The 140,602-nt window shown below is 38.4% G+C and overlaps 12 protein-coding genes, 3 long non-coding RNA genes, 1 other non-coding gene and 1 pseudogene across 22 annotated transcripts; 10 read left to right on the forward strand and 7 right to left on the reverse strand.

The window, feature by feature from the left end:
- Positions 1 to 4,818: 4,818 nt before the first annotated feature.
- Positions 4,819 to 8,396, reverse strand: LOC131330340 (S-protein homolog 5-like). The gene is made up of 2 exons (XM_058363883.1): positions 8,062 to 8,396; positions 4,819 to 4,861 (listed from the first exon to the last, which is right to left on the reverse strand). Exons 1-2 carry the CDS (start codon positions 8,394 to 8,396, stop codon positions 4,819 to 4,821), a joined length of 378 nt encoding a protein of 125 aa, XP_058219866.1.
- A 2,754-nt stretch (positions 8,397 to 11,150) lies between these two features.
- Positions 11,151 to 11,597, reverse strand: LOC131330343 (S-protein homolog 2-like). Its single transcript, XM_058363888.1, has one exon. The coding sequence runs from the start codon at positions 11,595 to 11,597 to the stop codon at positions 11,151 to 11,153; it is 447 nt and encodes a 148-aa protein (XP_058219871.1).
- Positions 11,598 to 14,690: 3,093 nt separating this feature from the next.
- Positions 14,691 to 16,162, forward strand: LOC131329352 (S-protein homolog 6-like). Its single transcript, XM_058362449.1, has one exon. The coding sequence runs from the start codon at positions 14,742 to 14,744 to the stop codon at positions 15,171 to 15,173; it is 432 nt and encodes a 143-aa protein (XP_058218432.1). The 5' UTR covers positions 14,691 to 14,741; the 3' UTR covers positions 15,174 to 16,162.
- Positions 16,163 to 16,968: 806 nt separating this feature from the next.
- Positions 16,969 to 17,176, forward strand: LOC131331604 (U2 spliceosomal RNA; annotated as a pseudogene).
- Positions 17,177 to 22,499: 5,323 nt separating this feature from the next.
- Positions 22,500 to 23,495, reverse strand: LOC131329267 (E3 ubiquitin-protein ligase ATL23). Its single transcript, XM_058362363.1, has one exon. It carries the CDS (start codon positions 23,189 to 23,191, stop codon positions 22,799 to 22,801), a length of 393 nt encoding a protein of 130 aa, XP_058218346.1. The 5' UTR covers positions 23,192 to 23,495; the 3' UTR covers positions 22,500 to 22,798.
- Positions 23,496 to 28,474: 4,979 nt separating this feature from the next.
- Positions 28,475 to 28,577, reverse strand: LOC131331684 (U6 spliceosomal RNA). Its single transcript, XR_009201484.1, has one exon. It is a non-coding gene; the product is annotated as a U6 spliceosomal RNA (small nuclear RNA).
- An 870-nt stretch (positions 28,578 to 29,447) lies between these two features.
- Positions 29,448 to 31,670, reverse strand: LOC131329358 (uncharacterized). 2 transcript variants are annotated; one of them, XR_009200735.1, is made up of 4 exons: positions 31,221 to 31,670; positions 30,873 to 31,026; positions 30,520 to 30,781; positions 29,448 to 30,313 (listed from the first exon to the last, which is right to left on the reverse strand). It is a non-coding gene; the product is annotated as an uncharacterized LOC131329358 (long non-coding RNA). The 2 variants fall into 2 exon arrangements; XR_009200736.1 differs by having other exon boundaries at positions 30,442 to 30,781.
- A 4,452-nt stretch (positions 31,671 to 36,122) lies between these two features.
- Positions 36,123 to 39,838, forward strand: LOC131329542 (uncharacterized). The gene is made up of 4 exons (XM_058362714.1): positions 36,123 to 36,632; positions 38,655 to 38,757; positions 39,122 to 39,283; positions 39,462 to 39,838. The coding sequence occupies exons 1-4, from the start codon at positions 36,355 to 36,357 to the stop codon at positions 39,627 to 39,629; spliced, it is 711 nt and encodes a 236-aa protein (XP_058218697.1). The 5' UTR covers positions 36,123 to 36,354; the 3' UTR covers positions 39,630 to 39,838.
- A 1,292-nt stretch (positions 39,839 to 41,130) lies between these two features.
- LOC131330362 (uncharacterized) lies at positions 41,131 to 46,803 on the forward strand. 2 transcript variants are annotated; one of them, XM_058363918.1, is made up of 9 exons: positions 41,131 to 41,349; positions 41,504 to 41,626; positions 43,311 to 43,391; positions 43,485 to 43,573; positions 43,721 to 43,795; positions 44,356 to 44,417; positions 44,498 to 44,572; positions 44,873 to 45,088; positions 46,433 to 46,803. In XM_058363918.1, exons 2-9 carry the CDS (start codon positions 41,504 to 41,506, stop codon positions 46,543 to 46,545), a joined length of 834 nt encoding a protein of 277 aa, XP_058219901.1. In that variant the 5' UTR covers positions 41,131 to 41,349; the 3' UTR covers positions 46,546 to 46,803. The 2 variants fall into 2 exon arrangements, with proteins under 2 accessions (XP_058219901.1, XP_058219900.1); XM_058363917.1 differs by having other exon boundaries at positions 41,193 to 41,349; positions 41,501 to 41,626.
- Positions 46,804 to 47,244: 441 nt separating this feature from the next.
- Positions 47,245 to 51,868, forward strand: LOC131330358 (monooxygenase 2-like). Of its 2 annotated transcripts, none has more exons than XM_058363908.1 (6): positions 47,245 to 47,789; positions 47,872 to 48,018; positions 48,413 to 48,475; positions 49,938 to 50,103; positions 50,402 to 50,630; positions 50,995 to 51,868. In XM_058363908.1, exons 1-6 carry the CDS (start codon positions 47,704 to 47,706, stop codon positions 51,549 to 51,551), a joined length of 1,248 nt encoding a protein of 415 aa, XP_058219891.1. In that variant the 5' UTR covers positions 47,245 to 47,703; the 3' UTR covers positions 51,552 to 51,868. The 2 variants fall into 2 exon arrangements, with proteins under 2 accessions (XP_058219891.1, XP_058219892.1); XM_058363909.1 differs by having other exon boundaries at positions 47,620 to 47,789; positions 49,941 to 50,103.
- Positions 50,276 to 51,001, reverse strand: LOC131330365 (uncharacterized). Its single transcript, XR_009201096.1, has 2 exons — positions 50,813 to 51,001; positions 50,276 to 50,638 (listed from the first exon to the last, which is right to left on the reverse strand). It is a non-coding gene; the product is annotated as an uncharacterized LOC131330365 (long non-coding RNA).
- A 6,914-nt stretch (positions 51,869 to 58,782) lies between the features above and the next one.
- On the forward strand, positions 58,783 to 59,209 carry LOC131330363 (uncharacterized). Its single transcript, XR_009201095.1, has 2 exons — positions 58,783 to 58,913; positions 59,000 to 59,209. It is a non-coding gene; the product is annotated as an uncharacterized LOC131330363 (long non-coding RNA).
- Positions 59,210 to 59,294: 85 nt separating this feature from the next.
- On the forward strand, positions 59,295 to 63,675 carry LOC131330360 (monooxygenase 2-like). 2 transcript variants are annotated; one of them, XM_058363914.1, is made up of 5 exons: positions 59,295 to 60,225; positions 60,320 to 60,466; positions 61,395 to 61,560; positions 62,105 to 62,333; positions 62,706 to 63,675. In XM_058363914.1, exons 1-5 carry the CDS (start codon positions 60,140 to 60,142, stop codon positions 63,260 to 63,262), a joined length of 1,185 nt encoding a protein of 394 aa, XP_058219897.1. In that variant the 5' UTR covers positions 59,295 to 60,139; the 3' UTR covers positions 63,263 to 63,675. The 2 variants fall into 2 exon arrangements, with proteins under 2 accessions (XP_058219897.1, XP_058219898.1); XM_058363915.1 differs by having other exon boundaries at positions 61,398 to 61,560.
- A 141-nt stretch (positions 63,676 to 63,816) lies between these two features.
- Positions 63,817 to 68,495, forward strand: LOC131330359 (monooxygenase 2-like). Of its 3 annotated transcripts, none has more exons than XM_058363910.1 (6): positions 63,817 to 64,352; positions 64,449 to 64,595; positions 64,714 to 64,776; positions 66,289 to 66,454; positions 66,999 to 67,227; positions 67,572 to 68,495. In XM_058363910.1, exons 1-6 carry the CDS (start codon positions 64,267 to 64,269, stop codon positions 68,126 to 68,128), a joined length of 1,248 nt encoding a protein of 415 aa, XP_058219893.1. In that variant the 5' UTR covers positions 63,817 to 64,266; the 3' UTR covers positions 68,129 to 68,495. The 3 variants fall into 3 exon arrangements, with proteins under 3 accessions (XP_058219893.1, XP_058219895.1, XP_058219896.1); XM_058363912.1 differs by having other exon boundaries at positions 66,292 to 66,454; XM_058363913.1 differs by lacking the exon at positions 64,714 to 64,776.
- Positions 68,496 to 77,938: 9,443 nt separating this feature from the next.
- LOC131330361 (monooxygenase 2-like) lies at positions 77,939 to 80,766 on the forward strand. Its single transcript, XM_058363916.1, has 6 exons — positions 77,939 to 78,001; positions 78,100 to 78,246; positions 78,359 to 78,421; positions 78,911 to 79,073; positions 79,295 to 79,523; positions 79,904 to 80,766. Exons 2-6 carry the CDS (start codon positions 78,170 to 78,172, stop codon positions 80,458 to 80,460), a joined length of 1,089 nt encoding a protein of 362 aa, XP_058219899.1. The 5' UTR covers positions 77,939 to 78,001; positions 78,100 to 78,169; the 3' UTR covers positions 80,461 to 80,766.
- A 1,427-nt stretch (positions 80,767 to 82,193) lies between these two features.
- On the reverse strand, positions 82,194 to 84,884 carry LOC131330366 (uncharacterized). Its single transcript, XM_058363919.1, has 9 exons — positions 84,679 to 84,884; positions 84,383 to 84,470; positions 83,747 to 83,803; positions 83,579 to 83,641; positions 83,414 to 83,470; positions 83,196 to 83,306; positions 83,021 to 83,080; positions 82,329 to 82,841; positions 82,194 to 82,298 (listed from the first exon to the last, which is right to left on the reverse strand). The coding sequence occupies exons 2-8, from the start codon at positions 84,448 to 84,450 to the stop codon at positions 82,754 to 82,756; spliced, it is 504 nt and encodes a 167-aa protein (XP_058219902.1). The 5' UTR covers positions 84,451 to 84,470; positions 84,679 to 84,884; the 3' UTR covers positions 82,194 to 82,298; positions 82,329 to 82,753.
- A 25,273-nt stretch (positions 84,885 to 110,157) lies between these two features.
- On the forward strand, positions 110,158 to 118,787 carry LOC131329890 (replication protein A 70 kDa DNA-binding subunit B-like). The gene is made up of 12 exons (XM_058363308.1): positions 110,158 to 110,394; positions 110,794 to 110,853; positions 111,186 to 111,271; positions 112,372 to 115,587; positions 115,690 to 115,787; positions 115,966 to 116,050; positions 116,130 to 116,254; positions 116,330 to 116,408; positions 116,484 to 116,616; positions 117,745 to 117,902; positions 117,983 to 118,103; positions 118,197 to 118,787. Exons 7-12 carry the CDS (start codon positions 116,140 to 116,142, stop codon positions 118,476 to 118,478), a joined length of 888 nt encoding a protein of 295 aa, XP_058219291.1. The 5' UTR covers positions 110,158 to 110,394; positions 110,794 to 110,853; positions 111,186 to 111,271; positions 112,372 to 115,587; positions 115,690 to 115,787; positions 115,966 to 116,050; positions 116,130 to 116,139; the 3' UTR covers positions 118,479 to 118,787.
- The last annotated feature ends 21,815 nt before the right edge of the window (positions 118,788 to 140,602 follow it).

Genomic DNA, 140,602 nt, shown 5'->3' on the forward strand with positions numbered 1-140,602 from the left:
TAACCGGCAATTATTTTCGATCGATACAAGAATATCGCCAAATACATAGATAAAGATATGCCTTCGAATTCCTGTCTGCCCCTGCAAGTTTTTTTTTTTATCCGCCCCCTACTAGCTAGCTCAAGACCTTTTACGGTTGAGTCCAATCGTTTATTTTGATCCATGACTTTTTGTCGGTGCTTATAGAGAAGCCAGTTGGTGTCACTAACCAGTAGCAATTGTATGTAGCCCCGAGATCATCCCCTCCGCAATATCGTTGAGCTAGTTCTCTATCATAAACAGCGAAACTTCTATCCTTGGAGCCCCAGTAAAAATGGCAGAAGTAGAGAGTCCTGTAAAATATTTTGGGCTTGAACTGCCAACTGAATTCTTGGGATAACTGTAGCTCGTGCGTTCCGAGATCATCATCTTTTGACTGACAACGAAACCGGAGTGTAGTAGGTGGATTTGGAACGCCGCTGACGATATGAATGGCAACGAAATTCGAAGTTGCGGGAAAGAAGTGAATTGCCAATATGAGGAATGGAAGGATGAATTGCCTCATTTTTTCTTTTGGCTGTTGAGGATTTTCAATGACGGAGATACATATATATGCACACATAAGAATAGATGAAGCAGCAATCGAATCTTCCGTTTTTTGGTAAGTGAGTAAACCTGATTAAATTCAAAAAAAAAATCAAAAATTATCCAACTTAAAGTATAACACAAATCTATCCATATATAGTAGCATGATAACTCAACCCGTTTATTGATTTTTAAAATGATTTTTTAACTTGTTCCGTAAAGAATTAGATCAATCGAATAAATGTAAGGGTTTGATACAATCTTCCGTTTTTTTTTTTTTGGTAAGTGAGTAAACGTCATGATTAAATTCGAATATTTTCTACTTAACCAAGCGTATATATTTTATAATTGGAATTGACCTGAGTGCAATTTTGTTCACTTTCCTTAATTTAAGAAGGGTGAACCTTACCATATCTCTTATTGTCTGAAATGGTGTAGGTCTCACTTCTGTAATACACTTCTTGATAAGCATGACATTACTTTGTGATGGGATCCTCACCATTTCGACCTGCATAATTTTGTTTTAGATTTTGTCAATTAATTGTACTAATTGTTGGTAATTATTATTTCAGTATCTGTCTATTATTGTCTTCCCAATTTTGTTTTTGTGCTATAGAAGCAAACAAATTGACTAACAACCACTAAAGAATGGAAATATAATATGGGTAATTCTACTTACACACTTCTCAAACACGTACACCACCAAATGACATTTTGATCTCTGTAATTTGATGATTTGGATCTAATTTTGAATAAAAAAAACATACCACAAAAATAGGGTGAGTTTTACTACACATTTTGGCAATCGAAATCGTTCATTTTGTATGTCTTGATGACATGAACAATTTCCATGCCAAAAATCAAATTGATCGTACAGGTAGCTCTCTCTTAATATTTTAAATTTTCCTTGAGATAAATGGATCGCTAAAATTTTCTTGTTACCTAGTTGATTTGAATGAAACACTTATCTATATCAGATCAATATGATTTTTTTTTCTCGTAAATGTTTAGATGTCTAAAGCTACAAAATGAACGACTCGGATTATCAAACTATGTTTTGGGAGCTCACAATATTGGGTGACGTATTTGAAAGCTATGTTTTAAAAAGTTTGTACATAGCAAAGCTTGTATAATATTGTTTGCTAGTATATTCTCTTTAACCAGCGAAATACAACTTTAAATTTTTAATAGGGAAATAAAATACACCAACAATGTTTTGAGACCCATCATCGTCATCGCAAGACGAATCATATTTTAAGGGATAGTTAAAAAGTAATGAGTTTCTCTTCCTAATTAATGTCATCGGAAGATAAAGAAGAAGAAAGGGATCATTTTATTTTTAAGCATAGATTTGTCGGTCTTAACCCCAATTTCAGCAAGAAACTTTTTCTTCTTAATAATCTTCCTCTTCGACCTTCTCAATTAAGTCCTTTCCTTCCCCATATCAAGGTTTTCAAACGATTGATTATCTACCTTATCCTCTCCCAACGAATCGCAAATCTTTGTGCTTTCCATAGCATCATCATCTTTCTTCCCACCACCATCATTCTCACAGATACTTTGTGCTATCCATAACCTAATCACAATCCTTAGAGCTTTCTTCTAGATCACTTGTTCGAGAACCTCCATTCTTATGAATAAAAAACGAGGAGAAAGGTTCTCCACATTCTTCTTCCCATACATATAACTTGTTAAAAATGGATTTCAGTGGATTTGATCTAGTGTTTCAGAACCATTCTTCTCAAGATAAAAACATTTCAATTAGACACTTAATGATATTTGATTGAGCTGATCATTTACTGGCATAATGATTTTACTTGACGAAATGAACATTTTTGATTATCGGAGCTAGAGCGGGTCACACTCGGCCGGGACAGCACGGTGAAGGGACAGGACCTCCCCCGTTCCACTTTTTACGTGGTTTCAAACTGCATGCACATGCAGAAACTCTCTCACAAAGTACAGCCTACAGGTTGCACACATCCAAATTCTTAGGACGTCAAATTAATCTTTTTCGGGTAATGCTACGGGTTTTTGGTTACATTAGGAAAGTGTTTTTTATTATTTCAAAAAAAAAAAAAACAATTGAATAGACGACCTATTCTTATCAGAATTCTGTGGAATGGTATATGCGTCAAGGGGATTTAATAATTTCTCCATAAACTGCATAAACAAACTTTAAACTTTGTATCCTGGATGAAGGTAAATGCATAATTGAACGAATCCTTAATTAGAAGTTTGGAGTGCACGGTATACACTTTACTGGCTCATTGTATGAATTTTGGAGCCCTACATTTGAATTTCCGTGGTTTATTTTATGAATTTTTGTGGTTAAATTTAGGACATTTGTAGTGCTTTTATGAATTTTTGTGGAGTTGTGTCTGACTTTGTGGTAAAAAAGACAGTGCAACGTACCTATGAAAAGACGGCACAAAGTTATGAATTTTTATGGCATTGTTTACGGAGTTTCTTTTTTTTTTTTTGCTCGGCAAAAGAAAATTTTATCAAACTCGAAGAGGGTACATTGAGTAGAGGAAAAGGAAGAACCAAAAAGTTCACCACATCCCAAAAAGATAAGGAAAATAAAAGGAAAGATACACCCGAAGACACCTAAATAATGAGTCTTCTAACACCATCAAGGTTTCTTTTGATATCTTCCACTCTAAACACCTTTAAATCAAATTTGGCTTTGATCCACAATGCCGCCCTTGGTTTTTATTAACTCCTCCATTTGATTACGATCCACAACTTTGTTGTTAAATATAGCATCATTCTTTGCAAGCTAAATAGATCATAGGGTTGCGTAGAAGCAACATTCCTAAAGATGTTTCTCCAAATTTTTAAACCGAGAAGAGAACCACCAAGAAGATAACTCCAACAAATTTGAAGGAGCCACCCAAGCTAGGTTCCACCAATCTGCTATCTTCGACCACATGTAAGTAGAAAAGGGGCAAGAAAGTAACACAAGCACTGGAGTTTCCAGTTCCCGCAAACAAAAAGGGCAAGCCAAAGCATGTTCATCTACTCCCACAATTATGTTTCTACTGCTCAAAATTGATCTAGTCGCAATCCTGTTTTGACATGCCATCCACGAGAAAATCTCCACCTTTGGGGGCTAAGGTTTCTCCACAAAGATCCTAGCCCAGAATTTTGGTTAAAAGTATCAGCTTCCCAAAAATCACACACAGTCTTAACAGAAAACATGTTATTTGAATTACCTGTCCAGAGCATCACATCCAATCTTGACGACACCAAAGACACATTCTGCAATCTGCCCCTTATTTCATTCATTTGCTCACGTAATCTCCTTTGAAAAGACACAATCCAATCCCCAGTTCCTTCCGAATTGAACATATTACACACTAGTTCATTTTTTTGCGACGATTTCAAATAAAGTCTTGGAAACTCCTCTCGTAGTGTTTGATCCCCCATCCATTTGTGATTCCAAAAAGAAGTGTTATTCCCAGAATACACTTGAATTCTGAATCCAGCTTGAATTATGTTCCCCACTTCACTATTTGAATTCCCAATTGGGCATATATCACTCTAAACGATAGATGCTCGACCAGAAGATGGTAATTGAGGAAGCCAGTCTTGATGTGAAAAGCCATATTTTCTGCACACCACTTTAGCCCATAGGGACTCCTTTTCTCTACTGAATCTCCATCACCATTTTGCTAACAGAGCATGGTTCTTTTCAATCATTCTTTTCACTCCTAACCCTCCATATTTTTTACTCTTTGTTATAGTTTCCCAGCTAACCAAATGGATCCTATTCTTCTTTTCAATGGAGTCACCCCAAAAAAATTGTCTTTGAAGTTTTTCAATTTTCTTTGCAACAGAAATCAACATCTTAAACGGGGACATGAAGTAAACAGGTAAATTGCTTGTATTTGAATTGATAAGTGTCAATTTACCTCTAGACAACATAAATCTCATTTTCCACACTGCTAGCTTTTTCTCCAATCTATCTACCACAGGTTGTCAAGTCTGAACTCTTCTAAGATTAGCCTCAAGTGGGAGTCCGAGATAATTTATAGGAAGGGAACCCACCGTTGTTTATGAGTTTTCGTAATCCGTTATACAAATTTTTTAGTGTTCGATTATGAGATTTTGCGGTGATTTACGAATTTGCATGGCTCAAAATACAAAAGGTGTTTACCTAGCTAGCATTGTCCAACAAGTAGTAACACGAACATCCCAATATCATGGACCTAAAGAATGCTAACAGAGCTTTTGCAGAAATAAACATGTTCATGAAGGATCAACAATCCACTTCATCTCACTATGATTTAACCTGCAATTGTTTACGCAGATACAAAAATCACAAAATAAATAGATAAAAGATACGCCTTCATGTCCGCCTCAGTAAAAATGGCCGAAGTTGAGAGTTCTTCTAAAAACATTGAGCCCGAACTTCCAACTTTATTCTTGGAATAATTGCAGCTCGTGCGTTACGAGATCATCGTCTCCGGACTGACAACGAAACCGGAGTGCAGTAGGTGTATTTGGAACACCACTGACGATATGAACGGTAGTATACGGCGTTTGACTAATGGAAGGATGAATTGCCAATATGACTAATAGAAGGATGAATTGCCTCATTTATTTATTTATTTATTTTTGTGTGGGTTTTCAATGATGGAGATACTCACACATACATACACACATAAGAATAGATGAAGCAGCAATCGAATCTTCAGGTTTTTCGTAAGCGAAAAATCTATGAGTACCGACCATTGGGGGAGAGAAAACGTACCGACGGCCGCCGGCGGGCCGTCTCCGGCCACCGGACGGCCGATCCGAGCCGTTCAAAAATTCTAAAAAATAAAACCGAGGGGGTCAACGCGGGAATCAAGGGCATCCGAGGTGTTTAGGGTGCTTGATCAAAGCACCCTTTTTTCGTGTATATATGTACACACACATATATACACGAAAAAAGGGTGCTTTGATCAAGCACCCTAAACACCTCGGATGCCCTTGATTCCCGCGCTGACCCCCTCGGTTTTATTTTTTAGAATTTTTGAACGGCTCGGATCGGCCGTCCGGTGGCCGGAGACGGCCCGCCGGCGGCCGTCGGTACGTTTTCCCTCCCCGTGGTCGGTACATATAGCAACACTCTTTGGTAAGTGAGTAAACCTGATTAAATTCAAATATTTTCTACTTGCGAATTTAAGTTCAAATTTGGTAAGTGAGTAAACGTATGCATGATATATCATGAAGTTCAACTCCATTTATCATGCTATCATTGATTTTGTCGAGCTAACTTTTTTCTTTTGGGTATGTAATTTTGTCAAGCTAAGTTGGAATTTGTATAAACACAAAAACATCCAACTTAAAGTACAACACAAATATACTAGCATGATAACTCAACCCGTTTATTGATTTTTAAAATGATTTTTTATGTTGTTTCGTAAAAAAAAAAATTAGATCAATCGAATAAATGTAAGTGTTTGATCGAATCTTTTGTTTTTTTGTAAGCGAGTAAACGTATATTTCATAATTGGAATCGACCTGAGTGCAATTTTGTTCACCCTTCTTAAAAGAGAGTGAAATGGTGTAGGTCCCACATCTTCAATACACTTTTTGATAAGCATGATATCACTTTGTGGTGGAATTCACATCATTTCGACCTGCATAATTTTGTTTTTGAAATTTTCAATTAATGGTACTAATCGTTGGTAATTATTATTTCAGTATTTGTCCATTATTATCTTTCCAATTTTGTTTTTGTGCTATATATAGAAGCAAACAAATTGACTAACAATCACTAAAGAATGGAAATATAATATGGATAATTCTTTTTTGAGAGGCCAAAAATTTATTAACTTTTGAAAACAAATCGACTAACGTTATTCTAGGTTTGCTCTTCTTTTGCTTGATGCCTTGTGCTTTAGATCCTTTTAATCCTTGTCGAAAGCCGGATAATATGGGTAATTCTACTTACACACTTCTCAAACACACCATCAAATGACGTATTCATCTCTATAATTAGGTCTAACGGATATCGGCAAGTATTTAATTGCTCAATTTCGTCACTACAAATCCAGAAAAATAACTTATCGATATCTGTTGGAGCCGAATTTTTATAGGCCCTTCACACCCCATTACAGTAAGTATGAGTTATGAATTGCAATACCCAACGGGCAATGGCCATCCCACTCCAGTTTTCAGCTAGAACCTAGCTAGTTCCATTCCCATTTCTCACATAACTCTAGTGCCAGAATCAAAGAGGTTACTCTGTTTGGTTTGAGTTTTGATGAAGGTTTTTAAGAGTAATGAGTGAAGAGAGAGATAAAGAAAATATATTGAAGACCGTGCACAGAGATTTTGAAACCCTAAATGAAGAAAAGCCCCTCAGAGAACACTCTCCGTGTAGGGAAGATTTTGGAGCCGTGGCAGGAAGGGGCCTGCACTTCATAGCTAGAAATTACTCTTGCCATGATGGACTCAGGTTCCTTGTTAAGTTTCCATTTGAGTTTCTCCAAGGCCACAATCTTGGCACCTTACGTAGCATGGACGCGGACGCGGATATAGACACGGAAATTTTTTAAAAATGGGAACATGGGCACGACAGGGAACGCGACAAAAAAATTTCGTACTTGCATTGTAAAATCCAAATACTTATAACATAAACATGTGAATATTTATATTTATGAGATTTTGAGAATCAAGTAAATGCATATAAACAAAAGTTGTCGAAAGTTGTGTACGCAGCAAATTAAGCTCATATAAACTGCATAAACAAACTTTACAATGTATAATCCTGGATGAAGGTAAATGCATAATTGACGACTCCTTAGAGGTTTGGAGTGTACGGTACACTCTTTACGAATTTTGTGGCTCATTTTATGAATTTTGGAGCCCGACATTTGAATTTTCCGTGGTTTATTTCCTGAATTTTTGTGGTTACATTTAGAACATTTGTAGTGTTGTTTACAAATTTTCGTGGTGTAGTTTCTTAATTTTGTGGTAAAAATAACAGTGCAACCTAGCTAGCCAAAAAAAGATGACACAAAACTATGAATTTTTATGGCGTACGGTGTTTACGAATTTTCGTGGCACCATGGCTTATGAGTTTTTGTAGTCCGATATACACAAATTTTTTAATGTTCAATTATGAGATTTTATGATGATTTACGAATTTATGTGGTTCAAAATAGAAAAGTGCATACCGTACACCAATATTTAGAGGTGTTTACCCTGTCATAGACCTAAAGAATGCTAACAAAGCATTTACAGAAACAACATGTTCATGAAAGATAAACATTAATCCACTTCATCTCATTAATGATTTAACCTGCAATTATTTACGATACAAGAATATCGCCAAATACATAGATAAAGATACGCCTTCCTGTCTGCCCCTGCAAGTTTTTTTTTTTTTATCCGCCCCCTACTAGCTAGCTCAAGACCTTTTACGGTTGAGTCCAATTGTTTATTTTGATCCATGACTTTTTGTCGGTGCTTATAGAGAAACCAGTTGGTGTCACTAACCAGTAGCAATTATATGTAGCCCTGAGATTATTCCCTGTGCAATATCCTTGAGCTAATCTTTTATCATAAACAGCGAAACTTCTATCCTTGGAGCCCCAGTAAAAATGGCAGAAGAAAAGAGTCCTGAAAAAAAATTTGGGCTGGAACTCCCAACTGAATTCTTGGGATAACTGTAGCTCGTGCGTTCCGAGATCATCATCTTTTGACTGACAACGAAACCGGAGTGGAGTAGGTGCATTTGGAACGCCGCTGACGATATGCATGGCAACGAAACCCAAAGTTGCGGGAAAGAAGTGAATTGCCAATATGAAGAATGGAAGGACGAATTGCCTCATTTTTTTTCTTTTTGCTGTTTAAGGTTTTCAATGACGGAGATACATATATATACACACATAAGAATAGATGAAGCAGCAATCGAATCTTCCGGTTTTTGGTAAGTGAATAAACCTGATTAAATTTAAAAAAAAAAATCTTCTTGCGAATTATAAGTTCAAAAATTATCCAACTTAAAGTATAACACAAATCTATCCATATATAGTAGCATGATAACTCAACCCGTTCATTGATTTTTAAAATGATTTTTTTTAGTAATTTCGTAAAGAATTAGATCAATCGAATAAATGTAAGGGTTTGATACAATCTTCCGTTTTTTTTTTTTTTTGTAAGTGAGTAAATTTCATGATTAAATTCGAATATTTTCTACTTAACCAAGCGTATATATTTTGTAATTGGAATTGACCTGAGTGCAATTTTGTTCACTCTTCTTAATTTTAAGGAGGGTGAACGTTACCATATCTCTTATTGTCTGAAATGGTGTAGGTCTCACTTCTGCAATACACTTCTTGATAAACATGACATCACTTTGTGGTGAGATTCACACCATTTTGACCTGCATAATTTTGTTTAAATTATGTCAATTAATGGTACTAATTGTTGGTAATTATTATTTCAGTATCTGTCTATTATTGTCTTCCCAATTTTGTTTTTGTGCTATAGAAGCAAACAAATTGACTAACAACCACTAAAGAATGGAAATATAATATGGGTAATTCTACTTACACACTTCTCAAACATGTACACCACCAAATGACATTTTGATCTCTATAATTTGATCATTTGGATCTAATTTTGAATAAAAAAAGATACCACAAAAATAGGGTGAGTTTTACTACACATTTTGACAATCGAAATCGTTCGTTTTGTAGGTCTTGATGACATGAACAATTTCCATGCCAAAAATCAGATTGATTCGTACAAGCAGCTCTCTTAATATTTTACATTTTCCTTGAGATAAATGGATCGTTAAAATTTTCTTGTTACTTAGTTCATTTGAATCAAACACTTATCTATATCCGATCAATATGAATTTTTTTCTTGTAAATGTTTAGATGTCTAAAGCTACAAAATAAACGACTCGGATTATCAAAATATGTTTCGGGAGCTCACATTATTGGGTGATGTGTTTGAAAGCTATGTTTAAAAATGTAACTTTAATTTTTAATAGGGAAATAAAATACACCAACAATGTTTTGGGACCCATCATTGTCATCGCAAGACGAATCATATTTTAAGGGATAGTTAAAAAGTACTGAGTTTCTCTTCATAATTAATGTCATCGGAAGATAAAGAAGAAAAAAGGGATCATTTTATTTTTAAACATAGATTTGTCAGTCTTAACCCCGAATTCCGTAAGAAGCTTTTTCTTCTTAATAATCTTCCTCTTCAGCCTTCTCAATTAAGTCCTTTCCTTCCCTATATCAAGGTTTTCAAACGATTGATTATCTACCTTATCCTCTCCCAACGAAATCGCAATTCTTTGTGGTTTCCATAACCTCATCACAATCCTTTGAGCTTTCTTCCAGATCACTTGTTCGAGAACCTCCATTCTTGTGAATAAAAAACAAGGAGAAAGGTTCTCCACATTCTTCTTCCCATACATATAACTTGTTAAAAATGGATTTCAGTGAATTTGATCCAGTGTTTCAGATCCATTCTTCTCAAGATAAAAATATTTCAATTAAGTGTGATCTAGTGTTTCAGATCCATTCTTCTCAAGATAAAAACATTTCAATTAGGCACTTAATGATATCTGATTGAGCTGATCATTTACTGGCATAATGATTTTACTCGACAAAATGAACATTTTCGATTATCAGAGCGAGAGCGGATCACACCCGGCCGGAACAGCACCTCCCCCGTTCCACTTTTTACATGGTTTCAAACTGCATGCACATGCAGAAGCTCTCTCACAAAGTACAGCCCACAGGATGCACACATCCAAATTCTTAATTAGGACGCCAAATTAATCTTTTTCGAGCAATGCTACGGGTTTTTGGTCACGTTAGGAAAGTGTTTTTTATTATTTAAAAAAAATAAAATTGAATAGACGACCTATTCTTATCAGAATTCTGTGGAATGGTACATGCGTCAAGGGGATTTAATATATAATTTCTCCATAAAATGCATAAACAAACTTTAAACTCTGTATCCTGGATGAAGGTAAATGCATAATTGAACGACTCCTTAATTAGAAGTTTGGAGTGTACGGTATATACTTTACTGGCTCATTGTATGAATTTTGGAGACCTACATTTGAATTTTCCTTGGTTTATTTTATCAATTTTCCTTGTTACATTTAGGACATTTGTAGAGTTTTTACTAATTTTTGTGGTGTTGCATCTGAACTTTGTGGTCAAAAAGACAGTGCAACCGAAAAAAATACGGCACACAAAGTTATAAATTTGTATGGCGTTGTTTACGAATTTTCTTGGCGTTGTTTATGAGTTTTCGTAGTTCGTTATACAAATTTTTTAGTGTTCAATTATGAGTTTTTTCGATGATTTACGAATTATTTGTGGCTCAAAATACAAAAGGTGTTTACCCTAGCATTGTCCAACAAGTAGTAAGACGAACATCCCAATATCATAGACCAAAAGAATGCTAACAAAGCTTTTGCAGAAATAACATGTTCATGAAGGATCAACAATCCACTTCATCTAACTATGATTTAACATACGCCTTCATGTCCGTCCCAACTAGCCTTTTTCTTTTTCTTTTTATCCGCCCTCTACTAGCTAGCTCAAGACCTTTTACGGTAGAGTCCAATCGTGCATTTTGATCCATGTGTTTTCATCTTTGCTTATAAAGAAACCAGTTGGTGTCGCTACCCAGTAGCAATCCTGATGAGAAGCCTCGTAAGCACGACCACCTGAGCAATACTTATTTAATTTGCTTTCATAAACCGTGAAACTTCTATCCTTGGCGCCCCAGTAAAAATGGCAGAAGAAGAGAGTTCTTCCAAAAACATTGAGCCCGAACTCCCAACTGTATTCTTGGAATAACTGCAGCTCGTGCATTCCGAGATCATCGTCTCCGGACTGACAACGAAACCGGAGTATCGTAGGTGTATTTGGAACACCGCTGACGATATGAACGGTAGTATACGTCGTTTCAAACAAAACGGGAGTATCCGAACCCAAAGCGGCAGGAATGAAGTGAATTGCCAATATGACTAATGGAAGGATGAATTGCCTCATTTTTTTATTTTTGTGGGTTTTCAATGATGGAGATACACACATATATACACACATATACGAATAGATGAAGCAGCAATCGAATCTTCAGTTTTTTGGTAAGTGAGTAAACCTGATAAAATTCAAATATTTTCTTATTGCGAATTAAGTTCAAATTTGGTAAGTGAGTAAACGTATGTATGATATATCATGAAGTTCAACTCCATTTATCATGCTATCATTGATTTTGTCGAGCTAACTTTTTTCTTTTGGTAAGTAATTTTGTCAAGCTAAGTTGGAATTTGTATAAACACAACATCCAACTTAAAGTACAGCACAAATATACTAGCATGATAAACTCAACCCGTTTATTGATTTTTAAAATGATTTTTTAAGTTGTTTCAAAAAAAAAAATTTAGATCAATCGAATAAATGTAAGTGTTTGATCGAATCTTCTGTTTTTTTGTAAGCGAGTAAACGTGATTAAATTTGAATATTTTCTACTTACCCAAGTGTATATATTTCATAATTGGAATTGACCTGAGTGCAATTTTGTTCATCCTCCTTAAAAGAAGGTGAAAGTTACCCTATTTCTTAGTGGATGAAATGGTGTAGGTCCCATCTCTTCAATACATTTTTTGATAAGTATGACATTATTTTGTGGTAGAATCCACATCATTTTGACCTGCATAATTTTGTTTTTGAATTTGTCAATTAATTGTACTAATTGTTGGTAATTATTATTTCAGTATTTGTCCATTATTGTCTTTCCAATTTTGTTATTGTGCTATAGAAGCAAACAAATTGACTAACAACCACTAAAGAATGGAAATATAATGAAAAAAAAGGGTTCCCTATTAATCTGTAAAAAATCTTAAAAGTATGAATGTGAATCACTAAGTTACTCTACCAGCAAAAACCACGCAAGCAAACAATTCCACAACGCAGATATATACGTGGAAAACTCCTGAATGGGTAAAAACCACAAGAATAAATCAAATCACTATAATTATTGCGCAATTACAGATATACATATCCAAACGATGTAAATCCTCATAATGTTCTAAATACTACATGTTGAGTCACACGTACATCGCACTCAACGATCTTGAGTCCACAAGCCCTCCAATAGACCTAATAAAAATAGCTCTCAAAAATACATGTTGCTTCGTTGCCGCACACCTCTCTTTTTCTCTTATCTCAGAATAATATATGTGGCTTGCCCCCACGTTGCTTTTACTGCTTCTTTTCTTTTAATATGGCTTTGGTATAACCCTAGGAATGAAAAGTCCATGTCTATAATTAGTCTTCTTGTGTTGACTTTTTTTAAGTTACTTCTCTCATTTAGAAGGCAGTAGATTCCGATTGGTACCCAAATCAATTCCTCCATCGATTCGTCTTTGCCAAAATTTATCTCACTGTATTCGATCCCTTTTTATCCAATTTGCTCACTCTCGATTACAAATAAATATGATTCCTTCCACTCTAATTCTATATAGACTCACTAGCCTATAAAAAATAATTAATAAAATTACAACTCGATAAAAATTATGTGTTTTGTCAAGCAAAATTGCCAATACATAAAGACTCCGGAATTTGGACCTTACATATTATATGAATAATTCTTTTTTGAAAGGCAAAAATTTATTAACCTTTGAAAACAAATCGACTAACGTCTTTTGTGGGGTTTGCTCTTCTTCTGTTTGATGCCTTGTGCTTTAAATCCTTTTAATCTTTGTCGAAAGCCGGATAATATGGGTAATTCTACTTACACACTTCTCAAACACACCATCAAATGACGTATTGATCTCTGTAATTTGATCATTTGGATCTAATTTTGAATAAAAAAAACACACACACAATCAAATAGGGTGAGTTTTGCTACACATTTTGGCAATTGAAATCGTTCATTTTGTAGGTCTTGGCATGAACAATTTCCATGCCAAAAATTAGATTGATCGGATAGGTAGCACTCTTAATGTTTTACATTTTCCTTGAGATAAATGGATCGTTAAAATTTCCCTGTTACTCAATTGATTTTATCAAACACTTATCTATATCCAATCAACATAATTTTTTTAGTAAATATTTAGACGTCTAAAGCTACAAAATGAACGACTCGAATTATCAAAATATGTTGTGGGAGCTCACATTATTGGGTGATGCGTTTGGAAGCTATGTTCGAAAAGTGTGTACGTGCAAAGCTCGTATAATATTGCTTGCTAGGAGTAGTATATTAATTCTCTTTAACCAGCGAAATAGCTAGGGAAATAAAATATAGATAATTAGTCTTAAGTCCATTATGTGAATTTTATAAGCCTATGCAAGTTCACCTATTAATTTTGTAAGATTTCAGATCCATTTTAGGATACTCTAGAGTAGGGTAGATTACCCTAGGGTTTAAGCGCTTTCATAAGATTTTAGGGTGTATTTTTTATTATAAAATAGGGTACCCTAGGGTAGAGTAGATTACTCTAGCATTGGGTACCCTAGGGTTTAGACACTTTTATATGGTTTTAGGGTGCACTTTTCTATTATAAAATTTTAGTAGTTTAGGCACTTTCATAGAGTTTAGAGTTTTAGGCACTGTCATAGAGTATCCCAGGATTTAGGTTGTGTGCCCTTGTAACTTTATAAAACTATTAGATGAACTTGTTGGCTTATGAATTATTTATAGTAGAACTATCAGTGAATCTCCCAATAAAATACACCAGCATAGTTTTGGGGGGCCATGCATCATCGTCATTGCAAGACGAATCATATTTTAAGGATAACCACAAGTCTAAAATTTTGATATTTCTTCCCTCAAAAGGGAGAGGGACAGCACCATGTTATCCCATCGAGTGGGGCTGCTCCGGTCTCATTTCGATTAATCGGAAACCATTTATTTTATTTAGCCCATTGTGTTTGACGCACATCATTTGATTCATGGATTACCTACATACGCCTGATCAATTTCATATTAATTTAAATAATCAATAAATTTGACTGGTCAAATAAAATGAACGATTTAGATCACAGTAATAGCTGCTGATAGACTTGGATTGGAACAGCATACAGCAGGCTCTCTAGGGCATGACCCTGCTGAGGCACAACTGGCTCTCCAGGTCAGTATATATTTGCCACAAGTAACCAAAAGAAAAAGAGAAAAAAAAACCCCACAAAGAAATGAAGCCTCTCATCATCTTCCTCCTCGTGCTTCTTTCCCTTGCTTCTTCCTCCATTATTTTCGTATCCGTTAGAAACCCCGACTTCTTCGTCAGCACCAGATATGACGTTTCCGTGATCAATGGCTTCAAGAACAACTCGTCTCTTCCCTTGGTCATCTGGTGCTCGTCGTCGAGGGGCGACATGGGGGGCCGAGCTCTCCAAGAGGGTGACGATTTCAGTTGGAGCCTTGAGACCAACATATGGGGAACTCCTCCTTACGGTTGCACCATGAAATGGGACTTAACGAGGAAGCGATTCGTCGCGTTCGAGGTCGGTCGCGACAGCAGCAGATGTGCTCCGTCTCGGAAGTGTTTTTGGTTGGTGAGAGAAGATGGATTTTATTTTAGCAGCGATGGAGTTATTTGGAGCAAAGATTTTTCATGGTCATAGTTGATACAACTGTGCTATTCACACAGAGAAAACCGACACAGATAGCGCACATATTTTTTGTGGGGTTCACTACAGGTCCCACACAAGCGATTCAAGCCGTTCATTAAATGTAAAACATTTTCTCAAGGCTCCTTGTAAAAAACTCCAGCTCCGATACCTACAGGTAATCAATCCAATCATCTAACTTTTCATTCAAATTTCAAGATACGGAGTAATAAAGAGCTAGATGAATGGATTGAGCACCTATAGGTATCCGATTGAGCTGATTTTTAGCGGGAGTCCTTAAAAAAATGTTGGCATTTGATGAACGGTTAGGATCATTTAGTTTCACACAAAAAATTTGTGTGCAATCTGTGTCGATTTTGTCTGTCAACAAACTTATTGTAGTTGATATGGCTTTTGCGTCGGTGTTGTCTCATAAATTTTAATATCCGGCAAGAGTTTAAATCCTTTCCGGATGAGGTGTAAACTCCATTGTTTCCACCGCTTGTTGTGGGTCCCATCATGCATTCATTGTAGTAATCCGAAGCGTCCATCTTGTAGGGTCCGCATGCAAGAAATTAGTTTCATCGGACATCAATAGCTATATCAAAAAATAAACTTTGATTTGTGAAATAAACGGTCATGAACGGTTTAACTCACAAAACTAGGTACAGAATCCGGCCGTCTGTTTTAAAAATCAAAAATCATCTTTTGATATAGCTATTGATGTCCAATTAAGCTAATTTTTTCTGTGGTTATGTTGCTTGGTAGACCCGATAAGATGAACCGTTCAAATTACTGCAATAAACGCTTGGTAGGCCAGGTCCACAATGGACGGTGGTGAAAACCACGGGGATTTCCTCCTAGTTCAGACAGAACTTAAGCAAAGCTTTAAGTTATTATATATAGCCATAAAAGAAATAATTATTTTGAATTGTAAGGGTCTTTTTGATGACTTTTGGACTTTTTATAGTATATATATTGAAAGCATACTTCTTTAGGAAATATTTCGCAATCTTGCAAGATTAGCCATAGTATTAACTGTTTTAGTGGCTGTGCATGCGCAAATTTCTATATGAATGAAGATATTCTATATGAATGTAGATGGATTTCATGGTGTTTAAAATGTTCAGTAGATGGATTTCATGGTGTTTAAAATGTTCAAAAGATAACGAAAAATATTTCTTTTCTAGTGGATATTCTAATTTCCACCTGAACCGAAAATTTGGGGACACCACTAATATTCTGAAATGAATATTCTCTCTGGACGAAATGGATCCTGTGACGGACTGATGCACTCTGAGGATAGTACGTGCACCTCCGTGTGATATATCCATCGAGATCTCATGATTTGAATCATTAGAATTTAGAATTTCGCAAAATAGTGCATTGACGCTACTACAGGGTGATCCCGGCCTTTCCTTTCTCTTTTTACCTTGTGATCTTTCATCAAATCTTGCTTTCCTGCTACTGGACTCATACTTTTCTATTCTCTTGTCCCCTTTCGTTACGAATTGGATCATGCATCTTGACCTTTGTTTTAAGGTTTTTTAATTAAGCAAATCAAGGACCTAAAAGACCACATCTAAAACTGAAACCGCGCGCTGCGACGTCCATTAACAAAATCTATACATATAATCAATAGATTGTTAATGGAAAAACAAAAATGTGCTGCTCGATATTTCTAAAGCCAGAAAGCAACTCTATCTTTGTGGAAAGAAACATCTCACCATCCATGAGACAAAATCATATGCAGTAGTCCCTTTCCTAGCTCCCTTAACAATAGATAAGAATGAAAGATATTAGCATTGTTATACCTTTGTTGGCCATTTTCGGCTAAGATCAAGTGTAGTATTTGTTGTTATCAGTTTAATATCTGATACGTATATGGGCCATCGGTTCACACGATATTATATTAATTTTTTAAGGGAGAGGACCCATCATAGTAGCTTGCTACTGGGCTAGGGTTTCTGGCGCGTCGCCTTGACGTTACACTATTGCCTTGGCCCGACGCACCCCACCTTAAAAAAAAAAAGGAAAAAAAATCTTGGCAATGTTCCATCAGTATGACAAAAAAGGACAACTCATCTTTTAACACATGTTTTTATCTCTTCACTTTGTGACCTCTCAAATAGTAATACAGGCCTTGTTCGTTTAATATATTTACTTTGTTTTAATTTTATTTTCTAATCATTACCCTATATCTTTCTTCAATCATTACCCTATTTCTTCAATTATTAATTTCATTTTTCTCTCTATCTTTCTCCAATCATTACCCCTCTCTCCAATCATTACCCTATTTCTCTCTTCACCCACTACCACTAAAATACCCAAAGTTACTAAACGAATAAGGCGACAGTTCTTTTTTTCTTGTTTCTTTCTCCTAGGTTATCATGATCACCCTTGAGCTCAGTTTGTTAGCCGTTTTAGGAATTAAAAATAAGAAGGGCGAATAAGAGGAGGGTATGATAGGAGGAGGAATTAACTAAAACGGAAAGATGATCTTATACTTGGTTTGTATTGGCGGTTTGCCGGGGTGGATAAAATTGAGTGGATCGTGAAAAAAGTGGGCTACTTTTATATACCATCAACAAAAGATAATTAAGTGGCTAAGGATGGGGCCTTCAGAAAACTCTTAATCAAATCCATTCCTCTTTATTGACCCTCTCATTGATCAAAATAAAAAGCTATTGAACATTGCCTAATCACATGACCAAAACCCTATTTCTCTTTCTTCCTTTTTTTTCCTTCCAATCGCTAAAATGGCCTGCAATCTGAGCTAAGAGAGATCTTAAACTGGAATTGGATACAACTCCTGCTACCCATTTGGAGAACGCGGGGGCAATGCCGTGCACGGTGCTTTGCAATCTCAGCCGTTCAAAAGTGTTTTGGATTGTTCAAATTTTAAAACAACTCTTCCAGGGAGAGAAATTCCCTGGAAGAGTTTGTTTCAAAATCCAAACCATCGATTGCCGAGATGGACGGCTCGGATGGTGCGCAACACCGTTCAGAGCATGCTCCCCGGTTGCCATTTAGATGCTAAATAGAAATAAAACAAGGGTCTGGGCCTAAAGCGCATATACTGGGAGATACACATGGACTGCGAAGGCAACTGTTTACTCACTTATTTGGGCCCATCTACAGAAAAACTAATTGGGCCAGGCCCAAGTGCCCATACTAGTAGCCAATGTGATCAATGGTTGTGCAATTCACTAACTGCTAAAATGACTTGATTATTGAGGTCGAGAGTTCAAGTCTCCCAGTAAATTTTGGGGAAAAAAAAAATCTTCTTTTGTACGAGGGCGATCAAGGTAACAAGTCTAGTACTAACCTTCCGGCGTCCAATTATTTCCAACTGATATTTTTGAAGACTGGTTAAATGCTAGTCCCTAATCCAGTAATTAAGCCTTCAATTTAGGGGCTTATGGAGCCTCATTTTCTAGCTTGCACTCCAGGGGATTACTGATCTAGATGATTCATTTCTAAAAACCGGTAGAGATATATAAAAAAAACACCACCCGCATCTGGTGGGACCTTAACTTCGGTCCCAGTATAGGTGCATTGGGATTTTCTACAGATAATGGTGTGGTGTGATAGGACAATATTTGATGACAGCCTTATTGGGCTCGACCCACGGGCTCCCTTTAGTGTTTTGAACTTCTGGGTAAGATCACCTTTTTAGTGAGTGCTTGAATAGCCTATTCTTATCAAGTTCTAGTGCACTCAGGAATAATGACATTTTTACCAAAAATATATAGCCGGATAATGACGAGATAGATAGATACCAGAGCAGACATAAAACTGAGATCTGTAATAATCCCGTACACTTAGGGAATCTGCAATCCTATTGCTTGAATGCATAATTAATACCACACTCACCATTGTATTATATAGTACTTTATATACTTGGTTAAACTTTATATTCAATGCATATTTTATCAAAGTCTTAAATATTTTAATTAAAAATAGGATATTTGGTCATTTGGCTACACACACACACACATATATATAGTTGAATCCGAAGCTTTTATACGCTTAAATAAATGGGGCAGTCAATTTAGAATGTCACATTATATTTTCTTGTAGGAAAATGATTCTCTTCGGTCCAAAGATTTGAACTGGACGAGACAGGCCATTTATGGACCGTCTATTTCTACAATGAATGATTAATATTTGTTACAAACTCTTCCTTGAAAGAGTTACTCTTACCCGAAAAAGTTTTTGAACAAATTTAAATCATCTAGGGGCGGCGGTACATACCAACATTGGGTATTCAAGTAAACACCTTAATAACGTCCAAAACTTTGCCTCCACTGGTGTCTGACAGCTACTCTCGTAATAAACTGACGAGACTATTTGAATTGGCCTATAGGCAAGGCAATGTGGCAATTAAAGTCCAAAAGAAGGCCTTCTGACTCGGGATTGGAGGAGCTGTTGTCCCTTAAAGGGACAGCAGGCTGCTGTTTCGGCCAAGGGGTCTGTGCTCCGGTCTCGCTCTAATGATTGGAAACGTTCACTTCGTAAAGCTCGTCGAGTTGAACAATAATGTAAACAATCAGCTCGATCGGATATCATTAAGTGTCTAATCGAAACTTTTTTCTCTTGAAAAGAATGGATCCGAAACACTGGATCAAATCTAGAATCCATTATTGGCAAGTTATATGTGTTCCGATCAGACACTTAATGATATCCGATCAGACTAATTTTTGGCATACTTGTTCAACTCGACGAATTCTACGAGGTAAACATTTTTTATCATCGGAGCAGGACCCCCTTGACCGGGACAGCAGCTCCCTCAGTCCTTCTGACTCATGCATGATATCATCTTAGTTTTCCACAATTTCCTTTCTAATTGTCCTATCTCTCTTCTTTTTCTTTTTCTTTATCGGACTCTCTCTCATTTACTCCCTCAGTTTTGAATTTTTTTTGTTGTTGTTGTTGGTAGTATTCAGTTTCTAATTGTTGTTGATTTTTTTTGACAAGCAGTTTCTAATTGTTGTTGATTATTTATGGATATCCGGCCATAAATTACGTAGTTCTCAATTGGCTCTTCCATTTGATACATATGAATAAAACTTTCATAAAATCATGCACTGAATTGCTTTAATTGTTATACAATCATTGACAACTTTTACAACAAACATATAACTTGGACGAAAGAAGTAACTTTTTTTAGACGATCGAAAAAAAAAAGAGTAAATATTTTGAAAATCCTACAGAAAATTTTTGGAGCCGCCACTGTTTAAACCTTTAATTATACCAATGGATAGTCTTGATATGGACTAAGACGTGATCAACCTTTGACGCAGACCCTTTCTCATAATTAACTAAGAAGTGATCAATCTAGGGTTTGACATTTGAGATGGGCAGCTCTTGGTCCACTTGTCTATTTATCATTATTACTAATAGAGAGACAGATCATGAGCGATAAACTTGTTTTGTGGTGGACTTATTTTCTTATTTGTTATTCTTATTTAATGCAGAACTAATAAAAATACAAACTTGACTGAAAACCAGTATATTTTGTTCTAGAGCAATATCAACTTATTGAAAAGTTATTACTCATTCCGTCATAAAATAGATGATCATTTTAGGGATGACAAAAAAACCTATTTACGAAAGGTTTCGTAAACAAATTGTATGGAAGTAAACCCGGACCATCCGAATTCACCCATCTGTAAGTCTCTTTTCTTAGGAATTCCAAAGTTCCAAAAGACACAATCATCACCCTTTGGAGTGTAACGTTTTAAAAATATCCTTCAATCATTACTCATTTTTTGTCTTTTGAGTTTGGGTTATTGTTGTATTAATGGATATACTCATGTTATTGCCTTATTAACTGCAAGGTGGCTTCTTCACTTATTAATCAGTAAATTTGTCCACACAGATTTTTCACGCACAGATCGTGCACAGATTGGGATGTGTGGCCCAATATGGATCCCACACAAATGATCCAAACTGTTCATTCAATTTAAAACATGTTTTCAAGGGTCTTCTCAAGTAATCAGCTCAATTCGCTACCTATAAGTGCTCAATCCAATCATCTAACTTTTCATTCAAGTTTTAAGATCCTAAAATCTAAACAAAAATTTGGATGATTGGTTGGATCACTTATAGGTAACGAATTGAGCTAATTTTTCACGAGGGGGACCTTCAAACCATGTTTTAAATTTAATGAACATCTCAGATCGTTTATGTGGGACGCATCCTAATCTGTGCAAGATCTGTGCATGACGTTTTAATTACTTTAGAATTCGAAAAAGGGTGTGACAGTTCATAATCTAAGCAAAACAAGATCATCATTAAATAATGCCAGAGTAGCACGCTGTAACTTTGTAGTAAATGATCCTTCTCACTCTCACTCGTCTCCAGCTATTCTGCAATAGAGAAACGTTTACAGATGTGCCGCCCCAGCTAAACTTCCTATCTGACAATGTCTTCTGCCCGAATCCATCAGTACGTATATGCGAGTCTTCGGTCCAAAAAGAGAGAGAAACGTTTACCAGAAAGAAGAAAAAAAGAGAAATGTTTTGAAAATTGATTTTAGCACTCCAAAAATTGATGGAGAGGCTCCAAAACGACGTCATTTTGTGTATCAATACAATTCAGTTTTGGAGCCACTCCATCAATTTTTGAAGTGCTAAAATCACAATCCAATGTTTTTTTCCAAAAACAACACCCCCACTCTTGTAAATAAGGTGTGGGCATACTCTTCTTCTTCATCTAACTGCTCCCTCCGTTCCAAAATTAATATCCAGTCCGCAAAACGAGCTAAAACTTAAAAATAATGCGAATTTTTCAAGAAGAATTTAAAAATTTTTTTTTCAACAATTTACTAGATATCCATAAATTCTTTTAATTTTCAAAAAAAAAGTTTAAATTTTTTATTGTACAAAATTTATTTTTAAGTTGTCGTTTAGCTGACGGGATATTTATTTTGGGAAATGAGGTAGTACAATTTTTGCATCCCCGCAATTGATATTTCAGAAAATTCCACTGTGCCCACATTGCCACGTACTGAGCCGATGTTCAGGCCTGTTAAAACGTACTATCTCGACTCTATACGAAACTTTTAAAAGCACCAGGCTAGCATGAAGAAATCAAGAATAAAAATCCGACAAGCATGGTTTTGTCGGGTGGGTATAAGAAGCAAATAAGTTTTTTTTGTCATCCTTAAGGTGGTATATATATCTTTGAATCACATGGGGTTAATATCATTTCAAATCTTAGAGTCACTTGAGAATTTAGCCAATCGTTGATTTCAGAACTTCGAAACTCGTCAAGATGCGTTCAAACTGACTCGGATATCTAATAAGAAAATATATTTGAAAACCCCACGGCAGATAAACAAAGGAGACTCAAATCTCAATTCATCAATCTAATAATCATTGTGCAATACTTATGACTCCACAAACATATGTGCCAAAAGTCGACTATGACACTAGCTCTGAAGAAATCGAATGAAAAAGAAAAAAAAAAAAAACCCATCATTAGCAAAGCAGAGGGGAGGCTCAAAATGGGCGAACTTATGGGGGTATACTACATGATTTGAGCCATCCGTCTCGGCAATCAATAGTTTAGTTTCATCTCGGTAATCTTGATCTTTGATTGTTGCAATGGACGATTCGGACTCGATCGTTTTTTTAGCAGGGATTGTCGTCTGGAGGATCAACTATCTGGGGCTGGAGCTGAGCCCGACAGACAGGACAAACAGAGTTCTTCGCAAGCCACGTATCAGCGCACAGCAAGTGAAACCCGTGATTGCAACCGGGCACCACCCTGGCCGGTTGCTCCCCCTCTATCTCGTCCAAGCACACGGCGCACTCCGTCCCCATAACCAGCTCCTTCCCCGTCACCCTCGGCATCTTCTCCAGCTCCGCCGCGGACAGACCCTTCTCCGCCGGCTGTTTTACCGGCAACCCGATGTCGCCCCGGTGGTTATTCGTCGCGCACCACAACAGGCATAAATAAATCAGGAACACCACGCTCATCCCGGCGCAGGGTAGAAACAGAGCAAGAACCACCGAAAGAATCATTTTTTTCTCTTGTTCTTTTCTTGATTTTTTTTGGGGAGTTTTAGGAAATGGGTAATAATACTTAAGGGGGTTGATGGAGAGGTGGGATTAAAAGGCGGGGAATACGGCTGAACATAATGTTTGGCAAATTATATATATGGGTCTGTTAGGGCGTGTTTGGTTGGATGGATGGATGGATGGAATTGGGATTAATTTGATGTGGGAGTGGGAATGAGGTGGAACTTGAAATTGGGTTGGCTGTTTCTTTCTTGATCCGCGGGTTGGCTGTTGAAGTGGTGGATTTGAAGGGCTGTGGAGAGGTAACGTGTATTTATATCAGGAAGGTAACGGCTAGCTATATAGGGAAGACAAACCGAGGAGAGAAAGAAGGTATGATTGGCAACATTGGGTCTGTGATGAGCTAGGTCCCGTCCCGCAAAGATTTTTATTTTTTAAATATTTATTTTTCATTTTACGAAATATGCATGACATTCTTTTATTATTTTTAGCCGTTCGGCTAAATAAGTAAATTGACTTATTTTTTTTATTCTTATTCAAATTTTTTTCGTATTTGCTAGTTTTTGTCAATTTTTTGGGGATTATTGCATTGTCATGACGAGAAGAATTTAAAAAGTAAAAATTATGATTGAAATCCAATTTTTTTTGAATAAAAACGAAAAAATTGGCTTATTAGCTTATTTTGTCTTTATTCAAAAAAATTGGCTTATTAGCTTTCAGTCAATTAGCTTATTTCCGAACGGTCCCTTAATTAAAAAAATAAGTACTTATTTTTCTTAACAGAACGAGGCTAATGCATTTGACACAGGTATCTAGGAATGCTCAACTAATATTTTGTTATTCAGATCACACAGTTGTTTTCGATTTGTAGAGTACGCTGTGTAGTTCATTGAGAAAAAAGTTAAATTAATAGGATATCATAAGTACCTTGGCCAGATGACATCAATTGTACCAAAAATAGACTGTCAGAATAATTTCAAAAATGGATTGAGAGACAAATCTATATTGATCTTTTGTAGATACTAAAGTTTGATTAACTTCATTTTTGGTACATGTGATGTTCAACTTTCTTTATAGAGTGAACGATTCATATCGCAATTATAAAATTTTGATTGGTATTGTATTTCACTAACTAAAATAAGTACACTTAAGCACGTTCGGCTAAATAAGTTTTTTTTTGTCTTTATTCAATTTTTTTTTTCATATTTGTTAGTTTTTTCGTCAATTTTTTAAGAATTATTATATCGTCATGATGAGAGGAATCTAAAAAGTAAAAAATTATGATCGAAATCTAATTTTTTTGAATAAAGATAAAAATAAACCAATAAGCCAATTTTCCGTCTTTTTTCAAAAATAAATAAATTTCGATCATAATTTTTTACTTTTTAGATTCCTCTCGTCATGACGATGTAATAATTCTCAAAAAAATTAATGAAAAACTAAGAAATACAAAAAAAATTTAAATAAAAATAAAAAAATAAACTAATTAACTTATTTAACCGAACCGGCGTTAATTGCGTTAGCAGAATGGAGCCTGAGTACACCGAGATTGTCCTACATTCTGAAGTGCATTGACGGAACACGGGAACCTTTTGGAGGTGACGCGTTTCGTGGGTGGAAAGAAAGAAGGTTGAAACGGTACTGACATATGCGTTTCGTACCACTTTTTTCCCACTTTTGACCTTTCCGGTGTAGAGTTGGTTGAGTACAACTTTTTTTTGTCCTTTTTCCCCCCTGTGGGTTCTTCCTTTCGTTGGTAAGGGTTTATTGATGAGAAGCTTTTGGGGATTGGGAATAAAAAAACTTGTTAAAAGATTTTTTTATAAACGGATGTTCTGACTAATTTATGCATATCTCAAATAATCTTGAGACTTTAAGTTAATGACCGGGCAAATATCCAGTGGCACCAAAATTTGAAATATTTGATTTTCACAAGATTCGAACTTGCTACATCGTGGGGAATAAAATTCTTTATTTGTTTTTTCATACATATTTGGCCAAATCCCTTAGAGTTAACTTTGTTGAAAATTATTGAAGGTGTGTAATTGGTTGTATCCAATTTAATGTAGTTGACATCACTTATTTTGCTAATCCCAAAGTAAGATTTCACTCACCAACCTGTAAAGTTATACGCATCGATCTTATTGGCATGTTTGCTTATTTTGTGTTTGAATCTAGACACAAAAATATGGAGATGAAATGAGTGAAATAGAGTTTGGTGGAATATGGAGATGCTTACCCTGAGCAAGTCTGGGGTCGAGATTCTTTTTCACAAAGGCTCCATGAAAATAAGTACTTATTTTTTAAAAATACAATTTCAAGCTCAAAAATAATATGTTTACGCAAATAATTTTCCTAGCAATATAGATCTTGTTTGATAGATCTTATCGAGATCTTTTATACGGTGCAAAAAAAATAAAAAATAAAAATTTTATTTACATTATTTTTAAATTTGAAAATATAAAATAAATACTTACTTTTTAAGAAGTTGTTCAGGAATGGTACCAAAGTATACTTATGTTTCAATCTATTATCGAATCATGGTGTTTTCTTATGGGAGAAATGATTTTTGCATTTCATATTTTTAGGTAACTGTACTCTAAATTACCTTTTACTGTATTTTGATATGAATATGAAGTGTATTTTTAAAGAAAAATTGAGTGCAAATATCATTTCCTTCGAATGTGTTTAGCAATACAATAGTGCATCATGCCAATGACGACATAGTGGATCAATCGGTGAGAAAATAACAATAATTTATTTCAAACAATTAATTTCGTTTAATTATACCCATCAAATTGAAATATTGCAATAGTGCAAAAACCTCAAAATGACATTTGATTTTTAATTGAATGATGGTGTCTTGTAAGTTTTATACTATTATACTATATTATGTTATGCTACATAAAACAACGATCGAAACCATCCATATTTTGATGTTGCAAATAAGTATGTCCCTATATATAGTTTTGATCGGACGCCAATAACTATGTTAAAAATTCAAATTTGTGGAGGTCAAAATGAACGGAAGAAGGTTGGATGGTTCATTTTGTCTTCAACAAATATAAGCTTTTGACATAACTAATTTTCTTTTACAAAGGCATACTTCTTTGCGATATCTAAAAACATGATCAGTTCCACTCATTGTTTTGGACTTAGGGTAGGTTCACAACGTTCCAAAACTGGACTACACTAGAGGATTAAAAACAGGACTAGAACTTGATCCTCATTCATCTGGCTAGGAATGTAAAAGAAAAGGAGCAAGATCATTTCCAAACTGGACGAAATCCTGTTCCTAAATAAAACGTGGCCGCATCGATATTTTTTGGATTGGAAGATGCTGCCAAGCGAGAGAGTGAGAGATTAGGAGGCTTGCAACTGGCCCACATACTATCAGTGTCTCCGCAATTAACTAGTAGAATTGGAAATTTCATGGATTGGGGCCAAACAGAGGTCACACCAGAAAAGAACCCAAAAGTTATAAAAAGGCAAGAAAACGAGAAGCTATAAATGGTTGGCATCTGAATTAAATTCATACACTTTTTTCAAGTATCTGGAAAAATAGCACTAAAATTGACATCCCAACGTAGAGTGGAGACTATGAGAAGAAGATGCCCTTCAGGCTTTGGCTAACAACTTGTATGCACAAATCGGGTAATCGGACTATTTCATCACATGAACACAATCCAAGTCCCCACTAGCCCTTCGTATTCATTTTTCCTTTTTGTAATTTTCTTTTCGACGATCAGGGTTGCGCTGGCCAGCTCCGATCAAAGGTAGGTCATTCATGTCGGGACTGGGAGATTCATATGAGATTTCTCTCTAGCGGCCTGGCCCAAAGAAGTTGCCAAGTTTCGAACTCAGGATGTCTGAATTTACAACTTTTACAAGACTAAACCAAACCTAAGTGTAAACTTAAGCTTTTTCATCCCTGTGATTTTCCTTTCTCATAAAACTTCTCTGCAAATAATTGATCGAAACACAGCATAGAATTTGTTCGAAAATTCTAAAAGTAGGTGAAGATTACTCATCAAACCGTGAATCTTAATGCAAGGGGAGGTTTGGAGTTCGAATCTATGGAGGGAAGTCGAATCCCCTTTAATTGTTAACTCATAACACCCCAACTGATGTATACAATGTTGGGGAGAAAAAAAACCATGAATCCCAATGAAAAAATCGATAAGGACAATGTGGGATGTCGAACAAAATCAAACTCACGAAAGATGCTTGGCGGAGTTTGGCTATGTTTATCTTGGGCAAGTACACGGGCTTCAAGCCTAAAGGGTTAGTGTAGTGGTCAAGACTTGAAACTTATGAATTTGTTATCTCCTAAAGTCTCAGGTGTCATTAATTCCTTTAGGGCTAGTACATATGGAGCGAAGCTTTGACTCTAATTGGGCTCCTGAAAGTAGGCGGTAGAATTGCCCCCAAAACTAGTGGAGATGCGCGTAAACTAGCCCAGACATCTTGGTGAGTAAAACAGTACACGGGCTTCCTCTTCTGATTGGCCCAGAATATATGATGGAAGTTGGAGTACCATTTTAACTGGGATTATGAAATTAGTCATGCATGGGGGGCCCCAGAAGAAGCCAATCCAGATAAAGAAAGCAAGGTTAGGCCACGGAAGCATTGTTGTCTGTAGCAAGAAAGAAAAAGTTATAAATAGGTACGGATCTTCAATCATTTCCTGCAACTTTTTCATCGAGAGAATAGCACTTACGTTTATTATTAAACTTGCAGAAGATGAAGATGAAGATGCTTGCTGAGGCATGCCCAAGTACCTCTCACAACTGTCACAGTACGATTTATTTTGATTACTCATGTGTTTGGGTCACATTACCCGCATTTCGACTAAGAAACCGATAAAAGATGATAGACATGTACTCGAGAAAATCAAGGACTTGATGCATACAGAACTCTATGGCACAAGTATTTACAGGATAAATGTTAGTCCTTTTCAGGTCAGATAACCCGGATTTTGGTTAAAATTCAGACTTCTCCCATAGTCGTTGGATTTTGTTTTCAATGGTCTAGATCTGTAGCCAATTTATGATCGGTCACAATTGACTTTTCTCCATAAAAGTTTCATTAAAATCTGGACTATTGAAAATACAATCCAACGACTGTGGAAGAAGTTCAGATTTTAACTAAAATCGGGATACCAAACCTAAAGAGCCGTGGGATAAATGTTTTCCCACAGGTATTTACAGGATAAATGTTTTTGCAATCCCTAAATCCATCTCTTCTCTCCTATCCCATGCCCTACTGCAGCACTAAAGTGGCCACATTTTTTGGGACCATTATTGAATTTGTGCATGTCATCCTTGCACATGGGTCATGCTAATCTTTTCTGTATTGTTCCAATTTTATCGGATGTCGCCTATGGAACCACAAAAGTGGCCCGATAGTGCGAGGAAAAAATGACACGCAACAAAATTCAACAGGTGGAATAGTTGCGTATAGTACTACTATAAATGTAGATTCTATCAGAAAGCATTGTTGAAATCTATAGGACGGGAAGGTTGGGAAAGTTGTATATAATCTTACAAAAACAAATGGAAAGACAATGCTTGTTTAGCCATAACCTTATCTGCACTGCCTTTGGTGAGATTAATTAAAGGGTGAATTGAGCTATTGCTCTATGTGCTGGATTCGTTGTTGATTAGGTAGTGCTTTATCTAATTAAAGTACTTGTTACAACACTATTCTAAGGGGCAAGGGCCCTGTGATAAGAATTCTTATCACAAGCTTAAAGCCAACAAATTTCACTTACGGGAAGAAGAAAGCGAAAAAAATTCGAGTGGCACAGCGGGAGGGTGGTCCATACACATAACTTTATCCAAGCTTATGTAGAAACCACTGATCCAAGCAACCATTTGTTCAGTGAGGGCAAATGGGTTTAGTTCATCGCTTGACTGTAGAATTATGGAGTCTTAACCCCCAAACAAAAGTAGTATAGTTCAGGGGGCAAACAAATATTTTAAGCCGAATTTTTTAGCATATCTTTCCCTTCACCTCTTTACTTTCATTTAGTAGTAATAATATTTATGGTCTCTCCCCCACAGCGGGCTATGAAGTCCCGCTACTATTTACTGGGTCCCTAGCAAGTGGATGGTTGGATTACTCTCTCAGATTAGTCGGTCCATTGGGCCCAATACCGAGTTATCAAATACGGAGTACGAAGCCCTGATGCTATAAGGGAGAAGCAGCAATGGGGATTCCTAGAGAAAAAGGAGAATAATGGAAAAGAAAACAGATGGGAATGAAGAAATTGTGATAGCAACAAGTGGTCTTTTAGTGTAACCATGTTTTTCAATATCATTGGTGTGGTATCACCAGAAAACACAGCGTGCAGAATAACACTAGAGTTAATCTTCCACTTTCGCCGCAGCCAAAGCATCGTTCAGAGCCAGGCAGAATAAGTCTATTTGTCTCGTTCAGAGCATGGCATTGAGAATTCAGAGACCCACGAATTTTGCAATCATCAACTGTTCTATGTAACAGACCCACTACTTTTGCATTATTGCGAAAAATGAGTCATATGACGATAACCTACATCACCAACTAATATGCATCAAGAGAAGGCCCAGCTCGTCACGTCTGCAGCAATGCAAATGTCTTCAATAAAAGACTGGATCTCCCAAGGTCTGAAAAGGGCAAGACATAGCGGCCTGGATCACCTCAGATGACATTGATTCAATTACTTCCAGAAGGCAAAAAATAGAAGCCATATCACAAGCAATTCTAACAGCCTAAGCTTCGGCACCAAAAGCTGCTTACACTTTCATTCTAACTCATTAGATGGAACAATATTCCACTAACAATCATTGCAAAGCTGCTTTGTGAGAGTGAGGATAGAATATCCATCACAACCAAAGGAGGGGGCTTCCATTTATAAAGATGACTTCGGCTGTGTAACTCACTTACAGAGCTGGACTTGCAGAGGTAGTAAGCAGCCCTTAAGACATCTTTAAGGAGACTTCTGTCCACAATCCAATATAAAGCAGAGGAGACATCCACTGCATGTCCACATGGTTCACTTCGTAAGATAAATTGCTACTGGACCATAGAGGTCTAGTCCACCCACATGAAAAAAACACATGTTCGATAGCTTCAAGCTCATGCCTGCAAATTAAACAAAGTGGTTCTCTTACAAACAAGATGTGGAAAACTATTTGAAGAACTGCTAACTGGCAAGTGAACTTTACCCAATTGGTAAATCCAAAGTTAGTCATTATGATGAGCAATTATACATTTCCTTCTAGATGAGATACACTAGAAATTTCTTGGCATTAGCATTTATACCCCAAACAAAAAGAATAACAACTTACATCTTTAGAGGAGATTAAGTTTACAAGTCTTTGAGGCCCTTCGAAATCGGGCTATCCGCCAGGTATCTGAATGCTCAGAACGGATTGTCAATTTCTTCAAAATTTCAGCACTTTTCAGCAAATATTCTATCACTTCAAACTCAAGGCTTCCTCTACCTAAGTCCAGAAACTCAACTTCCTTGAGATGAAATAACAAACAGTGAGGCACTCTCGGAGGTGGACTCCAGGATTTGATTTCTTTGTTAGAAGAGTACCTACTTCCCTGAGGACAAAAATACGAAATTATTTTTTTGTTAGAGGTTACCAAATGCAAACCAATGCCAGTGCAATCCTGTTATTGACTTCCAACATACCTCATGAACAAGAACTTCAAGGTTAGGCGAGTACTCAAGAAAGTCATTTCAAGTTGAAGCCATTATTGTTAATGCCCTCCGTCAGCTTTAGATGTGTCAAATTATGAAGAGTAGGAGAAGTTGGCAGAACATAATCCTCAACATCGGCATAAAGCTGCACCAGAGACAAATGACAGATTTTATACCACATGGATAAGGCCTTGCTCCATTGAAGAACATATTTACTCGGCGTATCTATAATCCATACTTATTCGGGGCAAAATGAGGTTTTCACTTAATAGATAAGGCCTTAGAGCAGAAACATGCAAAATAAATTCACCATTCATCACAAATGCGCATTTGCCGTACCATTTTCTTCGATAATAATCGATGGCTACAAATCTTGCTCGAAGACTTAACAGTTGCAATCCCGCGAAGAAGCTGAGTATGTTGGTCTTGATGGGACCTGAGTTGGACAAACCAGTTTTGATATGTGCTTCCAACAAGGATGATAAGTTCTCAAATGACAAATCCTTTGCCCAATAATATGTGCGATCAAGGTATTCAAGCTCAGGGTATTGACTATAAACTAGTCACCATCACCTATATAGGTTACCACAAGACGCTTCAATGAGGGCGCAGAAATGTTCAACACTTCTTCACTCTCACACCCCCTGTAAATTTTCAAATATTCAAGAACTGGGCACCCATGGATCAGCTCCTGAGCTCAATCTCCATTTTCATATCTAACATCCTCCATCTTAAGAATCTTAAGACTAGGAAGCCAAACCGAAGGAGGAATTTTCAGGGAAATTGATCCGCCAATGTTTTGGAAATGAACATTGTCCAAGGCAACTGAAGAGGAATCTCTCCGTTGAATTCTTCTAAGTATTGAAGCTCCAGCTTTTGAACATTGCGCTTCATTGCAGTGTTGATCCATGACTTTACAATGTCAATATCCAGAAATGGTTCAAGCTTAAGACTGAATTTTTCCAAAGAGGACATGTTACTGAGAAGCAATACTGAGCTCACGAAATTCGTAGAGCTCAAATCGGCTTCAGCTTCTCCAATATCATGAGTAAAGATGCAAGTCCATAGGTATTGCCATCGTGTTTATAGAATGTTGGTTGCAACAGCATATTTTGTCAGAAGGAATGAAAGTATGTGGCCCAGTATAGAATCTGGTAACATGCTGATCTTATCTAAGCTCCTCACAATATCTGAACCCATTGCACTCCACCGATGCTCATCCTACAGGTTTTAGTGAAAAATTATACGTCATTGTGAATCGTGGTACTTGTTTGAAAAAACCCAACAGTATCACTTGATAGCGATGAAACTTCCTCCCTGATGACATTGGGGGAATCAGCGGAAAGCTTGGGCTTGACCTTGACCACCGCTGTCATCTTTCTCTCAGCTGAAACAACTACTACGGTGGGATTCTCCCTTTCAGATGGCAGTTTTATGGCTCTTTTGGGAAAAGGCGCCTCGCCTTCAGTTCAACTTCATGATTCCTTCCGTACTTGCAGAAATCATGGCAAGAACCAGTAGAAGCTCTGAGATAATGGGGATCAACACTTTCTCCACTTTTCAGAGAACTTGGTTTACCAGTGGAGTGCCTTGCTGTATTAACCATTTCACTGAAAGCACCAGTAATGCGCCATCTATAGCTTCTATGGATTTTTTTAAGTAGCCATATTTTTTTCTTGTAATGCATTTCCAGCATTTGAAATGCAAATATTGTAGTAATTACATATCTGTTGAACAACCAATCGCCAAAACACAAGATCTACAGTATACTTTACGATGCGATACTTTTTTATAAGCTCAGAATGTCAGGGCCAGCTCGCACCTCCGCTAATCTCCGGGATACCAATCCCGTAGTCCACTAGCTGGGGGGCCATTAAAGTCGGAGCAAAACCCGTATGAAAGGGCCCCATATAAGTTCATTAGGTTTTGAACTTGAAACGTAGGAGGAAGTAAATTCTAAGTCTGGACCACTGGGGCAAACCTAAAAACCATCATTATCCTGATTAAATAAATACCCAACGCAATTATATCAAATTGAGTCCCAAACAAATAGCTACATAATCATGGCCAAAAAATTGCAAACTGTTTTTGGTAGTGATTAACTCTTATACGACAAACTAAATTCATGAAGAATGTGGAGTACATCAAAACTCAGATGACATGCATGGCTCAGCACAGCAGAGGTCAGGAAGGATTTTGAACAAGATGACTGACTGATAAGAAAAAGAAAGCCTAATTGAAGTGGTTACCTTTAGTTACCTATAACAGCAAGGATGAGAAACTAGCTAGGGTAAAACATGGAAGATCTCTTATCCAGATTTCTGCTCCGATTTCCTCCTCGGGCTCTGCAGTGCTAAACAAACCAATCCCGTTGTCGTTGTGAATACATACAAATGAGTTCACGCTTTCAATAAAAGCGACGAATGAAAGCGCGAGAGGGGAAGCGTGGGTGAGGAGGGGGAAAAAAAACAAACGAAAGAGAAGGGAAAAGCGTGTTTTAGGTTCACGCTTTCTGAATGAACGGAAAAAGCAATAAAGCGCGGCCAGAAGCAATAATTAGCGTTCAGGAGCAATATCTGGCGGCCACGACTAATAGTTAGCGGCCAACAGCAAAAGATTTGCAACGTCATTTAAATGATAGAAAAGCGTGATGCGTAATTGCGCTTCTACAATAATTCGCGGCCAGAAGCAATATTTTTCGGCCAAGAGTACTATTTGGCGGCCAGCAGTAATAGCTTGCGGCCAAAGGTCAAAAGTTTGCGATGTCGTTCAGGGAAACCTTCCGTGTTTAAGTTGCGAGGACCACTAAAACTTTTTCGAATCGTTTTGTGGAACCTCGCGTCTCTAAAATGCAAGTTTCTAATGGGTGCCACCATGCTAGTGGTCATCGTTCCCATTTCCCCAAGGATTTGTACTCTCTCTCTCTCTCAATTATCTGTGAATTGATTCTGATCCTCAATTTTCATCGGAATTCTATACGATACAATTTTTTTTTGGCAATTCTTGTTATTATCAAAGCTATCATCTTTCTCAAGTATTTGGCTGTGGCAGATTCTTTCTTTCAGGACGGAGCTCGGTAAGGTAGAAAGCTTTGGTTTTTTTTTTTTTTTTATATCAAACAGTAAAACCACTTACCAAATTATGAGTAGATCGTGTGGAGAAGATCGTATTGTAAGTAGCAATGCAACTATATTTGATGATCCATTATTTTGCTCATGATGGTTAGAGAGCACAGCATATAAAAAGATCTGGTCAAAAAAAGTAGGGCAAATTTCACTCAGACCCTGAGGTATCTAACAATAACAGGAAGTACCCCTTAGTTTTTAAAAATGCCAGAAACCTCCCATATTTTACAGTTTGGGTTTCATTCCGTTAGTTCCGTTAGTAAAGTGGACGGAAAATGTACGAAAATGTACAAAAAATGAAATCTTCAATTTTATTTAGTTCTACAACTATCTTAGGGCTCTCATTGAAAGTCCTAGAGCCAAAAATTAATTATGACTATTTAGAATAAAATAATTAAAAAAATAAAATCTTCGTACCGATTCAAACGAATTAAAATTTGGAGCATTTAAAATTTTGCCCTTTATTTGATTTTAGTGCTTTCAATGAAGAACAAATACTCAAGTGCTCTAATTTTCAATCCATTTGAATCGGTGCGAAAATTTTATTTTTTTGAATATTTTATCCTAAAGTGCAATAATTAATTTTTAGTTCTAAGTTTTTCAATGAGAGCCTTAAGATAGCCGGTCGAACTAAACAAAGAGGAGATGCTTAAGTGCTCCAATTTTTAATTCGTTTGAATCGGTGCGAAAGTTTTTATTTTTTTATCATTTTATCCTAAATAGTCATAGTTAATTTTTGGCCCCAAGACTTTCAATGAAAGCCCTGAGAGAGCCATAGAACCAAATGAAGAGAAGATACTTAAGTGCTGCAATTTTTAATCCATTTGAATCGGTGCGAAGATCTTATTTTTCTGATCATTTTATCCTAAAGGATCATAATTAATTTTTTGCTCTAGGACGTTCAATAAGAGCCCTAAGATAGCTGTAGAACTAAATAAAATTGAAAATTTCATTTTCTGCACGTTTTCCGTCCATTTCACTAACGGAACTAACGGAATGAAACCGAAACTGTGAAATAGGGGAGGTTTCTGTCATTTTTGAAAATTGAGGGGTACTTTCTGTTATTGTCAGATACCTCAGGGTGTCTGAGTGAAATTTGCCCAAAAAGTAAGCCCATCAAAGCTATTTCAATTTGTTTTTTTTTTTGTTTTAAGCTTATATTCTAAAAAACCTCGAACTCAAATTTCAATATACCCCCTCCGTCCCTTATTTTGTGTCCAGTATTTCATTTTGGGCTGTTCCTTAATAAGTGTCAATTTTGTAAAGTTATGGGGTAAAAGTTGGTGTATTGTCTATTTTGTCCTTAAAAGTATATTTCATTTTGAAAAGTTAGTGATTAAAAGTGTAATGATGATGAGTAAGTAGAGAAAGTGGAGGAAAAAATTGATGTAAAATGTGTAATGATGATGTCTTTTTAATAAGTTGGAATTACGAAGCATGACACTTAAAAAGAGACGGAGGGAGTACTAACTTTTGTTGTACAAGGCACAAAACCTTTTCAATTTCAAGTTTGAAAATATAGTTAGATAGCCCCATACGTGGATATAGCCAATACATTTTGAAATATCATACAGGAAAAATTAATCAAACATTTTCGTGAATTAATATATATAACATACGAAACTCTAGCAATCTATTATAAAATTAAAAGAACAATTTTATTAACCCTCACCTTTAGTGATGACAACTTAATCCACATTTTGTAAATGATGATGTGAGTTCTGCTTCAATGATAAGAATTGTTTATTTCATATGAATATGAATTAATTTGTAGGTGGATTTTCTACTCAACTAAATTTTCGCATGGTTTAAAAAAAAAAACAATTATTCATAAAAAATGAACTATTCTAATCATTTGAACAAAATCATATGACAAAATCAAATGCTGATGCAGTTTTCTTTACTGAATTTCCCAATCCCATTGGGTTTGGGTGAGCCAAGAGTGTCTCGAGTTCGAATCGTGCCAACGATGCCCTTTTGAATTTGGTCCTTTCGGACAGCCCGTTTTTGGCCCGCTAGTCTTTGGTGAGACGGTAGTTATACTCTTTGGTCCCTCCTGGAAGCTGTTACCGGTCTGGAGTTTTTATGGTCGCATCTAGATGAGGTTTGTTATGTCTGGTCATCATCTTCTCCTCCCTTTTGGCTTAGCCAAAAAAGAATTCTCCAAGTCCGTCGTAAATGATTTGCCTATGATCTAGCTCGGGTGAAGAATAGTTGAGGTGCACGCAAAGTCACAAAGACACCCTCGTCGTCGTGTGAGAGAGAGAGAGAGAGGGAGACAGAGGAAGTTTTATTTGTTAAACATAACCGGCCTGCACGTTTGGCTTTTGGTGGTCCCTCCAAATCCGATGGCTCTACGGTCTTCCCTCTCCTTCTTCCTCTTCCTACTCCTATTCTTCTCCGCTCTCAGTAATTCGGGTCGGCCCATTCTGGCCCAGGCCACGATTCCGGCCAGGTTCGACGGGTTCGTGTACGAGAATCGCCCAATCAGCACCGATTCGATCCTGATCGAGGCTTTTTTCGACCCGATTTGCCCCGACAGTAGAGACGCTTGGCCTCCTCTGAAGCAAGCCCTAGATTTCTACGGTCAACGCGTCTACCTTACCGTCCACCCCTTCCCTCTACCGTGAGTAATAAATTCTTTCTCGCAGTGTTATTAATTGCAATTTCGCTCTCCGTTAATTACATGGTTTAGGTTCATTCAGGAACTTGTGTACTTTTTGATTAGCGGTTTTTACGTTGGGTGTGCTGAAGGGATGGAAAATGAGGAGGAGTTGTTCAATTTCTCCTTTTATGGGCAAATAATGAAAAAAAAAAGAGTTGATTTTTAAGTACTCCCTATCCATTTAATTTCATTTGTTAGCCTAGCTGGAGTAGAGGAGTAATTACTCGGTGGACTTGGGGCGCCGCCACGTGGAGCCCTGCCACCTTTCTGCATCACATCCTTGTGGGTACACACTTAATGGTAAGACCGCACCAAAGTATGTGGTGTTTGAGATGTGTTGGACAACACGTGGCAGTGTCCTAGGGCTGCTCAGAGGATGGTTTTGGGCAGCAGTCCTATTTAAAAACCAAATGGTCTGAATCGCTCGCCGCAGTTTGTCATTTTCTCCATCCGCACCTATACGTGAGTGTTGTCCGGTTCGGTTGCTGTTTGGGTGGTTCATATATTAGAAAACTGCCCAAACCACCCAAACCAAACCGAACCAGATCCGCAAAGTTCACATATTAGGATCTGTACCCATCCATACCATACCTTGGGTTGGTTTGGCCCAGTTTGGTTGAGCCGCTGCCCATCCAATAATTTGTCCCTAACAACAAGAGCCGAAGAATTAGTTTCTCTCATTTAGTTTCTTGTCCTCTCTTTGTTTTTTAGTTTTTACCATTCCCAAAGAACAAAATAAGCATGAACGGACTTTCGCTTGGACCAATGTATTGTTTCTTGGATCACTTCGTAGGACTCTCTATGTAGGATGTTTATCAAATTGGTTTTTCTTGTAGAGAGTGGAATGCCATCCATCCGGTCACCACTTAGGGGGCGTTTCCGCTAAACTAAACGGATTAAATGGACTAAAGCCCATGTTTTCATGAATTTCTAGGCATGTCATTCTCCTCATATACATCAACTAAAATACCATTTAGCGTAAACTACTTGATTATTGTCTTTAGCTTGTAATCCAATAATCTAGTGGAAATGCACCCTTAGTATGCCATGAGTTTGGTTGTATGCGAACTGTGCTCCAAATCCTCTGATGGGTGGATTGCAATTGAACCAGGTTACTGACACTTGTGTTTCCACAGATTTTAGCTCAATTACCTGATAATATCAAAAGTGATAATAAGAGACTATTGTACCTTTCTTTTGTTTCTGGAGTTCAATATTGGCTTTATTTTGTCACCAGTACCAATGTAGAGCTGAAGACTTTGGTTGCTTAAAAGATTTGGAGGCCATCTCTAGAGTTAATTTTCTGATAACAAGTGTAGTGCAGTTAAATACATGTGTCAACGAAATTCCTACACGTATGATCCAATAGCTGTTTTAAATGCATATCATGCTACAAGCTATCTAATGTTGATAATTGATGTAACCTTTGTCAATAGAGCCTGCCAGTTTTCAGGTTTCCTATTCTCCAACATAGTGCAATGCATCATGGTTACACCATTATCAATGTTGCCATATCTAAGCCTACTGTTTCAAAATACCTCCTTCAGGTTTATAATTTTCCCTGATACCATGTCGCTCCTATAGGTTTCGAATCCTGACGTAGGAGAGTCCTAGAAATAATTTTCCTTGTCCAACTTTTCTGTTTGTTACTTAAAATGTGTAATTCTTCAGTCTACGCCCCAAGGAATTAGACTTTGGCACCAAGGGGATAGCTGATTTATGATTTCTGTTATTTACCACATTCATATCCTTTCAGTGACAAGTCACCTCACCAAACATGAAAGTGAGAAATATGAAACCTTGCGATAATTTTCTTGGGGGAAGTGATTGTCTAGAATAGTTTATATGAAGATATTGTCAAGCTGGTCTGCTGTTGTGACATTGATACAAGTTTACTTAACTGTGGTGTTTTAAACCAGCATCAAGTGTTGTATTAGTCTTAATTTCAAAGGATGGTTAATGACTTGCTAATGGAAATTGCAGTTATCATGACAATGCTTTCGTCTCTTCTCGTGCTTTACATATTATAAATGAGCTGAACACTTCTGCCACGTATGACTTGTTGGAGTTGTTCTTTGAGCACCAGGTAAGAACTCCTTACATCATCATAATATAGATAGGTATACACCCGCAATATGTACTTAGGTTATGTGATTATGGTATTCTCATGCAATTATTGTTAGAGGAGATTGGACTGTTGTTCCTCATGTAATTGTGAATATATTGATGCTCATCACTGGTTACTACACCCTACAATGGAAATTTCATAACAACATTGCAGATTTATTGTTTCCATCGCACGCACTGTACATTGTAACAGTAGTACTAGTAGTTGCAGGGTTGTAAATTAGCTATATAGCCTATATTTATGTTGTATATTGTGCTCCCGACTACTTAATGGGTTATTGGACTTCTCTCATACGGGTTAAACTCGGTGGATTGTTTAATAGAAGGAGTTCTACAACCAACCCACCTTCAACTTGTCTAGGGCGACTGTTGTGAGCCGTGTTGTTACCTTGGCAACCTCAGCAGTTGGTAATTCCTACTACTCTGCAGTTGCATCTGGGTTTACTGACCAGAACTCTGATCTTATGACAAGGGTTTCGTTTAAGGTAAGTTTGAAGTTACAGTGAAGTCAATACATTCATAGATCGATACAGTCGAGAATTACCTGTTTATTTTCATTTCCGTTGCCAAACTTCAAAACGAGAGATGTTTGATTTATTCTGTTTTTCAATTATCGTCATTCTACGCCACTAATTTACGGCAACTTCTGTTTTCTTGTGTTAGTATGGTTGCTCAAGAGGGGTGTTTGGGACGCCATTTTTCTTTGTGAATGGATTTGCATTGCCTGATGCTGGATCTGCTATAGATTACAACCATTGGAGAAGCATCATTGATCCACTAGTTCAAAAACAAGGAACGAAGAGGGAGGAATTCCCACATTTCGTCTTGTGAAGAACTCTTGATTTTTGAATTTTAGTACAAAGAAGTCAAGAATTCAATATCTTGGACTAATGTTCAGGATTGTATTGTCGTAGTAATTATTTCTGCTTGTATAAAGCTTACATGCACGCTTATATTTGCTAAGAGAACCAATGACATATTTGAAGGTCTGCTAATAGAATTGATGTAACAAAGAATGGAACAGAAAACAAATTTGTGAAGGAGTGAAAATGCTAGGGGTACATATGGAATGTACATATTATGTACATATCAATTTTGTAGGGCCCACTTCGGGTCCTAAAAAGATGATTCAAACCACCAATTATTTTTCAAACATTTTTTTATGGAGTCCTGTAAAAAATTAGCACAACCCGATATTGGTAAGGATTTTTTCTTAATTTGTGGAGGCGAAACTACTTAACTGCTTAGTTTCGCCCCTACAAATTCAGAAAAAATCCTTACCGATATCGGGTTGAACTGATTTTTTATAGGGCTTTATAAAAAGATGTTTTAAAAATAATGAGCGGTTCGGATCATCTTTGTGGGACCCGAATTAGGCCCCACAAAATCTATATGTACATTGTATGTACATATTGTATGTACCAATAACAGCACTCGTTTGTGAAGGGCTCTTGCAGGTTCTATTGGGTTGGAATTGGGAAGGGATCGCATGCAAGCATTGATCCATCATAATTCGAAACTCATTTCGATTTTCCGTGTTTGGATAGTAAAAGGTGGTTTAGGGCTGACAATTGACAAACAAACCAAACTACTCAAGTTTGAGCTCATCTTCGCTCTTTAAAAGTTTTTTATGAGATTAGTTTTGTTACAAAAAACAAGTCAAGTTTGAAATATTTTTCAAAGCTCGATTAAGGTTTCAATTAAAGCTTGAATAATCTATCATTAGGCTTGACCAGCTTTCAATGTTTAAGAAGTCTCATCTACTCAGATCAGTTTGTCATTGACTCGATTAAAACTCGTTGAATATCAATTGTCTCGTAAACAGTACAAAGTTGCACATATTCTTCAAATAAATTACGTTTTTCATATTAAACTTGAACAATCCATTGTTAGGCTCCATGGACAGTTTTATCTCCGTGCACATGAACATTATGGCCAGTTTTCCTCTCTTCGTTTTATTAAAGTACGCATTTTTTTGTACTTTTTGAATTTAAAAAAAAAAAACACATGCCTTATCATGTTTTTCCAGCAACCGATAATGAAGAGGAGGAAGCCGCTGCTACAGCTGAAGGTGGAGCAGGGGAGACGGGTGGAGCCCGGAGGGGGCTAGAGCCTAGAGGTGGTGGCCGCAGGGCTGGCTAACGGGAGAGGTCAAGGAAGCACGTGCTTCGAGCTCCCAAAAATGTTAGAAATGAGGATTCTCAAAATTTTAGAATTCCTATATATATATATACGTATGGCCCAAATTTTTTTTGCACAAAGCCCTTTTTACACAAAATAAGTCCAATTAAAATTTTAGAGCCACACTCAAACTCCCAACTCGAAATCCTTTTCTCTCGTGCGGATTTCTCAGAAGGCCCAGCCCAACTTCAACCGACAAGTTCGACCCGATTGGGAGAGTTAGGGCAGTTTCCCAAACCGGTGATATAAATACCCCAGGACGTCACAGGTAAGCGGTTAGGGCGTAAACGAAGTAACGAGCCGAAGAAGAGGGCTTTCCTTCGTCGAGCATAAAAATTCTATCTTTTATTCGAAGAAGAACAAGAACAAGGTATAACCCTAATCCATCCGATCCCAATTCTTCTTCTTCTCTCTCTTTCTAAACCCTAGATTCCTCTCTCTTCACATGTAATCGAACTCTATTCAACACAAACATGATATAAATATATGTATTTTTTAATTCGGTGTGTGTTTTGGGGCAGAAGATGGATCGGTACCAGAAGGTCGAGAAGCCGAGGGCGGAGACACCGATTGACGAGAATGAGATTCGGATTACGAGTCAAGGGAGGATGCGGAGCTACATCACATACGCCATGACTCTGCTTCAGGTATTATTTCTTTCATCTCCTATGATTGATTGCTTGATTTTTCTTCTTCTTTTTTTTTTTTTTTTGCTTTTGTTTCTATGTATAGTAGTAGTACTAGACGCTCGGGCACACACGATGCATGTGGTGAAAATCGTGTTATGTAAAAGATGCATAGCGGAAAATCTTGAATTGAGATTAATTTGTAATGAAATCTGGATGGGGAAGTACAAAAGAGGGGAGAGGAAATTTGGGATGGTAGTTTTTTTCCCCTCCTTGGCAATTTCTCTAGGTAGTTATTTTTTTATAACTTACGCTTATGTGCACCTTGTCTAACCCTGGGCCCAATCCCACTGCGGCACTGTCTACTTGCGGGATGGCCCCAAAGGAGTTGATAGCACATTTGAGGTTTTGAACCTAAGAAGGGAGCAATTCCCTAAGTTCAAGGCCTCGACCACTAGGGCAACCCTTTTGGTAGTTAAAGGGGTAATTCGGAAAAAAGGTGTGAGCCAGTTCAAAATTGACCTTCACACCGAAAGGTGTGTTCCTCATTAATAATAGATGCTAATAACAGATACAAATGCTAATAACAGATACAAGGCTTGTCTTCTCTGCGATAATTGTCTTGTTTTTTGATAGTTGAATCTAAAATTATATCATGCTGCGACAAAAAATATTGAAATAAGATACTATGCCAAGTTGCGGAGGGGGACAGCTCTCAGCAATCGCTAAACTCAGTGCTGGATAAGTTTTTATACTTCCCACTGTCAAATGTCAGTTGATGGAAAATGATTTTGTTTTGCATGCTTTTTCCATTTTCTGGTGTGATTCCATTAGTCGTGGATTGGCACGCGTGGTTTGGTTCACAACCTGGTTCAAATTATTCAACTGGTTGATTCTGTCCTTTTACTTCTAAGGAACTATTAGTCGCGTTGTTTCTGATTTAAGTTGGAATATTACTTGTCTTAGAGGCTTCTTTACTTGGATTTGGGTGCGAGTAGTGAGTGTGGATCTATATCTAGACATTAGACATCCTTGAATCGAATCATAGGATGGTGTGAGAGTTTCCCAGAACTTGCAGTGACGTGGATGTTTGTTGCCATTTTAATTTATTGTATGCTGTGCGATAGTGTACCTATTGTTCTTGTATTGTTTAGGGTTGGGATGGAAATTTTTAAAACTTCCTGTCCGTGTGAGAAGCTAAAGTAATATTTTTTGGTCTAGTATTGATTGTCATTTTTATACGATCATCATATATTAAGATACCTGAGTTCGCCCAATGTGCACATGGATTGCAAAGGCTTACTGTTACACATCTAAGCATCTTCTTCTTCATACTTGGTTTTTTGTGTTTAGGGAACCATGCTGTAAAATCATAGTTGCTGCTAAAATAAGGAAATAAAAGTGTAAAACAGTGCTTGACAACTATTTATTCCTTTTTCGGAAATAAGATTTTGACTGGTAGTGTCTTTCAGAAATTGTGTTTCAATATAATGGCCAGTGATGTATAGGGATGATCAAATATGACTTGACATTACAAGGTTGTCTTCTGCTCCTCTCAACGTTCGGAGGAAAGGGATTGAAAATTAGGATGACACAAAAATTGCACTCATTTGAGGCAAGAGTAGGAAATTCAGGATGTTATGAAAATTATTGGCTAGAGTGTTTGATGTCTTCTTATCTTGTCTTTTGTTGCTATACTTTCTAGGAGAAAGGTTCGACTGAGATTGTGTTCAAAGCAATGGGCAGAGCAATCAATAAAACTGTGACGATGGTGGAGTTAATAAAGGTTTTTCCTGGAGTTATTCCCTTTTTCTTTTATGTGTTGGTATACTATGCTTGTTCTCTGATGATTACTAAATTTCATCCCACCATCATGCAGAGGAGGATTGCTGATCTCCATCAAATTACATCAATCTCATCCATTGATATCACTGATACTTGGGAGCCCCTTGAAGAAGGCCTCCTTCCGTAAGGCTGTTCTGGACCTTATATTATCAACAAAAAAAGCTTGTCTTCCAAATATTGAAATAGGAACTGGTTGCTAAATCAATGATAAATGTGAATATGCTTCATTCTTTTTCAAGTCTCTTAGTTGGATGGTTGTGCCGATTGCAGTCTGGAAACCACAAGGCATGTCTCGATGATTAAGATAACACTCTCAAAGACGGAGCTGAATTCATCATCTGTAGGGTGAGTTAGTACAAATTGTCTGGTTGTACTTGTATATTTATTATGCTTTTCAGTTTTCTCATCTCATGGTGAAGCAAATATTTTGGGTTATAATAGATGAAGTGGTTGCTTTCTCTTTGTCCTGTAAAAATTATTTGCACCTATATGATTTTCATGAATCAAAATTCATGATCACTCATCTTGGTTAAAATCTCAACGTGTCAGATTTCTTCAAGTTCAAGATTGTGATGGTCAGTCTTGTAGGAAAATCGTGTAGCATTACACAGGTGGAATGAAGGTTGTATCTTTGTAATCTCACAAATGGTTTGTGTAGGAAGTCTTCGCAATGTCATTAAGATGTCACCCCCCCACCTCCACACCCCACCCAACAGTTCGGTATTCCTATTTGTTTGTTTTTTCTAATATAAGCAATTCAATTGCTGCACTTGTGAGTTGACAATGAAGTGAATGGCAACAATACCTTTTCTTGTTGTGAGTTGATTTTTGACGAGCAAATGATTTTTTTATGGGGACATGATTCCATGCACGAGTTTTTGGCAATTGATTCTTACCTACTGCAGGTACCAACCTCCACTACCAGCCGACCAGGTCAAGGCATTGCCCGAATTTGATTATGATGGAGGTAGTGCAAATTGAAGGCAATGTAATTGTTTTTTGGTATTATTCGGATTGGAATTGATTTTCACACCGTTTATCGTGCAGAAGGATCACCTACTGGTCGTGGAAGGGGCCGCGGTGGAAGAGGGAGGGGAAGAGGAAGGTCTAGAGCCCCTTATGGTATGAGATTGCATAACTTGTTTTTGTTTTCATACATTTGGAGTTTACTCTTGAACTTATTGTGGGGAAAGGTTTTACCTTGCGACATTGGCTGTGTTACGTTGTGGAAGTTGAAGTTCACTATCTTGTTCATATTAATATGGAATTTGGATTGGGCCCAGTGGGGTATTATCTGGATAGCAGGTTTTAGCCTTTTAGCCATGTCATCATGACGAGCAACCTTTTAATGCTTTTGACTTATGAGAGTTTTTGGTTTTAATGGTAGTTCCGTGACATTTTTGAAATTGCATCTCATTTCAGGGAATGGATATCCGGCTGCTGAGTATGATGATGGAGGTTGGGATGGCAATCGCGGCTATGCAAGGGGCCGGGGTCGAGGAAGAGGTCGTAACTTCCGTGGCCGTGGAAGAGGAGGGTACAATGGTCCCCAAATTGATATGCAGCAAGATGCAAGTGGTTACAACCAAGAAGCTCCTGCTCAAGGTTACAATGAAGAAGCTCCTGCTCGAGGCCGTGGTAATGTTTCACATAATAGCTCTCTGTTTTCTGTTTTAACTCTCTAATTTGCATTTTGGTTTCGTGCCTCTTGGGTAGACCAATCCTTCACTACGGTGTAGGTATAGGGGGTTTGAGATGCTTGATTACTGATCGAACCCTATTGTATCGTTTTATTGATTGGGTCCTGGTCCTAGTGGGGATGCTTTTGGTAGGCCTAGTATTCTTCAAAGCTGATCAAGATGAATTTTAGTCCTAACTTTGTCCCCTCCCTACCCTAGAGCTGACCTTATTTTGTGTTTACAAGTTATAAGTGAATTATAGACTTTAAGTTACTGCAGGGTGTGCAGTAAGAATCTCAAGAAAAACTACTACACTTGATTGATGAGAAAAGAAATACAGTAAATAATAAAAGTCCCTCTTTTTGTTACTTAATTGGCCATGAAAAATATAACAGACATTTTATTTTGTTACATATCTTGAGACTTTGTAACATGATTTGGGAGAGTTATTAATGACGAGAGTTGTGCCTATATAAGCCCAAACACATGCACATACGCATATATATGAACCTATAGGCGACAGATATGGATAACCTGATCGGGGACATGAATTAGGAGAAAGAAGCTAAATAATTTACTGGTTTTGATAAAATGGGTTTCTCCACTGGCAATTTTACGCCAATGGGCTCTCCGTTGTAGATTCAAGGATGAAGTATGCAACTATCATGGAGAATTCTTTGGATTCTTGAGAAAGCAGTTATGGATATGTATAGATTGTGGTTTCTGATTGATTAGCTGAGTTTCAGATTTACCCTTTGCAATTTGATGAAGGATAGAGGCATTATGACTGCAAAGTGGTTTTGGGTTAAAGGATATCATTGGAAAAGGAAAAAACAAGGGCTTCTAAAATGGGAGACACCAACTTTGGCTCTTTTTAGTATAGATGTACTCTTCTCTCGAAAGATGTGGTAATGAGTGGAATGTGATGGCAGGTAGTATTTTATCATACATGGTATATTTGTTTTTATCCTCAACAGAACATTGTACTTAGACACGGAGAAGTACGTGTAGTTAACCCTTAAACTAGGAACTTAGTGCTTCTAAATGAGCAGCAGGGGGTGTAATGGTTATCAGCTAACCATCGGGCAACCTCTTTTAGAGGAAATGGTGTATGTGGGGACATTTCCCCCCCTCCCAAAACTGTTGGTGGAATTTACTTGTTGAATTACCTGGAAACTCTGCAGTCTTGTTCATTGGAGTTTTAATTATTCTATGAGCTGTTTCTTTCATTCTTATTGCTGTTCATTGGAGTTTCAATTATATTGAGCTGTTTCTTACACTCTGTCTTGTTATACCCTCGCAGGTCGTGGCCGTGGGAGGGGATTTGGATATGGAAATCGGGGATATGGAAATCGTGGAAGGGGTCGTGGTTTTAGATCTAACGGGCCCAATTACGCAGCTGCTGGAGATGCTTAGCCCCGTTCTCCTTTGGACTCAATGCAGGGTTTCTGCTCTATGAATGATCTATTTGGATGCCCGGTCCATATCTATCTGTATTTATCTTTTTCGGTCTTACTAATTTTACTTTTAGGAAGTCGATGTACACTAATTTCCTGTTTTCGGAACAAGTTTTTGATTTTGAATTTTTCGTAGAGGTTGGAGAATTCTAATTTACTGTAACTGTTCTTGTTCACTGACCGGCACATTCATTTATTTATCTGGTTTGATTAGTTATCCAATTGTGTCATTGTGTGGTTCTCAAAGCTCATCTTTGTTACATCTGGAGAGAAATGGGTATAGATGATCGAGCAATGCTAGAGATTCCGAAATGATTTTACAACAATAACAAAACTCATCTAGTTCTCAATCATGAGGGTATGGGCAGGAGTTGGAGATAGATATAAACTTTTGGCAATATATATGCACAAAGTAGTTCTTCTCATAATATCACATGGCACTAAAAGAGTAGTCCCTTTGTACCTCCAAGATCTTGAAATGATTTTCCGAAAGATAAATTAATGGTTTAAATTTACTTAGATGTTCGGGTCTCGTACACAAAGTAAATCTCAATCATTAATTTCACTTTTGATAACATTTTGAGGGAGATTAGTCGGGGTGTATAGAATTATTGATAGATGATCTGGTGCCGTTTTCAGCACGTTGGTCGAAAGGGTTGCCTTTCGAATATGTTAACCCCGAATTTGTGTTCGAAAGAATCCCATGGTGGGAGAGAATCTGTTGATTGAGCCAATAGGTTTTATATTTGATTAGTTGGCGATGAGCAGTCTAGATTGTATTCTTGGGCTGTCGGTGTTTTTTTTTTTTTTTTGTTTAGCATAAGACTCTGTTTGTTTTGGTTCTGTTGTATTCCATGGTCGTATTGGTTGAGTTTTCTCGGTGTTAGTATAAAATTTTACTACCTTAACCAAAAATAAATAAAGAAAGAAAGAAAGACAAAAGTCATAACATGACGCATGCGCTGCTGTCATCAGTCCACAATTTCTGTTTGGGTCTCCCTGGATAATGGATATACTATCTATTTCTGGGAAGGATCACCTCCAGTCTTCCCTCTTTTTCTCTCTCTGCACACACGCTATTTAGTATATATATTGGTCTTGAAGTGGATACTCAAGGATGCAAGAGATCATGGAGATCGAGGAGGATATTGTGATAGTGGGTGGTGGTATAGCTGGCCTCACCACAGCCTTAGGCCTTCACAGGTTCTCTCTCTCTCTCTCTCTCTCTCTCTCAAGAGCAGTGTTTCTTTCTAATAACGAAGTTGGAATTAACATGAGCATGCAGGTTAGGACTGCGGAGCTTAGTGCTTGAATCATCAGAGGGCTTAAGAATTGCGGGTTTTGCTCTTACTCTGTGGGCCAACGCTTGGAGGGCATTGGATGCTGTAGGCATTGGAAACTCTCTAAGGGAACATTACCCTCTGATTACCAGGTCTCTCTTTCTCCGCCTTTGTACTTCGGAGTTTTTGCCACTGACAAATAGTAGGGTTGTAAACGAGACGAGATGAGGATATGTTCAATCTCGGCTCGTTCAAAACTAGTCTAGCTCGAGCTTGAGGTTGGCTCGTTTATTATCAAGGTGTTTGAGCTCGGTGCACGAGTAAGGAGCGGAGGGTCTACAAACGAGCTAAGCTTTTATAAATTGAGCCAGGTTACAACTAACTCGAGCTCAGCTCATTTACTAGACGAGCTTAAAACTCGAACTCGACTCATTTACTAACAACCCGAGTCGTGAACAGCTCGGTTCGTTTGTAACCCTAGCCACTGTGATCATGTTTGTAATCCTTGTTAGTTTTTCCCTGCTGTTGACCGCTGGTGCTGTGCAGGTTACAAGTTACTTCTTCGGTTTCGGGTGTTACTTCAGAGATTGAACCACCTGACAAACAAGGGTGAGTAGTTATATGATTTTTAGATTTTCAGTTCGTATTTTATCATGGTCGGTCGTATTTGTTTTTTTGGTACAAGGGAACACTACTATCCTAGTAAACTGGAGTAAGTTTTTGTACCAATGTTCCGAAACATGGTACACTGCCATTCCAAAACAGTAAATTTAGCTATCTAAAGTGATTCCCAAAATTTTCAAAAGATCAACTTATTAAGGTAAAAGTCTAGAGAGAGGAATTTCGGTGAGAGAATCAAAATTTGATTATATTCCTGGAAATGTGTTTTGCATGAATTATTTAAAAAATAATACTTTGTTTTACCAGATGCTTTATCACTTGGTAGGGGAAGTTCTAATTTTGTTAAAATATAGAAGCCTATCCATATCGTAATGATTTAGACATGTGGTGTACCCTATTCTCGTTCCTCCTACCATTTTTTTATAACTCAAGTGTCTAAGTCAGCTTATGCTCCTATTCGTATTCCTCGTACCGTTGCAATCTGTGTTCCAAGTAACTTAGGTATAGAAAGACATGTAGCAGGAATCAGTGTAGCAGCTTTGAGTTTGTGAAACTATTTTTGGCACTAGAGCACTTGAATCAGCCATGGCAGTCAAGTATCGGCCGTGAAGCGGACAAAAAGCGGATATGAAGTAATACAGTCACCCCATACGTGTGAATTTTCTCTAGCACTGGTATATTGGGGTGTGATGATATTCAATGGCCCGAAAACTGCTATGTAGTGGCAAATTTGAAATCTTTGAGATGAATAGCTTTTCTCTCTCATTGGAAACATAAATGGCAAAAATATGGACTGCTTCCCTTATTCCCTTTCTGAGTACTAATTTTGGGGTTTTTAGATCACTTACAGTTTAGTTTTTCTTCTATGTTTCTACCATGGAATGGAGCAAATATTTACGTGAAGTCATGATCCAACATCATTGTCGTGAATTGGATTAGATCTCTTGTTAGTTAGTTTAGAAGTGGAAAAAGAAGAAAGAAACATCAACATTACACATCAAGTGATTCATTTCAACATTACATCAAGAAATCAAAGTGGGATGTGAAACCTATGCTTGAAATCGATTCGCTGTTTCCTTATCCATTCCACTATGGATATGGGACCTGCACGCACCTATGGCAGTTTGTCCCCTGTGATGCGTGAAATAATGTTTCTATGGCTCAATTACAAGGTTCTGTATTATGGTTAAGTGATAATAACTCCTTGAATGATGATCACTATGCAACACATGGAGGGCAATGAATTACAGGTTATTCGTGGGGTTTGAAATCTGATATTGGGTTTTCAAGTTCAAAATTTTCTCATGAAATCACATCTATATGTGTAGTTGTCTTTCCCAACTGAGGTTCGATAGTGTTATGTTGATACTGGATTATAGCTGAAAAAGTTCTCTCGACATATGTCAAAGCTATTAGTAGAATGCTACTTATTGTATACGTGATGCTGCAGTAGAGGTTATGAAGGTCGTTGCGTAAGAAGGAAGGAGTTACTTGAGACTTTGGAGAGGGAATTGCCCCATGGCACCATCCGGTACTCTTCTAAGGTTGTTTCTATCGAGGATATGGGGTACCACAAATTGTTGCACCTAGTTGATGGTTCCACCCTCAAAACCAAGGTAACTATCCAATCTTTCGCAAGAGGGAATTAATTTCACAAGCGTATGGAAAATCCGTTTGAAATGATGTGACAAGGACATTTTCGGCATTATGAGCTAAAATATTGGTGGTTTTGGTTTGAAATGGAAGGTAAGAGAATGCCCCATTATGGTCTATAGAGTGCACTCCTAATGTTCGGATAACGTCTAGATTCTGCATTTTGAAACGCGTGGGAATCATCTTTACCGCTAAAATGTCATACAATGATTAAATATGATAGGTTTTGATGACTAACCCTTCTTTGTGTTCCAACTGAAGGTGTTGATTGGTTGTGACGGAGTTAATTCATCGGTTGCGAAGTGGCTGGGTCTTCAAAAACCTGTTTATTCTGGGCGTTCAGCCATGAGGGGCTTTGTTCAGTACCCTGATGGTCATGGCTTTCAGCCAAGGTTTCATGTCTACTTTGAAGGAGGAATTCGCTATGGTTATCTTCCATGTGATGACAAGTGCTTGTACTGGTTTTGCACTTTCAATTCCTCTCTCCAACGTAAGCCCCTGCACAAAGTTGATTCATGAACAAGTTTGGAAGTAGAGAATAATTCTTCTACCATGAATAAGTCCCGGAAAATGAAGTGCAACCCACAAAGTTGTAGGAGGAAAATCTAGCAAACTAATTCATAGAAAAACCGCACAAAACTTCTATGCTGGGACAACAGCATTAGGCCATACCTTACTAGAAGTAATGCTCTGCTTCCATACAGCACTCTAAACACTTGTTTATGAAATATTGTTCGGTTTGTAGTGTTCCACATTTCAACATCTTTCTTTTCAGTTCTATTTTTCTTTCTTCTCTTCTTTTCCTGGCACATATGTTCTAAGACGCGTGCCAATGTGGGGTTGATTGATTTCAGATGATGAAGACATGCAAGAGAATCCAGCTAAGATGAAGCAGTTTGTGTTGAGCAAGATCAGCCATTTACCCCAACGAGCAGCTGCAGTTGTGGAACTAACTGAATTGGATAGCATCTCATGTGCTCCTTTGAAACTAAGATTGCCTTGGAATCTCTTACTGGGAAATATCTCCAAAGGAAATGTTTGTGTTGCCGGCGATGCCCTTCATCCGATGACACCTGACATCGGTCAAGGTGGCTGCTCAGCTCTGGAGGACAGTGTTGTTCTTGCTAGGTGCCTCGCGGAAGCTTTATTGAAAAAACCCAGAAATGTGATTCAAAATGAAGAAGAAGAATATGTAAGGATTGAGAAAGGGTTGGAGAAGTTTGCAAAGGAGAGGAGATGGAGGAGTTTTAGTCTCATAAGTGCTGCATATGTGGTGGGTTTCATACAGGAAACGGATGGAAAAGTGATGAGGTTCTTGAGAGAGAAATTTCTGTCGCGATTCACAGCCAGTAGTGTGTGGAAGATGGCTGACTTCCATTGTGGCGAGCTCAACATTTCTGGAAGTGATTAAATCTGTCTGTTATTTGTTGATCAATGTGGTCTACATTGAGAGTTCATGAAGTTCAAAGCATGAATCCTTGCTGAAGGAAGTAACTAGTCAGTTATTCAGTTATTGCATTGGGACAGTTGAAACTTGAAACCTAGGAATTTGAGGTTAAATAAGACAAAATAAATTAGAGGGGTCAGTTTATTAGTGTTGTACTGAATAACTAAGAGCATCTCCAACAGAATTAATTTATTTTCCGTCTTGCTTTTTGTGAAGAAAGTAGAAAAAATAAGAATTGTACCATTGAAGTTTATAGTAAAATAAGAGGGTATACTTTTTCAGACCTTGTTTTCTATGTTTTGGATAAATTTTGAAGTCAGAGCTATGTATTATCGGGTGATGTCTAACTGCAGTTTAGCTGATTAATACAGTAGAGAAAGAGTTCAATACTTTTGCATTGGTATTTTGTCACAAGCTGGGGAGGTGACATTTGAATCTTCCCAGACAATACAAGCCAAACGAATAATGGCCAGGAGAGGGCGGCTATTGTTTGGAAGCTTAGGGACTTCTGTACAATCCTAGCTGAATTGCACAGGAGACAAATAGTCATAGATGATCGAGCAATGCTAGAGGTTCCGAAATGATTTAAAGAAAAATAAGTGGTTTAGATTCACTTCGACTTTCGGGTCACACATAAAGTGAATCATTTTCAGAAAAACTTTTCGTGGTCCAGAGTTCATTATAACAAGTTGAAAGAATTCCATGGTGGCAGAGAATATATTGATTGGGCCAATAGTTTTTATTTGACTACCTGGCAGTGAGCAGTCTAGATTGAATCTGAGGAGTGATATACACTTGCAGTGCAAGGCAAAAGTCATAACGTGAACGCATGTGCTGCTGTCATCAGTATAGTAGTATCTATTTCTCCCTTTCTTTCTCTCTCCCTGCACACCTATATATATACATATTGGTCTTGAAGTGGGTGGTGGTATAGCTGGCCTCAATACAGCCTTAGGCCTTCACAGGTTCTCTCTCTCTCTCTCTCTCTCTCTCTCTCTCTCTCTCTCTCTAGCAGTGTTTCTTGCTAATTACGAAGTTGAAATATACATGAGCATGCAGGTTGGGACTGCGGAGCTTAGTGTTGGAATCATCAGAGAGCTTAAGAATTTCGGGTTTTGCCCTTACTCTGTGGACCAACGCTTGGGGCATTGGACGCTGTAGGCATTGGTAACTCCCTAAGGGAACATTATCCTCAGCTTCCCTGGTCTCTCTCTCTCTCTCATACTTGAGAAAGCTTTTGTAGTTGGGATTTTTTTTCCCCTGTGTGATCGTGATTGAAATCCTTTTTAATTTCCCTCCTTTTGACTATGATGCTGTGCAGGGTTCAGGTTGGTTCCTCTGTTTCGGGTGCTACTTCAGAGATTAAACTAGGAACTCTGACGCAGTGGAATTCACGAGAGATTAGTTAGCGTACTAATCCAAACGAGATAAACAACTCGTCGCAACGAGCAAATCTTGCGCACAAGAAAGAAAGAGAAAATCTCTGCAATATTATTAATCAAAAGCTACATAAACTCTAGGTTACAAACCCTTAAATAGGTTGAAACCCTAAAAATAAACTTGGAAAATAAAAAGTGCCATAATTTGGGGCTTTTCTTAAAACTAAAAACGGGAAAGAAAAACAAGACTTTCCCAAAAAGAATCAACTTAAAAGGAATTATGGTCTAAGAGTTATTAACGAAACAAATCTTTCCTAAAACGGCAAAATAACGCAATTGAAAGCCTAAACGAAGGAATTAGGTCGAAAAGCACCATCGATCATCAACTTAGAGTTCATGAGTATTGATCGGAGCGTGAAATTAAGTCAGTCCACCAAGTTTGGGCCTATTCCGAGCTCGTTCGAATTTAGCCAATTTGGGTAATCTGAAATTAAACACCGTTTGGACTTTCGGGGCTTGGCTCAGTCCAGCTGATCATGGAATTGGGCCTCCACGTGTTCTACATCAGTCCCCTCTTCTTCGAAAGAACTGGACCTCGAGTTCAAGTCTGGATACAGCGGCTCCTCAGCATGATACTCAGATAAATCAGCAACATTGAAAACCTTTGAAATCTTCATGGAATCAAGAAGATCAATCACATAAGCATTGTCACCAATCTTCTTCAAAACTTCATACGGACCATACTTCCTGTGCTTTAGCTTGTTATAAGTTCCCACTGGAAACCGCTCCCTGCGCAAAAACACCATCACAAAATCCCCTCTTTGAACAATTTCTCACGCCTGTGTTTGTCTGCAGCCCTCTTGTATTTCGCATTAGTCTCAGCTAGCTTCTGTTTTACTTGCTCATGCACCTCTTGAGCCTGCTTAGCCATTGCCTCAGCTGCAACGCTAACCCCGGGACCCCGTGAGAGATGAACCAAATCCACTGTATGCTTTGGAGATGTCACATATACCAAGGAAAAAGGTGATTTTCCCGTGGCACTGTGAACTGCACTATTGAAAGCAAACTCAGCTTGCGGCAAAGCATGATCCCACTGCTTCGGTTTGTCACCACAGATACTGCGAATCAAATTCCCCAAACTCCGATTAGTCACTTCAGTCTGTCCGTCAGTTTGTGGATGTGCAGTAGAGCTCCTCTTCAGCGATGTTCCAAACATCCTCCACAGAGTCACCCAAAAATGGCTAAGGAACTTCACATCCCGATCAGAGGTAATAGACTGTGGCACCCCATGCAATCGAACTACCTCTCGAAAGAACAATCGAGCCACATGTGAGGCATCCGATGTCTTTCGACAAGCAATAAAGTGCACCATTTTAGAAAACCTGTCAACTACCACAAATACAGAATCTACACCTCGTTGGGTACGAGGCAGTCTCAACACAAAATCCATAGACAGATCCTCCCAAATATTATTAGGCACAGGCAAAGGAGTATAAAGACCAGTATTTTGAGACTGACCCTTAGATACCTGACAAGTATAGCACCTCCGCACAAAATTTCCAGCATCCTTCTTTAGTTGTGGCCAGAAATAGCGCTCCTCCAAACTCGCAATAGTCTTATCCCTCCCTAAGTGTTCACTTAACCCTCCACCATGAAGGTCTCGGATTAAGCCTTCCCTTAAAGAAGATTGAGGAATACAAAGACGATTGCCACGAAACAAGTACCCATCAGTAACATGAAAGTCACTAATAGGCCGGTTCTGAACGCATACTGCCCAAATTTCTTTGAAGTCTTCATCCTCTGGATACAGCTCCTTTAAGAACTCAAAGCCTACAACTTCATGGGCCAAAGTCACCAACAAATCAGCCCGACGACTCAATGCATCAGCCACCCTATTTGACACCCCAGACTTGTGCCGAATAGTGAACGGAAATTTCTGCAAGAACGTAGCCCAGCGCACATGCATACTGTCCAACTTCTTCTGACTATTGATGAACTTCAGCGCTTGATGATCAGTGTACAACACAAACTCCCTCTGAATCAGATAATGCTCCCAATGTTTGAGAGCGCGAATCACAGAATAGAACTCCTGATCATAAGTGCTCCACTTTTGTCTAGCTTCACTCAGCTTTTCACTAAAGAAAGCCACTGGTCTCTTCTCTTGAGACAAAACAGCCCCAATACCAACTCCACTAACATCACACTCAACTTCAAAAATCTTCTCAAAGCTAGGTAGAGCTAATACCGGTGCAGTACAAAGCCGTTCTTTAACCAGCGCGAAACTTTGCTCCGCTTCACTTCCCCACAGAAACTTGCCTTTTTTCAAGCACTCCGTGATTGGTGCTACGATAGTACTGAAATTTCGAATGAATCGCCTATAGAAAGTGGCCAATCCATGGAAACTTCTCACTTCCGTAACAGATTTAGGCGTTGGCCAATCACGAATAGCTCGAACCTTCTCTTCATCTACATGAATACCTTTAGAACTCACCACATAGCCTAAGAATAATAAGCTGCAAGTCAAGAAACTGCACTTCTTGAGTTGAATATACAGCTTATTTTCTTGCAGCACCATCAGCACTTGGCGCACATGCTCCACATGCTCCTCCTCAGACTTGCTATAAATCAGTATGTCGTCGAAATAAACGACAACAAACTTTCCAGTGAAAGGCCGCAGAACCTGATTCATCACCCTCATAAAAGTACTCGGCGCGTTAGAAAGGCCGAATGGCATAACCAACCATTCATACAGGCCATCCTTAGTTTTGAACGCCGTCTCCTATTCGTCTCCCGGTCGGATACGAATCTGATGGTACCCGCTCCGCAAATCAATCTTCGAAAACCACTTCGACCCATCCAACATATCAAGCATATCATCCAGGCGAGGAATTGGAAATCTATACTTGATGGTTATTTTGTTGATGGCCCGACTGTCCACACACATACGCCAACTCCCATCTTTCTTTGGCATCAACAAGGCTGGAACACCACATGGACTCAAACTCTCCCGAATGTGCCCCTTCTGCAGCAACTCCTCTACTTTCTCCCTCAGAATCTCATTCTCCTTCGGACTCATCCGATAATGTGGTAGGTTGGGCAGACTTGCCCCAGGCACCAAATCAATCGCATGCTGAATATCTCTCATTGGAGGGAGCTCATTAGGCACATCTTCAGTAACAAGCTCCTCAAATTCCTCCAATATTGGCTGTATCTTTTTAGGTACAGGAACTATCAGAATCTTTGCTTTGTCCCTTTCCTCCACAACCAGAGACTTTACCACCATAGCATAAACCTGTTCCGACTCCTTGAAATCTGTCACAAACTCAGCTTCGGAACTAGCAATTGTTAGAAACGAAGACCCTTCTGTTTTAGGAGGTTTGACAGGCTCTTTATGACTGGAAGGAGCCATAACAACCTTACGTGACTCACAATTAAAACTATAAGTATTATCACGACCCTTATAAACAATATCAACATCAAACTGCCAGGGTCTACCTAACAGTACATGGCTAGCATCCATCTCAATTACATCACAGATAACTTCAGATCTATAAATTTTCCCAATTGAAAGAGGAAGTTTACAGATTTCAGTTACCTTCACCGTAGGGCCTTTCTTTATCCAATCGATGGTATATGGAGAGGGATGAGGTTCGGTTGGTAACTTCAGATGGTCCACCAGTCTTTTTGCCACAAAATTCTCACAACTCCCACTGTCCACGATTAAGTCACATACTTTCTGATTGATGGAACAGCTTGATCGAAAGATGTTATGACACTGATTGGAACCTTCTGCTCTCGGCGCGAATAACACCCGTTGCACCACACAATTCACTTGTTCCCCGTCCTCCTCTGCATAATCTACATCATAAGAATTTTCTTCTAGCCAATCCTCTTCAGGCCCATCTTCTTCGCCACCCTCTTCTACCAGGCCCACCTTCCGATCTGGACACTCATTGGAGCGGTGTCCAGGCTTGCTAAATCGAGTTTTTGTATTCATTTTGTATTTATATAGCTTTGATCTTTCAAAGTAGATATATTGTGGATCATGCACTTGACAACGCCTATGTCTTTCTCTTATATATTATGTTAAATGTTAATAAATTTGTATTCGGTAATAAAAAGAAAAATAGAAAATAAACTAATTAAGTTAAGGGATCAAGAACCTCTTGTTCGCTCCTCCAAATTTAGAACCACCACCAACTGTAACCTTAGGTTGAAAAGCAGGCACTGTTGGCTGTTTCTCTTTTCCTTTATCAGCAGCAGGAACAAACGACTCTCGACGGTACCCTGAATTGGCTGGTTTACGCTCCATCTGTTCTGCCTTAATCGCTAAGTTAAGGGCTTCGTCAACTTCCTAAACAGGCTGCAATCCTATCCTTTCCTGAATTGAGGGCTTCAACCCGTTCATGTACCTCGCTACGCGCTGACCTTCAGTCTCACTCAGATTATTACGTTCTGAGAGTCGATTGAATTCAGTCGTGTAATAAAAAACAGACTTAGATCCCTGCGAATAGTTCTGGTATAACCGGAACAGATGTTGGTCATAGTCAGACGGCAAAAACCTCTCCATCATAAGCTGTTTCATTCTGCGCCATGTTGTCACAGACTCTTTTCCTTGCCTCCGTCGTCTCGCCTGCAATTGGTCCCACCAAACTGCAGTGCCGCTCTTTAGTTTATAAGCGACCATCTTTACTTGCTTCGACTCGGGAACCTCCATCATATTAAGGAACCTCTCAACCTCTGAAACCCAATCAAGAAACTCCTCCATCTGGAAATTACTGTTGAACGTGGGAAGGTCCACTTTCATGTGGTAATCATCGAACCGATGTTGTTGTCGCCCGACGGGACGGTCTTCTTGTTCTTCATTATCCTCAGGTTCGAATTCTTCACTCTCAGCATCATGTATTACCATCTGACGACGACCGGTTGCGCCTCGGGCAAATCCTCCGGCACGATTCCGATCTTGGTTACGAGGTTGGCGATGGGCAAATCCCAACGCGCGATCCTCCTCAACCCTCCCTGGCCTTTGGCGGATTTGTAGAGTCATCTCCTGCAGCATCTCACGGATATCAGTGAACTGAGTGCGGGTATCCTGACGGATCTCCGTCAACTGTGCTTGTTGATCCTCCACCATCCTCCTTAGGTCAGTAAGCCCACGACCAACGTCAATGGGTGTGTCTTCTTCTGTGTTTAGTGCCATCGAACCAGGCAAAGCCTTGCTCTGATACCACTTGACGCAGCGGAATTCACGAGAGATTAGTTAGCGTACTAATCCAAACGAGATAAACAACTCGTCGCAACGAGCAAATCTTGCGCACAAGAAAGAAAGAGAAAATCTCTGCAATATTATTAATCAAAAGCTACATAAACTCTAGGTTACAAACCCTTAAATAGGCTGAAACCCTAGAAACCCTAAAAATAAACTTGAAAAATAAAAAGTGCCATAATTTGGGGCTTTTCCTAAAACTGAAAACGGGAAAGAAAAACAAGACTTTCCCAAAAAGAATCAACTTAAAAGGAATTACGGTCTAAGAGTTATTAACGAAACAAATCTTTCCTAAAACGGCAAAATAACGCAATTGAAAGCCTAAACGAAGGAATTAGGCCGAAAAGCACCATCGATCATCAACTTAGAGTTCATGAGTATTGACCGGAGCGCGAAATTAAGTCAGCCCACCAAGTTTGGGTCTATTCCGAGCTCGTCCGAATTTAGCCAATTTGGGTTATCTGAAATTAAACACCGTTTGGACTTTCGGGGCTTGGCTCGGTCCAGCTGATCATGGAATTGGGCCTGCACGTGTTCTACATCAAACTCAGTGCTTTTAAATGAGCCGCAGGGGGTGTAATGGTTTTCAGCTAACCATCCGTCACCCTCTTTTAGAAGAAATGGTGTATCTGGGGACATTTTGCCCCCTCCCAAAACTGTTGGTGGAATTTGCTTGTCAAAGTACCTGGAAACTCTGTAGTCTTGTTCATTGGAGTTTCAATTATATTGAGCTGTTTCTTACAGTCTGTCTCGTTATACCCTCGCAGGTCGTGGCCGTGGGAGGGGATATGGAAATCGTGGAAGGGGTCGCGGTTTTAGATCTAACGGGCCCAATTATGCAGCTGCTGGAGATGCTTAGCCCCGTTCTCCTTTGGACTCAATGCAGGGTTTCTGCTCTATGAATGATCTATTTGGATGCCCGGTCCATATCTATCTGTATTAATCTTTTTCGGTCTTACTAATTTTACTTTAAGGAAGTCGATGTACGCTAATTTCCTGTTTTTGGAACGAGTAGATTTTGAATTTTTCGTAGAGGTTGGAGAATTCGAATTTACTGTAACTGTTCTTGTTCACTGACCACCCGGTCATTGGGGATATGTGCGGAAGAAGATTGGAGACATATCTAAACTTTTGGCAATATATGTCCAAAGTGACTCCGTTTTCATAATACCACTTACTACCATTGATACAGCCCTAACCTCCAAGATCCGGAAATGATTTTCCGGAAAAAAATATCAATGGGTTAAATCTACCTAGAGGTTTGGGTCTCGTACATAAATTGAATCTCCGATCATTAATTTCACTTTCTATAACATTTTGAGGGAGAGTTGTCGGAATAGATAGAATTATTGATAGATCATGATCTGGTGCCGTTTTCTGCACGTTGGTCAAAAGGGTTGCCTTTCGAATAGGTTATCTTTAACCCCGAATTTGAGGTCTAAAGTTGCTTATAACAAGTCCAAAGAATTCCATGGTGGGAATTTGAGGAGACATTTACACTTGCAGTGCACGGCAAAATAGTCATCAGCCCTGTTGTATTCTTGGGCTGTCGGTGTTTTTTTCTTCAGTAGTATACAAGGCTCTGTTTGTTTTTGGTCCTCTCTCTGTTTGAGGGTTATTTTTTGTTTGGATGTTGTTTGGTTGCCTTGAGATTCCTATAAGTGCACTGGTTGAGCTTTCTCGGTGTTATAAAATTTTAGCTTACCCAAAAAAAAAAAAAAAAAAAAAACAAGAATCATAACATGACGCATGCGCTGCTGTCATCAGTCCACTGTTTCTGTGGGGTCTCCATGGATATATACTAGTATATATCTGTTTCTCCATCTTTCTCTCTCCCTGCACGCCCATATAGTATATCAATAGATTCTATTCATACATATTGGTCTTGAAGTGGATACTCATCAAGGATGCAAGAGATCATGGAGATCGAGGAGGATATTGTGATAGTGGGTGGTGGTATAGCTGGCCTCACCACAGCCTTAGGCCTTCACAGGTTCTCTCTCTCTCTCTCTCTCTCTCTCTCTCTCTCTCAAGAGCAGTGTTTCTTGCTGTGAACGAAGTTGGAATTAACATGAGCTAGCATGCAGGTTAGGACTGCGGAGCTTAGTGCTTGAATCATCAGAGAGCTTAAGAATTGCGGGTTTTGCTCTTACTTTGTGGACCAACGCTTGGAGGGCATTGGACGCTGTAGGCTTTGGTAACTCCCTAAGGGAACATTACCCTCTTATTCCCAGGTCTCTCTCTCTCCAACTCTGTAGTTTGTAGTCCACTGACAAATAGGGCTGTAAATGAGACGAGATGAGCTTTGATGTGTTTGATCTTGGTTTGTTCAAACAGGGCCGGCTCAAGGTATTTGGGTGCCCAAGGCTTGTTCTAAAAATGATGTCCCTAAATGCTTGACAATTTTTACGAAAAAAAAAAACAATCAGAGAAAGCCAAAATTATAGTATAAGATCACCTAGACTGATACATACACACACATATATATACACACACACACACACATATATATATATATATATATATTTCAAAATTTGAAATTTCTGTTCAAAACAATTTTTATTTTAATTTCGAAATTTGCTGCCCACGTGTTGCTTTTACGTGCAACCACTCTGTGAACAAATGGTACAAGTGAAGTAGAGGGTTTTATAGGTGAGCATTTTGCCAATTGAGCCTTTACTCTGTCAATGTGGGACAAACAAGTTGCAAAATAAAGCTTTCCACCTAAAGTCCCACATCCCACATCGCTAGTTGAAGAAAACAATGAAGGCAAAGAATCTTTTATAAGTAAAAAGTCCTACTGCCTTAGTACCAATGCTCCTAGAGACTGGGCCATGTTTTTGAAACATGGACTGAACCTTTCCTAAAAAGAGTCCTACCCAACTCAAATACGAAAAAAAAATTGGGGTGCCCCAAAAATTGAGCATTTTGGGGATGCCCAAGGCCCAGGCAAGAAGGGCCATGAATTACTGGTTTATCCAAGGGGTTTTAAATTTGAGACGGGGTTTTCAACTTATGTGACATCAATTATATGTGAATTTATCTTTACCAAATGGAGTTCGGCAGTGCTATGTCGATGCTAAATTAGTAGCTGAATAGTTCTCCAGACCTAACGTCAGAGCCATTCGTAGAATACTTTTTATTGTTTACACAATGCTGCAGCAGAGGTAATGAAGGTCGTTGCGTGAGAAGGAAGGAGTTACTTGAGACAATGGAGAGGGAATTGCCCCATGGCACTCTCCGGTACTCGTCTAAGGTTGTTTCTATTGAGGATACAGGATACCGCAAATTGTTGCACCTAGCTGATGGTTCCACCCTCAAAACCAAGGTAACTATCCAGTCTTTTCAAAGAGGATAACTATTCACAAGCAAAATTTCTATAGAAAATGCACTTAAAATGATGTGACAGAAATTTTCCAAATGAGCTACAATGGTAGGTGTTTTGGTTTGAAATGGAAGGCAGTAAAATGCCACACATCATTTTCCATAGGAGTTGTGCACCGAATCTTGGGTTGTTTCTAGCATTATCCTTCATAAAATATGGCTGGGGTACGAGTGCACTCTAGTACTTGCAAGGTAAACTTTCTGAATGATAATTCTCAAGATAGGTGTTTATACTGTACAAAATTACAAACTTTCTTAAAGGCATGCAGAATCTCCCTCTAGAATGCTTTTGTGATGATATTTTTGCAATTAAGAGCCCTTCTATCGTTGTTTGGTTTAAAAAGAAATGCTTCACGTAAACCCCACCATTTCGTGCATTGTACTTATTGAAACATATCAGAATTATCTGGACCACCGAAGAAGTCTTGCCAATGATTCAATATGTGCTAGGTTTTGATTACTAACCCTTCTTTGTGTTCCAATTGAAGGTGTTGATTGGTTGTGATGGAATTAATTCATTGGTTGCGAAGTGGCTGGGTCTTCCAAAACCTGTTTACTCTGGGCGATCAGCCATTCGGGGCTTTGCTGAGTACCCAGATGGCCACGGCTTTCACCCAAGCCTTCATGTTTATTATGAAGGCGGAGTTCGCTACGGTTATGTTCCATGCGGTGCCAACTGCTTCTACTGGTTTTGCACTTACTATTCTTCTCTCCAATGTAAGACCCTGCACAAAGTTGATTCATGAACATAGTTTGGTATGGAGCAAAATTTTCCTAGCAGGATGAAGTCCCGAAGAAAAAAGTGCAATCCCCAAAGCTGTACGAGGAATTTCTATCGAACTTAAATTTTCATAGATAAATGTCCAAAATTCTATGCTCGTACCACAACATTAGGCCATACTCAAATAGAAGTAATGCTCTGCTTCTGTGCTGCATTCTGAATACTTTTTCTATGAAATATTGTTGGGTTTGTAGGGTTCTACATTTCAATGTCTTGCTTTTCTGTGCCATTTCTTTCTTCTCTTCTTTTCCCAGCACATATTGTTTCTTTCTAAGACTTGTGCCTGTGTGGGGGTTGATTGATTCCAGATGATGAAGGCATGCAAGAGAATCCAGCCAAGATGAAGCAGTTTGTGTTGAGCAAGATCAGCCATTTACCCAAACAAGCAGCTGAAGTGGTTGAAATGACTGAATTGGATAGCATCTCCTGTTCTCCATTGAAACTAAGATTGCCTTGGAATCTCTTACTGGGAAATATCTCCAAAGGAAATGTTTGTGTTGCCGGGGATGCCCTTCATCCGATGACACCTGACATCGGTCAAGGCGGCTGCTCAGCTCTGGAGGACGCTGTTGTTCTTGCTAGGTGCCTCGCGGAAGCTTTATTGAAAAAACCCAGAAATGAGATTCAAAATGAAGAAGAAGAATATGCAAGGATTCAGAAAGGGTTGGAGAAGTATGCAAAGGAGAGGAGATGGAGGAGTTTTCGTCTCATAAGTGCTGCATATGTGGTGGGTTTCATACAGCAAAGGGATGGAAAGGTGATGAGGTTCTTGAAAGAGAAATTTCTGTTGCGATTCACAGCCAGTATTGCGTGGAAGATTGCTGACTTCCATTGTGGCGAGCTCAACATTTCTGGAAGTAAATAAATCAGTCTGTTATTTGTTGATCAATGTGGTCTACATTGAGAGGAGTTCATGAAGTTCAAAGCTTGCATCCTTGTTGGAGGAAGTAACAAGTCAGTTGGTCAGTTATTGCATTGGGACGGTTGAAACTTGAAACCTAGGAATTTGAGGTTAAAATAGACAAAATAAGTAGGAGGGGCCAGTTTATTAGTGTTGTACTGAATAACTAAGAGCATCTCCAATCGCGAGTTAAGTGGTATTTTCTTTTGGGGACAACAAAATTTATTTCTGTCTTGCTTTTTGTGAAGAAAATAGAAAAAATAAGAATTGTACCATTGAAGTTTATAGTAAAATAAGAGGGTATACTTTTTCAGACCTTGTTTACTAATGTTTTGTGAAGGATAAATTTTGAAATCGAAATATGCATTATCGGGTGATGTCTAACTGCAGTTTAACTGATTAATACAGTAGAGAAAGAGTTCAATACTTTTGCATTGGTATTTTGTTACAAGCTGGGGAGTTTGAATCTTCCCAGACAAGCCAAATGAAAGGGCAGCTATTGTTTGGAAGCTTAGGGACTTCTGTACAATCCTAGCTGAATTGCACAGGAGACAAATAGGTAATAGATGATCGAGCAATGCTAGAGATTCCGAAATGATTTAAAGAAAAATAAGTGGTTTAGACTTTAGATTCACTTTGACGTTCGGGTCGCACACATAAAGTGGATCATTTTCAGAAAAACTTTTCGTGGTCCAAAGTACATTATAACAAGTCGAAAGAATTCCATGGTGGGAGAGTATCTGTTGATTGGGCCAATAGTTTATATTTGATTACCTTGGAATGAGTTCAGATTGAATCTGAGGAGACATTTACACTTGCGGTGCAAGCCAAAAGTCATAACGTAGACGCATGTGCTGCTGTCATCAGTCCACTGTTTCTGTTTTGGTCTCCCTGGATACAGTATCTATTTCTCCCTCTTTCTCTCTCCCTGCACACCTATATATATATTGGTAAGTGGATACTCAAGGATGCAAGAGATCATGGAGATCGAGGAAGATATTGTGATAGTGGGTGGTGGTATAGCTGGCCTCACTACAGCCTTAGGCCTTCACCGGTTCTCTCTCTCTCTCTCTCTCTCTCTCTCTCTCTCTCTCTCTCAAGAGCAGTGCTTCTTGCTAATAACGAAGTTGAAATATACATGAGCATGCAGGTTGGGACTGCGGAGCTTAGTGTTGGAATCATCAGAGAGCTTAAGAATTACGGGTTTTGCTCTTTCTCTGTGGACCAACGCTTGGAGGGCATTGGACGCTCTAGGTATTGGAAACTCCCTAAGGGAACATAATCCTCAGATTCCCAGGTCTCTCTCTCTCTCTCTCATACTTGGAAAAGCTTTTGTAGTTGGGATTTTTTTTCCTGTGTGATCGTGATTGAAATCCTTGTTAATTTCCCTCCTTTTGACCGCTGATGCTGTGCAGGGTTCAGGTTGGTTCCTCTGTTTCGGGTGCTACTTCAGAGATTGAATCACCTGAGAAAAATGGGTTAGTTTTCAGTTCATGTACTACTATCATGGTTGAGAAGGATTGCTTTTCCAATTTCAGGTCAGAACCCATGTTTGGGGGGTGAGATTAGTTAAAGTTATCACTTTTCGTGACTAAAGTGAAGGAAATTGTATCTTAGAAGGGAAAGGGGATGGAAACATCTTTTAAATTGTTTGATTTATCGAGAAAAAGGAAAGGCTGTGTTACCTTTCTATGATTGGTTTACCAATTATTAAGAAAGGAAAGTGGAAGGAGATGGAGGGGAAGTGAGGTGATATTATTCTTACTACTTTTGATATCAAGCATGAACCTCCGTCCTATTTTGTTTGTCTGCTGTTTGACTTTTGAATGTCCCAAATTGTTTATCCACTTTGAAAGGTTCAAGAACAAATTCCTGCAAAGCTACCATTTACCCTTCTCTCTTGATGTGACAAGTCCAATATGAATTGGACGGCGTTTTTGAAAAGTTTAATTTGTAAAGTGTAATGATTATGTCACCTTAATGAATTCGTTCCCACATCGGACAAACAAATTGGGACAGGGAGTAGTACAGAACTATAAAATAAAGGTTCTGATAGTAAAACATATTAAACCTCCATAGTTGTACTCTTTCGCCTGCATTCCCCTCCATACCCCTCCCCCTCCTACAATGTAAAATCACCTTGAAATTGTTCACTTCCCCTCAGACCCCCTCAAACCCAACGATGCATGAGAGTTCGCTCTCAATCCTTGGGTTGCCAGTTGGTAGTAGTACTAGTATCATGAGTCCATGACAGAGATGAATACCTTGTCTTTGCTGAATATTTACGGAATCATAAACTTTGTACTGCTTCCTGGCTCCTCCTTGTTTCGGCTAGTTTTTCCTTTTCTTATTTTGCATACTCGTTTGGGGGTTTCTGCAAGTTTTAAATTCTTTGTCCTTCAATGGAAATGGTGTGAATATCTGCTTAAAGTGATATGGTCCAAGGAATCAACATCAATGTCAGGAATTGAATCGGACGTAAGATGTCTTTTTAGTTCAATGTAGAAAGAGAAGAACAAAGATCTAAGTTGCATTATATGTTTCATTGTCATGAATTGGAGCAGGATGTGAAACCTATGCTTAAAATTTGATTACTGTGTTGAAAAGGTACTTGTGGTTTCCTTATCCATTCAACTATGGGAGTGGGTAGCGGAGCTGAATGCACCTTTCACTATCTGTTCCCTCCAATATCTGAAATTATGTTTCTAGGGTGGAATTACAGGGTTTTGTATGTCGGTAAGTAATAATAATTCCTTGAATAATGAATCACTATACAACACAAGAAAGGTCATTAATTACGGTTTATCCAAGGGGTTTTAAATTTGAGACGGGGTTTTCAACTTATGTGACATCCAATATATGTGAATTTATCTTTACCAAATGGAGTTCGGCAGTGCTAGGTCGATGCTAAATTAGTAGCTGAATAGTTCTCCAGACCTAACGTCAAAGCCATTTGTAGAATGCTATTTATTGTGTGCACAATGCTGCAGCAGAGGTAATGAAGGTCGTTGCGTGAGAAGGAAGGAGTTACTTGAGACATTGGAGAGGGAATTGCCCCATGGCACTCTCCGGTACTCGTCTAAGGTTGTTTCTATTGAGGATACAGGATACCGCAAATTGTTGCACCTAGCTGATGGTTCCACCCTCAAAACCAAGGTAACTATCCAGTCTTTTCAAAGAGGACAGTTATTCACAAGCAAAATTTCTATAGAAAATCCACTTAAAAATATGTGACAGAAATTTTTCAAATGAGCTACAATGGTGGGTGTTTTGGTTTGAAATGGAAGGCCATAGAATGCCACACATCATTTTCCATAGGAGTTGTGCACCGAATCTTGGGTTGTTTCTAGCATTATCCTTCATAAAATATGGCTGGGGTACGAGTGCACTCTAGTACTTGCAAGGTAAACTTTCTGAATGATAATTCTCAAGATAGGTGTTTATCTTGTACAAAATTACAAACTTTCTTAAAGGCATGCAGAATCTCCCTCTAGAATGCTTTTGTGACGACATTTTTGCAATTAAGAGACCTTCTATAGTTGTTTGGTTTAAAAAGAAATGCTTCACGTAAACCCCACCATTTCGTGCATTGTACTTGTTGAAACATATCAGTTTTATCTGGACCATCAAAGAAGTCTTGCCAATGATTCAATATGTGCTAGGTTTTGATTACTAGCCCTTCTTTGTGTTCCAATTGAAGGTGTTGATTGGTTGTGATGGAGTTAATTCATTGGTTGCGAAGTGGCTGGGTCTTCCAAAACCTGTTTACTCTGGGCGATCAGCCATTCGGGGCTTTGCTGAGTACCCAGATGGCCACGGCTTTCACCCAAGCATTCATATTTATTTTGAAGGCGGAGTTCGCTACGGTTATGTTCCATGCGGTGCCAATTGCTTCTACTGGTTTTGCACTTACAATTCTTCTCTCCAATGTAAGACCCTGCACAAAGTTGATTCATGAATACAGTTTGGTATGGAGCAAAATTTTCCTAGCAGGATTAAGTCCCAAAGTAAAAAGTGCAACCCCCAAAGTTGTACGAGGAATATCTATCGAACTTAAATTTTCATAGATAAATGTCCAAAATTCTATGCTGGTACCACAACATTAGGCCATACTTAAATAGAAGTAATGCTCTGCTTCCGTGCTGCATTCTGAACACTTTTCTATGAAATATTGTTGGGTTTGTAGCGTTCTACATTTCAATGTCTTGCTTCTTTTCCCAGCACATATGGTTTCTTTCTAAGACTTGTGCCTGTTTGGGGGTTGATTTTCCAGATGATGAAGGCATGCAAGAGAATCCAGCCAAGATGAAGCAGTTTGTATTGAGCAAGATAAGCCAATTACCCAAACAAGCAGCTGAAGTGGTGGAAATGACTGAATTGGATAGCATCTCATGTTCTCCATTGAAACTAAGATTGCCTTGGAATCTCTTACTGGGAAATATCTCCAAAGGAAATGTTTGTGTTGCCGGGGATGCCCTTCATCCGATGACACCTGACATCGGTCAAGGCGGCTGCTCAGCTCTAGAGGACGGTGTTGTTCTTGCTAGGTGCCTCGCAGAAGCTTTATTGAAAAAACCAAGAAATGAGATTCAAAATGAAGAAGAAGAATATGCAAGGATTCAGAAAGGGTTGGAGAAGTTTGCAAAGGAGAGGAGATGGAGGAGTTTTAGTCTCATAAGTGCTGCATATGTGGTGGGTTTCATACAGGAAACGGATGGAAAAGTGATGAGGTTCTTGAGAGAGAAATTTCTGTCGCGATTCACATTCAGTAGCGTGTGGAAGATGGCTGACTTCCATTGTGGCGAGCTCAACATTTCTGGAAGTAAATAAATCATTCTGTTATTTGTTGATCAATGTGGTCTACATTGAGTGGAGTTCATGAAGTTCAAAGCTTGCATCCTTGGTAGAGGAAGTAACTAGTCAGTTGGGCAGTTATTGCATTGGGACTGTTGAAACTTGAAACCAAGGAATTTGAGGTTAAAATAGAAAAAATAAGTAGGAGGCGCCAGTTTATTAGTGTTGTACTGAATAACTAAGAGCATCTCCAATGGCGAGTCAAGTGGTATTTTCATTTGGGGACAACATAATCTATTTTCGGTCTCGCTTTTTGTGAAAAAAATAGAAAAATAAGAGGGTGTGTATGCTTTTTCAGACCTTGTTTACTATGTTTTTTGAAGGATAAATTTTGAAGTCAAAATATGCATTACCGGATGATGTCTAACTGCAGTTTAACTGATTAATCCGGTAGAGAGAGAGTTCAATAGTTTTGCATTGGTATTTTGTCACAAGCTGGGAAGGTGACATTTGAATCTTCCCAGACAATACAAGCCAAAATGAATAATGGCCAGGAAAGGACGGCAATTATTTGGAAGCTTAGGACTTACCTCCATTGGCTTGGAGGAACGACAAACAAAGAGTAAAATTGTACTGTATTGACCAAATTAGATTGGATTTGCAGAGCTTAGTATTGGAATTGTCGGAATATCTGAGAGTAACTGGCTTCGCTCTTATATTGTGGACTAATGCTTGGTGAGCACTGGATGCTGTTGGCACTGGTAATTCCCTTGGCCAACATTATCTTTAAATTCCCGGGTCATACTTCTTCTTTTTTCCTTTGAACCAAGTTTGTGTTGGTATTCATGCCGGAGTGATTGTTGAATGGCCGGATCCTGCAACTAAGCTTCGATATTTCCTTTTGTCGACGACTGGTGTTGCAGGTTTCAGGTTCTTTCTTCTGTTTCAAGTTGAAGGATTGTGTGGAATGTGATGGCAGGCAGTGCTTTTATGCTTTTTATCCTGAACGGAACATTGCACCAGAGAGGGCGAAGTATCTGCAGTTAAACCAGTAATTAGAAAACCAGTGCTTTGGAAAAGAGAATGAGGTGTCTGGACATTTTTTTTTTTTTCCCACTTTGTAGAAGTTGAGAGGTTTTGGAATCTGAATATTTCACCGAGTCTATCGTACGTTGTCTGATCCAAAAAGTCATTTTCCCCCTCTACCAAAAACTGATGGTGTAGTTAGCGTGCGAAAGAGCCGCTGAAACTCTGCAGGCTCATTGATCGGAGTTTCAATTTTGATGAGGTGTTTCTTACACTCTTATTATTGTTTCTTCATCAGCAATTTATTTAGGAAAATTAATCCGTTTTATGGTACTTTTGGATAAGTAAACTTTGGTGTGTGTGGATCGATTTGGTTACGTTTCACATAGATGGTGCGGCGGCGTGCAGCGGGAGGTGGAGGCTATCGTCGAGGTCGAGACTGTGCAATAGGGTATGCGGAACATGTTGTCAGCGCTGCAACCCATGAATAACTCACAAAACATGGTGGCGGTGGAGGTGGTGGGTGAATCTTGGATAGATACGGCTAGTCTACGCGTGTTAAGTATTTTGCCATACGAGAAAGTTGATAGTTAAATAAGAGATTAAATTATTTACCGCCAGTGAATCAATTTCATTGCGTCATGTTGCCATGTTCTATTAATTGAAACCACTGTTTTTACGACATAGCACAATGTAATTTATTTAAAGAAAACAAATATTTACACCGCGGGTGTATATAATTTTTGACACAAGATCTCTTTCTCCCCCTCCTCACTGTGCGTGCACAACACTTAACACAAGCTAAGAATTTGCAGGAAATTAGACCTCCAAAACCCAGTTGCAAATGCTCAGATTTTTCAGATTTAAGCAAGTTGGTGAAATTGCTTTCCACCTGAAATTGGTGGAGGAAGACCTAAACCCAATTGCTGAAGAAAAGAAAGGAAGGGGAAAGTGTATTTAATCAATCGATTGTGTTTTGCCTTCGCCAATCGTTTCGACTTTCGAGATGAAAATCGACTATGTACCAGAAAAAAATCAACTGCCATTATAATTCTTTCTCCTCGAGATGTCAAGGCTTCTTGGAATTCTGGTTTATCAAAGATTTATTTATAGATCGCCCATATATATTAGTCCGTCTCCCGTAAGGATCACCTCATTTTAATAAATGCAGACCTCCTTTTTCTGATTGAATTTCGATGATCCGAGCCGCTCAATATGTTCAGAAAGTATGTTAATGGTACCCGCTAGAAATTAGCAAAAAAAATGATCGGAAAGAGTTTCATCCGAGCAGTTTTTGATTTTTTTTATCAAACGGTTCAGACAAAAACTGCTCGGATGAAGCCCTTTTCGGTCATTTTTTTTGTTGATTTCTCACAAGTACTCTTAAAATCACGTTCTGAACACATTGAGTGGCTCGGATTATTGAAATTCGATCGGAAAATAAGAGAAATGAGGAGGTCCACATTTTAACTAAAATGCGAATCACCTCATTTGAGACTGACTATATATATATATATATATATATATAACTGCTTCTGTATTTGGATTTCTGATTTTCCGAGGGAGAGATTAGGTGAGGGGATGGAGAGGGAGTAGAGAGAGTGTTATAATCTCAACCGTTCATTTCAATGGCTGAGATCTTGTGTCAAAAGTTGTGTTAAAATTTGTGTGTTTACCCTTTCCCCTACTTCACCCAAAACGATTGTCGTTCGTCCCGCTATATGTGTTTTTTAATATAAATTTGTGTTGATCAAATATCAAACGGTATTCAATTAAAATGATTTGTTATGAGGCTTAAAGTTTTCAGCGAGATCTACAATATAAATGGTTTTGATCATTGTTGTAAGCCCGAAAAAGGCCAACACAAGTGCAAACTGAACAGTGACCGGGAGAGCGCAAAACATGAGAGGAGCCGGTTCATTTTTCGGAAAATTCCAAGCTGCCCGCTTTTAGTGTTTTGTCCCTTGCAGACCCTTTATTAAATTGCCCTTCCGCATAGGTCCTGATGCGTGTGAGAACATATTAAGGATGTACTTGATGTTAACTTGTGCTGATGTGGATGTATTTTTTTATTTTTTGCATTATAAACTTTAAAATACAATATCTTTTACTCTCTGTGTGTGTATATATATCGTAAAATTTATTTTTTAAGAATCTATTCGATGAGATTTATCAAATAAGATCCATATTGAATGTGAAATTATGTGTAGAAAAAAAAAAATTTTTTTGATGTGAATGATATATTTTTAGGGTGTGAATTGTGTATAAAAAGGGTTATGAATTGTTGTATAGGAGTATGAATTGTATAAAATTGGGGTGTGAATTGTGTAAAACAAGAGTTTTAAAGTGGTGTGAATTGTCTGTTCTTTGTGGGTGTGAATTATGTGATATAAAAGGTGTGAATTATGTGATTGACGGGGTGTGAATTCTGCATTTGAGGAGTGCGAATTTTTTCATTTTGTACACAATTTAAGGGGATGTGAATTGTCTATTATATGGGATGTGAATTGTTTGTTATAGAGGGTGTGAATTGCCTATTATAAGGGATGTGAATTCTGCATTTAGGGTGTGAATTGTGTCATTAAGGGTGTAAATTATGTACAAATGAGTTTAGGGGTGCGAATTGTTTGTTTTATGGGTGCGAAATGTTGTTTAAGGATGAATTGTGTATAACAAAGGGTGTGAGTTGTGTACAATATGAGTTTAAGGGAGTGTGAAATGTCTGTTATATGGGATGTGAATAGTCAGTTATAGAAGGTGTGAATTATGTATAACAAGGAGTGTGAATTGTGTATTTTGGAGCGTGAAGTATGTAGTGGAATATAAATTATGCATTGTGTTTCCTTTGAATGCAATACAGGATTTCTTCTTCATGATGTATATGCATGCTTGGTCCATATCTTTCTGAGTGTAGCGAAAATGAGAATGTTGAGGTAAATATGGGGTAAGACTAGACGAGACATGATTAGAAATGAAACGGTTCGTGAGATAGTATATATAACACCTATAGAAGAGAAGTTGAGGGAAAATAGGCTAAGGTAGTTTGGACATGTCTACCGTAAACCAAGAGATGCAGTAGTTAAGAGAACGAATATGATAACTTTGGGTAGCAATGCTATCGGAAGGGGTAGACCTAAATTGACATTAGATACTGTTGTGCGCAAAGATATGAGTATAATGAGTTTGTGTGAACAAGTGGTCATCGACAGAGTTCAATGAAGGAAAATGATTCATGTAGCCGACCTCAAGTGATTGGAACATAAAGCTCGATTTGGTTAAGAATATTACTGTAGGAAGTTAAGGTATGCTAATTTCCTGTTTTTGATACAACAAATCTGTCAATTCGAATTTCTCGTAGAGTTTGTATAATTCTAACTACTGCAATTGTTATTGTTCACTGACCGGCACGTTCTTTTGGTTATTTGGTTAGATAAGTTGCCCAATTGTGTGTTTTCTCAAAATTCATCAGTGTTACATTAGCACATACTCATTATTTAATTTGTACATACTCCGGATGTTTTAGAGACTTGTTCATCTTCTAAGTTCTAATCTTGGTTGAATTCTGATGATCGAAGTAAAGTTTATTTTTGACGGTTTTCTGCACTTGAGCAATGGACTTTCTCTCTCTCATGGATAGTTGATGAAAAGGATTTTCTTTTGATTATGTTACTCTTTTTACCCTTAATTGTGGCCCAAAGTTAATTAAAAGAGCCCAAGAATTCCATAATGTGAGAGAAATCGCCAGGTGGTAGGTGTATACAGTGCAGAATCAGATCATCCTTATTAAAAATGTCATTGTATTTTTGTTTTCGTTTAATTTCACAAAAGTATCTTGCGGGAAGAAAGTGCGACATCAAAGATACTTTTGTACAATTGTGCGACTAAAAGTGTTCAATACAGAGTCAAATGTGTACCGATGCTAATGTAGAATCACTTGTACCAAAAAGGTCCCTATATTTCTGCTCTAGTGTAATTTTAGCCGCCGAATTACATAAAAGTGTTGAATGCTAGTAATACTTTAGTGATCACATTTTAAGTAGCTTGTGATGTGTCACATTAGTAATATATTTTGGCGACCACATTTTTCATAATGTGGTACATTATACAATGCTTTGGTGACACATCACATGGTCAGTAAAACATGATCACTGTAACTAGGCCTTTGCAAAAAACCCGCTCACCCGACCCGAAGGGTTTCGGACGGGGTCGAACATGTGGTTCGGATGAGTACGGGTTCACTTTTTGTTAAAAATTAGTTTTCTGTTCGGGGCTCAGGGTAGTGCATTTTTTTACCTGACCCGAGCAATTCATAAAGACTAATTCAGTTTTGGCCGGACCCGACCCGACTTGACGAAAAAACCCGGGCTCGAGGACGGTTCTTATCCCTATTCGATTCGGTTTACGGGCCAGGAATATTGCTACCCGACATGGTCGGGTCGGGGTCAAACCCGACCCGTGCACACCCCTAACTGTAACCTTGCTTAATATAAAAAGATACTATACAATGGCCGGTACGAGTGGTTAAGGATGTAAACGAGCCGAGCTGAACCGAGCTTTGGCGAGCTCGAGCTCGGCTCGTTTACTAAACGAGCCAAAAAATCGAGCTTGAGCTCGGCTCGAGCCTTAACGAGCCGAGTTTAGTCATTTACTAAACGAGCCTCTTTAATCTAGTTGAGCCTCCCTTAACGAGCCAAGCTTTTGTCGAACAATCCGAGCTTCACTCGGCTCGTTTAGTAAACAAGCCGAAAACTCGAGCTCAAGCTCAGCTCGTTTACTAAACGAGCCGAATCAAGCCGAGCTCGCGAGCTGCTCGGTTCGTTACAGAGTGGTGCAGGCTAACAGTTTTTATTGGATTAATTGGAAAAATGAGCAGGCTTGACCGAGGAGACATTCCGCAAATGCTATGAACAGTCAAAACTTGATGCAGTGCCGGCACTAATCTCAAGCTCAAGGTGATGACGGACTATGTCCCGAAAAATTTATAAATTTTAGGGGTCTTCTTTTGGTATTCATTACTATATAAAAATGCAAAAAAGTAAGCATAATTCACTATTCGTAGGAATTATTTTAAAATTCAAAAGATTGAGTCTCATACTATGTCACAAGATCGCTCACTATGTCACGAGAAAGATTGTCCGGCCATCTTATTAAAAATATGGGATTGTGAATAGGCAAGATTGATTCTGTGACAAGATTAGTATTTTTTCCTGCTGCATATGCTACTGTCATCAGTCCACTGTTTGGTCTCTCTCCCTTTCCCCCTCTGTGCATACATATACATACATACACATATGTATAAGGACAAATATATCTACAGAAACACACGTTTACGTATTTGACTCCGTACTCAAGGATTCTGGAGCAGGAGATGGAGGAGGATATGCCTTTAACGCCATATTCAAAGATGTGAGTGCAGGAGATGGAGAAGCATGTTGCGATATTGGCTCTGTACTCAAGTATGCGAGAGCAGGAGATGGCCGGAGCATACTGTGATTCAACGAATGGATCATCGCTCTGGTTTGTCAATCGCTTGCTATGCTTCGTCTGTTGAGATATCAATATATGATCACCCCAAGCGTAGGATAAATACGTCCATTGAAGGATAATAATCCGGAAGTCCGGGATCGTACCCAAGAGAATATCATCATAGCTTGATTGGATTTGTAGACGTAAGAATTGTGGCCTTGAGACGGCTAACTTTAGGCGTAGTTTGAAACGGATAAAAACGTGCGATAGAAGTGTGATTTGAAAACGATTTAAATTAAGTGGCTAGGTCTAGTGGATTTCAATCCCACGACTCGAATCAATCAGCTTTCTCTCAGATTACTCGGCTCGAGATACACGTCAACGATCTCCCAACCAGAAGGATCTATCATTAAGCCCATTTACTAGAAAATGAGTCGAAATTCCAAGCGAGTTCTAGTATTCTTCTAGCAAACGCAAGAGCTCTAAGCATCTATGCATGGCAAGTAGGCTTGCTCTTGCTTACGCATGATCAAAGAGGTTAACATCATCGAGATTTGATAGACAAATACGAACTACCTTGATTTTTCAACTAAACATGAAGATTAATTGAGAGATAAGCATGATTAATCCAAGTCATGTAGTGCTAATTACCCCATGACCAAGCCTAATTAACTACTCACTCATGCTAGGAATTGAATCAACAAAGCTAATTATTGAAAACATAATGAAATTCAAATTAAACTAGAGATTAAGATAGTTCAAGAGCGTAGCTACAACTTTAATGAAGAGCGAAACAACAGATTACAACTAACTAAGGAAGGAAAGTGCAGAATTAACTAAGAAAATGAAGAACAATAGCAAGAGTAAGCAACAAAAAATGAAATCATATTCTAGATCTAAAAAGTGCAATGAAATCTAGTGTGTTTGGATATGTGACATAATGAGGCTTATATATTAGCCCTCATTCGTGCACGAAATATCCCAAAAACGCCCTAAAATCCGCTACGAAGGCACTCAGTATCGATACAAGGGTTTCTTGTATCAATACCGGATAGCTTTTAGACAGATCCACTAGGCCGCCAAATGAACCGGTATCGATATAGCAAAACGTTTTATCGATACTTAATCGCAATTGGCATTTCCCAGTCTCTCTGTTTTAAAATGGTATCGATACGAGGAAACTCAGTATCGATACCGTTTTCAATTCCTTGGGCTCTTCAGCTTCCGACTGGCTTCCAAAGGTCTTGGCCACCCGTCGGGTCTTCAACGCTTGATTCTTTGGCCCCGGTGGCTTCATTCCTTGATCATCGTGGGTCTTGGACGCCTCCGGCTTGCTTTAAGCTTTAAAACCCTCTTATTAAGCGGTTTTTCCTACAAAATAGAGTAAGCATACCCTACATGCTATATCAAATAAAAAGCTAAATTAACTAAACATAAAGCGGTAAAACTAATGAATTAAGCACCAAGAATATGCATTATTGGATGCTTATCACATTTTCATATAAAAAATACTACTCTCCGAAATTTTGGTTAATCTCATATCTCAACTCGACATGAATGAGTAGAGGAGCTGTTGTAGGGACGACTACCCGCTCCAAGTGTAAAAAGTCCACGTGACTACTCTTTGATCATGCAACTGGTCTTTCCTTAGACAAAAAAAAAGAAACCACTGAATGCCCGCACAACTTTCATTCTAGCTGGTTTATAGTACTCATAGTTTAGCAGTTATGCATACGACCTGGGGTGGTAACCAAGATGGCAATGGGTTACTCCTATTGGGTTTGGCTCTCATATGGACACGGATTCGGACGTCCCTACGGCCCCTCGCTCCCGTTTCAAACTCATGATCCGCCTGCCTTCTTCTGCCTCGGGTGGGGCGACACGCACCTATGGGTTTCGGGTCCCCTTCGAAGGACCCTCGACGGAGATTTAAAGTCCCTATGAATAGCTACGCCTAGTCGCCTCCTCTTCCACCGTTAGCAAAAAAAACTTAGCAGTTATGCATATTTGCCTCCATGATCAAGTCCCATGTGACAGTAAATCATTAGGCATATAGGAGTCAAAAAAAGTCTACCCTATCGCTCTGTTTCACCACACTCAATCTTACCGTCTAAAAGTCCGGATTTTGAAAGAACTCTACCGGGGAAGAGTGAGTTAGAGTGAGTTATTTTAAAATCCGGACCATTAATGATTGTCGAGACGGACAGTGAGATTGAGTGCTGCGGTGAGGGAGCGGTGAAAAAAAATGGTGGGATTAGCACCGCTGTAGGAGTAATAACAACTAGGAATCTAATGTCAAAACCACAAGGAGGACACAGGGGCTAATGGGAATGGAACCATTTAAGGTCAAAGGAGAGGCATGTGAGGTGGTAGTGTCAAATGATCTGAAGCAATAATAAATTTCAAGTTGAGTCATTAACTAGTACTATTATGTTCTATTTCTTCTTGGAATAGCAACTACCATTGCACTGGAAGTTGTGAAAGATAACTAGCTTGATCCACTTCCGTAGTAAAACAGATAGGTTACTTTTGAAGTTACTCAAAACAGAAAAAATTCTTTATGGAGCAATCCACAAATAAAGTTTACAGCACTCAATCGCGCGCGTCCAAAAGTATTTTGGACTGTCCAGATTTTAAAAAAGCTATTCGCGAGAATGTTCTCTCGCGAATAGTTTTTTTAAAATCCGGACCATTGATTGTCGAACGGACGGCTGAGATTGCGTGGAGCCGTGAATAACTTATTCACGAATAAGTTTCTCTCTATTCAAGTCAAATCTCTGCAGCTCTATCATATTCTATTCCCTTAAGCTGCGGAAGCAAGTGTCAGAAGGGTGGTACAGTGGGAATATAGCAGCAAAGGTGCTTACATCTTCAGTTCATGCTTGACTCTCACTTGTAGCAAAAATAAAAAAATAATGTCACAAGATCTCTCACTATGTCACAAGAAAGATTGAATAGATTGTCCGGCCATCTTATTAAAAATATGGGATTGTGAATAAGATTGATTCCGTGACAAGATTAGTATTTTTTCCTGGCATGTGCTACTGTCATCAGTCCACTGGTTGGTCTCTCTCCCTCTCCCCCTCTGTGCATATATATACATACACACATGTATATGTACAAATATATACATAAAATTACGTTTACGTCATTCACTCCATACTCAAGGATTCTGGAGCTGGAGATGGAGGAGGATACGCCTTAAACGCCACACCCAAAGATGCGAGTGCACGAGATGGAGAAGCATGTTGTGATATCTGCTCCGTACTCAAGTATGCGAGAGCCGGACATGGAGGAGCATATTGTGATAGTGGGGTGGTGGTATAGCTGGCCTCACTGTCCTGCTCTCATGGAGGAGCATATTGTGATAGTGGGTGGTGGTATAGCTGGCCTCACTACAGCCTTAGGCCTTCACAGGTTAAAAATAACAAACAAACTCTTTCTCTCTCTCTCTCTCGAAAAGTTTTTCTTGCAAGTAAAGAAGTTGGAGTTAGTATGACTGTATGAGTATGGAGGTTAGGACTACGGAGCTTAGCGTTGGAATCATCAGAGAACTTAAGAATTACTGGTTTTGCTATTACTTTGATGACCAACGCTTGGAGGGCACTCGATGCTCTAGGCATTGGAAACTCCCTAAGGGAACATTATCCTCTGATTTCCAGGTCTGTCTCTCTCTCATAATAGAGTAACCTTTTTTGTGCGGATCTTTTGCCACTGTGATCTTGTCTGAAATCCTTGTCAATTTCCCTCCTTTTGACTACAGATGCTGTGCAGGTTACAGGTTGGTTCTTCTCTTTCAGGTGTTACTTCAGAGAATGAATCGCCAGACGCAAATGAGTGAGTAGTTATATAATTTTCAGATCATATATATGGTATGTAGTGTACTAGTTGCCATGAATTTGGGTAACTTAGAGAATGAACCGCGTAAATCTTTGTGTCCTTTAAAAGTTGTTTTATTGCTTGTCCGTTTGCTTTCTCTAGTTCGCGATTGTCATAACAATATATTATCATGGTTGATCTTAAATGTTTTCTTCCAAAAGGATTGCCAAACACCAAGACAGATTTTTACGCGGTTTGCTGATTATATAGTTGAGTACATCCATGGCTCACACCAAATTTTTGTAGATTATTGATCTGATATCGGTTTTTCAAGTTGTTTGTTCATATTTTTCTTATTAAATCACATGTACATGTGAAGTTATCTTTTCCAAATGAAGTTCGGTAGTGCTATGTTGATACTAGATTAGTAGCTGAAAGTTCTCTTGATATATGTAAAAAACTAGTAGTAGAGTGCTACTTATTGTACACACAATATTCCTGCACCAGAGGTTATGAAAGTCGTTGCGTAAGAAGGAAGGAGTTGCTTGAGACATTGGAGAGGGAATTGCCCCATGGCACCATTCGGTACTCGTCTAAGGTTGTTTCTATTGAGGGTAGAGGATATCACAAATTCTTGCACCTAGCTGATGGTTCCACCCTCAAAGCCAAGGTAACTATCGCAATCTTTTCGAAAAGGAAAATGCAATGAGGAAAATTTTGCTCTTGTATAGCCGTTTTGGTTTAGAAAGAAATGCTTCCCGTAATCCCCATTATTTTTTAGCATTCTGCATATTGAAATGTGTTGGAATCGCCTTTGCCACTAAAAATGTCCTACAATGATTCAGTATGCTAGGTTTTGATGACTAACCCTTCTTTGTGTTCCGATTGAAGGTGTTGATTGGTTGTGATGGAGTTAATTCATTGGTTGCGAAGTGGCTGGGTCTTCAAAAACCTGTTTATTCTGGTCGTTCAGCCATGAGGGGCTTTGTTGAGTACCCTGATGGTCATGGCTTTCAGCCAAGGTTTCATGTTTACTTTGAAGGAGGAGTTCGCTATGGTTATGTTCCATGTGATGACAAGTGCTTGTACTGGTTTTGCACTTATGGTTCATCTCTCCAACGTGAGCCCCTGCACAAAGTTGATTTACAAACATAGTTTAATTATAGAGCAGAATTCTCCTAGCATGAATAAGTCCAAAACAAAAAAATTAAGTTTATACCCCAAATTTATGAGAGGAAAAATCTATAAAACTACAGATTTTTCACAGAAAAACATTCAAAATTATGTGCTGGTAGCAATGCATTAGTAATAGATGAGCCCATACTTTACTAGAAGCAATGTTCTGCTTCTGTACTGTCTCTGAACAATTTACACTGAAATAGTGCTGGGTTTGTACAATTGTACATTTCAACATCTTGCTTTTCAGTTCCATTTTTCTTTTCCCAGCACATATGGTTTCTTTCTAAGACTTGGGCCTAAGGGGGGTTTGATTGATTCCAGATGTTGAAGAAATGCAAGAGAATCCAGCTAAGATGAAGCAGTTTGTATTGAAGAAGATAAGCCAATTACCGCAACAAGCAGCAGCAGTGGTGGAAATGACTGAATTGGATAGCATCTCATGTTCTCCGTTGAAACAAAGATTGCCCTGGAATCTCTTACTCGGAAATATCTCCAAAGGCAATGTTTGTGTTGCCGGCAATGCCCTTCATCCGATGACACCTAACATTGGTCAAGGCAGTGGCTCAGCTTTGGAGGAAGGTGTTGTTCTTGCTAAGTGCCTCGCAGAAGCTTTATTGAAAAAACCAAGAAATGAGATTCAAAATGAAGAAGAAGAATATGGAAGGATCAAGAAAGGGTTGGAGAAGTTTGCAAAGGAGAGGAGATGGAGGAGTTTTAGTCTCATAAGTGCTGCATATGTGGTGGGTTTCATACAGGAAAGGAATGGAAAGGTGATGAGGTTCTTGAGAGAGAAATTTCTGTCGCAATTCACTATCAGTATTGTGGGGAAGATGGCTGACTTCCATTGTGGCGAGCTCAACATTTCTGGAAGTAATTAAATCTGTCTTTTGTTTGTTGATCACTGTGGTATTATGGGAGCAGTTCATGAAGTTCAAATATTGAATCTTTGTTGGAGGAAGTAACCAGTCAGTTCTTGCATTTGGAAGGTTGAAACTTGAAACCAAGGAATTTGAGGTTAAAATTAAGACAAAATAAGTACGAGGCGACAGTTGATCAGTGTTGTACTGAATAGCTAAGAGAGTATGGTGAGTCAAGTGGCATTTTCGTTTGGGGACTGCAGAAATTTATTTGTCTTGCATTTTGTGGAGAATATACGGTAGAGAAATAAGAATTTGACTATTGAAGCAGATTGTCTAATAAGAGGGTTTGTATAACTTTGTCAAAACATGTCAAGGATAAATTTTGAAGTCGAAATATGCATTACCGGGTGATTAATACAGTAGCAAAAGAGTTAAATACTTTTGCATTGGTATTTGTCACTCGCTGGGGAGTTGACATTTGAAATCTTCCCAGACAATACAAGCCAAATGAATAATGGCCAGGAAAGGACGACAATTGTTTGGAAGCTTAGGATTATTAGATTACACGTGCGGGATGTGCCAACATTGGTGGCCAAAAACATATACTTTGTACGTAAATATAAAAGCACACAGGTATATGTCTTCCTCTTGAACTTCAGGATGCACACAAGTATACTTTTTTTTTTTTGATCGGCAAAGAAAATTTTATTAATCGAAGAACTAAAGTTACAAGGATTAACCGGAAACGGGACAACGGCATCACAACCCACGACCTACATCCCGACTATGTTGGCACCTAGATCGGAGCCAGCAAAAGAAGAAAGAAGTTGGCAAGGAGTCAACCAAAAACAGTAAATCCAGAAACGAACCATAAGCTGCTAAAAACCCAAAAAACACCGAGGGTAAAACAACTGAACTAACTAATGTTCTGCAAAGTTCTGATGAAACTGGAAAAATACTGTACTGCACCAATTAAGAACTCATCATCAGTCTGTTGACAAGGATCATGATTGCTGACTTCGGGTTTTCAAACAAGCACCAAAAACTCCAGCATTAAGGCAGAAAGGCAGGCTAAGCTCTTGGGTTAAAACTTCAGCTAGCATTGAAACGCGGCAAAACATCTCCAAAAGATGGCACAGAATCTAATGAGACCGTTTGCAAATATTACATGATCCACTACTTGAGTTTGAAGGTGAAACAGCAGCAGATAACAAGATGCATTATATCAAAGGAAAGAAAGACCCACTCATCTATAGCACCACACAGCATCTCTTGACTCAGAAAATTCTTGGCTTGACATCAGTGACAAAAACAAGGCAGCCTTGGTAAAAGGAACATGTAGGCAGTATCAAGGAAAATGAGCCCCCATCATCTACTCCACATCACAAAAACACAAATATGGAATAGGGCTATATCAAAGGAAAAGGGTTCCCAATCGTCTGTAGCCCCAACAAACAAGGAAAGGAAAGGGTCTCTGGATTTGATACAGATAAGTGGGCCATCTGGACAAATCAATTGGATTCGAGGTGGACTGAAAGGTGTTGATGGAAGGAATATTACTGAAACTATTGACAATATATAGGTTTTCCTTGCTCAACTAAAATCTGGTGTCGCAGTTTCCTTCCATGAGTGAGCAGTAATATACTATCTCTGATAATTTCTTGTGTCAAATGAATTCTGTAAAACACTGATGGTGCTTTGGGACAGTTTATTGTATTCTTTCTGAAGTGCTTCTTTCGGTTATCCAGTACAGCCTTAGAATAATGTTTTCCTTCTCCAGTACTTTTTCCCTTGAGGTAGTACTCCAGTACTTGGTGTGCACAATTTGCTTTCCAAAAACTTTTGCTTTGTCTAACCTGCATAAACTTTATTACAATGGGTCTAACCTGCATAAACTTTATTACAATGGCAAGTCTTCTGAACCTGTAAACATAAGGCTATATACTTTGCACCAGAGCAACTGCAACAACAAATCCTTTCAGTATATGTAATCAACTTCTATGACTATTTCAATGTATGCCATCTGCTCACATAACTACCAACTGAATTCTCAACTTCCAAAACCTCAAATGAAAATCATTACAGCAGCCATTAGTCTTTCTTGTGACAAATCAAAACTTATTCTCTATGAGTACAACTCAACGGGCATGACATTCGTCCTTTCTTATACTAAGTAAATAGACTCCATCACAAAACAGAGACACAAGCAGAAAAAATACTAGTTCTTTCTTATTTTTGCTGGTTGCAGGATATCCATGATTGGCCAACATTGGCATTCGTCCATAGTCATTACGAGTTTTGGATGGATGCCCTACCTCTCTGCTTCGATGCTCTTCTCAAGTTTTGGATGGATGCCCTCCCTCTCTGGTTTGACGCTCTTCTTGGACCCCCCTGAGGGCCTACAATTATATTTTGCAAAAACATAAATTTCAAAATCTGTTATACTAAAGTGGTATTGTTCGACAACATTTTACAAGGCTTGCAAAATAGCGCCCCCTCCAAGGGCTAACAACTATAAATTCTGCTGTTATACTACCGTGGTTATTTAAGAAAAAAACTAATTAAACAAGATACGTACATCATCACCGGTGGTGCAACACTAGCAACGAGGGTCACTGTGTTTGGGTCTATCGCAAACCTGCCAACAAATTTGAGAAAAAATAAATAACCAAGAATAACACATCGGTATATTTCCTATGGGGAAAATAAGTGACCATAAAAAAGTAGTAGTATTTGGGTTGAGAGAGACAGACCCCTCACAGTGGCATTCAGGTTTGCATTCGCAAGAGGGCGAGCATCCGCAGGCAGGACCGCCGCAACTTGGTACTTCGATGCTGTTCTCGGACTCGGACCCCTCCGAAGGCCTACAAATATATTTTGCAAAAACATAAATTCGGCAGTTTGTTATACTACCGTTGTATTAGTTTATCAAGATGTATTTTCAAAGAAAAAACTAAAAAAATATACACACCTCTTCACTGGTAGTGTTGCACTAGCAAAGATGGCCACTCTTGGGTCTATCCCAGATCTGCCAACGAATTTTAGAAATAAATAAATAAATAACCACACATCAAATATAGTTTGCAATTTGAAGAAGGACAAAAAAATAACCACACATCAATGCGGATGCCGGTACCCGTGCAATTGCAAAGCATGCTGCCTTGGTACTCCGATGCTGTTCTCGGACCCCTCCGAAGGCCTACAAATATATTTTGCAAAAATATAAATTCGGCAGTTTGTTATACTACAGTTGTATTAGTCGATCAGGATGTATTTAATAAAAAAAACTAAAAAATATACACACATCTTCACCGGTATTGCTGCACCAGCAAAGGCGGCCACTGTTGGGTCTATCCCAAATCTGCCAACGAATTTGAGGAAAAAAATAAATAACCACACATCAATATAGTTTGCAAAAACATAAAATTCCAGTCTGTTACAATAGTGGCATTAGGCCAATTTTGACCAAATAATTCATTTGGATTATTTTTTTTGTCCTTCAATTTTTTCGCATTTGTTACTTTTTCATTTTTGTGAATTATTATTTTGTCATGACGAAAAGAATCTGAAAAGTAAAAAATTACAATGTGAAAACAAAATTTTAAAATAAAGACAAAAATAAATCAATTAGTTAATTTTTTTCGTCTTTATCCAAAATTTCTATGTTATTTCACCATACCACAAATGCACAAACCAAATTGAAAACCCACAAATCCACAAACTGAAATTGAAAGCGTACGTGCAACTATTTGCTGTAGCAATAAAATCTGAGGAAAAACAAAGAAAGTAATAATTTGGATCATCTTCACTTGATTCCAGTAACATCCACAAACAAATCCGAATTCAAACCGTGAAAAATGCATGCCAATACACACCCACAGTATGTATGTAAATACATACACGTACATACAGGGGATGAAAACAGGGGATGAGGAAGAACCTAAACGGGGTCTTCAAAGAACTCTCTAGCTCACTCAATCCACACATCAGATCCCATTGCCTTCCCATAGTTCACGCAATCCACACACCTGCAGATCAGTATATAAGCAGATACATATATACACACAAACATACATACATACATATGAATTAGGGCCCTTCAGGGAGCGATTTATCACACTCAAATTCAGACAAAGATTAAGAAAGAAAGATCACTGATAATTGGGAAAAATCCAAATGGGTTATAAAATTCAATTGGAAAAGAAAGAAATATGACAAAATTTAGGCAAAACCCACCTCTGTAAACCAAGTACGTGCTCTGTTTGGCTTTGTGGGTATGTTTTACTGGGTTTGTTATGTTCTGTGGGTATGTTTGCGTTTGTTATGTTTTAATATGTTCACTGATTTAAAGCACAGGTGCATTAGGAGGAGGGACGTCCCATTTTCTCCACTTTCCTGACCAAATTTCAATGATCCAAGCCACTCAATGTGTTTAGAACGTGATTTTAAAGGTACATGAGAGAAATAGAAGAAAAAAAAAAGACCGGAAAGGGCTCAATCAGATCAGTTTTTGATAAAAACGCGATAATAGCGTTTTTATCAAAACCTGATCCGATCGAGCTCTTCCCGGTCAATGTTTTTGCCAATTTTTTTGAAGGTACTTTTAAAATCACGTTCTTAACACATTGAGTGACTCGGATCATTGAAATTCGATCGAAAAACAGAAAGCCTTTACCTTAACAAGTTAGTGCCCTTATAAAAAGTTTTTTTTTGTGTGTGTGTGTCTATATATATATACATTCTTGTAGACATGAAAGCAGGGGATGAGGAAGAACCTAAATGGGGTCTTCAAAGAACTCTCTTGCTCACCCAATCCACACATCAGGTCCATAGCTCCCTCAATCCACACACCTGCAGATCATTACCTACATACATACATATATATAGATATAGATATATAGATATATGATAGGCCAGATATATATATAAATTGATTAGAAACAGAGGACAATGTGATTATCAACCCACAATTGGGAAAAATCCAAATGGGTTATAAAAATCAAGTGGAAAAGAAAGAAATATGACAAAATTTAGGCAAAACCCACCTCTGTAAACCAAGTACGTGCTCTGTCTAGCTTTGTGGGTGTGTTTTATTAGGTTTGTTATGTTCTGTGCATAAGCCTAAGCCTAATATGTTCACTGATTTAAAGCACGGGTGCATTAGGAGGAGGAGGAACAGCTCCTATTTTTCCATAGCACAGATGCGTTAGGACTTAGAGCATCTCCAACCCATGCTTTATTCCTCCATTTGAGAGTAGGAACTCTTTCAACCCATCCTCTCGAGCCTCCTCTATTTGAGAGGATGAGATTTTGATTCTCCATATTTAGAGGATGAGAGAAAATATGGAGGATCTCCTCTAAAATCACTTTATGAATAAATAGAGGGTTTGTGGTTGGAATAAATATAAATAGTGATTTCTTCTAAAATCACTTTATAAATAAAATAGAGTATTTTGATACTCTCAAATAGAGTATTGGATTGGAGATGCTCTTAGGAGGAGGAGTGGAAGTAGGAGGGAGTCCACCGTTTCACCCTTCTTCATGCGGGTTGTATTGTGCGTAAATCTAAGCGTGGCCGAATCGTGGAGGGTCCAGCGTTACTGATCCACCGTACACGTGTCTCCCAAGCAGCTTAGCACGTGGCTTGCCTTTACTTATAGAAAATTTATCTAAATGGTCCTCCTAGTTTCACTCGAGTCTCACTTTCATCCTTTAAGTATCAATTGGAACTATTTTGACTTTCAAGTTTGGTTTTCGTTTCAAGTTGGTCCAATTGATAACGTCTGTCAGCCAAACTGGACGAAAAAAATTAGATTGATGGCAGTTTGGACGTTTGTAGTTTGTATCAAGTTGGTCCAATTGATTACGTCTATCCGAATGGGGTGGATTTTCCACCTCATTTTCAAGTATAGGGAGGGTCGAGGTCAGAGTCAAAAATTTAAAACCCGGTCAGGTTTGGGTAGGGTTCGGGGTGAAAGTACCCCGCCCCGATATGTATTTACATATATAAAACTATACTTTTATTACTAATCTAATTATCATTAGGGAATTGATTTTGTCACTCCTCTATTTGTTAATGTCACTCATCTTCTCTCACAAAACAAATCATCTTATGTAGACACAAAGGAGAGTTGCATTAACAAAAAAGGGAGTGGCAAAATCAATTCCCTGTCATCATACTAATTTTTTTTATATTTTTACCCTAATATTTTTATCATTATACTAAAAAAAGGGGGCTGGTAAACCCGTTTCCCGATCGGGGCGAAAACGAGGGTTCCCAAAAAATACCCAGTTGGAGTCAGGTCCATGTAATAATTTTCGAGTTGGCATACGCAAAAACCCGCCCCGTTGTCATTCCTAGGTGCATTTACAAGTTTTTGGGGGTATTGCGAGAACATAAAGGAGTATGTTGTTCGGCCCAACGCAAGCGAGAATCCTACAGAAGTCGACCACACACACCAACTAGGCGTATCGATGCCACGCAGGGCCCACTTCGGGTCTCGCATAGATGATACGAGCCATTCAATAATTTAAAAAATAATAATTGGGCTTGTGAAAAATTAGTTCAATCCGATATGTATAGATGCTCGATCCAATCTTCCATTTTTTTACGAATCCAGAAAACGAACGAAAAAATGAAAGGTTGGATTGAATACCTACACATATTGGATTGAGCTGATTTTTCTCAAGGCCTACTCGGGTTATTTTTTTAAAATTATGGAACAGTTTGGATCATCCGTGCGGGACCCAAAGTGAGCCCCATGTGGTGTCGATACGTCAGGCAGATGTGTGTGGTCGGATTACAACGCAAGAGACCAAGATTGGACAAGGAAACCTGGAACTCAACCGGTCTTTCCATAAATACTATATCGGGAAATTTTCAAAATACCTTCAAATTTTACACTCATGTGCATTGGCTCCCAAACTTTAACAATTAACTTTTCTTTCGTTAGTCAAATAGGCCATTTGCCACACCCCAAAAAAATAGTGACAGACCATGAATTACAAGACCCAAATTCACAGAATATGCAGCCTAAAAAAATAGTAAGTTAAGTAACAAAGTTATGAATGACTAAAATATCAAGAATCTTTTCTTTAAGAACAACACCAACCAAAAAGATTCAGTCAAAAGTATAGGGTACAAACATTCCATAAACCAAATAATACCAATGAAACAACAATATTGAAAGGGATCCAATTAACTAACAAAATATTTCAAATGCAAAAGTGATAAATAAAATATTAAACTAAAATGAGACACTCTAAGGAAGTTTGCTAGATATAATTGATTTTGATTACATTTCCATAAAATTGATTTCTTAAATACAATGGTTAAAGTTGTCTTGTTAAATTGAAATGGATAAAGTCTTGATTTCTCAAAAACAGAATTAATGTACAACTTGTGTACATTTCTTTATTATCGTAAAAGAAAAAATTTCTCTTGAACATGGCTCTTAAATATTCCTATGAAAAACAAATCCTCGGCCCATGATTTCCATTTTACATTATTCGTTTTGTTGGCCCATGTGGATTTTTCCTATAATTTAGTTTTGACCCAAGGACACATTTGCCAGAACCCAATAGCCTAAGGCCCAATCTGGTGGTCTGCAAAGTGGATGTCCAGTTCATAAGGAGGTCGACCAAGTTCGTGAAGTGGTGCGGATCAAAAAAAAAAAAAAAGGTCGTGAAGTGGTCAACCGGTCGCCATTGTGGACTTCCAAGCTTCTCTATTTACTTCTCTAAACGTTGGGAATCAAGTTTACACCTTATTCCACTCAACTTTTTCTATAACTTTTAATTGTCCTTATTCCAAATTTTTCGCATTTGTAGCCAAGATTTTAACCGGCTACGAAATCACAGGTGCTCGATTTAGTGGTATTTTTATGGGGAGATTTTATCAATCGCTGTAGGATCCCTATTCAAGATCACTGCAGTTCCTATTTGGGCATTAATTTTGTGCCAAATTTTGACTTTTTGATCCGTCTCAACGAGATGAATAGGGAAAAAAATTACTTTTGCCCAAATATTTTGGAAAAGTCGATTTTTTTACTTAAAAATGATTATTTCTCAAATATTTGTTACGGTTCAAATCTGAGATGAAGGGGCCTTCTTGCAGCCACCATGACACCCTCTTAGCTGCTACAAATAAGTCATTTAATGGCAAATTTAATTGTGAGTTTTGGCACAAACAAATTTGGTTTTGACATTATCACTACCATTATGCATTTATGCATTTATGTTTACTATAATGCTACCTGAAAATTTGATATTTCTTGAGTGTCTTCTTTTTGAAAGTTATGCTAGTAAATAAACCAGAAGACCATTAAAAAATTCCCCCACTCCGTGCACTTCTTGGCCAGTCATTAAAAGTTTGTTCTTGGTAATAACTGCCGAAACCCCAAGACTATTTAACCGAGCATGAGAGGCTTTTAGACCAGAGGTCCGAGACAAATCAAAAACTCTCAACTCGTGCAGCTCGATAGTATATATAGATAGTCAGAGTTGAGAAATTGACACCACCTAAAACCTGGCTGACAAAATGTTGGATATTCCAGAGGTATCCAACCTAAAGGGCTAAAAGTAAATTGCCAAATGCCAATAGATGAAGTAGCCTCTAACCTTATGAACCAAGCTTGCCTTAATGCCATTATATCCTCAGTAGAGGCTTTAACACAAAGACTGGGCCTTCATTTGGATGAGTTAGGCCTAAACTTTGAAAAAAGAAAACGTAGTCTTCTTCATCAAAGAAGTAGCTTTCAAAAGACACGAGATCTATGGATGCCACACATATTCTTCTCCAATCAAATCACCGAGGAATCTAATGGACTCATGTGCTTCCACCAGCAACACAACAGACGTTTCAAGCTTCACAATATGTACATACCTTCCCAAATGTACAATTGATCAACTACATATGAACTTCTAGCTTGAAAGTAGGAGGGACCTTTCCTTCAATATAGCATTGACTGCACAAACTGAAATGAGATTTAATCTCCTTGAACCACGACCCAATGACAGGATAACGGCATACTGAGCAAACATGATAACCGTGGCGATTCCTATCCACCGATTCAAGCTTTACTAGACCAGACATGACACCAAAACCCCAATCAGGATCGTCAAACATAGCAAGCAATTCTGTAAAGGACACCATAGCTTAATCTGTTTCCCCATGGATTTCCAGTATCTCACTCATACCATGTGAGGGAATGTAGATGCCCCTTAACAATTTGATGTAACAGGTCGCCAAACAAAGCATCAAATGCAACCCGTTTCCTTCTTTCAGCAGTGCCACCACAAATTGGGGCAAGAACCGCGAAAAACATGCCCAAATCCACTCTACCCGACTCTGATTCATCCAATACAGAAAGGATTTTCTGGTTATAGCTTTAACAGTTCCAACAAAAGTTTCTGGCTTCAAGAAATTGAGCAACCGGCGGAGAATTACCTCCAATGAAGCCTTGCAAATAGATTTCTCAGGAACACCCATACCAGAATAGGACACAGGTGCATTGTTTTCAAATTACAACTCCATATAAAATATGTGTTTTGTTGTACGGAATTGCCAATACAAGAAGGCTTCGGAATTTGGTCCTTACATACACACCTCAATATGTTCTCATTGATATATTTTGAATGTCTGGGTAGTGATTTTGTGTGTGTATGTGTGTGGTGGGTGTGTGTGTATTAGGGGAGAGACATTTAGATAACTCAACTGGAAAACTTATGACTTGGGGGGATTTTCTAACTATTGGAATATTAAAGGTTGTATGCATGGTAATGACTTCTTTTTTCTAGGATTAAGAAATAAAGAATGTTTACCAAACTAATTACAAAAAGTTAAATACCATGTTGTTTGCATCCAGGCATTTATACGAGTTGGACCAGCACCTTGACTGCATCATAAGGTCCGCAACAATGGCCAAAATGAACCTTCTCTTCGATAGAGAAAGCACGAGAAGAATACTCATACAAACTGTTAGAGCTTCAAAATGTAGAAAAGGATTACTAATTTACTAAGGTACTGGCTGTCAGCAGGCCAGGCGATTTCTCCCTCCTGCTGTCGTAAAGCTTCCAGGTTGGCTCAAGAAGTGAGGGCCATAATATAATAGTGTAGGTGGGGGGAGAGGTTCTCTCAACAAGTGAAAATGTGGGTATGATACATGAATGGGTATGTCAAAAGGGACTTTGTCTACAATCATTGTTGACTGCATCCAAACAACCTCTTGTGCAAGTATGGGAAATGGATGTGAGAATGTGGGTTAATTCTGCTCCCCCTCTCGCTGATTAGTGCGTATTTTGTTCGCTTTGGCCTCTAATGGTATCATTGATATTTAGCTATGTTCATGCTATTATTGCAGCCAATAATTTTACGCATACACTCACAAAGGGGATGGAACCCACACACAGTGGAGGTGTACAGAGTGTGTGGGGCCCACCCCTTTATAAGTGAATGTGTGTGTGTTTATGTATGGTTGTAGCGTTGTTGTATTGCAGCTCTATTTGTCACTTCCATGAGTACAGTTTTCTGAATACAAGTTCGGCGTCTAATGTTTTTGTTTCTAATGATTAGTAGGCAACCTCATGGGGTTGGTTAAGTGATCTTGGCCTAGGACTTAGGTGTTACTCTATCCTGAAGTTTCAAGTTCGATTTTCCTTACCAACAACTCTTGGGGCCATCTCGTCCCCACGCTTAAACGTGTGAAACAACTGTGGGAGGGGCTGTAAGGATTAGTTCGAGATGCACGCAAACTGACCACCGGACACCCTGCATTAAAAAAAAATTGATTAGTAGCTGGGAACCTCTTTTTGGGATACATGTGCTTTTTCTTACCGTAGTGGAGGTTTGGTGTAACTTGTCACTTACTGTAACCACACCGTACTTCTTTCTGTCAAAATTCGCTTTGGCCTCGAATCTTACCAGATCGGCCGGGGCTTTTGTCGTGTATCTTAGAGCATCTGTGGCTTTGTTTAATTGGTTTTATTTTTCCTTTGGGGGCACCATTGTGGCCATATAGTATTTACAGATACTAATTATGTGGCAATGGTAAAGTCATCAGTTAATTACCGTCCATGAATTAACTTGATGAAGTTGATTGTATCATTTCATATATGTCTTCTTAACTAAAAGTTTCAATTAATTTTCTTGAAACAGGCCATATAATAAAAAGTAAAACTCAAATTTGAACCATTGTACCGAGCACGCGTATTCGTGCAATGCACAAATGGTGACACTAGTTTTATTCTAAATAGACTCCATCACAATGCACACATAGACACATAGTTGGCATGTCTTCTTTATTGTAACGGTGACAGAATAGTTGTACTTTTTATCTTAGTATTATTAATCAATTTCTTGCTCTTCTTCCAAAAAAAACACACACGCAGAGACACAAGCAGAACAAATATTAGTCCTTTCTTATTTTTTCATGTCATGAGGCTGGCTGCAGGATCCATAATCTGCTTCGATGCTCTTCTTGGACCCCTCCGAGTGCCTGCAATTATATTTAATTTGCAAAAACATCGGTATATTTCCTATGGGGAAAATAAGTGACCATAAAAAGGTAGTAGTATTTGGATCGAGAGAGACAGACCCCTCACAGTGGCATTCAGGTTTGCAATCGCAAGAGGGCGAGCATCCGTAGGCAGGACCGCTGCAACTTGGTACTTCGATGCTATTCTCGGACCCCTCTGAAGGCCTACAAATATATTTGCAAAAATATAAATTCGGCAGTTTGTTATACTACAGTTGTATTAGTTGATCAGGATGTATTTAAAAAAAAAAACTAAAAAGTATACACACATCTTTACCGGTAGTGCTGCACCAACAAAGGCGGCCACTATTGGGTCTATCCTAGATCTGCCAACGAATATGAGAAAAAAATAAATAACCACACATCAACATAGTTTGCAAAAACATAAAATTCCAGAGTCTGTTACAATAGTGGGCATTAGGCCAATTTTGGCCAAATAATTCATTTGGATTTTTTTTTTTGTCTTTATTCAATTTTTTCGCATTTGTTAGTTTTTCATTAATTTTTTGTGGATTATTATTTTATCATGATGAGAAGAATCTGAAAAGTAAAAAATTACAATGTGAAACCAAAATTTTAAAATAAAGACAAAAATAAATCAATTAGTTAAATTTTAAAATAAATCTGTAGAGACCCGTAAATTTTCTTATTTATTTTTAATGTTAATAAAAGAAAATGAAAATGAAAATGTCAAGAATGTGATTGAGGTGGTCCAATGTGCAAGAATATAAGACTCTTGGGTCTTAGTGTAATTAGTGCATGTGTGCATGTGTGTGTGTCGTGTATATCTCCTGGGAAATGTTTTTCTTTTTTTATTTCTATTCTCATCTCATCTCTCGGCTCTCTCTCGTTTCTCTCTTTCGATCTCTCTCTCGTTCACCCGAAAACTCACCCAATCACTCAAAACCTACAACAATTTACCTCAACTCCATCGCCTACTTGCATATTCGAGCTCGTATTGTGTTGAATCGAGCCCAGTTTGATGTATTTTGCTTGGTTTGGGATTCCGAAAGCTAGGGCTTGCTTCAACTCTTCGATTTTGGTTCGGATACTTGAGGTAGGAAATTCTACCTCTCTTTATATGTTATTTGGGTTCTCCTATGTCTTATTTGAGTATTTCCATGCTTTGTTTGAGCTTGTATTGGTTGTTGTTTGGTTTGGATCAAAATCTGTCATCTGATGAAAAATTGCCAAATTCTGGATTCCTACCGGTAGGATATTTTCCTCTACCGGTAGAACTTTGTTGTTGTGAAAATGTGTACTCACTGTTTTGATTTTGTACCGGTAGAAGCTATTTCCTACCGATAGAATTACTAATTTTTCTCGGACTCCTACCGGTACCATTTTTCCTCTTACCGGTAGAATTCTTGTGGACCAAAAGTTTGTTTCTTTTGTTTCCGGTTTGTACCGGTAGTCCTCCATTCCCTACCGGTAGACCACTAGTAAAATGTTCAACTTTCCTGTGTCGTTGCAATTCCACCTTTCCAAAGCCTTATGCCATTTCAATGAGTTATTATGATTATTTTATCATATATAATAAGAATATTGGGCAATCATGCGTGTTCTTTGATCAATGGGAAATATCTAATGAATTTGTTCAAATAAGTGGAACTATGACATGATAAGTATGGGCTTCTTGCACGACATTAATTTGTACGAACGATACACTTGAACTTGTGAACGACGTGCGAACATTTGGGGTCCATCGACGGGTGGGTGTCTGGCAGGGGATATCAGGGTCCCATAATTAGCCTGGCAGGAGCTAATGCTCAAAATAATCACTCAAGGCCCAACCTTCAAGGTGGGTGCTTGGCAGGGGATATCGGGGTCCCAAAATTAGCCCGGCAAGAGTTTCGGCTCAGACACACAAACGACACGACATGTTGAGACATGAATTGAACGGGTATGATTTATGGGTTGAATAAAAGAAAAATTGGAGATTTTGGGACACTTGTTCATGAAAATTGTGCTTCCTCCTTTGTCTTGTGATATTTTATCATTCGTTCATTCGTCTCGCTCATTTGCATATAGAGTTTGCGTACACTTTTCTACTGGGCTAGTGTAGCTCAAGCCTTATATTATTTTCAGGTGCTAACCCGGAACCATAGCTTGCATTGCTTGGCGTGCTTGGAGTGTGGACATTATTTTTGAAAGCTAACCGACGGAGTTACCTATTCATCTTTGTAAATTTATTTTGAAAGATGTATTTGTAACTTAAATTGTAATTCTTTTGACTTGGAAGTGTAACTAAGGGAATGAGAACACAGTGATCTTTTGGGTACCGTACGGATACTTGTAAGTATTTTTATTATGTAAATCATTTATAATTATGTTTAAAATCGAGGACGTGACAACTTGGTATCAAAGCATAGGTTTAGAACACCTAGAGACCGTGGGGAGACGTTTTGTCTCATAGGTTCAAAATGTTGCGCCTTCTAACATAACTTGTACATGCTTGTGTGACTAACATTCATGTGACTACGTGGCATTGCATTTTTCGATACTGTAAAGTGGCGTAGAGTCGTTATTGACCCGTGTTGCGAAGTAGAAGGCTTCAACCCTATAGTTCTAATGTTGTGATTATTTGTTTCCTTTTCTTATGTCATGTAATAAGATGCCTCCGAAAATGCGTGTCAGACGAGTTGGGGCTGGAAATCGTGGTGGCCGTGGCCGTGGGGTGCCACCAGAGGATGAGGTTAGTCAGCTCGGGGAGAATCCTATTGGGAATCTGGGGGCTGGGATCGGTCGAGGTGCAGGTGTACCACCTGCTCAGAACCAATTCGCTAGGGACCTCGTCGCAGCACTTACAGCTGCAAATCTTTTAAACCAAGCTCCTAGAGAGAACGCTGAGGATCGAGCCATGGTAGCAATGCGAGAGTTTAGTCGTAGGAATCCACCGGTGTTTGATGGAACCAGTAGCGACCCTTTGGTGGTTGACCATTGGCTAGCTCAAATTCGTAAACTCTTTAGAGCTCTCAATATCACCGAGGACAACATCAGAGTAAGTATTGTGGCCGTTCAGTTAGTTGGGGAAGCCGGTGAATGGTGGGAATCTGTCTTAGAGTCTAGGAAGGATGCGAGGAGAGCGGCAAGGACCGCGACTCAAGTAAATGAACTAGATGTGGAGGATTTGACGTGGGTAGAGTTTGAGACAATTTTTGAGGAGCAATATTTTCCTGAAACCAGTCGTGATCAATTGAGAGAACAATTTGAGAAGTTAGAGCAAGGAAGTATGACTGTCTCGAAGTATGCACAGAAGTTCCAATCTTTATCTCGTTTTGCGCCAGAGTTGGTGGCGACGGAAGAGAGGAAATGTAGGCTCTTTGAGAAAGGGCTACATAATACCGTGAGGAGGATGGTAATGGTGCAATGCAAGACTAAATTTGCTGAGGTAGTTGAGTGTGCAAGGAGTATTGAGATTCCGAAGGAAGCACAAAAGAATAGGGGGGTTTGGGAACCACGACAACCAATCGTGAACACGAGTTCTTCATCGGGGAGCTTTGGAAGCCAAGGGAGGAAAAGGGCAAGGGAACCATCTCAGACACCGTAGGGTAGTTCGTCAAACTTTAGGTCACCTTCTTCTTCTTTGGGGGCTCGGGGTGTTCTGTCTAGACCTTCGCCTGTGTGCTTCAAGTGTAATCAACCTGGACACGTTCGTGCTCAGTGTCCACGCCTCGGGGAAACTTGTTATATCTGTGGTAAAGTGGATCATTTTGCAAGGAGTTGTCCTCAAGGGGCGGGAGCGCGCAGTGAGTCAGGTTCTGTGCAGTAGCCGGGAATGGGGCGTAATGTGGGCCAGTCGTTTAGGGGTACTTTTCTTTTGTTCAACTCATTTGCTAAAGTACTCTTTGATTCTGGAGCATCGCATTCTTTCATTGCTGCATCATTTGTGTGTACTTTGGAATTGGAATCAGAAACTATTAGTCCTCCTTTGTTTGTCAAAACACCTCTAGGGGGGTAGAACACCTCTTGACCGTATTTGTCGAGACTGTGAGTTGGTTATTCGTGATCGTCGTTTCGTGTTCGACTTCATCATTTTGGGAATGTCGGGGTTTGATCTTATCTTGGGGATGGATTGGCTATCAATGTTTCATGCTACTATCGATTGTTTCAAGCGTCGAGTTCGTATTTGTCCACCCGAAGGTCCTTGTTTTGAATTCTTTGGGAAGCGTCGGGAACCATTGGAACCTTATTTATGTGGGCCTCGAGAGCTAGGGTCGGTTTATTCATTGTTGGCGAGTTTGATGTTAGATGAGGATGCCTTCATGCGTGGGGAGTTACCCTTAGTGGTTTGTGACTTCCCGGATGTATTCTCGGAAAAGTTACCTGGTTTACCTCCCGAGCGAGAGATTGAGTTCACCATTGATCTACTTCCCAGTACCGCTCCTATCTCCGTACCATCGTATCGTTTCGCACCCACCGAATTGAGAGAGCTAAAGACTCAGTTACAAGAACTGGAGAACCTAGGATTCATTCATCTAAGTACGTCTCCGTGGGGAGCACCGGCTCTTTTCGCGAAAAAGAAGGATGGTTCACTTCGTTTGTGTATCGACTACCATAAGCTAAATAGAGTCACCATTAAGAACAAGTATCCCATGCCTAGAATCGATGATTTGTTTGATCAACTACGGGGTGCCACTTGTTTTTCTAAAATCGACTTGAGATCCGGTTATCATCAGTTGAGGGTTCGTAGAGAAGATATCCCTAAAACTGCTTTCCGCACTCGCTATGGTCATTATGAATTCATTGTGATGCCATTCGGTTTGACGAACGCTTCAGCTACTATCATGGACCTAATGAATCGTATCTTCCGTGCTTATATTGATCGTTTTATCGTCGTCTTCGTAGATGACATTTTGATCTATTCGCCTACGGAGGAGGAACACCAATCTCATCTCACCATTGTCCTTGAACTCTTGAGAGAGCACCAACTATACGCTAAACTTAGTAAGTGTGGGTTTTGGTTGTTCGAAGTTAAATTTTTGGGTCACGTGGTTTCGAAAGGTGGAGTGTCTGTTGATCTAGGAAAGATAGAGTCCATTATGAATTGGCAGCGACCAAAGAACGTATTCGAGATTCGAAGCTTCTTGGGTTTGGCTGGGTACTACCGCCGTTTCGTTTTAGACTTCTCTCGTTTAGCGACACCAATGACTAGATTGACTCGTAAGGGGACTCGTTTCGTTTGGAGTGACTCGTGTGAGACAGCCTTTGAGGAGTTAAAGAAGCGATTGACTATTGCGCCGGTTTTGATTGTGCCCGAACGTGGAGTTGGCTACTCTGTGTATTATGATGCGTCTAAGGAAGGGTTGGGATGCGTGTTGATGCAGGCGAGGCGAGTGGTAGCATATGGGTCACGACACTTGAAAACACATGAGCGGAATTACCCGACACACGATTTAGAACTTGCAGCCGTCGTATTTGCTTTGAAAAGTTGGCGCCATTACTTGTACGGCGAGAAGTTTGAAGTCTTTTCCGATCATAAAAGTTTAAAATACTTATTCTCTCAAAAGGAACTTAACCTTCGTCAACACCGTTGGATGGAGCATTTGGAGGATTATGACTTCGAATTACAATACCACCCGGGGAAAGCGAACGTTGTGGCTGACGCATTGAGTAGAAAACCGACACATCTAGCGAGCTTAGCGATTCATGAGTGGAAAGCAATAAACGATTTGGGCTCCTATGCCGTACACTTTGAGACAGTTCGGGAAGGGGTCACGTTATGCAACTTAACGGTGCAATCGACTTTATTGACGAGAGTGACTGAGGCTCAGCAACATGATGAGGAAGCGGAGGAACTCCGTACTAGATTCCTTAGTGAAAACGCTCAAGAAGGGTGGATGATTCACGCCGATCGAGGCTTACGCTATCAAGGAAAGTTGTTCGTACCGGTTTTGTGTCGGGAGGAAATTTTGCGAGAATTTCATCATTCTCCGTTAGCTGTTCATCCAGAAGGGACGAAAATGTATCACGACTTGCGTAGACAATTTTGGTGGTCCGGAATGAAGAGGGACGTTGTGATTTTTGTGTCCAAGTGTCTCACGTGCCAATAAGAGAAAGCCGAATATCAACGACCCGCGGGGGAGTTACAACCATTGCCTGTAGCCGAGTGGAAATGGGAAAATGTGACCATGGATTTCGCTACGGGTTTACCGAGATCGCCGAGGGGGCATGATGCTATTTGGGTAGTTGTGGATCGATTGACTAAAACCGCTCACTTCTTACCTATTCAAGTCACCGATTCTGTGGATGCGCTTAGCCGTTTGTATATTCGGGAGATTATCCGACCTCATGGGATTTCCGTGTCCATCGTGTCCAATCGAGATCCGAGGTTTATCGCGCATTTTTGGCAGAGTTTGCAAGCTGCTTTGGGCACTAATCTTCTATTTAGTACCGCGTATCATTCACAAACCGATGGGCAATCCGAGAGAACGATTCAGATTTTGGAAGATATGCTTCGGGCTTGCGTTATGGACTTCCGGGGTAGTTGGGAGGACCATTTGCCGTTAGTTGAGTTCGCGTACAACAATAGCTATCAATCTAGTATCGAAATGGCACCGTATGAGGCTTTGTATGGAAGACCATGTCGATCGCCTGTGTGTTGGACCGAATTGGAAAAGGCTACGCTTATAGGACCGGATATGGTTAAGGAGACCTCCGAGAGCTTGAAAGTAATTCGTCAGCGCCTTAAAGAAGCTCAAGAGAGAACGACCAAACAAGTGAAGGTGATTCGCCAAAGATTGTTAACCGCGCAAAGCCGACAAAAGAGTTATGCTGATCGTCGTCGTCGCCCGTTATCATTTGAAGAGGGGGATCATGTATTCCTTAAAGTATCGCCGCGTAGAGGTTTGTCTCGTTTTGGGAAAAAGGGAAAGCTATCGCCGCGTTATATCGGGCCGTTCGACATCATTGAGAAAATCGGGGAGGTTGCATATCGTTTGGCTTTACCACCGAGATTATCGGGCATACATGATGTGTTTCACGTGTCTATGTTGAGGAAATACGAACCGGATCCGTCACATGTGTTGGAGTGGTCCGAACTCGAGTTAGAGGCCGATGCGTCTTATGGGGAAGAACCGGTCCGTATCCTAGATTCGCGCGGCCAAGTGTCGAGGGGTAAGACGATACCGTTAGTACGAGTCTTATGGAGAAGTCAGGGTAGCGAGGATCAAACTTGGGAACGAGAAGATGAGGTTAGAGAGAAGTATCCACATTTATTCCCGGAGTAACCCAATGTGAGTACTCGAGATTGAAGTATTTTGATACTTAATTGTTGCATAATATTAATGGTTATACTTGTTGCACGTTTGAATGATGCATGACTTAGTGAGCATGGTTTATTAAATTTCGAGGACGAAATTTCTTTAAGGAGGGTAGGATGTAGAGACCCGTAAATTTTCTTATTTATTTTTAATGTTAATAAAAGAAAATGAAAATGAAAATGTCAAGAATGTGATTGAGGTGGTCCAATGTGCAAGAATATAAGACTCTTGGGTCTTAGTGTAATTAGTGCATGTGTGTGTGTCGTGTATATCTCCTGGGAAATGTTTTTCTTTTTTTATTTCTATTCTCATCTCATCTCTCGGCTCTCTCTCGTTTCTCTCTCTCGATCTCTCTCTCGTTCACCCGAAAACTCACCCAATCACTCAAAACCCACAACGATTTACCTCAACTCCATCGCCTACTTGCATATTCGAGCTCGTATTGTGTTGAATCGAGCCCAGTTTGGTGTATTTTGCTTGGTTTGGGATTCCGAAAGCTAGGGCTTGCTTCAACTCTTCGATTTTGGTTCGGATACTTGAGGTAGGAAATTCTACCTCTCTTTATATGTTATTTGGGTTCTCCTATGTCTTATTTGAGTATTTCCATGCTTTGTTTGAGCTTGTATTGGTTGTTGTTTGGTTTGGATCAAAATCTGTCATCTGATGAAAAATCGCCAAATTCCGAATTCCTACCGGTAGGATATTTTCCTCTACCGGTAGAACTTTGTTGTTGTGAAAATGTGTACTCACTGTTTTGATTTTGTACCGGTAGAAGCTATTTCCTACCGGTAGAATTACTAATTTTTCTCAGACTCCTACCGGTACCATTTTTCCTCCTACCGGTAGAATTCTTGTGGACCAAAAGTTTGTTTCTTTTGTTTCCGGTTTGTACCGGTAGTCCTCCATTCCCTACCGGTAGACCACTAGTAAAATGTTCAACTTTCCTGTGTCGTTGCAATTCCACCTTTCCAAAGCCTTATGCCATTTCAATGAGTTATTATGATTATTTTATCATATATAATAAGAATATTGGCAATCATGCGTGTTCTTTGATCCATGGGAAATATCTAATGAATTTGTTCAAATAAGTGGAACTATGACATGATAAGTATGGGCTTCTTGCACGACATTAATTTGTACGAACGATACACTTGAACTTGTGAACGACGTGCGAACATTTGGGGTCCATCGACGGGTGGGTGTCTGGCAGGGGATATCAGGGTCCCATAATTAGCCTGGCAGGAGCTAATGCTCAAAATAATCACTCAAGGCCCAACCTTCAAGGTGGGTGCTTGGCGGGGGATATCGGGGTCCCAAAATTAGCCTGGCAAGAGTTTTGGCTCAGACACACAAACGACACGACATGTTGAGACATGAATTGAACGGGTATGATTTATGGGTTGAATAAAAGAAAAATTGGAGATTTTGGGACACTTGTTCATGAAAATTGTGCTTCCTCCGTTGTCTTGTGATATTTTATCATTCGTTCATTCGTCTCGCTCATTTGCATATAGAGTTTGCGTACACTTTTCTACTGGGCTAGTGTAGCTCAAGCCTTATATTATTTTCAGGTGCTAACCCGGAACCATAGCTTGCATTGCTTGGCGTGCTTGGAGTGTGGACATTATTTTTGAAAGCTAACCGACGGAGTTACCTATTCATCTTTGTAAATTTATTTTGAAAGATGTATTTGTAACTTAAATTGTAATTCTTTTGACTTGGAAGTGTAACTAAGGGAATGAGAACACAGTGATCTTTTGGGTACCGTACGGATACTTGTGAGTATTTTTATTATGTAAATCATTTATAATTATGTTTAAAATCGAGGACGTGACAAAATCAATTAGCAAAATTAGCATTTCTGTCTTTTTTGTTTATTTTTTTCCAACTTGATGAATATCGGGGTTAAGTTCCACCAAAGCAACAACTTATGTAAACCTGCTTTAGTAGGTAAAATTAGAACTTAGAAAGCTAAATACAGTTATGCAAGACTAGGGTAGGTCAAATAATCTGAGGTACTGTTAGATCTTTTAAGGATTAGAGGAGATTATTGGTTTGAAAATCTACATAGAGCCGTGTTGTAACTTCCAACAGCCCCAACAGGAACAAATAATCAGCTTCCAAGAGCTGCAGAACTTTGAAAGCTTTTGGTACATGTGACTTTTGCTATGATCAAATATTTGGTCGAACTAATGCGTATAACTTTTGCTATGAGCAACTACATCCATAATATTAGGAATGACCATAAAAAGATCTCCACAACAGGCATGATGGACGTGCCTTACACGCTGCCATGCACCTAGTTTTTTAAATAAAGACGAAAATAAGCCAATAATTCCCAAAAAATAAGCCAATAAGCCAATAAAATTTGACGAAAAAAGACAAAAAAAATTGGCTTATTTTCATCTTTATTTAAAAAAAATTGATTTCGATCATAATTTTTAACTTTTTAGATTGCTCTCGTCATGACAATGTAATAATCCCTCAAAAATTGACGAAAAACTAACAAATACGAAAAAAATTTAAATAAGAACAAAAAAATAAGCCACTTGGCTTATTTAGCCGAACGGATAATCCTCTTATTCTATGCAAGCTTTTAGTCTCTTGTTCCAATGGAGTTTTATTATTGCACGATTATTTATTTGTGAAATCAGTAGAACAACCTTCGAATCTGGTCAAATCAAGTCGATCCATGCAGATCTGGTTGCAAAAGGACTTGAATCATGTAGAACAGCCTTTGAATCACCAAAATAGGCTTCGATTTTGGTGTTTCTGAGTTCGATTCACAGAGTCAAGCTCGTACAAGTTGATTGCAGACTCGATTCAAGAGAAAACGATCAGATCGGTAGCAAATAGGCTAGAATCACTAGGTACAGCACTCGAAATCAGCATAAGAAGGTTCGAAATTACTGTAGCAGGTCATATGAGGTTCGATTCAAGGTGTATAGGTTCAATTTAGGCGGGGTCAAGCTTGAACAGTGCCGAATGGCTGATTTAAGTTCGAACAGGTCAGATCCGAAGGGTTTTGGTTCGATTCAGGGTTGAATATGGTCGAAATTGAAGGATAGAGTGTTGGGTTGGATAGATTTGAGGATTTGGAGTGATTTGGGGGCTCCAGCAAGATTTTCTGGCGCCGTTTTAGGTTTACGGTGAGATTTTCCGGCTAGGTTCAGGTTTCCAACGAGGGTCCCGGCGAGATGAACGGTGGGGATCGAACCTAGAAGCTCTGATACCAAATGATGCAACCAAAGATACCCATAGATAATATAGAAAGAGAAACTCCCAAAATAGAATACAAAAGAGACTAGCTCTTGATAATATTTATTCAAAATGATAAAAGCTACAAAAAGAAAGAACCCCAACACTTATATATAGAATACAAAAAGACATAAATACCCTAACTACATACTACATCAGGGCTTGCAAAATAACGCCCCCTCTAAGGACCACTAATTATAAATTACACGGTTATACTACCGTGGTTATTTAAGAAAAAACTAATTAACCAGGATGTGTACATCAACAGTGGCATGGGTTGCATGGGCACGGGCGCTTGCATCCGCAATGAGGCCACCACCTTGGTACTCCGATGCTCTTCTCGGACCCCTCCGAGGGCCTACATGTATATATTTTGCAAAAAGATAAATTCGATAGTTTGTTATACCACGGTTGTATTAGTCAACCAGAAGCATTTTTCAATAATAAAAAGAAAAAAACTAACAAATACACACATCTTCACCAACGGTAGTGCTACACCAGCAAACGGGTCTTCGAAGAAATGTATGTATGTCGATTCATAAATGTATGTATACTAAGAATTATCATAAATGGGGTCTTCGAAGAACTCTTTTTTGAGGGAGGGTAAGAGGGTAATTTCACCTACCAAACTCACCTAGGCAATTGCTGACTAGCGAAGGTAGAGTGAACCCTTTAAACACACACACACAAATCCAAACTCCCGATGTGGGAGCCAGCCCATCTGACGCAGGCCCAAGAGCCTAGCCCTGAAACGCAGCACAACGACAGCAGGCCCAAGGGGCCTACACCAGAGGTCGGATCCCTCCATAATGGGTGGGCACGACTTAGTTTTTTTGAGGGCTTCGAAGAACTCTTTAAAAGCATGTTTTTTAAGGAGTCTTTAAAAGCGCATAAATATACATAAATGTATGTATGTCGATTCAATTCTAAGTTTCAAGTTGAGTTCCAAGTTTCAAGTCGAGATACAAATTCAAGTTCACCGTCGATTCAAGTTACGAGTTCATGTCAATGCAAGTTCGGTTCAAGTCATTATAGTTCCTACAATACAGGTACAGGCACAAGTTTGTGCAGGGAGTTTTTGAAAATAAACACAATTGTGGAGTAATTTTCTGATAATTCCATTCATCGTAGTTGTACAATATATATAGTACAAACATTAACAAGGAAAGAATACAAGATTACATGGAAATATTCTACACTTATGGCATAAAATAAGATTACACAATTAAGGATATTGACCAAATCAAATATTGATTAAATCATATCCTTAATTCTAGCACTCCCCCTCAAGTTGGAGCATGTATATCGCACATGCCTAACTTGTCTAAAGAGTGACTAAAAACACTGCTGGCAACAGCTTTGGTAAGGACATCGGCTAGTTGGTCTGCAGACTTCACAAACGGGAAAGCAATGATTCCGGCTTCAAGTTTTTCTTTAATGAAGTGCCTATCAATTTCCACATGCTTCGTCCGATCGTGTTGGATTGGATTATGAGCAATCTCTATAGCAGAAGTGTTGTCACAATACAGCTTCATTGTCTCCTGAGAGTGAATACCCAAATCCTTAAGCAAGTTTCTCAACCATAGTAACTCACATACTCCAAAAGCCATGCCTCTATATTCAGCTTCTGCACTTGACCTTGCTACCACCTGTTGTTTTTTACTCCTCCAAGTCACAAGGTTGCCCCCTACAAAAGTAAAGTATCCTGATGTAGATTTTCTGTCGTCAGATGAACCAGCCCAATCTGCATCAGTGTAACCTTCTACCTTCAAGTGATTATTCTTGCTGAACAATAACCCTTTACCCGGAGCAGACTTTAAATATCGCAATATGCGTTCCACAGCATCCATGTGAGGTTTACGAGGATCATGCATAAACTGGCTTACTACGCATACTGAATAAGCAATATCTGGCCTAGTATGGGACAAGTAAATTAATTTTCCCACAAGTCTCTGGTATCTTGCTTTATCAGTAGAAGTTGCATGTAAACAATTAAACAACTTGTGATTTTGTTCAATAGGGGTATTTGCATGCTTACATCCAAGCATACCTGTTTCAGTTAACAAGTCAAGAACGTATTTTCGTTGAGACAAGAAAATACCATTCTTTGAGCGGGCTACCTCGATTCCGAGAAAGTATTTTAAATCTCCAAGTTGTTTCATTTCAAACTCTAAGGCCAAGTGTCGTTGTAAGCTCTCAATTTCTTCTTGATCATCTCCTGTCACCACCATGTCATCAACATATATAATCAAAGCAGTAATTTTACCCATTCGATGCTTTAAAAACAACGTATGGTCTGAGTTGCTTTGTTTATATCCAAAGCTCTTCATAGACTTGGTAAATCTACCGAACCAAGCTCTTGGAGACTGTTTTAACCCATACAACGCCTTTTTAAGTTTGCATACCATTGTAATATCTGAGTATTTTTCCACACCTGGAGGGGGATCCATATACACTTCCTCTGTAAGATCTCCATGTAAAAAAGCATTTTTTACATCAAACTGAAGAAGTGGCCAATCTCGGTTCACCGCCAAAGACAGGAGCACTCTAACTGTATTAAGTTTGGCAACAGGTGCAAAAGTTTCCTGATAGTCAACCCCATAAGATTGCGTATATCCTTTCGCAACCAATCGAGCTTTATACCTCTCAATTGTCCCATCTGCTTTATGCTTGACCGCAAAGACCCATCTACATCCCACGGTCTTTTTTCCTTTCGGTAGAGTCACAAGCTCCCAAGTATCATTTTTCTCAAGCGCTGCCATTTCTTCTGCCATGGCTTGAGTCCATCTATCATCTGCTAGAGCCTCCTGCATTTTACTAGAAATAGGAACAGATGATAACTGTAGCACATAAGACGCATATGACTTGGACAGTTTTTGACAAGACACATAATTACTAATGGGGTATCTAACGTTGGATTTAGGATCAGGCTCATATTTAACAGGTGGTACACCACGATTAGAACGAGGCGGAAGACGATATTGAGACACTTGAGATTCAAAAAAAAGATCATCACTACCAGTGGAGTTAGGGTTAGTGGATACCTCTGGAGGAATCTCAGAAGAAGACTGGCTCAGTGGTTGTGTTGAATTGTTGGGAGGCATTGTACTATCATGAAGAGCATTATTTTCAGTATGAGACGTCTCTGGTTCAACAACCGATAACTCTTCCCTTTCATCTGAAAATTCACCCTGTCCTGAAGAATCTCCGGACGAAGAAATATTTTCTGAGGTAAAAAATGCTTCCAGTTCTGCATAATTTATCACTTCGTCTGAATTCTCCCCTAGAAATGGTAAATTAGGAATTGGCGCCCTGTAAAAAAGTTCGGTCTCGTGGAAAGTAATATCCATGGAAACATAAAGCCTTCGAGTTTTTGGATCAAAACACTTGTAGCCTTTTTTATTGTTCCCATATCCCACAAAAACACACTTCAAAGCACGAGATTCAAGCTTAGTCCGTTGGCGAGGATGCAAATGAACATAAACCACACACCCAAAAATTCGTGGAGCCAGAAGTACTACCGGTGGGAGAGTGCAATGGTCAGAAAGGGCATCCAATGGTCTTCGAAAATTAAGAACACTGGATGGCGTACGGTTCATTAAATAGACCGCCGAATTCAAAGCTTCACCCCACAAGTAAATAGGAACATGACCCCCAATTAAAAGAGATCGAGTAATTTCCAATAAATGTCGATTTTTTCGCTCTGCGACACCATTTTGTTGAGGAGAATCTGTGCAAGATGTTTGGTGAATAATCCCTTCAGAGTGCATAAATTCCATCAATTCTTTCTTTTCGTACTCACCACCATTATCAGAACGAAAGACTTTTATTGGAACACCAAACTGAGTAGTTATCATTTGATGGAACATGCGAAAAATTGAACAAACATCACTCTTGTGTTTCATTTGATAAACCCAAGTCATGCGAGTGCAATCATCAACAAAAGTTATAAACCACCTCATCCCATTAAGAGTAGAAATTGGGGCCGGTCCCCAAACATCTGAATGAACTAATGAAAAAGGTAAATCTGTTTTATGATCACTCAAATGAAATTTAGTACGATGGCTTTTTGCTTTCACACAAGTTTCGCAAACAAAATCTGAAAGATTACATCCATGAAATAAGGATGGAAATAATTTCCTAAGATAGCCAAAGGAAGGATGTCCCAATCTCCTATGCCATAACCAAATTTCCTCCTTTTTTTTATTCATCGAATCTCCATTTACCATAAGAGCGTGCCCTTTTTTATCGGATTGTTGGAATCCATCTTCAAGATAGTACAATCCGCCCATTTGTCTACCACTGCCAATCTTCTCCCGAGTATGGATGTTCTGAAAGACACAGTGAGTAGGAAAAAATAGAGCAACACAATCATGAGATTTGGCTAATTGATTCACAGAGAGAATATTACAATTTAACGACGGCACAAATAAGACATCATGGATTTTTAACGTGGAAGATAATGGAACTGTACCAACTCCAATAACCGGAGATGATACATCATTAGCAGTGGTGATAGTGGCTTTGGAACATTTAGGAGATAAATGACTAAACTTATAACGATCACAAGTCATATGGTCTGTTGCGCCAGAGTCAATTATCCAATTACTATTTCCAGTAAAAGACATACCAGACTTAGCAGTGAATGCAAGGGTTGTGGCTAGATTTGCTTTTGGATCAGAGTTCGCCTCCTTATAACCCCAACGTTTTCTCCCACGGATTTTATTTCGGGCATTCAAAGACCACTCCACATAATTGGTACCGTCCAGCCGTTCCGGAGTGATGAGAGAGGATGTTTCCTGCATATGGAGACCAGACACAATAGTCGAAGATTCGTTCTTCTTTGGTGATTTAGCACCACTTACTTCAGCCATGACGGCACTAGAAGAAAATTTTGCAGCGGAATGATATGAACAGAAACACCAACAATTGTGAATACAGGACCTACTTCAATTCCTAGAGTTTAAGAAAAGGAGATTGAAGGTGGCTTTGATACTATGAAAATAAACACAATTGTGGAGTAATTTTCTGATAATTTCATTCATCGTAGTTGTACAATATATATAGTACAAACATTAACAAGAAAAGAATACAAGATTACATGGAAATATTCTACACTTATGGCATAAAATAAGATTACACAATTAAGAATATTGACCAAATCAAATATTGATTAAATCATATCCTTAATTCTAGCAGTTTTTTGTTTTTTTTTTGTTTTTGACATGGTGTGGAACACTCTCTTATTTCCGAACAAATATAAAAAAGCAAAGAGGGAGTTTTTTTTTTTTTTAACATGGTGTGGAACACTCTCTTATTCCCGAACAAGTATAATAAAGCAAAGAGGGAGTTTTTTTTTTTTTGACATGATGTGGAACGCTCTCTTATTCCCGAAAAAGTATAATAAAGCAAATAGGGAGTTTGTTTTTTTTTTTTTTTTTGACATGGTGTGGAACACTCTCTTATTCCCGAACAAGTATAATAAAGCAAAGAGCCGGGGATGAGGAAGTTTGTGTAGGGAGTTTTATTCCCGAACAAGTATAATCAAGCAAAGAGCCGGGGATGAGGAAGAACCTGAATGGGATCTTCGAAGAACTCTCTTGCTCACCCAATCCGCACATCAGATCCCACAGCCTTCCCATAGCTCCCTCAATCCACACACCTGCAGATCATTATATAAGCAGATACATACATATATATATATATATATATATATATATATATATATATATATATATATATATACGGCATCGTGTCAGGATCACTGCCAAAAGATTCTGCTGAGACCCGCACCAACTCCGTGGTGGCATAGCATTCAACAACAGATTTATATATATATATATATATATATATATATATATATATATATATATATATATATATATATATATATATTGGTCAGAAACAGAGGACAATGTGATTAAACTCTCTTGCTCACCCAATCCACACATCAGATCCCACTGCATTCTCATAGCTCCCTCAATCCACACACCTGCAGATGATTATATAAGCAGATACATATAGATTGATCAGAAAGAAATATGACAAAATCTGGGCAGAACCCACCTCTGTAAAAACCAGGGTATTTAAGTGCTGCTCTGTCTGGCAATGTAGAAACCCAAGGCTTTTTTATACTAGTTTAATGTAAGGGTGAGGATACAGACTTAAAACGCATGCACATGGACGCGGTTTTCGGACCTTTGTGCTGCGCTACTCAATCCTCCGAACACGTGACTCAATTCTCCTCCGGAGTAATAGAACACGTGACTCAATTCTCTCCTTGATCAACCTCCGGAGTAATAGAGCGAAGATTTCGATTTCCTGTCGGGCCATTTTTGGCATTGATTTCCAATTGAAGCCCTAGGTGGGAGAGGCTCCAGTTCAATCCTTGGGGGCATTACCGTCTTTTCGCGTGTCTTGTGGTGGGTCCATGGTACCATTTGACCAATTTTCAAATTATGGGAGTGTTTGGAAACTTACTTTTTGACTTTTCATTTTTAACTTTTTAGCTTTTTGGCTTTTTTAATTTTGATCAAAATGTATTTTAAATTTGATAGACTGTTTGGATGAAATGTGTAGAATGCAGTTACAGCAAGAGTAATGTTTGAAAAATATGTGATAAAAATAAATTATGAGTTATTTTTTTACTATATTGCCCTTATTTTGAAACAAACCAAAATTTCTCTCTCTTTCACCCACGCACGAACCAATTCCAAACCCATTTCTCTCTCTCCTCCTCCATACCCAATCTCCATTTCTGCAAATCAAGAGCCCATTTTCCTCCTAAAAAACCAACAGCCCCCCTCCCCCTCTCTCTCTTATACAAAATCAAAATCGGCGGGGCAGATCTGGGAGAGGTGGTCTCGGAGACCATAGGATTTCGAAATTGAATTTGGTGGGTTTTTTAGAGTTTGTAGTGGAGTAGATGGATATGTAGTGGGTTTGATGGTGGGTTTAATTTTTGGAAACGGAAAAAACAAGCGAAACAATACAATTTGTCATGTTTGGTGGGTTTAATTTTTGTCAAAATTTGTATGTTGGAATGGAAGATACAGAGTCTATTTTATGTTCTGGGTTCTTCCATGGTCAGATCGAAATGGAAACCATAATTCTAACCAAGACGAAATTCTCCCTGTTTTTGTGGTAGGAGATGCAGAAGTGTGAAAGAGGTGAACGATTTCCCTACTTTGGTCAAAGGTCCAGTCGTCTGCGCCGGCCTCTCTCTTCTCGTATTCTCCTGGTACGTGAGAACAGTGAGAATGCGAAGGAAATCAGTAGAGAAGATAAAATCAGGGCTTTGTAGAATTATCTCAAAAAAAAAAGGATAGAGATGTCTTTTGGTATGATAGGAGAACAAAATGAGAAAATGAGAATGTGAAAAGCTCCTCTGAGCTCTTTCTGGCTTTTGTTTTAGAAACCTGGGAAAACCCATTTTCCCTATGCCAGACAAACAGCCAAAAGCCAAAAATTGGAAGTGGAAAATGGGAAAAGCCACCATCCAAACGCCCCCTACTAAAGTGGGTTTTCTGACTTTTGGACAATTCCGGTTATGTCCTAAATTTTTGGCCTGGTTTTGTCTTTTTCCTTTTGGAATTTCAAGTTTTGTGTAGGGTTGATTTCGTCTTTTCATTTCCCTGCTTTCTGACAACAACCAGCGTACATATCTCTCTCTTACTTTACTCTCGATCGGAACGAAATCCCTGATCTCCACCGTGCCAGGGCAGCCGCTTGCCAAAGTCGATTGAATCCTCTTTCGATTGCGCGAGGCACCTCACTATTGACGAGTCTTTCACCGAAATTGAAGACGTAGAACCTTTTCTCTTACTCCATGGGATCGGAAGCACGGAGCTGGCGCAGATGAGGCGGCAGAACGACGGAGATGGCGACCCTTTGGTTGTGTGTGTTTCTGGTTTCTGGTTTCTGATCTCTGATCTGTTTATTTTTTGTGTTGATCTCTGGTCAATAATATAGATATGTTTGCGCATATGTATGTGTCTATGTGTCGATTTGTTTTTCCATCTCTCTCACCCCTCTTTCTAAAACCTCCATTTGGTGAAATCAGTTGGTCGCCATTTGAGTCCGATTTGTCCAATCAAGCCCTTCGATTGGCGAGCCTCAAGTTATGGGCTGGAGGGCAAAAAGTATGTTTTGATGCGCAAAAACTTTTCAGCCTAGGGTTTCCTAATTCCTTGACTTTTGATGCGCAAAAAGTATGTTTATGTTTTTAGGTAAAATATACTTTAGTTGTTTGTTATGTTTGTTCTAATTTTGATTAATATCGTGGTTGGTTTGTACAGTAGAAGATCGTGGGAATCACTGTCCACCGTTTGGATCATTGCATCTACAAGCTATTAGAGGTAACCATTTTAACTGCAAATAGCTATTTTATGTCATTGAATATCACAGTTCATTTTCCACTGGTTTGTTGTGCTTTCCCTCTTAAATCCAAAATTTGAGTTTCTGAAATTTGGGCCTTTTGTATTTTTTGTTTGGAATTGGTTGATTTGGGTAATATGTTGTGTCAATTTGTTACAAATTAGGTTTTTCACTTGTGCTGATTGGAATATCATTAGTCGTGACTTGTGTGAAATAATCAACTTGGAATTGAAACGAGTATTAACACACTGAATGCGTCTATCAGTTGCATCAACTATGGTGGTTATTAAGTATTCCGTTTCGTAAGTGTCAGATTTGGGCGAGCAAAGGATGCTCATATCTCAACCTCTCTCTGTGCTATTAACTATGCATGCCTCTCTTGCGCTTGCCCAGCTCTAGGTATGCATTCCCACAGCTAAAACTGGACACATAGATGGATATTGTGTCAAATTGATTTCATTTTGCTATTTGTGCTTTCGTGTTAGTTAAATGGGGTATAGGTTGCTCGGCCTTAATTTACTAAGTTCATCTATCCTAATATGTTACAGTTGTTGGGATATCTTGGTATTTTGATAGTTTCTATTGTCATACGGTCTTGCTACTAGTTATATAATTACTCCTATATGATATCTATATCCAGTTGTATGATGTCTATTCTATGCAAGGTTGTTTTCCCTCGAATTATGAACATGTTTGCAAACCAAAAGGCCCATTGAAATCATAGGTTTATTTGAATGGGTTTTTTCACCAAGAGTTTTGTGTATAAGTACTCATTTCCCAATTTTATCGCATAGTGCATATATATATATATATTTGTTCCAAGACTGTTGTTTTTGTTCTAGAATTGTGTGTACGGTGTAGTCTTTCCTATATCTTTGGATTCTCTTGCTTTTTCTGCGTTGTTCCAGAATTGTCCATCACCATATGCATCCGTTGCGCGGTTGCATTTTTAACGAAGATAGTGCCTTGGTGGGGTAATTTTTTGTTGCAGCCATGAGTACCCTCATGCTTTTCGTAGTACTTTTATGAGCCCACTATGATGCTTGGAGAGGGATGAGTGTGTGTGTGTGTGTGTGCCGCATTCAATCAACCCTTTATACATACCAGTACTTTGAAATTTTATTTGCAATGATGACATAATTTTGAAGAGACTTACGGGACCTAGGCGGGGCAACATTATATGGTCAATTGGTAACTAACGTTACCGGCTTGCCGCCTTAGTGCGTTTTAACATTCAATTATATGAGCCAAAAAAAAAAAAGAGAACAGATTTACTTAATTGCTATGTAACATTGGCATATATTGTTGGCTATGATGATATATTTTTGAGCCAAAAGGATAAATTATATTTTTGTTTGCAGCTGTGTTGGACATTTGTTGGCTATGATGAATGGCATATATTGTTATATGAGCCAAGAGGTAAGTTCAGGCTTGAGTTACTTGCAATTTTCAGCTGTTTGTGTTGAGGAAGTGTGTCTAAAAAGACTGTGTCTGTGCAGGGGCTGGCTGCTGCTATGTGTGTGCAAGGGGGTGTGTGCCGACTTTTACTTCCACTTTTCAGCTCTTATTTTGGACTTTGGGCATGTGTGTGCAATTGTTAACTTCGAGTTTTCAGTTCTTATTTGGACTGCCTTGCAAGTGTGTGTGTGTTGTAGCAGGCTAATTGTGTTTTGTCATTTGTTTCTTTAGGTTAATAGCTTACCACATCTGAATTGGTTCAGTTAAATGTAATTAGTTGGCAGGGAGCACATCATGGTCTTCCTCCCATTTCGTGTTGTTCATGGTGTCAACTTAGGTCAGATTAAGTAGTTACTAGAAGGGGAAAAAACCTTAGCTCAAGAAAGCATAGAGAGGGGATCAATAAGGCTGTGTTTGGACCATGCATCTGTGGAGTGATTCACCAAGGACTAAGGAAATAGTTTCCCCAAAATTAAGTTTAGCTTTGCTTAATTATTTCTTATCTCTTCCGATAACCTTGTGTTTCCCTCCACAGACCCATGATCAAACACAACCTTTGGGTGGAGGCTACAAAGTAGGCTCATCAATATTGTTTGCTGAAAATGGTTAGAGCTGACAATAATTAGGTACCGCAGAGCATATGAAGTCAATGTTTATAATTCTCTTCCATGACTTGCAAATACCTCGTTGATAAGTTACTTTACCGTCGCTTAAATTGTAGTATCCTATTTGTTCTCATTCGACATCACTGGTAGTCATAAAATTGGGTTCCTTGGTATTCAAGGACCAGGGTAATCAAATGGATGATCCAGGTAACTATGCAGTATGGATTAACATGTTTCGTATGTTTGATATTAATTTTGTAGAGCCTGAAATTTGTCGACTCTTCCATCAATGCTTGATGCAGGTTCCATTCACTAGAAGAATTCGATGAGGGCAAGAGAAGTTGCAGGAAGCGTCTTGATGGACACTACTGTAGGAGAAGAAAGCCTCAACCGGAACCCTTGTCATGTGCGGGGAGCTTTTTGTCTAATTACCAAGGTTCTGGTCATCATTTCGCACAAAATTCTCGCAGCAAGCTTCTTCTCTTATTAGTTTCTGAAGTGATTTTATTGATCATTACATGGCCTGATATGAACACTTTTAATTGTTGTGGTGGACACATGAGCTCATGCCCGCTGATAGAAGAACTGACTTTTTTTTGTTAATAATTCATATGCAACTGAATTCAATCTTGTTGGCTATCAAATGCTTCATTAACTTGCCTATTAATGATGCTGTTAAGTGAAAATTATTATTTATATCCTTTTGGCATTTTGAGCCCAGCAATTCCATCTATTTCCCTTTTTTTTTTTGGGGGTGCTTAGATCTATCGTGGAGGTAGCAGTTCAACTTGTAATATCATATGTTAGGTTCTGAAATGGAAATATGCACTCTTTTGGTCATCTACCAAAAGAACAGACCACAAAAAAAGAAAACCTAATTTAAACTTGTTTTACAACAATCTCCAAAAAAAACCCCTAATCAACCAAAAGAATAAACAAGAAACACTAAATACATTTAATTATTAGACCAACGAACATAACCAAACGTGCGTAGCACGTTGCAAACAACCTAGTAATAAGAACAGGTTTGAGGGATGCCCAATTTTGGTCCCATTTTTCCAATAATGCCCCCGGAGGTTCTAGGCTAGAGGGCTTTGGGTGTCTAAAATGGTAATTTTGCTTGAGCCTGGGGTAGTGGGCTAGCTGGCGTAATCTTGGTGGTCTGTGGGATGGGTGCAGTATCTCGCCCGTTCGTTCTCCTGTCTTCCCTGATGGCTGTCCTCACTCCTTTGCATTTCGTTGTTTTTTCTTTTGTTGGAGCCAGCTCCAGTGATTTCTGGCATTCTCCTCTGTTTCTAGGGCTTTCTGCTGCGTCATTTTCCAGGTAACTATTCTGCCTTCGTCTCCTTCTCTGTTTTGCGGTGTTGTTCTGCATTTTCGGTTCGGTTTGTTGGGTCTTTTCGTTTGTGGTGTTGATTCTGTGATTAGCTTAGTTGTGTGGTCTCCCCAATGGCTTTGGGTCCGTTTATTTTGTTGCCGAGATCCTATTATCTTTTTATTGTTTCCTGTGCTGGTCACTTGTGCTGCTCATAGTGTTAGCTCCTTGGCTTTATTTGTTACTCGGAGTTGTTGTCTGGAGATTTGGTTTTGTGTTGTCTAGCTCATGCGTGGATGCTCTTCAGTTTAGCCGTCTTTTTTGTGCGTTTATTTTGCAGGAGAGGATGGTAGTCCATGCTCCGTTTCTCCGTTGGGATAAGATTCCCAACCCTTCTCCCTTGTCTTCTTCTACAGTAGCTTCATATTTTCTGCAAACAGCTGAAGGGGAACAGGTGATGCTGCTTTTGCGGTGCGTGGCAATGACAATCGTATGGTTTACCAGCCATCTCATGAGTTTGTTGAAGACTACCAGGGTGTTTTCAATTTGGGCTATGTTAGTGAGTGGAATTATGACTTCCAGTTAAATGCATGGTTGGATGATCTTGTGTACCATTTGTTTGTGAGGTACAGTGAGGAAGGTATATATACACAAAGACTATGTTTTTAGCTGCCCAAATTTGAGAATGTTATCTATTGTGCAGATTTGCATCTTCCATTTACACAGCTTTTCATTTCTGCCTTTTTCTGTGCGATTAACTTTTAAGATTTTTCTGCGCAGTTGTTGATCAATGCTGGTATCTAAAAAAACTTTCCATGCCTGGTGTCACTGAGGTTAGCTCTTACATTTTCTTATGGTTTCACCCCTCTCCCTTGGCTACAGGTTTCCCCTGGGGTCAGATATATAAAGTAATAGAGTTGTCTGGCTTTTTCGCAGAGATTGCCCCGTGCTCTTCGTCAATACTTCCCTACTAATGGTTCAAGTACTTGGATTCTCTTTGCTTTTTGAAAAGAATTTTTCAAAAAATTCTCCGAGGTTCTCCCTACTTTCAAGATTTCTCTCTATCTCTCTCTACTTATTACCCCTACTATTTTTTAAAAAAATTTTCAAAACACAAACCAAACACAGCATTGGTCAGTAGAGATTATCGACCATGAGTTTCGCAAAAATTGGGACGAGTTCCGCCAGGCACATCAGCTCGAGGTTGACCATAGGATTGTTTTTTCGTGCGAACGTCAGTGGATCTTTCATGTGACTGTTTGATAAAGATGGCTGTGAACTTGTGTTTGATTGGTCTAGGCCAAGTGGTCGCTGGCAAGATTTGCCCCCACCTTCAGGTTGGCACTCGAATGTGTTACCAAACAAATTGTCTTTCTGCGTACGCTCTCCTTGTTTTCACCTTTAGCTAATATCTATGTGATTTTTCTTTTCTGTTATAGGTAATCTACAGACTGCTTGCTTTCCTTCGGTTCTTGTTGATTCTCATGCAGTAGTGAGATTCATTTACTACGATGTCTATGGGCCTGACTTCCGGAATGTATGTTCTGCTTCTCTTTTTGTTATGTTCGGTGCTTTCCATTGTGTGCTACATTTGAAAAACTATCCCTTAGTATTGACCACTATGTTTTCATTGACTACTATGTTTTCATCTACTCTCCCGCATCACATACACTGTGCTAATTTTATAACTAACACGTTACTAATTCATTTACTAGATGTCCTCTTTGCCATTCTTGAAGGTGGCACTCAAAAACCAGCAAATCAATCGCGTGTTACAGATGTTCGTGTTATAGATCAAAGGTAAAAATGAACAAAAATTGAATAACCCTTCCATTTCATTACCAAAACTAATCCATGCTGAAAATACTCTGATTCTTAGCTTGCAGCCGATGATCATATCTCTCTGGGATCACTTCAGCGATTATGAAGCACTCACAACGACAACTTTACCAGGCACATTTCCAGTTGCACTTGGACACAGGCTGAAAACTTCAACATACTACGGTAATCATCACTTCCTACATATTTCATTATGTTTACCTCAGATACAAAAACAATAAAATTCATCTTCTTTTCCAGGTCTTTCCCTTGCCACTAAAATTACCTCATCGTTTATCCTCAATCCACAAATACCAGAAAATGCAGCACTCCAATCCTGGTACCTATGTCAATTCCAATATACTTTATTGTAGCTCGAACCATGATTGATTTCATAATCCAAAAACTTCTTCAGGTGCCTTGCCAATGCCGCCAAGATCAGAGAATTACCACCAATGGCAACAATGCAAGCTCTCATGGTCAAATCTGCTGCCCCTCCATTAACTGATGCAATCAACATTATCAACCTTCCTACCTCAGTCGAGAAGGTAATGATAATGGCACAATCCACAAGCCTCTTTTGTCTTTCTTATGTTTACTCTATTTATCTTTTCTTACTGTCGTTGTCCAAATAGACCAACTATAGACATCCACTATTTGTCAGCCACTGCTTTTACATGATTCTCAAAATGTATATCCTTGTTCCCTTCCAAAAATCTACGATCGAGATGGTAGCAGTCAGTTATTAACAGTGTAGCATCATTTAAGGGTCCGTTCCTTTAGCTTATCTCTCGCTTTGAATACATATAGAACAAACCGAAAACCGACACAAACACAAAGACAAGTATGAGCCAACTCCCAAACTTACTAAACAACACCAAATAAAAAATTCATGCATAAACTCTCCTAAAAACACGAGTTAGGAAGCATCTGTTCTTATTGGTACCACCTATTTTGAGCATTCTAAAAAATGTATCGTAAGCGGACTGTAAGCGGACTTTAAAAAATATTCTAGGTACTAGGTAACATAACATGACCCCAAGACACTCTCATTTTCTGTTCACATATACCTCTTTCCCTTCTTTTCTTTTTGGTTTCCCCCCACCCCCCAAAAATACAAATATATACATATCGACACGTATGTGTGTGTGCGCGTGTATACACACATGAAGCACCAGCCATGCACAAAAAATAATACGCATAAAATAGGAAAAATTAGCCTCCAATCATCCGTTAGCTAAGCCCCAAAACAGTAAACTCACCGAGTTACTTTTACATGTAAAGCAACAAAGCAGAAAAGGTAAAGCAAAACAAGCACTTACAGTTAACCCATATCTAACAATCATGTAGTTATGGTATCAAAGCTCTATTGCATTCAAGTCTCATGATTTCTGTTTATGCCTAATTATCTTTCTATGCTATCAAAAAGTGTTTGCTCAGGGGACTCACAAAAAATAATGCAAATTATTTGTTGGGTTCACTTGCCATTAGTTTAAATATATTGCACAACTGTCTCATAACTTGACCCTACAGATTCACAGATCCCTGTACTAAGCTAATGATACAATAGTTTAGGTTTGTTTTATCTAATGTAATATTAATGCATAGACAGTTTAGTTTTGCTCTTCCTTACCCCCCAAAAAAAAAAAAACACATACGTTGCAAGCTCATCACAGGTCCAACTCATTAATGTGAAAGGCATAGCAAAACTTACCAATTTCAATCAACGGTTCTATTATCTTGCTTGCTCACTATGCAACAGAGCATCAAATGCATATGAAGATCATGAACTCTGGTGCAATTACTGTTTCCAACGAGTTCCACCACTAGCAAGGTACAAACTTTCCCTCCCAAAACAAATACGTGCAGTCTACAATCAACATTTAAACTTCCTGCTATCTCCCAAAATGACAGGGTTAAGTTCAACATTGAGGTCAGCGATCCAACAGCATCGATCGAGGCAACAATCTTCCCAGAAATTGTTGAGCAATTCTACGGCATTACGGAAGCCAACATAGACACAACTGAACCTAATGTAACAACATTACTCCTTTTTACGCCAAACACCACTTAAACATGCTCCCTTTATCACACAAAATAACCACTGCTTCTTAAATACATCATGCAGGCACCACTCTCGCCGGAGCTCCTTGACCAGCTTGCTGAACCCAAGAGATGCAACATCACACTCAAAGCTTACATGAACACCTATGCTGGAATTTCGCAGTGCAAGTTCAATGTCTATTCAATGTCTGCCATACCACTGCCAACACTGGATGACCAACAAAATCTTCAACAAACACTGGCCCTACCTCCTCCAACACCAATCAAAAACGAAAAAAGCGTCACTGCATCAGCATCTTCCCACCCAGCCAAAGAAATTTCAGGCAAAAAACGCAAGCTGAACTGAAGCCATAAACCGTAAAGCCTACTCCCACCTCTACTATCAATGGCTGCTCCCTTTTGAAGTACTTTCACGTTGCTATGAATGCCTACTCCCAGCTCTACTAATCTTATGCTCCTTGACCATCTCAAAGTCAACTAATGCTTTTGATGCACTGTGTTGTCTATATATACATCAGCCGGTCCTTTTGATACTTTAATCAACCTTTGTAATATATCTACGTATGTGCACTGTATTATGCATATCTAGATGAACTGATACTTTTGATCCTCTGATCAATTTATGTGATATATCTAGCAACCTATATCCATGCTATCCCTATTTTCACCCACTTATTTTCCTTGCAACGCTAAAATTATGAACAAGGCATATCTAACCTATATCAAAACCTCCTCTCTTCAACGGACATGCATTCGTGCCATGCAGGAAGGGTCAACTAGTAGTATTAACAGATACTATTTATGTGGCAATGGTAAAGTCATCAGTTAAGTATCGTCCATGAATTAACTTGATGAAGTTGATTGTATCATTGTCATATATGTTCTAAACTAAAAGTTTCAATTAATTTTCTTGAAACAGGCCACATAATAAAAAGTAAAACTCAAATTCGAACCATTGTCCTGAGCACGCTTATTCGTGCAACGCATGAATGGTGACACTAGTTTTATTCTAAATAGACTCCATCACAAAGCACATATTGTTGGCATGTCTTCTTTATTGTAACGGCGACAAAATAGTTGCACTTTTTATCTTATTATTATTATTAATCCATTTCTTGCTCTTCCTCTCAAAAAAAAAAAAAAACACACACACACACAGAGACAAGCAAAACCAATATTAGTTCTTTCTTATTTTTTAATGTCATGAGGCTGGCAGCAAAATCCATGATAGCTCCACATTGGCATGGTTGGCATTCGTCCACAGTTATTACGAGTTTTGGAAGGATGCCCTCCCTCTGCTTCGATGCTCTTCTTGGACCCCTCTGAGGGCCTACAATTATATTTTGCAAAAACATAAATTTCAAAATCTGTTATACTATAAAGGGGTATTAGTCGACAACATTTTACAGGGCTTGCAAAATAGCGCCCCCTCTAAGGACCACCAATTATAAATTACACGGTTATACTACCGTGGTTATTTAAGAAAAAACTAATTAACCAAGATACGTACATCAATAGTGGCATGGGTTGCATGGGCACGGGCGCTTGCATCCGCAATGAGGCCGCCACCTTGGTACTCCGATGCTCTTCTCGGACCCCTCCGAGGGCCTACATATATATATTTTGCAAAAAGATAAATTCGACAGTTTGTTATACCACAGTTGTATTAGTCAACCAGAAAGCATTTTTCAATAATAAAAAGAAAAAAACTAACAAATACACACATCTTCACCACCGGTAGTGCTACACCAGCAAACGGGTCTTCGAAGAAATGTATGTATGTCGATTCATAAATGTATGTATACTAAGAATTATCATAAATGGGGTCTTCGAAGAACTCTTTAAAAGCATGTTTTTTAAGAAGTCTTTAAAAGCGCATATATATACATAAATGTATGTATGTCGATTCAATTCTAAGTTTCAAGTTGAGTTCCAAGTTTCAAGTCGAGTTACAAATTCAAGTTCACTGTCGATTCAAGTTACGAGTTCATGTCGATGCAAGTTCGGTTCAAGTCAATATAGTTCCTACAATACAGGTACAGGCACAAGTTTGTGTAGGGAGTTTTTTTTTTTTTTTTTTTGACATGGTGTGAAACACTCTCTTATTCCCGAACAAGTATAATAAAGCAAAGAGAGCCGGGGATGAAGAAGTTTGTGTAGGGAGTTTTATTCCCGAACAAGTATAATCAAGCAAAGAGCCGGGGATGAGGAAGAACCTGAATGGGGTCTTCAATGAACTCTCTTGCTCACCCAATCCACACATCAGTTCCCACAGCCTTCCCATAGCTCCCTCAATCCACACACCTGCAGATCATTATATAAGCGGATACATACATACATACATACATAGATACACACACACACACACACACACACACACACATATATATATATATATAATATATATATATTGATCAGAAACAGAGGACAATGTGATTAAACTCTCTTGCTCACCCAATCCACACATCATATCCCACTGCATTCCCATAGCTCCCTCAATCCACACACCTGCAGATGATTATATAAGCAGATACATATAGATTGATCAGAAAGAAATATGACAAAATCTGGGCAGAACCCACCTCTGTAAAAACCAGGGTATGTAAGTGCTGCTCTGTCTGGCTTTGCGGAAAACCAAGGCTTTTTTATACTAGTAATAATGTGAGGGTGAGGATACTGATTTAAAGCGCATGCATATGACGTGGTTTTCGGACCTTTGTGCTGCGCTACTCAATCCTCCGAACACGTGACTCCATCCTTTGTGCTTCAGATGTCTGTGAGTGGATTCACTGGATGGATGCATGTCTCTAAAGTCTAAACAACCTCCACTCACCGGATGGATGCATGTCTCCAAACAACCCAAAGAATCGGGGAAAATTTCAAAATAACACATGAACTTTGGACTCAACGTCTCATAAATATTTATATTTTATTTTATTTTAATTAAACACCTATACTATAAAAAAAAACGCTCAAATTGGAGCACCTACCGCCATATACCATTTAATTTGGGGTGATGTGGCATTTTTCTTCCGTTAAGTGCCCCATTGGCACACAACACTAGTCCCAAAATTGTGGACAATCAAAGTAACTCCCCAAATTAAAACCCTCTTCTCTACAACTTTTGGGGTTGGTTTTGTGTTCCAAATGGGGTACTTAATGGGAGAGCCTTTCACGTCCCACATTTTTTGACATTGTAGGCGAAATTTAACGGTAGGTGCTTCAATTTGGGGGTTTTGTAAAGCACAAGTGCCTAATTGAAATAAAGTAAAGTTCAAGTGTTTATGGGACATTGAGTTCAAAGTTCAGGTGCCATTTTAAAATTTTTCCCAAAGAATTTTTTGATTTGAGATTTTGTTTAATTAACAATGAGTTAAATATATTGGAAAAATTAGAGGTCAGTTCTAATTTTTAGCTTTGGTTTCATTCTAACCCTAAATATTATTGCTGAACCTGGATAGGCTTTGTTATGTTGGATGATAATGATTTTTTTGCCCCTGCAAACTAAGTGAATTCAGAATTGTGAAAGATATATGTGAACTATGTGACCTGAAGGGTATTTTTGTCCGAAATAATGAACCCGGAACTATATCGAACAGTTATAATATGCGCAAGAACATGGTCTAAGTGTAAATTAGGATCGAGCCCAAATTAATTCTTGCGCATATTACTAGAAGAGACATGAATCATTGAATCCATTTACAAGACATCTGCAGCATTAAAAACAAGGGAGACTTAGTCAAAGATTTCCTATATTTTCATTGTTTGAGCTCGAGGATAAGCAGTTTTTGCAATCAAATATAAGGACAAATATGTCTATAAAAGTGCCTAAAACCTTAATGTACTCTATGAAAATGTCTAAAATTCTAAGGTACCTTATGAAAGTGCCTAAAATCCTAGGGCACCCTATATATGAAAGTGCCTAAAACTATAAAGTATTCTCTGAAAGTGCCTAAACTATTAAAATCTAATAATTGAAAAGTGTACCCTAAAATCTTATAAAAGTGCCTAAATATGTTTTGGCCATTCAATTATTTTCAAAAAAGAATAAGTGGGCTTGTGAAAAATCAGTTTAATTCGATATGTGTAGATGCTCGATCCAATCTTTTATTTTTTTACGAATTCGAAAAACGAACGAAAAAATGAAAGGTTGGTTCGAATATCTACACATATTAGATTGAGCTAATTTTTCTTAAACCCATTCAAATTTTTTTTATAAATAATTGAACGATTTGAATTACCGAGCGGAAGGACCCTGCGTGGCCTTGATATGTCGGTGTGTGTAGCAAGAATGCAACGCAAGAGATTGGACAAGGAAACCTGGAACTCACCGATCTTTCCTTAAAAGTACGACTCCTTTATCGGGAAAATTTCAAAGAACTTACCTCAGGAAAGCCAACAGGGGAGAGATTTTTTAGTGCTGAGCGGGTATAGCCCACGTGATACCCGCTCGGCATGTCCGTACATCTGATATATTTTTGGACGACTCGGATTGAAACCCTCTCTTTTCTCTCATCCCAACACTTTCTTTTTTCAAATCTGAGCCGTTTAAAAACGAAATGGACGGCTCGGATGCACGAACGGGCACCACGTGATACCCGCTCGGCACTGACAATTTTTCCCTGGGATTTGTGATTGTGACCTCTTAAAGTCATTTTGTAAGCTAGTCAGTGACGGAAGCACACCTACCTATTATTGTCAGGTTTTTAAGCTTAACAATATTAAGTTTCACTATGATCACTTTTAGTCCATAACCAAAATATGGGGTCCACTACGATTTCACTCTCTATCCCCCTCTGTTTTCCGTCATTCACTTCCCTCCATTTACGTTTTTTATGGGTTAAAATATATTGATTCCATCTCTTAATTTTGGGGAAAAAAATCGGTGACTTCCATCCCTCTTATTATGATTTTTTTTTCTTTCGTGGGGTGTGGGGGGAATAGAAACAAGAAAGAAGAGTGAAACACCTTAATTCGGCGACGATGAGTTGAATTGTAAATGATCGAATAGATTGAATTGATAGGATCTTGCAGCGATCGAGTCACATGTTTCTGACACGAATAAAGAGAAAACCTTCATCAATTCGGCCCGGATCTCCTGTCCGAATTTTTCCGTCTCACTTCCCTGTCCCAGTCCTTTGCTTCTGCCACGTATCAACTCTTTTTTTCCCTTAACAGCGCCAACTACTTCCTTTTTTATTCCATTTTAATTTCAACATCGTTTTTATATATATTATATAAAAAATATTGTTTCAACATTAAGTGTTCCAAATTTTAATCTGTTTCAACCGGTGAAAAGATTTTAGTTTTTTGATCATTTTATCATAAATGTTCATAATTAAATTTTGACTCTAGGGCTCTCGTTGATTAACCCTAAGAAATTCGTAGAATCAAATATCTCTTATGGCTAATCAACGAGAGCTATAAAGTCAAAATTTAATTATGACCATTTAGGATAAAATTATCAGAAAACTAAAATCTTTCCACCGATTCAAACTGATTGAAATTTGGAACAATTAATTTTTCAACCTCTTTATACATTTTATATATTGAAAACTATGGTTAAAAAATTAAGTGTTCCAAATTTCAATCCGTTTGAATCGGTGGAAAGATTTTAGTTTTCTGATAATTTTATCCTAAATGGTCATAATTAAATTTTGACTTTATGGCTTTCGTTGATTAGCCCTAAGAGATATTTGATTCTACGACATTCTTAGGGTTAATTAACGAGAGCCCTAGAATCAAAATTTAATTATGAACATTTAGGATAAAATGATCAAAAAACTAAAATATTTCCACCGATTCAAACGGATTGAAATTTGAAACACTTAATTTTTTAACCATATTTTTCAATATATAAAATGTATAAAGACGTTGAAAAATTAATTGTTTCAAATTTCAATCCGTTTGAATCGGTAAAAAGATTTTAGTTTTTTGATCAATTTATCTTAAATGGTCATAATTAAATTTTGACTTTATTAGCCCTAAGAGATATTTGATTATACGACTTTCTTAGGATTAATCAACGAGAGTCCTAGAGTAAAAATTTAATTATGAACATTTAGGATAAAATGATCAAAAAATGAAAATCTTTTCACCGGTTGAAACATATTAAAATTTGGAATACTTAATATTTAATCAATATTTTTTATATAATATATATAAAAAGGAGGTTGAAATTAAAATGGAATAGAGAGGGGAGTAGTTGATGCTGTTAGAGGGAAAAAAAGAGTTGATACGTGGTAGAAGGAGAGGACTGCGACAGGGGAGTGGGACAGAGAATTTCGGACAGGAGATCCGGGGCCCATCAATTCGACTTCTCAATTGGAATGGTCTTTGCTATGCTAATAAGTGGCCCAAGTCTAACAACTTTCCATTATATATGGAGATAATTCTGGGCCGCTCCTAATTTTTCCCTGCTTAGCCCGCCAGATCCTTCACGCCACAAGTTCAATTCCCACCAAGTCCTCTGACTGTTATTTTACTTATTTACCCTCACTTAAATAGCTTTTGTACTGTTGTTGGGTTTACTGGATTTACTTCGTCCCTTCAAGTAACACAGTCAGAAATTAGCGATAGAGAATTCGCCAATCCGGCCACTTCGCCGGCCAAACCCTAACCCTCCTCTCCTTCTTCTCTGGCCACTTCGCCGGCGTCTCCAACCTCGCCTGATCCTCCGCTCACACCACCTCACCTCCGCCTCCAACGATCGCACCCTCCGCATATGGGACGCGCGCTCCAAGGACCGCGTCAAGACCCTCAAGGGCCACACCGACTTCATCTTCTGCGTCAACTTCAACCCCCAGTCTTACCTCATCATCTCCGGCTCCTTCGATGATGGTGGTGGCGCCATGACCGCAGTCTTCCCGTCGACGCAGTTGTTCAAGGAGCAATCGACGTGCCGGCACGCGGTTGACTCGTTGAGGCACTTGTCCTTCAGAATAGCTCTAAAATCGTTTTTGATCTTAGAGTGGCCGCCGCCGACATAGGTGAAAAGGTGGTTCCGTCGACGGCTCCCGACGAATTTCTGCCACTCGATGATATCGGATTCTGATCTAGGGTGGAAGATTGAGGGGTAGGGAACAATTTCTCTAATTCATGTGTACGTGTATATGTATATATAAAACTTAAGCAGGGAAAGATAAAGATTACATTTTGATCAAGTAGAACGCGGAAATCTCGAGGGAGATCAATTGCTCTCCGTTAAAATGCTAAGCACAGGAATGCTCCAGAAACAGGGTTATTTAAATACAGATGGGGCCTTCTTGAAGATCATGGCAGGACTCAGGAGTATAATATAGTAATAGTGTGTTATGAATCTTATGATTATTTGAAAATAAGGAATGTGAAAAGGCAAACGGCTGAGATTCAATGTTGAGGTAGATATTTGGGGGTGTAGCTCCAAAAAAATTCTGTTTTGGAGTGCTTTATTACTAGTTGGATCTTTTTTAATGCACTGAAAATTTATGCCTTCCAACTGTCAGGGCTATCAAAATAAACTATTCCCCGTTCTGATTGATTTGTCCAATCTCTCGTTGCCAACTTATTAAAAAAATCAAATCTGATTCATTGATTTGAAAATTTACATAATTTGATCTACTGGACCGTTAATTTAGGACATATATAAGTCAAAAAAGAAACAAACAAATCATGCTTTAGCACTGTTAATTGCAAATTTAGACAAAATTTAACAATATTAATTATAAATTTAGAAAAAATTTAACATTGTTAATCATGATTTTACACTTTTACCAATTAACACTGTTAATTGTTAATTGTGTTTTTACATAAAAATTAACAATGTTGATTGTTGTGTGAATTTAGATAGAAATTAACACTGTTAATTGTAGTGTGAATTTAGTTGACAATTAATACCGTTAATTTAGATAAAAATTAACACTGTTAATTGTGAGGTGGAGTGGTGGTGACGGAGGCGTGGTGGTGGTCATTGTGATGGTGGTGGCGACAGGGTGGTGGTCGTGGCGAGGTGGTGGCAGTGTAGGAGGTTGTATAGGCCGATTGTTAATTAACACTGCTAATTTTGGTGTGAATTTATATGTAAATTAACACTGTTAATTGTGATGGTGGTAGTGGCGACGACGACATGGTGGTGGTCGTTATTGTGGCGGTGGTGGTGGTGATTGTGGTGGCGAAGTGGTGGCAGTGTAGGAGGTTGTATGGGCCGATTGTTAATTAACACTGTTAATTTTGGTGTGAATTTATATGAAAATTAACATTGTTAATTTAAACAAAAATTAGCACTGTTAATTGTGATGGTGGTAGTGGCGGCGACGACATGGTGGTGGTCATTATTGTGGCGGTGGTGGTGGTGATTGTGGTGGCGGTGTAGGAGGTTGTATGGGCCGACTGTTAATTAACACTGTTAATTTTTGTGTGAATTTATATGAAAATTAACATTGTTAATTTAAACAAAAATTAGCACTGTTAATTGTGATGGTGGTAGTGGCGGCGACGACGTGGTGGTGGTGATTGTGGTGGCGGCGTTGGTTATGGCGACATGCTGGCGGCAGCAGCGGCGCTGTGGTGGTGGCGGCGGCATGGTGGTGGAGGTGTAAGAGGTTATATGAGTCGACTGTTAATTAACACTATTAATTTAGACAAAAATTAACACTGTTAATTGTTATGGTGGTGGTGTTGGTGGTGGCATGGTGGTGATGGTGGAGTAGTGGTGGTGGCGATGGCGGAGTGGTGGTGGTCATTAGGGTGGCGGCGGCGGCGGCGGCATTGTGGTGGTGGTGGTTGCATAGTTACGGTGGTGGTGTAAGAGTTTATATGCATGGGTCGATTGTTAATTAATACTATTAATTTAGACAAAAATTAACACTGTTAATTGTTATGGTGGTGGTGTTGGTGGCGGCGGCAACGGCGTGGTGGTGATGGCAGTGGTGGCATGATGGTGATAGTGGAGTGGCGGCGGCGGCATGGTGGTGGTCATTATGGTGGCGATGGCGGTGTTGTGGTGGTGGTGTAGGAAGTTGTATGCGCCGATAATTAATTAACACTGTTAATTGTGGTGTGAATTTATATGAAAATTAACGCTGTTAATTGTGGTGGTGGTGGTGGCGGCAACGTAGTGGTGGTCATTATGGTGGCGGTGGTGTTGGAGTGATGGTGGTGGTGGCGGTGGGGGCAGCGGCGTGGTGGTGGCGGTGGCGGCGACGGTGGTGGTGGTGGCGACATGGTGGTGGTAGAGTGGTGGTTGTGGCGGTGGTGGCGACATGGTGGCAGTGGTGGAGGCGGCGACAGTGGTGGTGGTGGTATTTTTGTCTCCTCCAATCGCCTTTTTTTGCGAGGGGTATTTTTGTCCACAAAATAATCAAGAGGACTTACTGGACTATAGGCTCTTTGGACAAGATCTAGTGGGCTATTGTTCACCCAAGGAAGACCGGCCAGGAAGTTTCTCTTATATATGTTCACAAGTGACGGTTGGCTGTACCTTCAAATTTACACTATGAGCTTCCAAACCCTCCAAATTCTCTTCCCTAATTTCCTAGATTTTTCACTTTTTAGAAAAACAAAAAAAAAACTCACGTTAACCTTTGTCACACAACAATTCCTAGATTTCCCATTTAAAAAAAAAAAAAAAAACCTGTAACTTCACACCCACCTCCCAATTTTCTTTTTCCTTTTCCAATTATTTTTGTTTACAAAACACCATATGGAACCAGTTCCTTAACTTCCCATTTCACACACGTGCCAATTTCTTTTTCCTTTTCTAATTATTTTTGTTTACAAAAAACCACATGTAAACACTTCCTTTTTTTTTTTTTTTTTTATCCTCATGTAAACACTTCCTTAACTTCCCCTTTTGCACACCCACGTCCCCACTTTTTTTTGATTTTTTTCTTTTCCCAGCCCCACTAGTATGATTTTCAGTTCTGCCACCCACTAAGTATGATTTTCCCTCTGCTTCATCTACTGTAGTAGCGATAAGTTGAGAACGTCTAAATTCAATGCTCCCATTTCCCTGTGTTCAATGAAATGTAAATAAGATTTCCATGTCGCTGGTATATATGAGAACTACCGTTTGTGTCCGTTCTATGCACGGGACCACCATTACGGGGTACCCCAAATTTAATTTCCTTCACATATGTTTTTTGGTGCATAAAATGAGACTAATGTTAACTTGCATCGAACACGAGACTGGAAAAAATATTAAACTAATTTTCTTATCATTTATCATTGTGCCTGTTCAATGGAAAAAACACATCGTGAACTTTTTTATTGGCGGCTGTAATATGTGTGTGTGAGAGAGGACCTCATCTTTAAGCATGCGAAGCAAGGTGGGCTTTCCGGCATTATCAATAACAATTTTGCCATAAACCCAAGAACAAGATCTTGGCCTCTTTCTACCATAAACTCAAGAGACGCAAGAAAATAATTTACTCAAATTACTTTTTCAATTCCTCTCATCGAAACGAATTAATAATTTATAAAAATTTAGTACAAATTTAACAAATACAAAAAAAAAATTTAAATAATATAAAATCAACTCATTTTAAATTAAGTGCAAAAGAACGCAGGCTAAGAGAGATTCTCCTCATTTAATAGTTTAAGACAGGAGGACAAAATGGGTTTGAGAGAGAAAAAGTGTGCGCTTGCGTGTCGGACAAAGAGGAGAGGGTAATTAATACAGTAAAAAAAAAAACCATAGCCCAATACGGCGCCGTTTGGCAGAGCAGCGCTTATGCCGACCAAGAAGGGGAAGCAGTTAACGCTCTCTCCTATTGGGTAGAGGAGGAGAGAGAGGGACATCTCTTCATCCAATCCAAGTTAGTTTTCATACTTAACTTCAAAAAGAAAATCCAAAAAGTTAATTTTTACTACTTCTTCTCCCTCTCCGTTAATTTTTAGAGTGGTACAAATGACTTTTTGGGCTTATTTTGGGTCTCAAAAAAATGATCGAAACCGCTCATTTTGTTTAGAATGTTTTGTTTATGATCCATACAAAAATGAGCTCAATCCGATATCGGTAAGAGCATTTACAAAACATCCAACTTTGTTACAGAATTCAGGTTTGAATTCTAAAGCAAAGTTGGATGTTTTGTAAACGTCCATACCGGTACCGGATTGAGTTTATTTTTTGCAAGGACCATAAACAAAATACTTTAAACAAAATGAACAATTCTGATTACTTTTTTGTGACCCAAAGCATGCCCAAAAAAGCGTTTGTACGCACTGGTACAGATTTATGTCTGTACCAATATCATTTCTGTAATTTTTACTACTACTTCTCCCTCTCCTGAATGATACGCTTTTTTTTATTTAATTATTTCCCGTGTATTCGGCAAATTCGAAAACCCATTTTTCCAGATTCTCATCATAGCCTTGGGTGTCACTGGGATTAATGCGAGCCGAAAACCCATTTTTCCAGATTCTCATCATAGCCTTGGGTGTCACTGGAAAAAATGTGGAGGCGGGGGAGCTGCTGTTCTTTTTAAGGGGCAGCAGCGTGCTGTCTGGCCAGGCCGAGCAGGGCCCGCTCCAGTCTCGCTCTAATGATAAAAAATATCCACTTCTAGACCTCATCAAGTGGAACAAATGTACCAAAAAATCATCTCGATCGGGTATTATTATTGTTCTCCAAAACAAAAGAATCTACAAAGATCTCATATTTGGTATAAAATGTCTTTCCCCGAAAATACGAGACATCGGCAAATAATTGCAATAGTTATGAAACAATAGCATAACAGTCACATGTCAATACTTAGTGGAGTAATAGACAAATGAACAAAACAGGTTATAAACTTCTTTGAAAAAGTCGAAATAGTAAAATGTGGTCACAGTCCACAATCATTTTTTTTTTAATTACTTCAAAGTCCGAAAGCAGTACAGATTCCATCAATGATACAAGAATGAACTAAAACTATCAAGATTTCGACACAGGCACACCCAGCAAAAGTAGAACCGACGAAACGCCTAAATTAGGATCCAATCTAGGTTCAGATAGTAGAGAGCCTCAACAGACCTCCAACTCAAACCCACAGTAAACATTACGCTGAGCTGAAATCTGAAAAAAAAACCAACAACTAAGAAACAACTAAAGAAAAGTACAGCTCTCTTGCCGGAGTAAACGCCGACCGGTTGATTCACCCATGGCTCTCGAAGAACTGCACGCCTCCTCTATCTTCATATCCCGAAGAATCAAAACATTCCACTCCTTCGTTCAGAAAAAGTAAAACACAAATTTAATATCCCAAAATATATTGAACACTGCCTTCAAAAAGAATAGATAACGCTTTTCTTGTCCCCAAATTCCAAATTAACAATCAAGATAGTAGCATGCAAAAAGGACCTACTTACGGTCTTCACTTTCCCAAAACGAATATTATTCCACAAAAATGTTACATCCAAGTAGTTGGAGGAACCAATTAGTACAAAGCAAAATTGATCAACTATGAACACTCAACAGATGGTCAAAAAAGCAATATTTAACCAAGAATTTCTTCCGCTGGTCCGAGACTTTTCTGATCACAAAATCACCACTAGCAAAGATATTAGTCAATGGAAAATATAATCCAAAAATTATATAACCAGAACTAAAATGCTAATTAGAAAACAAAGCACTGACTTTATATCAAAAGTATATGCTCACGGTTTCCCAAGTCACACAACTTGTTCAACAGAAATTACCCACTGACTAAAAACAAAACAAAAACTAATCTGTATGATAGTGCTTTGGTTGAGATGGAAAAGATTTTACAATTGAAATTTGTTGATCTTAGTTTGGCTGAGGAATCTTTTAAACGACAAAAATCGAGGGTTCAGTGGTTAGCTTTGGGTGATCAAAATACAAAGTTTTTTCATAGGAAATTGAAAACTCATTGCTTGAGGAATAAGATCTTAAGTTCAACTAATGATGTTGGGGATAGACTGACAGATCCTAAGGACGTAACGGATGAGATCCTTGGTTATTATGTAGGGCTTTTGGGGTCTCCTTTCTCTCAGAAAAGGGATGCTTATCAGGTTTTGAGATTTGCTATGTCCCAAAGAATTTCTGGTGATCATAGGGCTGCTCTTATTAAACCTGTTACAAAGGAAGAAATAAGACAGCCGGCCATGTGGGCTATTAAGGGTGACAAAGCTCCTGGTCCTGATGGGTTTTCCTCTTCTCTCAAAAGAATTGGGACATTGTTGGCTATGACGTGGTTCAAGCTATCTTTGAAACTTCTTATCTCCCCAGACAATGGAATTGCACTGCTCTCACATTGATTCCTAAGGTTTCTTCTCCTAATTCTATAAGAGATTTTAGGCCTATTGAATGTTGTAATGTGCTGTACAAATGTGTGACTAAAGTGTTGGCCAATAGGTTGCAACCCTTGCTCCCTCTTATTATCAGCCCCTGCCAGTCTGCATTTGTGAAGAGTAGGTCTATAATGGACAACACTTCACTTATGCAAGAACTGGTTAGGAATTATCACAGAGATGGTGGTAAACCAAGATGTGCTATAAAACTGGATCTTATGAAAGCGTATGATTCTGTGAAATGGGGTTTTTTGCTGGATATTCTGAAGGTCATGGATTTCCCAAGCCAGTTCATTCAATGGGTGGAAACGTGTATTACCTCTCCTATGTTTTCAGTGGTGCTCAATGGAGAATTGGAGGGATTTTTTTCCAGGTAAGAGGGGGCTTAGGCAAGGGGATCCCCTCACCTATTCCTTTTGATAATGGGAGGCTTCACAGCCTTGCTCCAAAGATCAGTCAGACTGGGGCTTTTGTCTTCCATCCTAAATGCAAGAGTTTGAACATCTCACCTGGTGTTTGAGGATGACTTGTTTATCCTTGCTGGTGCTAATGAAAGATCTTTTCATCTAATAGCAGAGGTTTTGAAGGATTTTCACTTGCTCTCAGGCCTTCAGCCCAACTTGCTAAAGAGTTCAATTTTCTATTCTGGTGTTAATGAGGAAGTGAAGACCTCTTTAGGTAACATCATCCCTCTTCCTGAGGGATCCGTCCCTGTCAAATACTTGGGGGTTCCATTGATATCAACAAGGTTGAAAGAAGCAGATTGCAGCCAGCTTAAGGAGAAAATTTTGAGTAGGATACAATCCTGGGTAAACAATACTCTCTGACATATGGAGGCAGACAACAATTGATTCAATCTGGCACCCAAGCTGATGGGTTTCCCTCCAATTTGAGCTATATATACTCTCACACATAGGGTTAAAAACAGAGTACTACTCCACTGCCTCTTCCTCCTACCCTCAGAGACTTGCGATTCATAAGCTCAAAGAGTTGCATTTTCACAAGTTCAGAGAGCAAAAACCAGTCACAAAACAGAGTGCAAAAACCAATCACAAACAGTGCAAAAACCAGTCACAAAAACAGTTACAAAAAACAGTTTGAATGCTTCACAATCACAAAACCAGTCACAACTATTGCTGCATACGTTCAGAGATCAAAATACTTCGAATATAGTCATAAATAGAGTGCATAAACCAGTCATAGCTTCATAACTATTGCAGTTCACCATCTCAACTACTGCAGTTCCAACAGCGCCTAACAGAATTGACTGTGGAAGTCGTGAGAAACTAGCGAATTGACTGTGCTTACGGCACTACAACAACGATCCAAGAGTCCAAGACACATCAGATACCAAATTGCATTTTTTTATGATAACCAAGTGTTTGGACCAGCTTAATTGCACCTCGACTAATCTTAGGAGACTATAATTGAAATATCAAATTGCATCAATAGAATCCAAACTACATACTCCCTCCGTCCGGATTTAATAGTCTCTAGTTCAATTCTAACCGGATAAAAATGAGTTATATCTTTCGATTAGTAATGAATTTTATATCAAATATGGATCTTAAATAAATCTCAATTAGTTCTATAAGACAATATTTTCAGAATTACGTAAAATATTATTAATTACAAGATATAATCGATTGAAAAGTAGCACGAATTTCCAAAAATGATTATTAAATCCGGATTGAAACTAATACAATTTGATTTAACAGAATCCAAGTTCAACAATAACATAAAAAACGCTTAATAATAAAGTCAAACCCATACACAAAATTAGCTAAAAATTATGTGTTTGGCGACAATATAGTTACAAAGTAAACTGTTAGAAAAACACAACCAGATCCGTATGTGAGGCCTTAGCTGTGAGGCTTGCCTGCTAAATGGTGCCCACTAGAAATCTCTCAAATGTGGAGATTCTATGTGACAACAGAAGGGTACTCCACCTCTGCATTTCAGAGAAGGTGCCTCCCTGGGACTGTGCTTCTATTTTTGGGGCTATGTATCAGTTGGCTAATGGTATTTGCATTTCTTTCTTTTGGTCTAATAAAAATTCTGATAGAGTAGCCACTTGTCAATTGAACGGATTCATTCCAGTTGATTGGGTCCCCATCTCCTTTCCTTGTATTCTATAGATGCCTCCTATGAAGCTTTTTCCTCCATTCAAAAGAGGGGAAAAAAAAGAAAAAAGAGGAGGCAGAATAATAGTTCAGACTCAAATGTGAAAGGATATCCACCCCAAACCTTTTTTTCCCTGGTATCTTCTTGGGTAGACACCTATTGAACACTTAGCATGATTAGCGATGTATAATTAAGTTCAACAGAAACTTGGTCATGACAAACACATGAATGATCTAAAAGATTCAAAGAACATCTACTACAAAACCCATATATCTATATCAAGAAAATCTGTCCATAGTAGTGAAGAGAGAGAAAAACCAGTTTTTACAGACTGGCAGTCTAGTTTTTTTTTTTTTTTTTTAACTTTTTATCATTAATGTTCCAATGACGCCTGTTATCAAACAGGTGGTGACGATGGCACTGCTTGGTTGGTGATCGTTTTGTGGGAATCTAAGAAAAGGTAGTTAATGGCTTGACTTCACCTTAAGGAAACATGGAAAAAAATAACTAAAAATACTTATGTAGAAATCGTCCACCATCACCTTCTGTATCGAGAAAATGTAGAAATTAATCTTATACTTGTTCCCAACCTTCCACCCTGAAAACAATGGCTAGTTATCAGACTGACGACTCGTACGGTTTCGGGCAAAATTAAATTAGGGCTTTGATTCCCAACCATTGATGTATACACATTTTTTAGGTGTTTTTATTTGAGGAAAAATATATGTTCAGTGTTATTAATAAAAGCAATTTTTTTAGGTGTTTTTTAGGTGCTTTTATATGGGAGTGGAGAAGTGTATATGTTCAGTGTTATTAATAAAAGCAATTTTTTTAACATCAAAAAAAATTATAATAATTAGTTGTTTTAATCTTACATGGTGAGCAATTTTTTTAACAGCAAAGTATTAAACACAGTTATTTGTTTTAATATTACACGGTAGAACAAAAAAAATACTCATTCAATGCTCGAGCTATTAAAGTTAGATCTAGAACTTCTTTTTTATATAACTCAAAGTTTTTAGGTAAGCTTACACACCTCGATTAATCTTGGAGGTCAATTTCAGTGCCACTTGATGATGTCTCAATCAAAGTTAAAAGCAAAGCTCTTAATAGAGTACTGGTTCCAAATGAGCTAATTACACATGATAGATTTTGAATTTGAGAACTTAAAAGGGTGCAAATACCTAAGTCCTACGGGCATAATGAAGGTTCAACTTCCACAGGCTCTGTTTAGGAGTGATGGTCACATGATTCTCATGGTTGTATTGTTGAACTTGTGAAGTCACTTGGGGAGATGTTGCATTATTGAAGTTTATATTTTTACATTATAAAACATTTTACATCAAAACAAATGGAGCCTCAATATGTATAGGCTCTCAAACTTTAACAAACTTCAATTTTACTCTTAAACTTTTCTTCTGTTAGTCAAATAGACCATTTGTCACACCCCAAAAAGATAATGACTAGCCATGAAGCACAAGACTCAAACTCGCAGAATATGCCGCCTAAAAAAATTACTCTTAAATATTCCTATCAAAAACAAATCTTCGGCCCATAATTTCCATTTTACATTATTAGTTTTGTTGGCCCATGCGGATTCCTTTCCTATAGTTTAGTTTTGACCCAAGGATACATTTACTTTGCCAGAACCCAATAGCCTGAGGCCCAACAGAAATATATGTAGGGAAAATAATGGCCTATGATGTGTTTTGATAATTAATATCCGTCAATGATATTTTTAGCATTAACAAATGTTCTTAGCATGTCCTAAACGAATATTAATTATCAAAATACGTCATTGACCGTCATTCAAATCTAGAATGAAGGGGCCTTCCATCGGATCCGATAAAAAAGAAGGGGCGTTCCTGCTGTCATGAGGACACCTTCTTAGCTGCTACAGATCATGTCTTTCCCAAGGGGTAAGAAACTATTATGTCCTTTTGAATTTTCGTAGGGTTCAGGGAGTTGTACTAACTACTGCAATTGTTCTTGTTCACTGACCGGTCCATTAATTTACTTGGTTTGATAAGTTGCTCAATTGCGGGTTTTCTGAAAGCTCAGCGGTGTTACATTAGCGCATGCTACCTACTTATTGCATTGACTTGTCTACTACTTGCTCTCATCTTGAATCTAAAGCCTTCCTCTAACAACTTTGAGGGCAAATGTTAGCCGAAATAATTTTAATACAGATAAGTGGATCACTTGGACCCCGTTCGTTTAAGGTTTTGGATATTGGATTCTAATTATTATTCTACTTTTTTCAAATTATTATTCTTATTTTTTTATATCTCTCTCTAATTATTACCTCTATTTTCAATCATTACTCTATTTCTCTATACACTCATTATTTACAAATCTAAATCTAAAATACCAAAACGAACGGAGTCTTGAATTCGAGGTGGACTGAAAGGTGTTGATAGAAGGAATATTACTGAAAACTATTGACAATAGATTTTCCATGCTCAACTACAATCTGGTTGTCACAATTTCCTTCAATGAGTGGGCAGTAATAAGAATGCTACGTTATTATGTTCCTGATAATAAGACACAATTACCATTTAAGGACGGAACCAGGATTTTACTTTAACAGTGACGAAATATATACTAAAAAAATCTAGCGGTGGCGAGACTATATAAGTTGAGCATAATTTTTTTTTACATATAATAATTGCATTTTTAAAAATTTTTGTCGTGATGATCGCCGACACTAGATCCCCTGGTCCCATCTTTACATACCATACGTAATCTTCTTTAAAGGCGAAGGGGACGCTTAAAAGGAAGAGGGACGACAGAGGATGACAGCTATGTTCATTTTCTGGGTTTTCTCTCGAATGCAGCTGATGTAAAACTAAATTTTATACTATTTAGCTGTTGAACTTTGCTACGGCCAACGGAAACAGACCACGGGTAACGACAGGCACGTGGAACGCACTCCAGGTCCCGCAGAATGATCCGAGTCATTTAATAATTTTAAAATAAAAAATCGAGTGGGTCGGAAAAATTTAGCTCAATCTAATATGTGTAGGTGCTTGATCTGATCTTCCTATATTTTTTATTTTTCAAAAATGGGAAGATCGGATCAAATATCTACACATATCAGATTGAGCTGATTTTTCACGAGCCCACTTGATTTTTTATTTAAAATTATTGAACATCTAGGATCATCCATACAGAACCCGAAGTGGGCCTCGTGTGCCTGTCGGTACCCATGGTCGTTAGTTGTTATCGCCCACATGTTCTATATATGGCACATATATATGAATTATGGATTTAATAGAATTTTTCATATCTTTATACCTAAAATTTTATTCTATATGTCAAATGGAGAAGTTCTTTTCTAAATACACTATACTTTGATGGAAAGTTAGTATCAATGTTTAATACTCCTTTCGTCCCTATTTTATAGTCCAGTATTTCATTTTGGGCTGTCACTTAATAAGTGTCTATTTTGTAAAGTTAGTGGGTAAAAGTTGGTGAATTTTCCATTTTGTCTCTAAAAGTAGATTCCATTTTGAAAAGTTAATGAGTAAAAGTGTAATGATGATGGGTAAGTAGGGAAAATAGAGGAAAAATGTGATGTGAAAGGTATAATGATGATGTCTTTTTAATAAGTTGGAATTACGAAGCAGGACACTTAAAAAAGGGACGGAGGGAGTAAGTAAACTAGTCATCTTTCTGCTTATAAAAAAGTGTCTAGGGTTCCATCAATTTAACGTGATATTAAACGGCTTGAAAGAAAGACAAGGGAAAGAAACCCGTTTTTCACCTAGGGCTTTATGCTCTTGGTAAAATCATGGCTCTTCTGAAAGATTATTGGATCACTCAAGTTTCGTACAAAAGGATCCGGATACGCCTCTTGATTATTTATGATTATGTTGTGATGATCATGATAGTTCTAGACCCTGATTTACTGGGGTTGTTAATTGTCCAACATTTTATTAAGAATAAGTTTAGAGAGAGAGAGAGAGAGAGGAGGTCGATTTTGTCCTGCCTGAACATTGAGAGAGAGAGAGAGAGAGAGAGAGAGAGGAGGTCGATTTTGTCCTGCCTGAACATTGAGAGAGTGAGAGAGAGAGCAGGTCGATTTTGTCCTGCCTGAACATTACTCTGATTCTAACTGGTTCTTTCCAACTTTTTTTTTGACAAACAAGATAAACCCATTTATATTACTCCTTCTGTCTAAAACATTGGTTCCCTTTGGTAATGCGCGTCATTTTTCAATTGATTATATTTTTCCATTTATAATCTTTTAGGTGATTTTATAAACTTTATATAATAGAGCTCATTGAGATCTATTAAACAAGATTCATATTTGGTATAAAAAATATTATAACTTAAAAGATATAACCAATCTTTTAATACTTTAAAAAAAGTAAAGAGAACTAAGAATTTGAGACCGAAAAGATTAGAGTGCAATTTTGTTCACCCTCTTTTAAAGAGGGTGAACATTACCCTCATTCCTATTGGTGAAAATGATGTGGATTCTACCACAAAGTGATATCATACTTACCATGCAATATACTTTTTGGTAAGTATGACATCACTTTGTGGTAGGATACACATTATTTCAACCAATAAAGAAGATAGTAATATTCACCCTCTTAAGTGGAGGGTGAACTACAACAATAACAGAAAAAACAACAAAGGATCCAAAAGATCCAAACAAAACAAGAAAAACAACAACAAAATATAAAGATCACCCTAAAATTGAGAGCCACGTTGATGGAGACCACTAGTCTACTCGTGGATGTGGTTGGAGTGGAAGATTTCCACTGGCAGCTAAAGCTCAACGTCCCTTCGTCCCACCGCAATCACAACCAAGGACAGGGGCACGTGCCACCACTTGAAATTAGAATAAAATTTTATATTTTTGTATAAATTAGCATAATTATGAAAGTGTGTTAATATATAAACATACACACTTGCATATATCTCAAAAATACACATATAGAATTAGTTTTATACTTTAATTTCCACATATGATGCATTTATACTTATTGCTTTACAAGTTGTTTGTTTATTTGGATCTATTCTTTTTTTATTCTCTTTATTTTTAACCATTTGGGAAAAATATCTTAAAATAAAGTCATTAACAAAACTAGCTCAATCATTCTAAAACTTGTCCATGTTCATTTAAAACACACTTTAAAAATTTTTTCTGAGATTTTGTACGCATTTTTACCTAATTTAACTGAAAGTACGCGTCATAAATTTTTGTCGTTAGTAATGTATGTCTTAATTTTGTACGATCTTACTGTGGTTGACTATAAAAATGAACTGTCGCTATTATAATTAATAAGGTGCCCGCACTAGGCTATATTCCCGGATCTGTCCGTGATTATAGTGGATAGACACTACCACTGCTGCTCTATAAGAATCCATGGACTGTCGCCAAGCCTAAAATCGTTTGACTGATGCGGCATCTTGTTATTCGGAAAATTAACCGCTGCATTGTGGGAGTTTGGCCAATCGGCTAAATATGCCAAGTGGCTTATTTTTTTATTTTTATTCAAAAAAATTTCGCATTTATTAGTTTTTCTTCATTTTTTTGGGAATTATTGCATGATGAAAGGAATCTAAAAAGTAAAAAATTACGATGGAAATCTATTTTTTTTGAATAAAGACAAAAATAAGCCAATAAACCAATTTTTTCGTCTTTATTTAAAAAAAATTGGATTTCGATAATAATTTTTTTACTTTTTAGATTCCTCTTATCATAAAGAAGTAATAATTCCAAAAAAATTGACAAAAAACTAACAAATGTGAAAAAAATTTGAATAATAACAAAAAAATAAGCCAAGTGGCTTATTTAGCCGATGGCTAACAAACACTTGGATTACTCCTCTGGGAATATGGACAGATTTCCTTTCCTTATTTTTATCGATGAACAGTACTTTCTTGCTCTATTTTTGTGTGTGTGTGTGGATGGTTATTCCAGTATTTTCTTGCTTGAGATAGAGGTCCTTTGAAAAGGATAAATCAACTTTCGACAAAGGAAGAAAGCAATTGACATCCGGATTTGAAATTGAGGTTCTTTGAAATGGATAAATCAACTCTCGACAACGGTGAAATAACATTGGAATTTTAATTGTATCATTCTATTGTTTGAATTAAGGGTTGTGCTTATCTTCATCAGAGTCTCTTTCACGTTAATAGATGTCACAAAGCGTCAATTTTGTTAAATATACAGTCTTGAAAATGCCGAAAGATGATATGAGTGGGAGAAGACTAATCTTGATGCATATACGTTTTTTAGGTGTTTTTATTTGCGGAAAAATATTCTGATTTATTTCTCTTAGGTCTTTTTGTTTTGAATATTACTCCTACTTGTTACGGAAAAAAAATGGTAAAACTGTGGACGAATTTTTAGGTTACTTAGGATTGTTTGTCCAAATTTTTTGTTTCGAATTTGAGAATGTCTCGGTTGCTTTATATGGGAGTGGACAAGTGCATATGTTCAGTGTTATTAATAAAAGAAATTTTTTAACCGCAAAAAAATAGTATTAAGCATAATTAGTTGTTTTAATCTTACATGGTGAGCAATTTTTTTTAACAGCAAAGTATTAAACACAGTTATTTGTTTTAATATTACTCGGTATAACAAAAAAATACTCATTCAATGCTCGAGCTTCTCTCTTGCATGGCCATGAAAAACACAAACCAATTAAACTAATGCTTGATAGCATGTCCAATTAATTATTTCGCCACCAGACTGGGTGAATCATCCAATACGCAATGATGAGCTACGCATTTGTTACTCTTGCAACGTAGCAGCGGATAATTTCCCCATAACGAGATGTCATATCACTCCCATGATTTTAGGCTTCTAATACTAACCATGGTTAAACTTAATAGGACCTTCAAGTTGGAAAGAACCAATTAGAGTGAGGGTAATTTTTACCCTCATTTATTTAGTGAGGGTAAACAAAAATAGACTCGAGAGAGACAGGTGAGGTGAGACGTCTCATCAATTTGGTTCAATATTCCAATGGTGACGAACAAAGGTTTGTATTGTTCGCATACTTTAAAACAAAACAAGTGGATAGTAGAGAGTGGTGGACTCTTGACTCAAGCGGACTC

This window comes from Rhododendron vialii, chromosome 6a, assembly GCF_030253575.1.
Source record: "Rhododendron vialii isolate Sample 1 chromosome 6a, ASM3025357v1".
NCBI lineage: Eukaryota > Viridiplantae > Streptophyta > Magnoliopsida > Ericales > Ericaceae > Rhododendron > Rhododendron vialii.

What these genes read in the sequence shown, in the direction of transcription:
- LOC131330340 (XM_058363883.1), bottom strand. Translation starts at nt 8,396, where the DNA reads ATGAGGCAATTCGTCCTTCCATTCTTCATATTGGCAATTCACTTCTTT. An exon ending in GCTACATATAATTGCTACTG is followed by an intron (nt 4,862 to 8,061) that starts GTTAGTGACACC and finishes AAACAATTGCAG; the next exon opens with GTTAAATCATAGTGAGATGA.
- LOC131330343 (XM_058363888.1), bottom strand. Translation starts at nt 11,597, where the DNA reads ATGAGGCAATTCATCCTTCCATTAGTCATATTGGCAATTCACTTCATT.
- LOC131329352 (XM_058362449.1), top strand. Translation starts at nt 14,742, where the DNA reads ATGAAGCCTCTCATCATCTTCCTCCTCGTGCTTCTTTCCCTTGCTTCT.
- LOC131329267 (XM_058362363.1), bottom strand. Translation starts at nt 23,191, where the DNA reads ATGATTCTTTCGGTGGTTCTTGCTCTGTTTCTACCCTGCGCCGGGATG.
- LOC131329542 (XM_058362714.1), top strand. Translation starts at nt 36,355, where the DNA reads ATGGCTCTACGGTCTTCCCTCTCCTTCTTCCTCTTCCTACTCCTATTC. An exon ending in GTCCACCCCTTCCCTCTACC is followed by an intron (nt 36,633 to 38,654) that starts GTGAGTAATAAA and finishes TGGAAATTGCAG; the next exon opens with TTATCATGACAATGCTTTCG. An exon ending in TGACAAGGGTTTCGTTTAAG is followed by an intron (nt 39,284 to 39,461) that starts GTAAGTTTGAAG and finishes TTCTTGTGTTAG; the next exon opens with TATGGTTGCTCAAGAGGGGT.
- LOC131330362 (XM_058363918.1), top strand. Translation starts at nt 41,504, where the DNA reads ATGGATCGGTACCAGAAGGTCGAGAAGCCGAGGGCGGAGACACCGATT. An exon ending in CGATGGTGGAGTTAATAAAG is followed by an intron (nt 43,392 to 43,484) that starts GTTTTTCCTGGA and finishes ACCATCATGCAG; the next exon opens with AGGAGGATTGCTGATCTCCA. An exon ending in CTTGAAGAAGGCCTCCTTCC is followed by an intron (nt 43,574 to 43,720) that starts GTAAGGCTGTTC and finishes TGCCGATTGCAG; the next exon opens with TCTGGAAACCACAAGGCATG.
- LOC131330358 (XM_058363908.1), top strand. Translation starts at nt 47,704, where the DNA reads ATGCAAGAGATCATGGAGATCGAGGAGGATATTGTGATAGTGGGTGGT. An exon ending in GTTCCACCCTCAAAACCAAG is followed by an intron (nt 50,104 to 50,401) that starts GTAACTATCCAA and finishes TTCCAACTGAAG; the next exon opens with GTGTTGATTGGTTGTGACGG. An exon ending in TTTCAATTCCTCTCTCCAAC is followed by an intron (nt 50,631 to 50,994) that starts GTAAGCCCCTGC and finishes GATTGATTTCAG; the next exon opens with ATGATGAAGACATGCAAGAG.
- LOC131330360 (XM_058363914.1), top strand. Translation starts at nt 60,140, where the DNA reads ATGCAAGAGATCATGGAGATCGAGGAGGATATTGTGATAGTGGGTGGT. An exon ending in GTTCCACCCTCAAAACCAAG is followed by an intron (nt 61,561 to 62,104) that starts GTAACTATCCAG and finishes TTCCAATTGAAG; the next exon opens with GTGTTGATTGGTTGTGATGG. An exon ending in TTACTATTCTTCTCTCCAAT is followed by an intron (nt 62,334 to 62,705) that starts GTAAGACCCTGC and finishes GATTGATTCCAG; the next exon opens with ATGATGAAGGCATGCAAGAG.
- LOC131330359 (XM_058363910.1), top strand. Translation starts at nt 64,267, where the DNA reads ATGCAAGAGATCATGGAGATCGAGGAAGATATTGTGATAGTGGGTGGT. An exon ending in ACAGCCTTAGGCCTTCACCG is followed by an intron (nt 64,353 to 64,448) that starts GTTCTCTCTCTC and finishes ATGAGCATGCAG; the next exon opens with GTTGGGACTGCGGAGCTTAG. An exon ending in CATAATCCTCAGATTCCCAG is followed by an intron (nt 64,596 to 64,713) that starts GTCTCTCTCTCT and finishes GATGCTGTGCAG; the next exon opens with GGTTCAGGTTGGTTCCTCTG.
- LOC131330361 (XM_058363916.1), top strand. Translation starts at nt 78,170, where the DNA reads ATGACCAACGCTTGGAGGGCACTCGATGCTCTAGGCATTGGAAACTCC. An exon ending in CATTATCCTCTGATTTCCAG is followed by an intron (nt 78,247 to 78,358) that starts GTCTGTCTCTCT and finishes GATGCTGTGCAG; the next exon opens with GTTACAGGTTGGTTCTTCTC. An exon ending in GTTCCACCCTCAAAGCCAAG is followed by an intron (nt 79,074 to 79,294) that starts GTAACTATCGCA and finishes TTCCGATTGAAG; the next exon opens with GTGTTGATTGGTTGTGATGG.
- LOC131330366 (XM_058363919.1), bottom strand. Translation starts at nt 84,450, where the DNA reads ATGGGAAGGCAATGGGATCTGATGTGTGGATTGAGTGAGCTAGAGAGT. An exon ending in CATGCTTTGCAATTGCACGG is followed by an intron (nt 83,471 to 83,578) that starts GTACCGGCATCC and finishes ATTCGTTGGCAG; the next exon opens with ATCTGGGATAGACCCAAGAG. An exon ending in GCAACACTACCAGTGAAGAG is followed by an intron (nt 83,307 to 83,413) that starts GTGTGTATATTT and finishes ATATATTTGTAG; the next exon opens with GCCTTCGGAGGGGTCCGAGT.
- LOC131329890 (XM_058363308.1), top strand. Translation starts at nt 116,140, where the DNA reads ATGATCATATCTCTCTGGGATCACTTCAGCGATTATGAAGCACTCACA. An exon ending in GAAAACTTCAACATACTACG is followed by an intron (nt 116,255 to 116,329) that starts GTAATCATCACT and finishes CTTCTTTTCCAG; the next exon opens with GTCTTTCCCTTGCCACTAAA. An exon ending in AATGCAGCACTCCAATCCTG is followed by an intron (nt 116,409 to 116,483) that starts GTACCTATGTCA and finishes AAACTTCTTCAG; the next exon opens with GTGCCTTGCCAATGCCGCCA.